The sequence below is a fragment of the Carcharhinus amblyrhynchos genome, chromosome 34 (assembly GCF_965287045.1).
Source record: "Carcharhinus amblyrhynchos chromosome 34, sCarAmb.v2.hapA, whole genome shotgun sequence".
In the NCBI taxonomy this organism is placed as follows: domain Eukaryota; kingdom Metazoa; phylum Chordata; class Chondrichthyes; order Carcharhiniformes; family Carcharhinidae; genus Carcharhinus; species Carcharhinus amblyrhynchos.
The window spans coordinates 14,988,490-15,112,789 of NC_137357.1; the positions used below are offsets into that span (position 1 = coordinate 14,988,490).

Below are 124,300 nucleotides of genomic sequence, written 5' to 3' on the forward strand. Positions count from 1 at the left end.
CAATTTGACACTAACCTGCCCCGAAGCAACTGGTTTGATAAAGTTCCCAAGAAGGCTACTCAATTCAAGATTTCGTTTCTTTACTTTGCAGTGCCCAGAAGGGATTTCTCTTTTATAAATTATCTATAGATTTACACCAGTGAAAGTGTGAAATGATATCACCTTTTTTTTTATTAATCCCAGGGAAGCGTGAATCCTGGCTCCGTTCCCGGGCTGCTGTGAGGATGCGAGTTGAGTTGTACAATCCCAGCTTCTAAGTCTCAGCTAACACCAAAAACCCATTAATTCAAAGCCCTCTAGCCTTCAGAAGCACATTGCAAAGGATTGCTACACTGGTGAGTCAGCTGTATCATACAAGCAAAAGAATTAAAATTATCTGCAATTTGTGCATCACAAAATGATTAAATTGGAATGCATTGATGGCGTGCAGTATTTTTTCCAAGCAGAGTATGTGAGAACACTGCAAAACCACTCATCCCTAAAGGTGGTCCAACAACTGAACCCCTTGTTTCGATATTGCAGTGTAAATGTGGACCAGAGCGTTCTCCGAGCCAGACTCTTGGCAGGGATGTTGTGTGTATTTGGGTTGCAATATGCATGATTTTCTTGGTGTGGATTGGGGTCGGCAGAGTAAGAAGTCTCACCACTCCAGGTTAAAGTCCAACCAGCTTTCAGAGCGCCGCTCCTTCATCAGGTGAGTGGCTGAGAGGCTCACTTTCCTCAGGTTCAGGGTTCACTCCTGTGTTTGGACCGAACATCCCCCCCTGGAGTGCACCCTTTCCTTTGAAACCAGAACAGGACTCGGAGATTGTGGCAAAGAACCCTCACCCTTGTCACCCGTAACCCATCATTATCCACACTGCGTATATCCCTGCAGTGGTACCAACAGGTTACTTCAGAGCTGTCTTGTTCCTCGGGACTCCAATGTTCTGAATCCTGCATGGTGTGGCAGGAGAACAAAACGGGTTTGTTACCTTCTTCTCAAGTGGCAAGGACTGCAGGCTGCGACTCTCCCATTCTTCCAGGCCTGCCTTTTCCATCACGCTATCTCTTCACTTTCTTCAACAATCCCAATCTCACCTCCATCTCAATTTCAGCTTTCCCCTTTAACTCATTCTACTCCCTCCACCGTCCTTGCCTCCGCTTTTGTCCAGGAGGTTGGTGTATTTTGTCGCTTTGCTTCAGAAACTAGAAGCAGGAGGAGGCCATTTGGCCCTTCGAGCCTGCTCTACCATCCATTTTGATCATGGCTGATCATCGAATTCAACATCCTGATTTCCCCCCGCCCCGCCTTCTCCCTTGATCCCTTTCGCCCCAAGAACGATATCCAATTTCTTCTTGAAATCACACAAGATTTTGGCTTCATCTTCTTTCTGTGGGAGTGAATTCCACACATTCACCACCCTCTGGGTGAAGAAATGTCTCCTCATCCCAGTTTCTATAAGTTTACCTCCTGTCCTCAAACTATGACCCCTAGTTCTGGACTCCCCCAACAATTGGGAACGTTCTTTCTGAATCTACCCTGTTCGAAGGTTCGAAGTTTCTCTGAGATCCCCTGTCACTCTTCCAAACTCCAATGAATACAATCCCAACTGACTCAGTCTCTCCTCAAATGACAGACCTGCCATCCCAGGAATCAACGTGGTAAATTTGAGTTGTAGTCCTGCAAGCAAGGACATCCTTCCTCAGGTAAGGACACCGAGACTGCACACAATTTTACCATTTTGATTCTCAGAGCTGGGTGGACTTGAAACTGGGAGTGTTTCAGATCTGGCTTTTAGACCCATTCTTGGCACCACTACACACGCTCTGCCTGAAAAAAATATCAGCAATCCCGAAGCCCGTGGGTGGGGCTTTCACGCTCCCGAAATCCTACAGCTCCGATCGGAGCCTCCAACGGTGCATGCGCAGAAATGATAGAATGTAGCTCCCCTGCCACATCCCTGCCGGGTTGGATAATGCCTCCCCCTGGCCCCCATAGACATTGCCCTACCCCTCCCCTCCACGACATTACTGACCTCCCTGATCACCCCACCCCCTCTGCTGCCCAGACCCATCATGGGCCCCTTCCCCTTCCCCCTCGCTGATCTCAAGCACAGAGTCATTGGACACTGGGCACTTAGCTCCTCACTAACTGGAGCCCCCGAAGCAGACTTCTGTTGAACATGTCCGTTCCGCTCTGATTCTGGATGGGCGAACGGGTTGGTAAAGGGGGAAGTGCCGGTCAGGTTGGGTGTGCAACCCATTCAGTCAATTTAAATGCACTTAAATGACCATTGTACCCGTTTTGGATACAGTCCCGATTACGACCATTTTCAGGCCTTGGCAAAGGGGGAACTGGCACGGAGGCGGGCACGGATCATGGTACTTGCCTCACACCCTACTTTACCAAGTTTTCATGCCCAGAAACAGCCACAACTTGATGGTCAACCAGGCCTCGCCAATACCCTATACAATTGCAGTAAAACATCCCTTTCCCTATATTCCAATCCTCTTGCTACCAAGGCCAACATACCATTTGCCTTCTTCACTGCCTGCTGTACCTGTGCACTTACTTTCAGTGACTGATGCAGAAGGACTCCAAGGTCTCACTGAGTATCTATCTCTCTCAATTTACACCCATTCAAGTAATAATCTGTCTTCCTGTTATTGCTACCAAAGTGGATAACCTCACATCTATCCACATTATACTGCATCTGCCTTGCAGATACCCACACACCCACCCTGTCCAAATCACACTGAAACATCTCTGCATCCTCCTCATAGCTCACCCTCCCACCCAACTTTGTATCATCTGCAGATTTGGAGATAATACATTCAGTTCCCTCTTCCAAATCATTAATGTATAATGTGAACAGTTGGGGTTCCAGCACATATCCCTGTAGTACCCCACTGGTCACTGCCTGCCAATCAGAAAAAGACCCATTTTGCCAACTCTTTGCTTCCTGTCTGCTAACCAGCTTTCTATCCATCTCAACACACCACCTGTCATCCCATGTGCTTTAACTTTACATCATAGCCTGTTCCATCAGATCTTGTCGAAAGCCTCCTGAAAGTCTAAATAAATCACACCCATTGGTCCTCCTCAGTTAAGTCTACCAGTTGCATCCTGAAAGAATTCCAATAGATTTGTCAAGCGTGATTTCCCTTTTATAAATCCCTGCTGACTTTATCTGATTATCCCACTACCTTCCAAATGCTGAGTTATGAAATCCTTCATAGTGAACTCTGGTAACTTTCCCAGCCCTGATGTTAGGGTCTGGTCGATAGTTCCCTGTTTTACCTGGACCTCCATTTTTGAATAGCAGGCTTACATCAGCTACTCTCCAATCTGTAGGAACTAGTCCGGAATCCAAAGAATTTTGAAAAATGAACACCAATGGATCTATGATTTCCAGGGCCAGTTCCTTTAGTCCTCTGGGGTGAAGATTATCAGGACCTGGAGATTTATCCACCTTCAATCCCATCAATTTCCCCAAGACCATTCCTATACTAATGCTGATTTCCTTCAGCTCCTCACTAAAATATGTTTCTCTTGTTTTGTCGGAAGTATAAATAGGGGGTGGCTGGGACATGGGGTAGATGTGAAGAATATTGACACTGAACAAAGTCAATAAACTCTCTCAGCAAGGAGAAGCCCTATGTCTTAGTTTTGACTTCATCAGCTGGTTTGGATCCTGTTCACAAAGCTCTCTGATGTATCCTCCAAACTTTACCTGGACCACAATTCCACTGTTTACTCCGAGCAGTTACAAGCCAGGGAATTACTGTCCTCATCTCCTCTGTAGGTCTCACCCAAACCTGCCTCACCCCAGTCGTCACCGACCCTGCCTGACCAACCCTCTGTGCTGTCTCCAATGTACTGGTCCCCCAAGTCCACTTTGCCAACATGGACCCACCATAATGAACCCGTGATCTGCTGAACAACAGTGGCATGTGAAGTCACTGTGTCATTCATCTGTAAATCGGCCAGAAACCTGAGTAGATGGAGAGAGGCCCGATGAATTTATCCCTTCGTGGATCATGGGCATCACAGGCTATACAGCATTTATTGGCCATCCCTAGTTGGCTTTGAAACTGAGTGTCTCACTCAGCCCTTGCAAGGACAGGTGAGAGTCAGCAACATTGCTGTGGCTCTGAAGTCACATGTCAGATGAGGACACCAGATTTCCTTCGCTAAAGGAACCAGATGGGTTTCCTCCTGCAATCACCAATGGTTTCATGGTCATCAGGAGATTCTTAATTCCAGATTTTTTTATTGAATTCAAATTCCACCATCTGCCGTGGTGGGATTCGAGCCCAGGTCTCCAGCTCATGAATTGAGTTTCTGGATTCATAGTCGAGCTACCACGAGGCCTTCGCCTGATCGTCGCGAAATGTTGACAGAATTGTGCCCCTCGAATGCTATCTCGCGCCTCACCTTGAAGGGAAAATGGTGGCAGAGAGGTACCTTCACTGGACTAGCAATCCAGAGGCTTCAACTAATGTTCTGGGGACATCGGTTCAAATGTCATCATCACAGTAACTGGAGAAATTTAAATTCAATTGATAAATCAATCTGGAATAAAAACTCATATGGTTCACTCATGTCCTTGAGGGAAGGAAATCTGCCATCCTGACCTGGTCTGGCCTGCACGCGACTCCAGAGCCACAGCAATGTGGTGTGGCAGCACAGTGGTTAGCACTGCTGCTTTACAGCACCAGGGACCCATGTTCAGCTCCCGGCTTGGGTCACTGTCTGTGTGGCGTTAGCACGTTCTCCCAGTGTCTGCGCGGGTTTCCTCCGGGTGCTCCGGTTTCCTCCCACATTCTGAAAGACGTGCTGGTTCGATACGTTGAGGCTGGACTGGGGCAATTTCACAGTAACTTCATTGCAGCGCAAAGGTAAGCCTTGCTTGTGACGAATAAATAAATAACCTTTATGTGTTTTGGAGAGTGCTGTTGTTCCCGCAACGCACCGATCGACCGATCGCAGCCTTGGCAGCGAACCAGTGCAACGTTCACATCCGCCAGTGACGTGGCTGAATGAGCAGTTACGGAGATCCAGTGACAGGGCAGGCAGACTGGAGCAAGGATCCTCTGGGATCTCTCGGGCATCCCTGAATGTCGCAGAGGCTGCCTCCAACCCACTCATTTAGTAACAGTAAATCACTATTCCAAGCATTTCAAACAAATTGTGCCTCCTGAATTACTTGCACATGAGTGTTCTCGAGGCTATTATCTGACTGCATTCACTTTGTAGACATTTGGTGCAATAAGCCAGCAATTTCCAATGTAAAGGCTTCAACTGCAGTGTTCTCATTCTGTTAAAAAGCTTTGATTACTCTGCTGTACTTAAAAGAGGAAATTACATGTGGCCCTTCAAATCACCCAGGAATGCATTTGGACTGAGTGCTCGAATCATTGAATCACGGAGGAACTCAGCACAGAGCCAGCCAGCTGATTGTACCTCTGAGTTTACCCCACAATCTTTTGTCCTTGAAGCATTTGTTGCGTCCAATGTTCTTTAATTTCTTTTCTTTTAATTTTCTTTTGCAAGTTTCTGCCGAGTCTGCTTCTACCTGCCTTTCAGGCAGTAGCTGTGTTTTTTAAAAAAAAAAGTGAGACCCAGTTCTTGTGGCGCCGTGGATCAGTGTAATTCCGGGTTTCAAGGCCCAGTCCAGGATTTGAGGTAGAAAGCCTGAAGCAGTGTGCCTTAATGACGATCGGCTGGTGGCTCTGACATCATAAGAACATAAGAACATAAGAAATAGGAGCAGGAGTAGGCCATCTAGCCCTTCGAGCCTGCCCCGCCATTCAATAAGATCATGGCTGATCTGTTGTGGCTCAGTTCCACTTTCCTGCCCTCTCCCCATAACCCTTAATCCCCTCTCTTATCAAGAACCCATCAACCCGCTTCTTAAAAATATTTAGCGAGGCAGCCTCCACCACTTCAACATAGAACATAGAACATAGAACATTACAGCACAGAACAGGCCCTTCGGCCCACGATGTTGCGCCGACCAGTTACAAAAACAATGACCCACTAGCCTATACCAATCCCTTTTCGTCCATAAACCTATCCAGAGATCTCTTAAACGCCCCCAAACTAGACGCATTTACAACTGCAGCAGGCAGGGCATTCCAATCCCTCACCGCCCGCTGGGTAAAGAACCTACCCCTGACATCCGTCCTGTAGCTACCCCCCCTTAATTTAAAGCCATGCCCCCTCGTGCTAGCTTTCTCCATCCGAGGAAAAAGGCTATCACTATCCACCCTATCTAAACCTCTAATCATCTTATATGTTTCAATAAGATCCCCTCTTAGCCGCCTTCTTTCCAACGAAAACAACCCTAAATCCCTCAGTCTCTCCTCAAAGGACCTCCCCACCATACCAGGCAACATCCTAGTAAACCTCCTCTGCACCCTCTCCAACGCCTCCACATCCTTCTTGTAATGCGGGGACCAGAACTGCACACAGTACTCCAAGTGCGGCCGCACTAGAGTAGTGTACAGTTGCAACATTACACTGCGACTCCTAAATTCAATCCCCCTACCAATAAACGCCAAGACACCGTACGCCTTCTTAACAACCTTATCTACTTGATTCCCAACTTTCAGGGATCTATGTACACACACACCTAGATCCCTCTGTTCATCCACACTATTCAAAGTCCACCCGTTAGCCCTATACTCGACACATCTGTTGCTCCTACCAAAGTGAATTACCTCACACTTCTCCGCATTAAATTCCATCCGCCACCTCTCGGCCCAGCTCTGCAACCTATCTAAGTCTCCCTGCAGACTATGACACCCTTCCTCACAATCTACCACACCTCCAATTTTGGTGTCATCAGCAAATTTACTAATCCACCCAACTATACCCTCATCCAGATCATTAATAAAAATTACAAACAACAGTGGCCCCAAAACAGATCCCTGAGGCACACCACTCGTAACTGTACTCCATGATGAATATTTACCATCCACCACCACCCTCTGTCTCCTATCTGATAGCCAATTCCTGATCCAACTTCCTAGATTACCCACAATCCCATACATCTGCATTTTCTGCAGAAGCCTACCATGGTGAACCTTATCGAACGCCTTACTAAAATCCATGTATACCACGTCAACAGCCTTGCCCCCATCCACCTCTTTGGTCACCTTCTCAAAAAACTCAATAAGGTTAGTAAGGCACGACCTACCCGCTACAAAACCATGCTGACTATTTCTAATCAATTCATTACACTCCAAATAACTATAAATCCTATCCCTAATAATTTTTTCTAAAACCTTGCCCACAACAGAAGTAAGACTCACCGGTCTATAATTCCCGGCAAAGTCTCTGTTCCCCTTCTTAAACAATGGGACAACATTTGCTATCCTCCAATCCTCCGGGACTACACCAGAGACCAATGACGACCTGAAGATCTGAGCCAGAGGCTCTGCAATCACCTCTCTAGCCTCCCAGAGAATCCTAGGGTAGATCCCATCCGGACCAGGGGACTTATCTATTTTCAGCCCCTCAAGAATTTCCAGCACATCCCCTTTATCAACCGTAATACTGTCTATTTTACACCCCTGCAACCCAATGTCCTCCTCAGCTATATTCATGTCCCCCTGCGTGAACACCGAAGAGAAATATTGGTTCAATACTTCTCCAATCTCCTCCGGTTCCACACACAACTTCCCCCTGCTGTCTGTAACTGGCCCTAATCTTGCCCTGACCAACCTTCTGTTCTTGACATACCTATAGAACGCCTTAGGATTCTCCTTAATCCTATCAGCCAAAGTCTTCTCATGTCCTCTTTTAGCCCTTCTCAACTCACTCTTCAACTCCCTCCTAGCCAATCTAAAGCTTTCTAGTGCACTATCTGAGCCCTCCAATCTCATCTGAACATAAGCCTCCTTTTTCTTTTTAACCATCGACTCAACTCTTTTAGTGCACCACGGTTCCCTAGATCTACCAAATCCACCATGCCTGACAGGGACATACCTATCAAGGACTCGCAGTAGCTGCTCCTTGAAAAAACTCCACATTTCAGACGTTCCCAGTCCCTGTAATCCCCTAATCCAATCCATGCTTCCTAATTCACTCCTGATAGCCTCATAATCGCCCTTACCCCAGCTAAAATTGCTGACCCGAGGTTCATGCCTATCTCTTCCCATCACTAAGGTGAACGTAACCGAATTGTGGTCACTATCACCAAAATGCACACCAACTTCCAAGTCTAGCACCTGGTCTGGCTCATTTCCCAGCACCAAATCCAATATAGCCTCACCTCTAGTTGGCCTGTCAACATACTGAGACAAAAAACCTTCCTGCACGCTTTGTACAAACACTGACCCCTCTAGCGAGCTAGAACTATAGCAACTCCAATCAATATTCGTAAAGTTAAAGTCCCCCATAACAATTACCCTATTACTTTCACTCCTAACCAGGATTGTCTCCGCAATCCTTTCCTCAACCTCTCTAGAACTTTTAGGAGGTCTATAAAAGACTCCCAACAGGGTGACCTCTCCTCTCCTATTTCTAATCTCCGCCCATACTACCTCAACTGACAAGTCCTCATCAAACTTTCTCTCCGACACTGTGATACAGTCCTTGACTAGCAATGCTACCCCACCCCCCCTTCTACCTTCTTCTCTACTCCGACTAAAGCATTTGTACCCCGGAACCTGCAACATCCATTCCTGACCCTGCTCTATCCATGTCTCAGAAATGGCCACAACATCAAAGTCCCAGGTACTGATCCACGCTGCAAGTTCATCCACTTTATTGCGAATACTCCTCGCATTAAAGTACACGCATTTCAAACCCTGCTCCGCCCCACCCCCACTATGCCGTGCCTTGCATTCCCCAACTATGCCCCCCTCACTTTCACCCCCTTTCCTCACTATCCCTCCCCCCCTCCGAATCAGTTTAAACCTTCCTGCATCGCTTTTGCAAATTTACCCCCCAGGATATTGATTCCCCTCTGGTTCAGGTGTAGACCATCCCTCTTATAGAGGTCCCACCTTCCCCAGAATGAGCCCCAATTGCTCAAGTACCTGAACCCCTCCCTCCTGCACCATCCCCTCAGCCACGAGTTCAAACTTTCCCTCTCCCTATTCCTCTCTAAACTATCCCGTGGCACAGGCAAGAGTCCAGATATAACTACTCTTTCTGACTTCGCCTTTAGTTTCCACCCCAACTCCATAAATCTTTGCTTAATATCCCCTTCCCTTAATCTCCCTATGTCATGTGTCCCCACATGAACTATAACTTGGGGTTGATCTCCCTCTCCCCTAAGAGTCCTGAATACTCTGTCCGATACATCCTGGACCCCAGCCCCTGGTAGGCAACACACCAGCCCAGAGTCCCTACCCTTACCTCCAACTCTCCTATCCGTCCCCATAACTGTGGAGTCCCCAATCACGAGGCCCAATCTCTTACCCCTAACCACCTGAGGCTTGCCAATAGGCTCACCCCCAGAGACCTGCTCCCTTTGGCTATCCCCAGTTGATTTCTCCTCAACTGTAGCCTCCAGGACCGAAAACCTATTTTGGAGGGGAACAGCCCCAGGGGATTGTCCCCCCAACTGCTTTTTGCCCCTCTTCCTGGCAGTGACCCAAGACTTATTCCTAGGAGTGACTATCTCCTTATAACTCCTTTCTATGTCCTGCTCCACTTCCCGAATTATACGGAGCTCCTCTAATTCCCCTTCCAGCTCCTTTACACGCTCCTCCAGAAACTGCAATCTAACACACTTCCCACAAGTAAAATCACCTGAAACACTGTGGGAGTCCCTCACTACATACATCCCACAGGAGATGCAGCTTACAGCCTGAACTGCCATCCCTGAATCAATTACCAGCAGAAAAGTAAAAATATAAAAAAAAAACTTCCCACACACTTATAATTAGGTTAGAGGAGGTGGAAGGGTGGGATTCTCTACCAGTGTAGAGAATCGGGAATCCTCTCTGCACTAATTTATAGTGTTAGGGGCACGAGAAAAAAAACTACAACTACCGGTAAGCGTCCTAGTGACGACTTCCGGTTTCTAACTAATTTAAAAAAAACCGCCGAAACTCGCGACTTAGCACTAAAAATAAAAAGTTAAACGGAATAAACAGAAAAATATACCTTGTTTTTGCCTCCTCGCACGCCCAAAAATCGCTGCCTCTCGACTCTGCTCCACAGGAACAATGAGGCCGAGACACGGAGGTAGGTGCTTTTAAACCCGAAAAAAAACTACAACTACCGGTAAGCGTCCTAGTGACGACTTCCGGTTTCTAACTAATTTAAAAAAAACCGCCGAAACTCGCAGAGAATCAACGGGCAGAGAATTCCAGAGATTCACCACCCTTTGAGTGAAGAAGTTCCTCCTCAACTCCGTTCTAAACCGCCTCCCCTTTATCTTGAGGCTGTGCCCCCTAGTCCTACTGTCTTTTTTGAGCAGGAAGAGTCTCTCCACCTCTATCCTATCCATCCCATTCATCATCTTATACGTCTCAATGAGATCTCCCCTCATTCTTCTAAACTCTAACGAGTACAAGCCTAGTTTATTCACATCCATCATTGTGAATTGCTTCGAAAGCTTCGTCATGGCACGAGTCAATTCCAGTCTCCCGGACTACCTGGATCCACTGCAGTCTGCCTACCGGTACAACAGGTCCACAGCACACACCGTCTCCCTGGCCCTGCACTCAACCCCGCAACACCTCGCGAACAAGGATGTCAAACTCCTATTTATTGACTATAGCTCAGCCTTCAATACTATTAAACATAGACATGGAACAGTACAGCACAACACAGGCCCTTCAGCCCTCAATGTTGTGCCGAGCTATGTCCAAACCCAAGACCAAGCTATCCCACTTCCTATCATTCTGGTGTGCTCCATGTGCCTATCCAATAACTGCTTGAAAGTTCCTTAAGTGTCCGACTCCACTATCACAGCAGGCAGTGTATTCTACACCCCAACCACTCTCTGAGTGAAGAATCTACCTCGGACATCCCTCCTATATCTCCCACCATGAACCTTATAGTTATGCCCCCGAGTAACAGCTACATCCACCCGAGGAAATAATCTCTGCATGTCCACTCTATCTATCTCCCTCATCATCTTATAAACCTCTATTAAGTCACCTCTCATCCTCCTCCGCTCTAAAGAGAAAAGCCCCAGCTCCCTCAACCTTTCCTCATAAGACCTACCCTCCAAACCAGGCAGCATCCTGGTAAATCTCCTCTGCACTCTCTCCAATGCTTCCACATCCTTCTTATAGTGAGGTGACCAGAACGGCACACAATATTCCAAATGTGGTCTCACCAAGGTCCGGTATAGTCGCAGCATAACCCCACGGATCTTAAACTCAAACCCCCTGTTAATAAATGCTAACACACCATAAGCCTTCTTCACAGCTCTATCCACTTGAGTAGCAACCTTCAGAGATCTGTGGATATGAACCCCAAGATCTCTCTGCTCCTCCACATCCCTAAGAACCCTGCCGTTGACCCTGTAATCCGCATTCAAGTTTGTCCTACCAAAATGAATCACCTCACACTTATCAGGGTTAAGCTCCTCTTGCCACTTTTCTGCCCAGCTTGCATTCTACCAATGCCTACAAGAGCCCTCCACCTCATCCACTACTCCACCAATCTTGGTGTCATCAGCGAATTTACTAACCCACCCTTCAAACCCCTCTTCCAAGTAAAATCACAAATCACAAAAAAGCAGAGGACCCAGCACTGATCCCTGTGGTACGCCACTGGTAACTGGCCTCCAGTCTGAAAATTTTCCCTCCACCACCACCTTCTGTCTTCTATGAGAAAGTTAGTTCCTTATACCATCAGACAAATTTCCTTCTATCCGACACCTCCTTACTTTCTTCATGAGCCTACCATGGGGAACCTTCTCAAGTGCCTTGCGACATCAACTCCTCTCTCTTCGTCGACACACTTAGTTACCTCCTCAAAGAATTCAAATTTGTGAGGCAGGACTTACCCTTCACCAAACAGTGCTGACTATCCTGGATTAAACTGCATCTTTCCAAATGGTCATAAATCCTATCCCTCTGGACCCTTTCCATTAACTTACCGACCACCGAAGTAAGACTAACTGGCCTTTCATTATGAGGGTCATTCCTATTTTCTTTCCTGAAGGAAGGACCAACATTCACCATTGCCCAGTCCTCTGGCATAATCCCCGTGGACTGTGAGGACCCAAAGATCAAAGTTAAAAGCTTCGCAATCTTATCCCTTGCCTCCCAAAGTATCGTAGGATGTATCCCATCTGGCCCAGGGAACTTATCGACCCTTAGGTTTTTCAAAATCGCTCATACATCTTCCCTCAGAACATCTACTCCCTCCATCTCATCGGCCTATTATTCCCACGAAACTCATCTCCAAACTCCGTGGCCTGGGCCTCGGCACCTCCCTCTGCGACTGGATCCTGAACTTAGAACATAGAACATAGAACACTACAGCACAAACAGGCCCTTCGGCCCACGAGTTGTGCCGATCACATCAACACCTACCAACCTACAGACCTATCTATAACCCTCAATCTCATTAAACCCCATATACTCATCCAGAAGTCTTTTAAAAGACCCCAGCGAGTTCGCCTCCACCACCACTGACGGCAGCCGATTCCATTCACTCACCACCCTCTGAGTGAAAAACTTACCCCTAACATCACTTCTGAACCTCCCTCCCCGCACCTTAAATCTGTGTCCTCTCGTAGCGACCATTTCAACCTGGGGAAATAGCCTCTGAGAGTCCACCCTATCTATTCCTCTCAACATTTTGTAAACTTCTATCAGGTCGCCTCTCAACCTTCGTCTCTCCAGGGAAAAGAGTCCCAGCTCCCTCAACCTAACTTCATAAGGCATGCCTCCCAGTCCAGGCAACATCCTTGTAAATCTCCTCTGTACCCTCTCAATAGCTTCTACATCTTTCCTATAGTGAGGTGACCAGAACTGCGCACAATACTCTAAATGAGGCCTGACAAGGGTCTTATAAAGTTGCAGCATTACCTCCCGACTCCTAAACTCAATCCCTCGATTAATGAAGGCCAGTACACCATACACCTTCTTGACCACCTCCTCCACCTGCGAGGCCGATTTAAGAGTCCTGTGGACCCGGACCCCAAGATCCTTCTGCTCTTCAACACTACTCAGACTTCTGCCCTTGATAGTGTACTCGTTCATCCCGTTGGTTCTGCCAAAATGGACGACTACACATTTATCTGCGTTGAAGTCCATCTGCCACTTCTCCGCCCAGTCCTGCATCCTATCTATGTCCTGCTGCAACTTTTGCCATCCTTCCAGACCATCCAAAACACGACCAACCTTTGTGTCATCAGCGAACTTACTTACCCATCCCTCCACTTCCTCATCCAGGTCATTTATGAAAATGACAAACAACAAGGGTCCCAGAACAGATCCTTGAGGCACTCCGCTGGTGACTGACCTCCATTCAGAAAAAGCCCCATCCACAACCACTCTCTGCCTTCTGCAGGCAAGCCAGTTCTGGATCCACAAGGCCAAAGGCCCTTGGATCCCATGGCCTCTCACCTTCTCAAGAAGTCTTGCATGGGGGACCTTATCAAACGCCTTGCTGAAGTCCATGTACACTACGTCCACGGCACTTCCTTCGTCAATGTTTTCAGTCACATTATCGAAGAACTCAACTAGGCTTGTAAGGCACGACTTACTTCCGTACTCTCAGACCACAATCAGTAAGGAGAGGCAACAACACCCCCTCCACGATCATCCTCAACACCCCCCACAAAGGCTGTGTTCTCAGCTCCCTACTGTACTCCTTATACACCAATGACTGTGTCGCTAAATTCCCATCCAATTTGGTTTTGAAGTTTGCTGACGACACCACTGTAGTGGGTTGGATCTCAAACAATGTCGAGACAGAGGACAGGAATGAGATAGAGGATCTGGTGAACTGGTGCAGCAACAATCATCTCTCCCTCAAGGATTGAGACGTCAAGGTGGGTATAGGTTTCCTTCTCTCTGTTTTGTCTCGATAGCTCACAAGAAGTAATAGTTTTCACTGTATGTTAATACATGTGACAATAATAAATTAAATCATAATCAAATCAAATCTGGTGAACTGGTGCAACAAAAATAATCTCTCCATCAATATCAACAAAATGAAGGAGATTGTTATTGACTTCAGGAAGCGTAATGGAGGATAAGCACCTGTCTATATCAATGGGGATGAAGTAGAAAGGGTCGGGAACTTCAGGTTTATGGATGTCCAGATCACTACAACCCGTCCTGGTTCCCCCCCCATGCCGACACGATAGTTAAGAAACCCATCAACGCCTCTATTTTCTCAGAAGACTGAGGCAATTTGGCATGTCAGCTCCAACTCTCACCAACTTTTACAGATGCACCATAGAAAGCATTCTTTCTGGTTGTATCACAGCTTGGTCTGGGGCTCCTGCTCTGCCCAAGACCACAAGGAACGACAGAAGGTCGTAAATGTAGCCCAATCCATCACACAAACCAGCCTCCCATCCATTGACTCTGTCGACACTTCCTGCTGCCTCGGCAAAGCAGCCAGTATAATTAAGAACCTCACACACCCCGGACATTCTCTCTTCCACCTTCTTCCATAGGGAAAAGGATACAAAAGTCTGAGGTCACGTACCCACCGACTCAAGAACAGCTTCTTCCCTGCTGCTGTCAGGCTTTCGAAATAACTTATCTTTGCATTGAGTTGATCTTTCTCTACAGCCGAGCGATGGCCGTCACACTACGTTCTGCACTGTCTCCTTTCCTTCTCTATGAATGGTATGCTTTGTCTGTATAGCTCGCAGGAAACAACACTTCTCACTGTATGTTAAAACATCTGACAATAATAAATCAAATCAAATCAAAATGATGGGTAGGGAAGGTGCGTTTGTAACATGGCCAAATTGTTGGGGTGTGTTGACTCGCGAAAATCCTGGGCACGCACCCAGTGTCAGGCTGCAAGAGCGGAGGAGATTCCTGCTCAGCCGTGTGATGGAAAGAACAGCGGAACCTCTGGCATCACTCCCCGTCGCCCCAGAGCACAGCATGGAAAAGTACATGTTGCCACAGCAACCCGGTCTCCCTGAGCAAACTGCAACGCAAACACATTAATGATGACATCAATCGTATTCAGATCAGCTCAGTCAGGACAGGCTGGAGATTGACCCAGCATTTTCCTGATCGCTTATGGTCCATCGTTTAAGAATAAATACCTCCCCTTCTTCTCCTTCAGCCAGCAGAATCACATTGTTAGTGGAGTTAAATCAAGGAACAGGGACAAGATGCTGCCACTAAGAGGTGTCTGTCAAAGACTGATGTCTGCTGGACTTATTCCAATCAACTGAAGGGATTCGAAGGGATGTGTTAGATAGTTTCCAGCCTGGGTTCTGATCAGATTTCCTGCCTTTCCAGCATGTACAGCGGTTTGCAAAGATGTGGAGTCTATTTATTCCAATACACAAAGAATCACCGTTGTGCGGGACAGGCTAATACACCTGAGGGGTGTTCCTTGTCCGTCATTCTTCATTATGACTCGAATTCATTCGCTCAGTGCCTGGTAAACAGAACATGTCACTTTATTAAAGGCAACATAGGGGTTGCTAACCTTTTATTTTCCCCTTCTCTTTTTCCTGCTGACATGTCACACATGTTGCCCTGCCAACCTGCCTGTGGTATCCGTCACTGTGTCTCCCTTGTGGAGTGCATGATGGCTTTGTGCCTTTGGCTGCCGATTGTCAGGCAGTTCAGCATCCTGAATCATTCGCTCTCAAAGTAGTCCTGCCTCTCTGATGTTCCGTCAGGCAGATTAACACCACGTTAGCCGGGCTGCGGAACTTCTGCCGATGCTAATAGACCCCAGGATGCTACCGGGACTTGATAGTTTGAGTTATAAGGAGAGGCTGGATAGACTGGGACATTTTCTCTGGAGCGGAGAAGGCTGAGGGGTGATCTTATAGAGGTCTATAAAATAATGAGGGGCACTGATCAGCTCGATAGTCAATATCTTTACTCAAAGGTAGGGGAGTCGAAAACAAGACGGCATAGGTTTCAGGTGAGAGGGGAGAGATGCAAAAGGGTCCAGATGGAGAATTCTTTTGCACAGACGGTGATGAGTGTCTGGAACAAGCTGCCAGAGATAGTAGTAGAGGCAAGTACAATTTTGTCTTTTCAGAAGCATTTAGACAGTTCCATGGGTATGATGGGTATCGAGGGATATGGGCCAAATGCGGGCAATTGGGATTAGCTTAGGGGTTTAAAAAAAGGGTGGCATGGACAAGTTGGGCCAAAGGGCCTGTTTCCATGCTGTAAACCTCTATGACTCTGTGATTCTCTAACCCGGACTGCAGGAGGAACACTGACTGGTGTAACTTTGCAAGCTATTTTAAAAATTAAAGACTTACATTTTCATAGCGCTTTTCTCATCCACAGGACACTCCAAAGCGACGCTCTGTGCTTCTGTTTTCTTCGCAATGTGGTCACTCCCATTGTAAGGTGGGAACAACGACAGGCAGTTGTACACAGCAAGCAGCCACAGACTACAATGAGGTACTGACCAGACCATCTGCTTCAGTGATTGTTATAATGTGCCTTTAAGCAAAGAACTGCAAGCCTTTGGAGTGGAAGGGTATCCGGTTGAACAAGGGTTAATGACGAAATGGTGAACCGTCCCACCCATGGTATGATGTAGAGAGTTACATGGTGATAGATGTGCAGAGCCTGGAAGGAGCCAGCATAAAGACATGCCTTGGCAATGCCTGGGATGTGCACGTAGTCATGACTTAACAACAAATGGTTAAAGTTTGACCAAACAATCCTCCCGGCCTCTCTGATTCACCGACCAAACCTTAACTGGTCCTGATAGACTTCACGAAGGGTCTACAAATTTGATTTGATTTATTATTGTCACATGTGTTAACATACAGTGAAAAGTATTGTTTCTTACATGCGCTACAGACAAAACACACCGTTTTGGAAAGGAGAGAGTGCAGAATGTAGTGTTACAGTCATAGCGAGTGTGCAGAGAAAGATCAACTCAATGCAAGACAAGTCCATTCAGAAGTCTGACAGCAGCAGGGAAGAAGCTGTTCTTGAGTTGCTTGGTACGTGACCTCAGACTTTTGCATCTTTTTCTCCACTGGAAGAAGGTGGAAGAGAGAATGTCTGGGGTGCGTGGGGTCCTGAATTCTCCTGGCTGCTTTGCCGAGGCAGCGGGAAGTGTAGACAGAGTCAATGGATGGGAGTCTGGTTTGCGTGATGGATTGGGCTACATTCACCATCATTTGGCATTGCTTGTGGTCTTGGGCAGAGCAGGAGCCCATGCCAAGCTGTGATACAACCAGAAAGAATGCTTTCTGTGGTGCATCTGTAAAAGCTGGGTCCTCTGGAGTGGGGAGAACAGTGAAAGCTGAGCAGTTGGTATTTGCCGCTGTCTCGTACGAGGTTAAACAACTGGCTGGCTTGTTAACTCACCGTAATAGTCCCAGTCACACAATTACTGGGGCGATAATGAATTATGCAGCCCGTGGTTAGCTACAAAGATTCCACGAGATTATCCGAGAAAGAACAAGGGAGTTCTTCCCGCTGTCCTTGGCGATTGTTTCGCTTCCAATCCACAGATGAGATTAACTGAGGCTGAATCACCTGCCGATTTGTGTCACGTAATATTGCGATGAAAAGTCTTTGGCTTTTCTCGTTTTTCAATTCAGTACAGCCACGTCGATGATCAAATCCAAAGAGAAAATTCATCTCTGGGAGAGTGACGCGCACACAGAGCTCACCATGACTGCAGCCACCTTGGGTTTTTTGTTTTTTGCAATTCTGTCAGATGTGCAAAACATTCGACATGCCTTTTAAAGAAATGTCAACATTGGAAGCTTTAGATGAAGGGTTTCATTTATACACGGAGTAAACGTCGCAACAGGCTGCTCTTTCATTCAATACATACAATGGAGCCATGAAATCCCTGCTCTCGAGACTGCCAGAGAAATCAGTGTCAGAACACAGGCAAGGCTATTCAGCCCCTCGAGCCTGTTCCAGCATTCAGATTGCCCCACCATTTGATTTTTCATTTGATTTTAATTTGATTTATTATTGTCACATGTATTAACATACAGTGAAAAGTATTGTTTCTTGCGCGCTGTACAGACAAAACATACTGTTCAGAGAGAAGGAAATGAGACAGTGCAGAATGTAATGTTACAGTCATAGCGAGGGTGCAGAGAAAGATCAACTTAATGTGAGGTCGGTCCATTCAAAAGTCTGACAGCAGCAGGGAAGAAGCTGTTCTCGAGTCGGTTGGTACGTGACCTCAGACTTCTGTATCTTTTCCCCGAAGGAAGAAGGTGGAAGAGAGAATGTCCGGGGTGTGTTGGGTACTTAATTATACTGACTGCTTTGCTGAGGCAGCGGGAAGTGGAGACAGAGTCAATGGATGGGAGGCTGGTTTGCGTGATGGATTGGGCTACATTCACGACCCTTTGTAGTCCCTTGTGGTCTTGGGCAGAGCAGGAGCCCAGACCAAGCTGCGATACATCCAGAAAGAATGCTTTCTATGGTGAATCTGTAAAAGTTGGTGAGAGTCGTAGCTGACATGCCAAATTTCCTTGGTCTTCTGAGAAAGTAGAGGCATTGGTGGGGCTTTCTTAACTCTAGTGTTGGCATGGAGGCATGTTGGTAATCTGGATGCCTAAAGACTTGAAGCCCTCGCCCCTTTCTACTTCGTCCCCATTCGGGGCACCTTCTCCTTTGCGCTGTGTTACCTCCAGACTGGCCAAGAATGAGGTCGGCTGGAAGAGAAGCTGCACGCTGGTGAATCTGGAAATCGCGTCCCTTAAAAAAAAGAGAGGGTCGCGAGAAATTTGGAGATAAAACTTCAGCGGCAGTTGAGACACATTTCCCAAAGCAATAAGTTTATAACTCATCATATTTATACAGAGAGCCTGGAATACCTGCTGGGTTAAAATGATATTGACATTCATTGCTTTTGATGTCTGCCAAGCTTTTTAGAATTTACAGATTACCATTTATCAAGCTGTGCAGATACTGAGGCATAAAAGCCATGTTGGAGGTTAGTGCCAAGATCTTGTGGAAATCTGAGATTCATTACAACAACAGCTGGCATTTGTACAGCAGCCTTCTGCAGTGAGATATCCCAAGGTGCAACATCGGAGCATTATCAAACCAAGTTGCACGTCAAACGAGAAAGCAGGATTTTAAAACCAGGCTCCAAAGACCCACGTTTTCCACAAGTCTTCCCCTCCCTCCTCACACAACACCAGGTTCAAGTCTAACATGAGATTTCACTCACCTGGCGAAGGGGCAGCGCTCCGAAAGCTCGTGCTGTTGGCTCCAATTTCTGGACAGTGGGGCCCGGATTTTCGCCCTTGGGCTTGGAGCGCCGACTCCCAAAAATCCCCATCCTTGAAATCCCTCATTCCTTGGATGTTCCAATTTTAATCCTGGGGTCACAGGTACAAACTGGTATCAGGCCCACCCAACCTCCCGGGAAAGTGTTCAGAGGTTCCCACAATGGCTGTCGGGTTTAGAGGCGGGCTGTGTGAGGGGCGGACCACAGCACTCCTGGAAAAGGAACAGCCGTCTCTCCCTCCCTTCCCTCCTCACACACTTCCCACATGGCCCATCCATCCTAGCTCGTGACATGTCATGCTCCCACACCCACCCATCTCCCATGACCTCTCATAACCTCCATGCCAGTCTATGTTCCTCCACCCATCCCCTTGCCCTTCACATCCTATGCCAACTTAGTGCCAGCTCATCAGTCCATGCCCTTCTACCCATCACTCTTTGCCATGAAATGCCCCAACTCACCATCAATCCACTATGGGCAGACCTCAGGACTCATGCTTGGATTAAATAATACAAAGTTGAAAGTATCTTTGCAGCTACACGATTTTAATTTTATTTACAGTCCAGAAGGAATCCAAACACTGCATTTGAACTCCTCGGGGGTTTGAGTTTAAGAGCTGTGGGGTTATGCTGCAAATGTACAGGACCTTGGTGAGACCACATTTGGAATATTGTGTGCAGTTCTGGTCACCTCACTATAAGAATAATGTGGATGCATTGGAGAGAGCGCAGAGGAGATTTACCAGGATGCTGCCTGGTTTGGAGAGTAGATCTTATGAGGAAAGGTTGAGGGATCTGGGGCTTTTCTCTTTAGAGCAGAGGAGGATGAGGCGACTTAATGGAGGTTTATAAGATGATGAGGGGGATAGATAGAGTGGACGTACAGAGACTATTTCCTCGGGTGAATGTTGCTGTTCCTGGGGGGGCATAACTATAAGGTTCATGGTGGGAGATATAGGAGGGATGTCTGAGGTAGGTTCTTCACTCAGTGAGTGGTTGGGGTGTGGAATACACTGCCTGCTGTGATAGTGCAGTCGGACACTTTAGGAACTTTCAAGCGGTTATTGGATAGGCACATGGAGCACTCCAGAATGATAGGGAGTGGGATAGCTTGATCTTGGTATCAGACAAAGCTCAGCACAACATTGAGGGCTAAAGGGCCGGAACTGTGCTGCACTGTTTTATGTTCCTACAACTACTTCATCCCTGAGCAACCATTTAATTCAAGTAAGTCATCCCCAATTAAAACACATATTTGTACTCATCACATCAAAGACTTTATAACCACTTGGAGCTGTTAATTAAGCTGTAAGCTGTCAGGCACCCCACCCTGATAACAATAGGTTGTGTCATCAGTTCTACAGCACCACTCACGTAATGATAGCCTTCAAGCTGATGTCAAAGACAGGTTGGAAACAAGGACATTTTTTGTGAATTAAAGGGCAGCAGATTTGCAGCTGTATAGGGCACTGGTGAGGCCGCAGCTGGAGTACTGTGTGCAGTTTTGGTCACCGCACTTACGCAAGGATATTTTGGCCTTGGAGGGAGTGCAGAGGAGGTTTACTAGGCTGATACCGGAGTTGAGGGGGTTGAGCTATGAGGAGAGGCTGAATAAACTAGGCTTGTACTCGTTAGAGTTTAGAAGAATGAGGGGAGATCTCATTGAGACGTATAAGATGATGAATGGGATGGATAGGATAGAGGTGGAGAGACTCTTCCTGCTCAGAAAGGACAGTAGGACTAGGGGGCACAGCCTCAAGATAGAGGGGGGGCGGTTTAGAACGGAGTTGAGGAGGAACTTCTTCACTCAAAGGGTGGTGAATCTCTGGAATTCTCTGCCCGTTGAGGTGGTGGAGGCTGCCTCACTCAATAGTTTTAAGACGCGGGTTGATGGGTTTTTGATAAGAGAGGGGATTAAGGGTTATGGGGAGAGGGCGGGAATGTGGAACTGAGCCACGACAGATCAGCCATGATCTTATTGAATGGCGGGGCAGGCTCGAGGGGCTAGATGGCCTACTCCTGCTCCTATTTCTTATGTTCTTAAATGCCTCAAAAACTTGACAGTTTATCCACTGTTTATACACGTTCGTGTCAGCTCTTTCTAATGCCACAGGACACTTCACTTTCCTCAAAGGACACCTTGTCAATCCCATATGCAGCTGCCTCTGTGAATGATAGATGAGAAAACCATCATCTAAAGAACAAAGAACAAGGAAAATTACAGGCCTTTCGGCCCTCCGAGCCTGCACGGACTATGCTGCCCAAGTGAACTAAAATCCCCAACCCTTCTGGGGACCAAATCCCTCTATTCCCATCCCATTCATGTATTTGTCCAGACACCCCTCGAAACCAATACTACCACCCTCCCTCCAATTCTTTGCCGACTGAAAATGGTGGGTGCCAGGTTCAGGGCAGGGTTTCCAGAATCATGGCTGCAGCACCATTTGGGTGAAGCAGGAGACCTTTTCCATCTCTGCAGAAACTCAGGCCGGCACGTCCTCATCTCTGACTCAGCAATCAGCCGAAACAGCTTTCCCCCAGCCACTTGGCTGTGACTCATCCCTGAAAAAGCTTTGATCAAATCGCCCATTCATCTTGGAAATTCCTGAGAATGCAAACCTACTTTGCCTAAACTCTGCCTGCGAATGAATGCTTGGCAGCATCCTGGTCAATCAATGCTCTGCTTCCTCCAAAGAGAAATAAGAACTAGGAGCAGGAGTCGGCCATCTGGCCCCTCGAGCCTGCTCTGCCATTCAATAAGATCACGGCTGATCTTTTCATGGACTCAGATCCACTTACCCACCCGCTCACCATAACCCTTAATTCCTTCACTGTTCAAAAATGTATCAATCCTTGCCTTAAAAACATTCAATGAGGTAGCCTCAACTGCTTCACTGGGCAGGGAATTCCACAGATTCACAACCCTTTGTGTGAAGAAGTTCCTCCTCAACTCAGTCCTAAATCTGCTTCCCCTTATTTTGAGGCCATGCCCCCTAATTCTAGTTTCACCCGCCAGTGGAAATAACTTCCCTGCTTCTATCTTATCGATTCCCTTCATAATCTTATATGTTTCTATCAGATCTCCCCTCATTCTTCTGAATTCCAATGAGTATAGCCCCAGTCTACTCAGTCTCTGCTCATAAACCCAACCCTCTCAACTCCAGGATCAACCGAGTGAATCTCCTCTGCACTCCCTCCAGTGCCAGTATATCCTTTCTCAAGTAAGGAGACCAAAACTGTACACAGTACTCCAGGTGTGGCCTCACCAGCACCTTATACAGCTGCAACATAACCTCGCTGTTCTTAAACTCCATCCCTCTCGCAATGAAGGACAAAATTCCATTTGTCTTCTGAATTCCCTGCTGCACCTGCAAACCAACTCCTTGAGATTCCTGCACAAGGACACCCAGGTCCCTCTACACACCAGCATGCTGCAATTTTTTACCGTTTAAATAATAGTCCATTTTGCTGTTATTCTGACCAAGATGGATGACCTCACATTTACCAACATTGTACTCCATCTGCCAGACCCTCGCCCACTCACTTCAGACTATCTATATCCCTTTGCAGACTTTCAGCGTCCTCTGCACACTTTGCTCTGCCACATATCTGCAAATTTTGACACACTACACTTGGTCCCCAACTCCAAATCATCTATTAAATCGTAAACAATTGTGGCCCCAACACTGATCCCTGAGGCACACCACTAGTCACTAATTGCCAACCAGAAAAACACCCATTTACCCCCACTCTTTGCTTTCTGTTAGTTCACCAACCCTCTGTCCACACTAATACATTACCCATAACATTGTGCACCCTTATCTTATGTGGCAATCTTTGCTGCGGCACCTTGTCAAATGCCTTCTGGAAATCCAGATACACCACATCCACAGGTTCCCCAAAAAATTCCACCAAATTAGTCAAACATGACCTTCCCTTCATGAACCCATGCTCCGTCTCACCAATGGGACAATTTATATCTAAATGTGTCACGATTTCTTCCTTGATGATAGACCCATCCTTTCAAAGTGTGTGGTGCCCACGAGTGCTGGCTCCAGATGTGGTCAATGCATTCAACTTATGACATCTACCCTACGTGACAGATGTCTGACCTGCTGAGTATTTCCTGATTTATTTCAGGCATCCGCAGTATTTTGCTTTGCTTTTTGGTGGGCTTTGTGTCGGGGACTTCCACCCACCTTTCCCACCGATTCCAGAGGGCAGCACTCCATAACCGTTTGCGGCATTCTAATGCTCTGTGGACCGAGACCGCCACATCTCTCTGCTCCTCCACTGTCTCCCGTTCAGAGGGGACTGTAATCTATCCTTTTAGGTTGCAATTCCGGGTGCCTTTGTCAATAATGATAAAGAAATAACAGCACACCAGCGATGATGATCATTCAAAGCACTTTGAGCAGTTGATGATCCACTTAGCCAGAATTAATGTCCTGACATTGCTGTTTGAGAGCACTTGGAGTGAAGTTTAATGTGAAATTAGTAAAGAGTTTCCAAACAGCAGCTGGATTTAGCAGCTTTTCAGAAGCATTCATTTCCCAGACTGGTGGGATTTATTTTGCAGCAGGTTTGCATTCAGAATGAAATCTATTCCAGCTCGCAGTCGGGAGAATGAACTGTACGCATGCTTTCACCAGACACTCTAACCTGCTTCTTCACCCCTCAAATTGTATCATTCTACAGCCTTGCTGTCCATCCACGACCCTGTTCCCAAAAGATTCACTGTCATGACTGCCAGATGTCAACAAGAGGCAACATGGGACTGGATTTCACCACACTCGAGTCGAGACCAAACCGGTTGAGTCCGAGGAAAATCTTCATTGCACAAAGGGTTGCGAGAACATGCAATACACAGATGGAAATTGATGCAGAATCAGACAAGGTGATTAGCTTCTGGAAATGACATGGAATCGCTGGTCCATCTGCTCCACGCTGATGATTCTACTCAATACGAGACTCCTCCAACCCCCATCTACAGACATGATCCTTGTACTCCTTTCTCCATCATGTTGTCTATCCAGCTGCCCCGTAGATACACCTGGGCCATTCACCTCAACCACTCCTTGTCAGGTATTACTCTGAACAGTCCTGGTCACCTGAATATAAAAAGATTATTATTCATCCAGAAAGAGTGCAGAAGAGATTTACTCGGATGCTACTGGGACTTGATAGATTGAGTTATAAGGAGATGCTGGACAGATTGGGACTTGTTTCTCTGGAGTGTAGGAGGCTGAGGGGTGATCTGATAGAGGTCTATAAAATAATGAGGGGCACAGATCAGCTCGATAGTCAATATCTTTTCCCAAAGGTAGGAGAGTCTAAAACTAGAGGGCATAGGTTTAAGGTGAGAGGGGAGAGATACAAAAGGGTTCAGAGGGGCAAATTTTTCAACAGAGGGTGGTGAGTGTCTGGAATGAGCTGCCACAGGGAGTGGTAGAAGCGGGTACAATTTTGTCTTTTAAAAAACGTTTAGACAGTTACATAGGTAAGATGGGTATAGAGGGATATGGGCCAAATGTGGGCAACTGGGACTAGTTTAGGGGTTTAAAGAAAAGGACAGCATGGACAAGTTGGGCCGAAGGGCCTGTTTCCATGCTGTAAACCTCTATGACTCTATAAGGGTCAGGCATTGGAAGGGTGAACGTGGTAAACAGGCCTGTGTGCTACAGAACACTGGTGAGCTGTGAATCCCCCTCCCTGCAAGTGTGCAGTGAGAGAAGATTCAAAATTATTCCAAATTCATGACATTAAACTTTAACTAAAACTAAGCTTTCTCTTCAGCTCTGTGGCATCTCCAAAACCTAATGAATCTTGGACCTACCACACCTGCACCAGCTGGGAAGGAGCCACACATGTGCGTATTAGATGTTTAATATTTCTCAGACCAATGTCCATGACAAAAGGGACTTGGAGCTGGAGACGGGGGTCCGACAAGCACACGCAGAAAAAGCAAAAACTCAAAAACATGGCAAAGGGCGTCTCCATGGCAGCCACAGTATAATGTGAGTAAATGTGAGCTTATCCACTTTGGTAGCAATAATAGGAAGACAGATCATTCCTTGAATGGGTATAAATTGAGAGAGGTGGATACTCAGCGAGACCTTGGAGCCCTCGTGCATCAGTCACTGTAAGTAAGCGCACAGGTACAGCAGGCAATAAAGAAGGCAAATGGTATGTTGGCCTTCACAGTGAGAGGATTTGAGTATCGGGATAGGGATGTTTTGCTGAAATTGTATAAGGTGTTGGTGAGGCCACACCTGGAGTATTGTGTGCAGTTTTGGTTTCCTTATGTGAGGAAGGATGTCCTTGCTATAGAGGGATTACAGCAAAGGTTTACCAGGCTGATTCCTGGGCTGGCAGGTCTATCATATGAGCAGAGACTAAGTCGGTTAGGATTATATTCACTGGAGTTTAGAAGAGTGAGAGGGAATCTCATAGAAACTTACACAATTCTAATAAGATTAGACAGGGTCGATTCAGAAAGAATGTTCTCAGTGGTGGGGGAGTCCAGAGCTAAAGGGTCACTCTTTGAGGATAAGGGGTAAACCTTTTAGGACTGAAGTGAGGAGACATTTCTTCAACCAGAGGGTGGTGAATGTGTGGAGTTCGCTCCTACAGAAAGTAGTTGAGGCCAAAACATTGTGTGATTTCAAGAATAAATTAGATCTAGCTCTTGGGGCTAAAGGGATTGAGGGTTATTGGAGGGGGGAAGAGGGAATCAGGATATTGAATTCGATGATCATCCATGATCAACCTGCACTCACCTGGAGCAACGCTGTGAAAGCTCGTGCTACCAGATAAAGCTGTTGGACTTTAACCTGGTGTTGTGAGACTACTTCCTGTGCCCACCACAGCCCAACCCCGGCATCTCCACATCATGGTCAAAATGAAAGGTGGGGGTGGCAGGCTCGAAGGGCCGAATGGCCTATTCCTGCTTCTGGTTTCTATGTTTCTAAAACCCGGGGATGGAGCGAGAGACAGAGAGAAGTTGAAAATAGGCGAGAGGACAGGGAGAGGTTCGAAGCAAAATTCCCCAGTGAAGGAAGAAGGAGGTGTGTTGCAACATTTTTTTAATAGTGTCGAGGATGTGACATTTTAAAGGTTGGGAACCACTGTTCTAGAGGGCTGGATAGAGGAACGTGTAACAGGGAGATAGTTGCTCGTTTAGATCTGAATATGTATTTGTTGGGGGTACCAGTGATTAACAAACATTTTACAGTGGGGCTGTCTGCTCGCTGTTACATGGCTGTCTACCCACCCTGCCCCCGGTTCCCACCCCCACCCCGCGGTGTGCTTTGTAGCAGCAGAGAAGAATATATCATCAATAGCATTTGCTTTGTGGACTCTGACGAGTGCTGAATCTCATTACTCTCAGCTCGATAAAGAACCATTCACGATAATTTTTGTGGCAGGTGAAGGTTTCGCTTTTATTTGTATGGTTGTCATTTCGCATCATGGACAGACCATCGAGCCGTAACTATTATTTTTTGGGCAGGATAGAGGCATCCTGTGGCAAGCTGCCTGTCAGTGGCAAAGATGGTCACTAACCTTTTCTCCAACAATGCAAAGGTTCATCACAATATCTGGGTGGCTGGTCTGGGATCGCCAAACAGGGTAAAGATCCCCATCCTGGAAACTTTTCCTGGCTGGTATCACCTCTCAGCGCTGGAGAATCCCAGACCGCTGATATTCAGGAACGGCCAATGGGAAATTAGTGGGCAAAGCAAGCCTGTTAAAGCCAAATATCTCTTCCTGGCACCGAGCCGACTGGAGCTGGAAGTTTGACCCAAGTTGGTGCACCCAGCATCTTGATCTTCAAGGTCTTGCTTTCAAATGCTGGGGAGACAGATGACTGCACTAACAGTGATGTTTTACACCTGAAAGACGATGCCATTAGCAACACTCTGGTGGGATGATGTTATAAGTCGCAATGAAAAGTCTCACAACACCAGGTTCAAGTCCAACAGGTTTCTTTGGGAGCACAAGCTTTTGGAGTGTTGCCCCTTCATCAGGTGAGTGCAGGATTTGTTTCACAAGCGGGGCATATACAGACAAAAACTCAATTACAGGATAATGGTTGGAATGTGAGTCTTTACAGGTAATCAAGTCTTTACAGTTGCAGACAATGTGAGTGGAGAGAGGGTTAAGCACAGGTTAAAGAGATGTGTATTGTCTCCAGACAGGACAGTTAGTGAGATTTTGCAAGCCCAGGCAAGTCGCAGGGGTTACAGATAGTGTGACACGAACCCAAGATCCCGGTTGAGGCTGTCCTCGTGTGCGGAACTTGGCTATCAGTCTCTGCTCAGCGATTATTAAGATATGTGGAATTTGGCTGTCAGTCTCTGCTCAGTGACTCTGCGCTGTCATGTGGTGTGAACGCCACCTAGGAGAACGCTCACCCGAAGATCAGAGGCTGGATACCCGTGATCGCTGAAGTGTTCTCCAACAGGAAGAGAACATTGCTGCCTGGTGATTGTCGAGCGGTGTTCATTCATCCGTTGTTGTAGCGTCTGCATGGTCTCCCCAATGTACCAAGCCTCAGGATATCCTTTCCTGCAGGGTATCAGGTTGACAACATTGGCCAAGTCGCAAGTGTATGTACCGTGTACCTGATGGATCGTGCTCTCATGTGACATGATGGCATCTGTGTTGATGATCCAGCACGTCTTGCTGTGGCAGGGTTGTGTGGTGTTGTGGTCACTGTTCTCCTGAAGGCTGGGTAGTTTGCTGCGGACAATGGTCTGTTTGAGGTTGTGCGGTCATTTGAAGGCAAGAAGTGGGGGTGTGAGGATGGCCTTGGCGAGATGCTTGTCTTTGTCAATGACATGTTCGAGGCTCTGGAGAAGATGTTGTAGCTTCTCCGCTTCGGGGAAGGACTGGACGATGAAGGGTACTCTGTCCTCCATGTCCCGTGTTTGTCTTGTGAGGAGGTCGGTGCAGTTTTTCACTGTGGTGCGTCAGAACTGTCGATTGATGAGTCGAGCTGAGCAGACAGACGGAGTTTCTGTTTAACTTGACACAATGGAAGATGCTGTTCTTTGGCAGGAGTTTGGGTGGAGAGCAGGAGTTCAGTGCAGGGCAGGAGTTGGGTGCAGGGCAGGAGTTGGGCGTAGGGCAGGTGTTGGGCGTAGGGCAGGTGTTGGGTGCAGGGCAGGGGTTGGGTGTCGGGCAGGGGTTGGGTGTAGGGCAGGTGTTGGGTGTCGGGCAGGGGTTGGGCGTAGGGCAGGGGTTGGGTGTAGGGCAGGGTTGAGAGTAGGGCAGGGGGGTTGGGTGAATGGCAGGATTTACCAGGTTTTATGTTGAGATGAAATCATTTCAAATCTTTTCCTATAAGACAAATTAACAATTGTTCCAAATGGAAATTTAAAGCAGTGGTGGGTGGGGGGAGGGGGAGGGTGGGGGGAAGGGGGAGGGCGGGGGGGGGATAGTGTTCCCTCTGTAACAATGGTCACCACATTTGAAAAGAACCTGGCAGGATATGAAGGGGAGCCTGCTCTGAGAGATGTGATCAGATGCTGTGGAAATGCAAGTCAGACATTCCTTCCCACAATTTATTCAGCACAACCTCCTCCGGGATCACTGACACAATCTGAAAATAAATTTCCCTTTTCCACTTGCTGTTGAAGTCAGGTCAATTTTGAAACTCTGGCTCTGTCACCAGAGATGCTAATCACAGAGAGAGAGAGAGACTGGCCGCAGAGGGAGAGAGAGGGACTGGCCACAGAGGGACAGAGAGAGGGACTGGCCGCAGAGGGAGAGAGAGGGACTGGCCACAGAGGGAGAGAGAGGGACTGGCCACAGAGGGACTGGCCGCAGAGGGACAGAGAGAGAGACTGGCCGCAGAGGGACAGAGAGGGACTGGCTGCAGAGGGAGAGAGAGGGACTGGCCGCAGAGGGACAGAGAGGGACTGGCCGCAGAGGGACAGAGAGGGACTGGCCGCAGAGGGACAGAGACGGACTGGCCACAGAGGGAGAGAGGCTGGCCGCAGCAGACTGTGTCACTGGTACAAGACCGCCTTCAATGCATTCTGATCGTTTCCATTCTCTCGATTCTGATGAACAAATTCCTCCCAGCTCCACACAAACGAGCCCTGTTTGACCTTTCTACAGAGAACACAACCAGATCATCACTGCTGCTTCATGTTGTTCTGATGAAGAGTTTGGGTGGACTGCAGATTCCACTCAATTCCGAATTTCTCGTTGAAAGCTCACTGTCGCTTTCCTGCTGCTGAGTTCTGGATACGGACCAAGGCACCACACAGAGCAAATGGTGGTGGGGTGGGAGCAGTCACCAGGACAGGCCGTGATCTCTGAGGGGCAGAGCTGGCACCCCGCACACTGACCGGACCCCATCGTCTCGATGCAGCCCTCATGACCCCCACAGCTCACACCATCCCCCCACCCCCTCCCCACCATGCAAACCCCACCCAGTTCAACTCCCTCAGCGCCTCCTACTAGATTGGAACCCAACAGTTGGATCTTGAGTTTCTGCCGGGTTACTGAAAGACAACGAGAGAGAGAGAGAGAGGCAAGGAGAGGGAGAGAGAGAAGGTGGACAGAGAAAGAGAGAGAGGAGAGAAAATGAGGAAGAGAGAGAAAGTGAGAGTGAGGGAGGGAGAGAAGGGAGAGGTCAAGAGCTCGAGAACTTGTATTTTACAGCTTCATTGAGAGCACCGAACATCCCAAAGTTTTTACAGCCCATGGAGTGTGGCCGCTGCTTTAAGGGAAGAAATTTACCAGTCAGTTGGTGCACAGCAAGATCCCACATACAGCAATCTGTCTCAGTGATGTTTGTTGAGGGACCAGGAGGATGTGGGAGGAGAGGGCAAGTCTCGAAATGTGGGTGTCCGTGGCCCAGATAGGTTTTGCAAACACTCCTCTGCCATGGGGTCCGTCAAAAATAATTGGGACCCCCACTTATGGTGTGCCTCATCCCCACTGAGGCCCGTGGAACTACACAGCCCAAACACCACCCAGTTCCAATCACCAATGGCAGTCAGGATCCGATTGTTGTCCATATTACAGGCAGCTTATCTGCTGAATGAGATGCGTGGACTGGACATCTTCCAGGAGCCCAGCACAGGAAAAAAGATCCAAACAGTTGGATGGTTTGCCTTTGACTGGCACAGACACGATGGGCTAAAGGGTCTTTTTCTGTGCTGTAGACAGCTATGACTCTATTATCTGAAGAGGAAGGAGTTGCAGTGCTGAAGGGAGAAGGTGGCAAGGTGAGCTTTGATCGTCTGCAGAGGGCCAGCAGATGCAATGGGCTGAATGGCTCTTTTCAGCGCTGCAACCATTCAATGGTTCATCAGGCTGTTCCGAGGACCCTCGTCGATAAGCTAGGGTTTCCTCCCCGGAATACCGATGAGGGAATGCTTGGGTGAAGGTGTGGCTCGGAAGGAGATTCCTCGGGGAAGGGTGGACTGCGGAGGTGAGGACGCTCCAAGGTTTGAGCAACGGAGGGTGTAGCCTCGCTCTTTACACCAGGAAAACCACACCTCTGTTAAAAAACAAGGAGCTCTTTTATACCCACCTAATGTACACCTCAACCAAAAACACAGCACTTGTGACACTGTAGAACTCCCTTGGTGCTGCTCAGAATCATCAAAGAACAAAGAAAATTACAGCACAGGGACAGGTCCTTCAGCCCTCCCAACCCTACACTGACCATGCTTCCCGACTGAACTAAAACCCCTACTCTTCCAGGGACCATGTACCTCTATTCCCATCCTATTCACCTATTTGTCCAGACACCCCTTAAAACTCACTATCGTATCCGTTTCCACTACCTCCCCCGGCAATGAGTTCTCGGCACCCGCCACCCTCTGTATGAAAAATCTGCCTCGTACATCTCCTTTAAACCTTGCCCCTCGCACCTTAAACCTGTGTCCCCCATAATTGACTCTTCCACCCTGGGAGAAAGCTTCTGACTATCCACTCCGTCCGTGCCTCTCATAATCTTGCACACTTCTATCAGGTCACACCTCAACTTCCGTCGCTCCAGTGAGAACAAACTGAGTTTTTCCAACCTCTCCTCATCGCTAATGCCCTCCATGCCAGGCAACATCCTGGTAAATCTTTTCTGTACCCTCTCCAAAGCCTCCACATCTTTCTGGCAACCAGAATTGAACACGATATTCCAAGTTCCAATCACTCAAGTCTTGCCTTGCATCTTGAAGGCAGGACTTACTGATTGTAAGAAAGGGTTAACGCTGATTCAGGTAAAAGGGTGTCTGCCAGCGAGGGATGGTGGATATATAAAATCCCCAGACTGGAGAGAGTTCCAGTTCTCGGAGAGACAGGCACCGAGCTTCACTCCACATCCATGTCCCCTCAGTTCCAGCTCCTGACTCATTCCCTGCCATTCCGATCATCGTACAATCTTGCCCAATAGGTTCTGACTGAGTGTCACAGCTCATTTCCATCCAAGTTTCTGTTTGTTCCTTTCTCACGCTATCTCTCCAGCCAATTCGAACCGAACATGCTCAGAGATCCGGGCTGGGAATCCCTCCACAACCTTCAGTAACTCACCAGGGAGCTATTCCATTTTCACCATGTCTGTCAAAGTGAGCGACGCAGCATGTCGAAATTTCCACCCACATAATTATTGTCTGCTTTTAATATTCCTTTCAAATCCCAACATGGCCCTGCGGCCCACCCCAGCCCCCCTCTCTTTGTTAACCCCTTCTGCCCTCTGACAGAACCGCCCTCTTTCCATTCTGGCCCGTTCCCCAATTTCTATCGCTGTGGCTTCAGTTGCCATGGACACTCATTTGGGGGATTCCTAGCCCCTCGCCCCACTGCTTCTCCAACTCCCTCTCCACGTTTTAAGATGCCCGTTTGAACCTCCCTCTTGGACCAAGGCGGGAAGTCTCCGAGCTTGACCACGGGCTGGGATTCTCCAGTCTCGCTGCGGTGCGTGGAGATTGGGGTGGGAGCCGAGTTCCCCGTTCTTGCTGGCAGTGGGGGAGCGGTGGAGGGGGTGAACGAGATTGGAGAATCCCAGCCTCAATCTTTGTGGCCCTCCTGAACAGACATTCCTTTGTGTTTGATAACGTCTCTTCATGTTACAGCTGTTTTCTGTAAATATAAGTTGAGTTTTATGTAAGTGTAAGTATGAGCTTTTTTCTCATCCAAGTAATATTTGCTTCCAGACATTTTCCCACCCCCGTGCTGTCAAGCCAACATAATGATGGGATGTGGGCTCTGACATTTGCTGGAATTTCTGAAGAAATGGATGATAAAGAATGAAAATTTTATTTTGAAAAGGAGCAAAGAGGTTGGACTGCAAGCAAGGCAGATAAAGAAGAGGAATACTATGGAGCTACAATCAACCAGGTGTGAAGGGATTAAAGGATTAGATTCTAGAGCAGTTGACGTGTGTGGGGTCTAAATCTTCCTTAATTGTACCAACCTAGGCACAATGTGTTTCAACATAGAGACATCTTAAAGCTGTTGGCAGCGTAGCTGATTTACTTACCAGAGCAGAGCGCTGAGTCCCAGCAAGATCTCAGGCTGTTCCCCAGTCTGTTGCTGATCTGAACTCAAGCTTCCGTTCAAAGAAAGAAGACTTGAATTTAAATTTCGCCCCTCTTGCCCTCCCAGCTCCCTTCCATGTGCCTCTCAGGACGAGGAGAAATGGGCAACTCAGCTGGCCACCAGAGAAAGGCCAGGGGACGGTGTTAGCTCACTCTCTTCCTCTGCAGATAATGAGGCAGGAACTGTCACGGCAGAGTGGGTTTCCTGCACCTCTCAGACCCCAATCAGTAAGGATAGGCAACAACACCTCCTCCGCAATCATCCTCAACATCGGTGCCCCACAAGGCTGTGTTCTCAGCCCCCTACTATACTCCTTACACACCTATGACCGTGTGGCCAAATTCCCCTCCGATTCGATTTTCAAGTTTGCTGACGACACCACTGTAGTGGATCGGATCTCAAACAATGATGAGACAGAGTACAGCAATGAGATAGAGAATCTGGTGAACTGGTGCAGCAACAATCATCTCTCCCTCAATGTCAACAAAATGAAGGAGATTGTCATTGACTTCAGGAAGCAAAAAAGAGATCATGCCCCTGTCCACATCAATGCGTTCGAAGTAGAAAGGGTCGAGAGCTTCAAGTTTTTCGGTGCCCAGATCACCAGCAATCTGTCCTGGTCCCCCCCATGCCAACACTATAGTTAAGAAAGCCCCACCAACGCCTCTACTTTCTCAGAAGACAAAGGAAATTTGGCATGTCAGCTACGATTCTCACCAACTTTTACAGATGCACCATAGAAAGCATTCTTTCTGGTTGTATCACAGCTTGGTATGGGCTCCTGCTCTGCCCAAGACCACAAGGAACTACGAAAAGTCGTGAATGTAGCCCAATCTCTCAATTTTAAATGGACAGGAGTTGGAGAACTCTGTGGTACACAGGGACCTTGGTGTCATTGTCCTTTGCTGGCCTGCAGATACAGCGAGTGATCAGGAAGACAGATGGAAAATTGGTGTTTATTGCAGGGGCGAATGGAATATAAAAGTGGGGAAGTCTCGTTACAGTTGTACAGGTGATCACATTGTGATTACCGTGGACAGTTCTCGTCCCCTGATTTCACAAAGAATGTCACGACATTCCAGGAAGGTTCACTCAACTGATTCCTGGGATGAAGGGGCTGGTCTTCTGAAGAAGGGTTGGCGTTTAGGACAGTGACAGGTGATCTGACTTATGGTTCTGAGGGGATTTAACAGGGTGGATGCAAGAAGAATGCATCCCTTGTGACAGAAACTGGGACCAAGGGACAGCGTTCAAAAATAAGTGGTCCCCATTTGAGAGAAAGATGCAGAGAATTTATTTCTCACAGAGGGTCATTAGGCTGTGAAATTCTCTCCCCAGAGAGCAGTGGAGGCTGGGTCACTGAATAGATTTAAGGCAGAGTTACATACATTTCTGATCAACAATGGAGTTCAAGGTCATGGGGGGGCAAACAGGAAGGTGAGTTAAGGGGACAGCCATGACTTTATTTTATGGTCCATCAGGCTTGAGGGGCTGAATGGCCTACTGCTGCTCTGATTTGTGTGATCTGGTGTTCTGGGTGGACAGCTTTCACAAGATGGGGTTTAACATGGCCACAGTGGAGGGATAGCATCATAGAGGTTTACAGCATGGAAACAGGCCCTTCGGCCCAACTGTCCATGCCACCCTTTTTTTAAAACCCCTGAGCTAGTCCCAATTGCCCACGTTTGGCCCATATCCCTCTATACCCACCTTATCTATGTAACTGTCTCAGTGCTTTTTAAAAGACAAAATTGTACCCACCTCTACTACTGCCTCTGGCAGCTCGTTCCAGACACTCACCACCCTCTGTGTGAAAAAATTGCCCCTCTGGACCCTTTTGTATCTCTCCCCTCTCACCTTAAACCTCTGCCCTCTAGTTTTACACTCCCCTACCTTTGGGAAAAGATATTGACTATCTCGCTGATCTGTGCCCCTCATTATTTTATAGACTTCTATAAGATCACCCCTCAGCCTCCTACGCTCCAGAGGAAATAGTCCCAGTCTATCCAGCATCTTCTTATATCTCAATCCATCAAGTCCCTGTAGCATCCTAGTAAATCTCTTCTGCACTCTTTCTAGTTCAGTAATATCCTTTCTGTAATCAGGCGACGAGAACTGTACACAGATGGAGATCAAGGATTCTGAAGAGGGAAGAATGAAAGGAGTGCAGGGATCTGGGAATGGAGGTGATTCCGGAGATGGGGATGGACCCTGGTCTTGGGGAGATTTGAAAGCACAGGTGGGACTTGCTTGACCGTCAATCATTTTCGGTCAACAAGAACAGGGGTGATGGGGATCAGGATTGGGTGTGAGCTGGGGCAGCAGAGTTATGGATAAGTTTACGGAGAGTCAGAATGTAGCAGAGCAATCAGGAGTCTAGAAGAGCAGTCAAATGGACAGGTAGCAATGGCATGGAAGGCGGGGGGGTTAGGAGGGCTGAGACAGAGCAGGTTGAGGCAATGTTACCCAGGCAGAAGTGGGCAGGCTGGGTGGTGGCAATAGATTTGTGGCTACGTTTTTGTAAACTCAGCAGAGGGTCAAATACAGGATCGAACCATGGTCCAGCCTTCCCAGCATGCAATTGGAGGAAATCTCTGGTGAATCAGCCATGGGATGTCCAATCAGCAGTTGGATCGTTAAGGAGGGTGGTGATACCCTCATGATACAAACTCTCGACTCTGGGATGTTGCAGATGAGAAGTAGCAGGCCCAAGGGTTAATCTCAGATGGGAGGGGAGAGAGTGGGACAGGAAGAGCAGCCCATTGCGAATGATTGGATAGACCAGCGTGGAATTGGCAGCGAGTGGAAGCCAATGAGGTACCTTCGGAAATATAAATGTGTCACGGTGTGGAGAAGGTGGCAGGCCATTTGTGCACAGCAAGATCCCATAATCAGCACTGCCATCCTCAGCAGATGAGCTGCATTTTAATCAGAAAGGTGAAATGGTGCACGAGGCTTCAACTGACAAGTTGTCCCTGTGTTGGTGTTAATGTCCCAGTGACATCATTGCACATTAAAACCCTTTGATAATTGGATCCGAATCCAGATGGTGCAGGATGAAGCAAGGTGCTCATCCTTTTCCTGCTAAAATACTCATCCACAGAATGCGGCAAGACATCTCTACCCCCTTCCTACTGATCGCCAGGGGCTGCCGGGTGCCTCCGTTTAAACTCTTCTGAAAACAAGGCACTAAGTGTTAAAAACTAACAAGTAACTCCTTGGAAAGAGATACTCTAACTGTGACTAAAACCCAGCACGCAATTGTTACTGCCCATCAGCCAGAACGTTCCCGCCCCACTTCCCAGGGGAATCAGAGCAGGCGAGGGGTGGACAACGGGAAGGCCTGTTGACCTCGGATGGGATTTTACGGTTTTGGAATGAGTGAAGCCATAAAATCGCACCCCTTATTACTGAGTGCCATTCCCCCCGGACCCCTGCACACTCTTTCTATTCAAATAAGCATCTGTTGTCCGCTGGAATGCCTGAATTGAACCTGCTTCCACCACACTTCCAGGCAGGACTTTCCAGACCCCAACCACTCTGCATAATTAAGGACCCCACGCACCCCGGACATTCTCTCTTCCACTTTCTTCCATCGGGAAAAAGATACGAAAGTCTGAGGTCACATACCAACCGACTCAAGAACAGCTTCTTCCCTGCTGCTGTCAGACTTTTGAATGGACCTACCTCGCACTAAGTTGATCTTTCGCTACACCCGAGCTACGACTGTAACACTACGTTCTACACTCGCTCCTTTCCTTCTCTATGAATGGTATGCTTTGCCTGGAAAGCGCGCAAAAGAAACAATACTTTTCACTGTATGTTAATACACGTGACAATAATAGGTGAAATCAAATCAAATCTCCTCCTCGACTTCTCCCCAAGGGCTGCGGTGGGATTGTGCTTGGTGCAAACTCAATGGGTTGAATGGCCTCCTTCTGCACTGCAAGGGTTCTATGATTCTTTGAATTCACAGCAGAAATTCAGAATATAATGAATGCACTAGTTACACCCTTGCTGGCACACCTCAGGTGGACCGTGCATCGGGTAGGCTTGCGAATCGGTAATTCCTTCCTCAGCTTTTCTTAACTGATGGAGATTCCCCAGTGTGAAGAACACCGAGGGGAGAAGGAGAAGGAGGGGGGGAGTGGAGGGTGGTTAGAGATGGGGGTGGGGGGGGTGGGTGGTGGTGGTAGATGTAGATGGTGTGGGAAATGAGGACAAGGCTGTGACAACCTCCATGGACAAATAGCCAGCTCAGGAAAACCGCCGAGGAACAGAATATCTGTGGCAGCAGAGCCCAGATGGGGGAAGAGGAGTGAAGTGAGGAGGGAACAGAAGGAGGCTGTTACCCTCAGTGAGCTGGTTTAATAAGGAGAGCGCGGGGGACAGTGTGTCCACTCACATCTCCTGTGACTGACCGGTGTCTGCTCTGTGTGGCTGCGTCCCTTCTGAACCGCTGATATCTAATCTTCGCGAGCTGCCAGAGTTCAGGGTTCAATGCATCCTGTCAAATAAAATGTGGAGGCGATTTTTGCACAAGTGAAATGATTGTGATGTGCTTTCGTCCATTCATATCTCAATCGCGTCAGAGACTGAATAACAGGCATCAGGAGAAGATGGAAGACTGCAGGACAGCATTGCCCTCTGCTGGTACTGACACTCAGTACTTTGTTCCCCCTGGTGAAGTGACAGGTCCAGTCCCATTCACAGCCCCCCCTCTCACTGTCACCCCCAGGGAAGCCAATCTGAGGCTGACTTCATTTAAGTCACAGGGCACAGAGACAGGCTCCTTCGCCTAAAAAAAGAACAACAGCCACTTCCTGACCCAAAGAGGTGGAGACCGTGTTCTCAAAACCTTTGGTCCCTTCCTTGGTCTTGGCTCAGTTGGGGACACTCCTGCTCTGGGTCAGAAAGTTCACCTTCAAGTCCCACTCCGGGGTTTGAACATCAACGCTGGCACACTCCCAGCGCGGCACTGAGGGAGTGCTGCACACCCAGAAGTTGCCCTCTTTCAAGTGACACATCAAACCCCGTCTGCCTGCCTCAGTGTACGATAGTGTCTCAAAGAACAACGCACAGGTTCTCACTGCTGTCCTGGACAATAGTTCTCCTTCAATTAACATCACACCAACACATCATTCGGTCACTGTCTCATTGCTGCTTGTGGGATCTTGCTGTGCACAAATTGACTGCCACACTTCAAACAAGTACATCACTGGTTGTGAAGCGCTTTGGGGAGTCCAGTGGTCATGAAGCATGATATGTAAACACAAGTCTTTCCATCTGAGTGTCACATTTAACTGTTATTTAAATTAAGTTGCAGGAAGTGGGTGCATTTTTTAACCTGTTGATGGGACATGGGTGTCGCTGGCTGGGCCAGCATTTATTGCCCATCCCTAGTTGCCCCTTGAGAAGGTGGGGGGTGAGCTGCCTTCTCGAATCGCTGCAGTCCGTGTCCTGTGGGTTGACCCGCAATGCCGTAAGGGAGGGAATTCCAGGATTTTGACCCAGTGACTGTGAAGGAACGGTGATAAATTTCCAAGTCAGGACGGTGAGTGTCTTGGAGGGGAACTTGCAGGTGGTGCTGTTCCCACTTACCTGCTGCCCTTGTCCTTCTGGATGGAAGCGGTTGTGGATTTGTCACTGGCCAGACTGGCATTTATTGCCCATCCCTAATTACACCTTGAGAAGGTGGTGGGTGAGCTGCTTTCCTGAATCGCTGCAGTCCATGTGCTGTAGGTGCACCCACAGTGCTGTTAGGGAGGGAGTTGCAGGATTTTATCCCAGGGATGAAGTGCCTTCAGCCATGTCTCCTTCCCCCTGGAACCCTCTCCACATTTAAAACCTTCTGAGAAACTCTGCTCTTCAGCTCCATTTCTTGTTGTGCTTCCCTGGCTATTTTTACTTCCTGTGTCTTGTCTTGATGTCAGAAGTGGTGGGAGATAAACAGTTTTTTAATATACTTTGTCCGTGACACATCTCTGATGGTGTTTGATTAATGGCCAGTTCAGGAGCTTAAAGTCAATATATCAGCAACAAACTGCATTGATATGGCACCTTTCAAGGGGAAAGCCATCCCAAGGTGCTGAATGGGAACGGTTATTAATTGAGGGAATCGTCAGAGCTGGTATTGTGTGAAGAGGAATTGGAGCCAGACTGGGGAATTCACTGGAAACGAGTTTATTTCCACCATGTCCAATGTGTACACGGGTGAGTTACTGTGTGGCTACTTCTCCTCTGAATGCCACCTGTTTGATATACAGAGTCTCCAACACATGACCACGAGTATCTTCCATGTTCCAACTGCGCAGAGTTTGTAAGTGAAGGGAATCTGGTGGAGGACACAGGCCTCTGAGGAGTTATTTCGGTGTCACATGAATATCACAATGTTCGGCATTCATTAACATGCCCATTCTATTCACCCTTTAGAGTACAGTTATCAGAAGCAACAGTGATTTCCCTTCTGTCGCAGATGATCTCTCTGCCCCATTCCCTTCAGTGATAACCCATTGAGTCTGCAGCAACCACAATCCCACCCTCCCCTCCATATCCCTCCATATTTTACCCGCTAACCCCTCTAACATAAGCATCTCACAACCCTCAGGGACAATTTTTAGCACGGCCAATCCACCTAACCCACACATCTTTGGAGTGCGGGAGGAAACCGGAGCACCCGGAGGAAACCCACGCAGACACGGGGAGAACGTGCAAACTCCACACAGACAGTGTCCCAAGCCGGGAATCGAACTCAGGTCCCTGGAGCTGTGAGGCAGCAGTGCTCACCACTGTGCTACCGTGCCACCCATATTAATGGCAACAAACAACTTTGGATTTAATTTCCACTGGGTGTAGGAAATATTGCAGAATCCGCTGAGTCTACACTTGCACCAGTTGATGAGTAAGAGCTGCGTGCTGGAGTTCATTCCCGTGTGGTCAGTGGGCTGACTGCACCGTGTCTGACCAAGGCCACACTTCCCCGTCTGCAGCAACAATGTCCTGTGGCTTTACACTGCTTTCTGACCCTGCCTCAACTCATTGAGAGTAAGACCTCAAATCAGGTCTTTGGCCTCCGATGCTCAGGGAAACTCAGAGATTTCAGCTCGTGATCTACCTCGCCATTGCGATGTGGTCATTTTCTGCTGTCAGCGAGGGATATGTCGAGGTGCAGGGCAGCTATAGGCACCCCATGGAACAAAGAAACTTACAGCACAGGAACAGGCCCTTCCACCCTCCAAGCCTGCACCAACTATGCTGCCCAACTGAACTAAAACCCCCTACCCTTCCAGGGACCATATCCCTCGATTCCCATCCTATTCATGTATTTGTCAAAACGCTCCTTAAAAGTCACAATTGTATCTGCTTCCACTACCTCCCCCGGAGCGAGTTCCAGGCACCCACCACCCTCTGTGTAAAAAATCTGCCTCGTACATCTCATCTGAAACTTGCCCCTCGCACCTTAAACCTGTGGCCCCCGAGTAATTGACTCTTCCACCCTGGGGTGTGAAGAAAGCCAACTGCACAGAGCCATGGTACCTGAGTACCATTTGTCTGGGCCACCACCTTCATGGTATGTGTGTGTGTGTGTGTGTGAGACAGCGTCAAAGAGTGTGTGTTTGAGTGTGTGAAAGTGTATGTGCATGTGTCTGTGTGTGTTTGAGAGTGTGTATGCGTGTGTCGGAGTGTGAGAGAATGTGTGTGTGTATGAGTGTGTATCTGTCTGAGTGTGTTTCTGTGTGAGTGTGTGTGTGTTTGAGGGTGTCTGAGTGTGTGTGTGTGTGTGTGTGTCTGGCTGCCTGTGTGTGTGTATGTATGTGTGTGTGTCATGGGTTTGTGAGTGTGTGTGTGTGTGTAATGGGTGTGTGCGTGTGTGTAATGGGTGTGTGCGGGTGTGTGTGTGTGTGTAATGGGTGTGTGCGTGTGTGTAATGGGTGTGTGCGGGTGTGTGTCTGTAATGGGTGTGTGCGGGTGTGTAATGGGTGTGTGCGGGTGTGTGTCTGTGTGTAATGGGTGTGTGCGTGTGTGTAATGGGTGTGTGCGGGTGTGTGTCTGTAATGGGTGTGTGTGTGTGTGTGTAATGGGTGTGTGCGTGTGTGTAATGGGTGTGTGCGGGTGTGTGTGTGTGTGTAATGGGTGTGTGCGTGTGTGTGTCTGTGTGTAATGGGCGTGTGTGTGTGTAATGGGCGTGTGTGTGTGTGTGTGTGTGTGGGTGTGTGTGTGTAATGGGTGTCTGCATGTGTGTAATGGGTGTGTGTGTGTGGAACCTGAGCAGATGTGGAGCCTGCGCTGGTTCCCAGCTCGCAGTGTGAATGGAGTGAATACCCTCCCTCTCAGAGTGCCTCTATACTCACTGCTGTTCACCTCTCAGCTTCACGCCAAGACCTGCTCCCAAACTCCACTGTTGCCCTTGGAGTTTGTACCAGTGATTTGCTCAGACACTATGCAAGGGATTTGGAAATATCTAATAATGTATATTCATGTCGCAATCAAGTGTCTCGAGATGTCTCAGCTCAGCCCACATGTGGAGATATTGGGCGGGATTTTACAGTCTCGCTTGACCCAGGACCAGAAAATCCCACCTGAGGTCAACGAACCTTCCCATTGTTCACCCCCCCTCCAGGCCCCAACCTGCACCCGATTCCTTCAGTGGGCGAGACAGTGGAAATCCAGCAATAATGTTAGAATCATAGACCAACAGAATCCCTCCAGCTGCAGAAGGAGGCCATTTGGCCCATCGAGTCTGTACGTGACTCTGCGAAGGAGCATCTAACCCAGGTCTACCCCACCCTATCCCTGTAACCCCACGCATTTACCCCATTAATCCACGATCCCGCATGTCCTTAGACAATGGGAGAAAACCAGAACACCCAAAGGAAATCTACACACAGAACATGCAAACTCCACACAGTCCGCGGGGCTGGAATCGAATCCCTGTTCCTGGCGCTGTGAGGCAGATTAAATGGGCAAAAGCACGCAGCAGCTTCTCTGAGCATCGAGAAAAGCAGGTTAACGTTTTGCGTGCAGCACAGTTATAATGCAGGGACCATTAACTCCTTCTCTCATTTTCCCACTGTGAATCTTTCCGGAGCGCAGGCGAGCCTCCTCAATCATCCCGACAGTCGGAAGAGCGTGGCTCTCGGAATTTGTCCCGACCTACTGTGAGGCCATCCGCCATTGTTCCCGGCTCATTAACAGCTCGTTCGCTGAATCCTTTCCACAATTCCCACAGGAGGCCAGCTGTTTAGCTCCGGGGACACTGGGTCAATTCACAGGAAGGCAGGATGAGTTCAAAAAGGTCAGGTGGCCAGGCTTAGTGGTGCTGTCACTGGGCTAGTAATCCAGAGACCCAGGCTTATGCTCTGGGGACCCGGGTTCGATTCTCACCACGGCAGGTCGTGAAATCTCAAATCACTAAAAACCTGGAATGCAATGGTCTAATGGTGACCACAAAACCAATCTGCAGCAACAATAATCTCTCTCTTAATGTTAGCAACACGAAAGAGATTGTCATCGACTTCAGGAAGCGTAAAGGAGAACATCCTTGAGGACGTTTTCCTTTTTAAAGGAGAACAGCCCCAAGAAATGTGTCGTGGTCCATTTTGGCAGGTCCAATGGGATGAAGGAGTATAATATCGAGGGTAAGACTCTTAGCAGTGTCAAGGATCAGAAGGATCTTGGGGTCCGGGTTCATAGGACTCTTAAATTGGCCTTGCAGGTGGAGGATGTGGTTAAAACGTCTGGTGTACTGGCCTTCATTAATCAAGGAATTGAGTTTAGGGGTCGGGAGGTAATGCTGCAACTTTATAAGACCCTAGTCAGACCCCACTTGGAGTAGTGTGCTCAGTTCTGGTCACCTCACTACAGGAAGGATGTGGAAGCTATTGAGAGGGTGCAGAGGAGATTTACAAGGATGTTGCCTGGATTGGGTGGAATGCCTTATGAGGATAGGTTGAGGAAGCTCGGTCTTTTCTCCTTGGAGAGACGAAGGGTGAGAGGGGACCTGATAGAGGTGTATAAGATGTTGAGAGGAATAGATAGGGTGGATTCTCGGAGGCTATTTCCCAGGGCTGAAATGGTTGCTACGAGAGGACACAGGTTTAAGGTGCTGGGGAGCAGGTACAGAGGAGATGTCAGAGTTACGTTTTTCACTGAGAGGGTGGTGAGTGAGTGGAATCGGCTGCCGTCAGTGGTGGAGGAGGCAAATTCAATAGGGTCTTTGAAGAGACTTCCGGATGTGTACATGAGACTTAATAGGATTGTGGGTTAGAGGTATGCCTAGTCGGTAGGGATATGATCGGCACAACTTGTGGGCTGAAGGGCCTGTTTATGCTGTAGTTTTTCTATGTTCTATGTTCCAACATGCCCCTGTCTATCTTAACGGGGACAAAGTAGAAAGGGTCAACAGCTTCAACTTTTTAGGTGTCCAGGTCACCAACAACCCGTCCTGGTCCCCCCCCAAGCTGATACTATAGTTAAGAAAGCCAACCAATGCCTCTACTTTCTCAGAAGACTCCGGAAATTTAACATATCAGCTACGACTCTCACCAACTTTTACAGATGCACCATAGAAAGCATTCTTTCTGGTTGTATCACAGCTTGGTATGGGCTCCTGCTCTGCCCAAGACCACAAGGAACTACAAAAGGTCATGAATGTAGCCCAATCCATCACACAAACCAGCCTCCCATCCATTGTCTACACTTCCCGCTGCCTCGGCAACGCAGCCAACATAATCAAGGACCCCACACACCCCGGACATTCTCTCTTCCACCTTCTTCCTTTGGGAAAAAGATACAAAAGTCTGAGGTCACGTCCCAACCGACTCAAGAACAGCTTCTTCCCTGCTGCTGTCAGACTTTTGAATGGACTTACCTTGCATTAAGTTGATCTTTCTCTGCACCCTAGCTATGACTGTAACACTACATCCTGCACGCTCTCCTTTCCTTCTCTATGAACGGTACATCTTGTCTGTACAGTGCACAAGAAACAATACTTTTCACTGCATGTTAATTCATGTGACAATAATAAATCAGATCAAATCATTGCCAATTGTCGGAAAAACCAATCTGGTTCACTGACGTCCTTTAGGGAAGGAAATCTGCCGTCCTTACCTGGTCTGGCCTACATGTGACTCCAGAGCCACAGCAATGTGTTTGCCTCTGAACTACCCTCTGGAATGGCCGAGTGAGACACTCAGTTCAAGGGCAATTCGGGATGGGCAACAAATGACGGCCCAGCCAGAGTTGTAAAGAAGTAAGAATACTTCTTAAAGTTTTCGATGTTGGAATTGCAGCAACCCAGCGCAGGTCAGAGGAATAGCCAGAGTTAAGAGTTTCACTGGATCAGGGATTCTCACTGTAACGGGCATCAGAGCAATGGGTAAGAGTGACTGGACTCTGCCTGAGCTGCAGAAGTCTGGCAGGGAGTGCCACACCCTCTGAAACTGCAACCACTGGAGATGGGGAGAGGGAGCCAGCACAGGGAAGGGGTGCGGAGGAGGATCCAGGACCCTGAACACAGGATCCATGGACAGAGGCAGAGTGGGGAGGTTTGCCAATATTTCAGCATTGAACTGGAGTCTCCGGGACCCTGCCGTGAGCTATCCTGGAGAAATATCATCGGGATGTTAAAAAAGACGTTGTCATCTGCTTGGAATTTTTTTTTACCGGATAGAAAGATATGGAAAAAGGGTGTTTGTCCATCAGACAAGCATCATGCAATAGGATAATGGGTCTTTCCGTTTTCCAATCAGCATCGGAAGAAGTACGTTACAAAAATGGATGTGTTAGCCAAATAATGGCTTGGAGTGGGGGGGAGGCTTGGTCAGAGGGCAAATCATGTGATGAAACCTCCAGGAATATATAGAATAACAGTTGTCAGCCTAAGGAGAGACCTGTAGATGGCAGAGTGCAGTAAGACTGTGACTCTCTCAGTCGATGCCCACAACTATCTATGCTCTGGTCAGTGTGGAGCTCAGTGATATCCACAGGACATTACACACAGGTGTTTCACCCAGATGACAGGGATCCTCTTGACCAATGCTGGACAACACATCAAAATCACCTATGACGGGGCACCATGGGCTCAGAGGGCACTTGGTCCGGTGTCTGGACCAGGCTGGTGGTGCCCTGCAAGGACCTCAGTCACTGTGCTGGTCCAGTCATCACATGGTCCAGCCAAGAGCAGGGTGAGGGCTTGGGGAGGGGGCTGGCGAGGTGCAGGAGGTCAGGGAGAAGGGGAAACTGGATGATGTTCCTTATCTCAGAATGGAAAGTGCAGCATCCTTCCCTTCACTTCCCGGACGCCCACACTCGATCAGTGTGCAAGTGTCCTGGGACATCCCAGTGCTGTCAGTCACGTCTCCATGTCTAACACCCACAGCTCAGTCGGATGATTGTGAAGCTTGAATTCCAGACTCCTGAACACAAACTCTGAGCTGCCACTTGCAATGCAGCACTGCAGGAGAGCTGCTGTGCCGGAGGTCTCACCAGCCCAGGGTGCTTTTCACTTTGGAAGTGTTTAACGGACGGTTGATACAAAGAACAAAGAAAATTACAGCACAGGACGCTAACAGTGCCTGCACTCTGTAAGGACTGTCAGCTAATCCCTGGGAGGCTTCTGTCATTATGAGCTTGAATCAGGATCCTGACCAAAGAGGATTTCTCACTGGAGGCAATGTTTTTTAATTCAAAATATCTTTATTTACATCACTAATTGCAAAGGGATAGAACACCAGGACACAGTGACTACAACACAACACCTCAGCCTTTACACACATGTTCAGTTAAGGTCACTGCAGTTATCATCATCCAAAAAGATTTGATTTGGTTAATTATTGTCACATGTATTAACATACAGTGAAAAGTATTGTTTCTTGTGCACTATAGAAAGCATACCATTCATAGAGAAGGAAAGGAGAGAGAGTGCAGAATGTAGTGTTACAGTCATAGCTAGGGGGTAGAGAAAGATCAACTTCACGCGAGGTAGGTTCATTCAAAAGTCTGACAGCAGCAGGGAAGAAGCTGTTCTTGAGTCGGTTGGTACGGGACCTCAGACTTTTGTATCTTTTTCCCAAAGGAAGAAGGTGGAAGAAAAAATATCCAGGGTGCGTGGGGTCCTTAATTATGCCGGCTGCTTTGCCAAGGCAGTGGGAAGTGGAGACAGAGTCAATGGATGGGAGGCTATATAGGAACTACAAAAGATCATGAATGTAGCCCAATCCATCACGCAAACCAACCTCCCATCCATTGACTCTGTCTACACTTCCCACTGCCTGGGCAAAGCAGCCAGCATCATTAAGGGCCCCACACACCCCGGACATTCTCTCTTCCATCTTCTTCCTTTGAGAAAAAGATACAAAAGCCTCAGGTCACGTACCAACCGAGTAAGAACAGAATGGACCGACCTCGTATTAAGTTGATCTTTCTCTACACCCTAGCTATGACTGCAGCACTACATTCTGCACCCTCTCCTTTCCTTCTCTATGAAGGGTATGCTTTGTCTGTATAGCACGCAAGAAACAATACTTTTCACTGTGTGTTAATACATGTGACAATAATAAATCAAATCAAATCAAACCAGATTAATGACCCAGCCTGTATGTGATAAAGAATTTCATAGATTCAAATCCTCTGAGAGAAGAAATTCCTCCACATCTCTGTCTTAAATGCGCAACTCCTCACTCTGAGATTTTCCCCTCTGGTCCTGGACTCTCCCACGAGGAGAAACAACCTCTCAGTATTTATCCTGTCAGAGCCCATCAGAATCCTGTGTGTCTCCTTCCTCAAAATCCCAGTGAATTCAGATCCAACATCTCTCCTCATAAAAAAATCCCTCCGTACCAGGGATCACCCCAATGAACCATCTCAGGAACGCCTCCAATGCCAATGTATCCTTCCTTGGAGACAGGGACCCCAAGTGTTGACAGTACTCCAGCTGTCTGCATCTCCCCGCATCCCCTGGCCTTGTGCGCATCCTCCTCCAGTTCGGAGCGCTCTCAGTTCATGACGTACACAGATGTAAATATTGCTTTCATTCTTAACGGGAAAATGACAACTGGATGGATTAAGGCCACGCATAGCGTCTCATGAGAACCAGAGTTTAATTATTTTTAATATTTAATTAAAATATTTCTAATTAGTCTTCTGGCGCTCTTAGTGTTCCGCACTATGGCCTTCTGAGCTCCTACTAATGGATCGGGGCGCTTCCTGCAGTGTCTAATTACTGCTGCCTGTTTTCTTGCCTTGGAGGCTTCAATTCTCTGGATGGTTCATACCCAGGGACAGGTTGTGTCAGCAGACTGGAGCATAATTACTTTCGGGCCACTGAGGGTGAACTTCAGTGTACCGTGGCAGCCTCTGAATGAACTGGCTTGTCCCTGGGGAGACTGCGGTGGAATGATCCAGCCTGCCACGGGGGTCAGCATGTGCTCCCTCAGCGAACTGGGTAACTGGGGCTGCGACGTGTGTGTTCGGCCAAGTTACAGAGAGAGCTGTTTGTCTGAGAGCAGAACAGGCTGAGGGACAACCTGATTGAGTTGTAAAAGATTCAGAGCAATATAGACTGCGTAGATCGAAAGAAACCTTTCCCCTTCGTAGACGGATCACTAACAATAGAATTAAAATAAGTGACTTTTGGATTTGATCTAATTTGATTTGATTTGATTTATTATTGTCACAAGTATTAACATACAGTGAAAAGTATTGTTTTTTTGCAGACAAAGCATACCGTACATGGAGAAGGAAAGGAGAGAGTGCAGAATGCAGTGTTACTGTCATAGCTCGAGTGTAGAGAAAGATCAACTTCATGCAAGGTAAGTCCATTCAAAAGTCTGACAGCAGCAGGGAAGAAGCTGTCCTTGACAGGAGATTTAAAGGGGAATTGAGGAAAAACTCTTTCACCTGGGGATGGTGGGAACCTGGAACTCACAGCCTGAAAAGAGCCTGGAAACCTCATACCTTTTAAGAAGCATTTAGATGAGCACTTGAAACACCGTAGCGCACAGTGCCAGGAACCAAGTGCTGGAAGATCAGATGAGAATAGATAGGCTCTTGATGGGTGAAGCAGGCATGATGGGCTGAAGGGCCTTTTGCTGTGCTATCGAACTGGATGGCTGATATTTTCCGGGTATTCTCACTGGCAGTGAACTCCTGCCCCGAGTTTCCAGGGGGTTGGATCGGAGATCCTGTTGTCTGTGGTTGGACCAATGATGAGCTGCTGCTGCAAAAAAAAACTCTCCCTCCCTATCAAGTTTCAAGCTGTGTTAACCATGTCTTATTCAGCAACGCACTCACCTCTGAACCATTGGGTCCTGGGTTCATTGGCCAAATACCCCTCCAATTCGTTTTTCAAGTTTGCTGACGACACCACCGCAGTGAGTCAGATCTCAAACAATGGTGAGACAGGAGTACAGGAATGAGGTAGAGAATCTGGTGAACTGGTGTGGCAACAATAATCTCTCCGTCAAGGTCAACAAAATGAAGGAGATAGTCAAACCAGCTTCCCATTCCACTGACTCTGTCTACACTTCCTGCTGCCTCGGAAAAGCAGCCGGCATAATTAAGGATCCCACACACCCCGAGCATTCTGTCTTCCACCTTCTTCCTTTGGGAAAAAGGGACAAAAGCCTGAGGTCACGTACCAACCAACTCAAGAACTCTTTCTTCCCTGCTGCTGACAAATCTTTGAATGGACTTACCTTGCATTAAGTTGATCTTTCTCTACACCCTAGCTACGACTGTAACACTACATTCTGCACTCTATCCTTTCCTTCTCTCTGAACAGTGTGCTTTGTCTGTCTCGCACGCAAGCAACAATACTTTTCATTGTATACTAATACATTTGCAGCAGCACGGTGGCACATGGTTGGCACTGCCGCCTCACAGCTCTGGGGACCCGGGTTCAATTCCCAGCTTGGGTTGCTGTCTGCGTGGAGTTTGCACGTTCTCCCCGTGTCTACATGGGTGTCCTCCGACAGTCCTCTGGGTGCTCCGGTTTCCTCCAACAGTCCGAAAGACATGCTGGTTAGGTATATTGGTCATGCTAAATTCTCCCTCTGGAATTGAGGGGGTTGGCTTATGAGGAGAGACTGAATAGACTGGCGCGACACTCATTGGAATTCAGAAAAATGAGGGGAGACCTGATAGAAACGTTTAAGATTATGAAGGATAGAGATAAAATAGAAGCAGGGAAGCTGTTTCCGCTGGTGGGTGAAACTAGAACTAGGGGGAATGGCCTCAAAATAAGGGGAAGCAGATTTAGGACTGAGTTGAGGAGGAACTTCTTCACACAAAGGGTTGTGAATCTGTGGAATTCCCTGCCCAGTGAAGCAGTTGAGGCTTCCTCATTGAATGTTTTTCAGGCAAGGATAGATACATTTTTGAACAGTAAAGGAACTAAGGGTTATGGTGAGCGGGCGGGTAAGTGGAGCTGAGTCCATGAAAAGATCAACCATGATCTGAATAACGACGGAGCAGGCTCGAGGGGCCAGATGGCCGACTCCTGCTCCTAGTTCTTATGTTCTTATATACCCAAACAGGCGCCGGAGTGTGGCGACTGGGGGATTTTCACAGTAAGTTCATTGCATGCAAGTGAATGTGAGCCTTACTTGTGATCCGAATAAATAAATTAACTTTATGTGACAATAATAAATCAAATGAAAGTACTGGAGCACAGGAAGATCAGGGTTAACACTGCGCAATGCTGCATTGTTGGAGGTGCTGTGTCTTGCAGACATTAACCCGAGGCTCCGTCTGTTCAAGTGACTGCAATAGGCCAAATGACACCATTTTAAAGAGAGATAGAGGAGTTCTCCCCCCATGTGCAGGACAATACTTACCCCTCAATCAGCACTTTGAAAGACAGATTTTCAGATCACTTCCATATTCCCAGAAAGAAGTTCCAGCCCGACCCGGAGCAGCTGGATCCAGTTCAGAGCAGCGATATGAAAAGCAGCTATGGCCTGGTTTTCCAGGAGAAGGTACAGTGGTCCTGGTTATCAGAGCTGTCATGCTGGAAATTCACTGGAATCGTAGAGTAATCGAGGTTTACAGCACGGAAACAGGCCTTCGGCCCAACTTGGTCATGCTGTCCATTTTCTTAAACCCCTAAGCTCGTCCCAATTGCCCCCATTTGGCCCATATCCCTCGATATCCATCTTATTCATGTAACTGCCTCAATGCTTTTTAAAAGACAGAATTGTACCCGCCTCTATTACTACCTTTGGCAGCTTGTTCCAGACACTCACCACCCTGTGTGAGAAACAATTGCCCCTCTGGACACTTCTGTATCTCTCCCCTCTCACCTGAAACCGATGCCCTCTAGTTTTAGACTCCCCTACCTTTGGGAAAAGATATTGACTATCTCGCTGATCTGTGCCCCTCATTATTTTAGAGCCCTCTATAAGATCACCCCTCAACTTCCGACTCTCCAGAGAAAAAAGTCCCAGTCTATCCAGCTTCTCCTTTTAACTCAATCCATCAAGTCCCAGTAACATCCAAGTAAATCTTTTCTGTACTCTTTCTCATTTAGTAATGTCCTTTCTATAATAGGGTGACCAGAACTGTGCACACTATTCCAAGTGTGGCCTCAGCCAATGTCTTGATGGGGTTGGAACAGGCGTTGTGCTTTTCCAATTGAACACAGAATGTGAAATAAAAGAGAAAAATCAAACAAATGGAAGTATTTGAACAGGATCGATCGCTTGCCGACTGAGTCATGGAAATGGAGTCTCTGTGCCTACGTCCTGTCCTGTGGACATCGACTCTCCATTTGCACATGTGAGGTAGGGTGTCAGGGACAAAGTGTGCAGTCAGAGCCTGTGTTTGGGAGGGAATGCGGACTGCTGCTCTGGGAGCCTGATCTGACCCTCACAGATACCTGTGATGTGCTTTTGCTTTGTAAAAAAAAAGAATTGTCAGTAATTTACAAGGAAGAGGAGGGGGAACTTGCAGCTTTTCCCCAGCCCAATCCATTGTGAAGATCTCATTGTATCCGCGCAGCATCTGAGCTCCAGATCCGCCCAGCTCGCCCTCTGTGCGCTTGGCAGATGTGTCTGGGATTTGAGTGCATTGGCCAACAGCATTCAGACTGAGCTTCTTTGTCAAGGCAGGAACAGATTGTTTGTATTAGCTTGTCTTTCCAGCTTGTAAGGCTGTGTGGAAACACGAGTCTTGTCAACTGGGAATCCCACTCTCCTTGTCTTTCCCTTCCAGTTTGTTGCATCCTTTTCACCATTGGCCAAGTTACATAATCACCCAGCGTGCCTGCGCGTGTTTGTGACCTGGATTGTTCAGCTCAGGGGGTTTGAGTTCACAATTTGAATCTTCCTCAGGGGGAGTTGATTTGACAAATGCTCCTTTTCCTGTTTCTATCCTCTCCCGCTTTGATTTTCTCTCTCCGCCCCGCAGGAGTCGTTCTGAAAGATTGGGAATCTCCCAGGCTCCACGCGTGCAGGCTTCAGGGTGGGGCCGGTGAGGGATGGATGGATGATAGACATTAAACAGAGGAACAAAGAGATCTGAACCATCAAACACAAACAAGTGCAGCACAGGGAAGGGGCAAAGTGAGCACTGGGCTTACTTCCAGAGCAATGGAGTTGGGAAGTACGGAAGTCAGCGTGCCATATTCCAAAATTTCCGTCAAAACCTTTAAAATGTGCACCCAAACAAGCAGTTCAGGTGCCTGCTGCAAATCATGTGACTTTTGACATTTGACTGACAGACAGTATTGAGTCTGTGCTGAATGCCTCCTGAAATATAAATATTGGTAAATGTACCTCATAGCACTTGTGGAATTTACACATCTCGATGTTTAAGGATGAGGCCAACAACTGCCAATCTCCAGATGCAATTCTACAACTCATCCGCTTCATCCTGGACCACAATGTCTTCACCTTCAACAACCAGTTCTTCATCCAGACACATGGAACTGCCATGGGGACCAAATTCACACCTCAATATGCCAACATCTTCATGCACAGGTTCGAACAGGACCTTCAACCGATTCTATACACTCGGATAACCTCACGATGCTCCATTTCTCCAGCTTCCGCCCTAAACATGTTAAAGAAGCCATCCCCTATGTATACTCAGGATCCGCTGTGGAGATGCCGGCGTTGGACTGGGGTAAGCACAGTAAGAAGTCTCACAACACCAGGTTAAAGTCCAGCAGGTTTATTTGGTAGTAAACGCGTTTAAACAACCCAGCCTTCAGGAGAACAATGACCATAACACCACACAACCCTGCCACAGCAACCTCTGCAAGACATGCCGGATCATCGACACAGGTGCCATCATCTCATGTGACAATATCATCCACCAGGTTCACGGTACACACTCTTGCAAATCGGCCAACGTTGTCTATCTGATGCGCTGCAGGGAAGGATGCCCCGCGGCATGGTACACTGGTGAGACCACGCAGGCGCTACAACAATGGATATCGCTCGACAATCACCAGGCAAGAGTGTTCTCTTCCTGTCAGGGGACACTTCAGCAGTCACAGGCATTCAGCCTCTGATCTTCAGGTAAGCGTTCTCCAAGGCGACCTTCACGACACACGACAGCGCAGGGTCGCTGAGCAGAGACTGATAGCCAAGTTCCGCACGCATGGGTATTGAGGCACTGTCGATGGTGCAGGGAAAATATGCAAGGATTATACCAGAAACATGTTGTTGACAGAGCGGGAAAGGACTGAAAGATTGGGGACGGAATTTAGGACATAACATAAGAACTCGGAGCAGGAGTCGGCCATCTGGCCCCTCGCGCCTGCTACGCTGTTATTCAGATCATGGCTGATCTTTTCATGGACTCAGCTCCACTTACCCACCCGCTCACCATCACCCTTAATTCCTTTGCTGTTCAAAAATGTATCTATCCTTGCCTGAAAAACATTCAATGAGGGAGCCTCAACTGCTTCACTGGGCAGGGATTTCCACAGATTCACAACCCTTTGGGTGAAGAAGTTCCTCCTCAACTCAGTCCTAAATCTGTTCCCCTTATTTTGAGACCATGCCCCCGAGTTCTAGTTTCACCCACCAGTGGGGACAACTTCCCTGCTTCTATCTTATCGATTCCCTTCATAATCTTATATGTTTCCATCAGATCGTCCCCTCATTCTTCTGAATTCCAATGAGTCTAGCCCCAGTCTACTCCTATTGTGCAGAGTTATTCAGATGGAGGGCAGAAAAGTCAGTATGTTTCCCACTGGGGCAGGGAACATGTGGACATGCATGATCTTTGCAGCTCATTTAAGCTGCAGCAACAAGAAGCTCGTGAATCTCGTGGTGAGTCAGACAGGAAATGGCTTGCCCCGTGTCACCTCACGGGATCAAAGACCCTGACGCCATATTTAAAGGGTACCTGGAGATATATTCACTGAATGCAGGCCAGGTGCTCCACACTGCTCCTCCACAGAGTCCTTACTGGTGAAGATGGTGGATGTGAGCAGCTGCATCTTGGGATACATGAAGGCTCCTCCACATTCTTTTCAGATTAGAGCATCGCCTGCGATACAGCCCCGATGGTCCAACTAGTACTCATTGTTGCAGTGGACCCTAATCACCAGCACCTTAAGCTGATGGAGGCCTCGCTTCCTCTCGCTGCTGTTGGCCCTGTGCCAATGTGTGACGACCCTCCTTCTCTTTGCCTGTCGCCTCCATCATTGGCACCTCAGTGCATGTGTGAACGCACTAATGTGATACATTTCACCAGCACAGGCTTTACAGGAAGCCCTCCATCTCAAAGCCAACAAGCCAGTGTTAAACCCTACGCCTGTCCTCTGTCCACACATGGCATCTCCATTCAGCCCTTCCAGGTAAAGGACATCCTGGAGGACCAGAGCTGGGTGTTCCTCCTATTTGAATGCTGATAGAGACCCTGCTGTTTGCCTCGGGTGATTTGCAGGAAGTCTCATATGAATAATTTTCTGGTTGTTGACCCCAGAGTCTTAATGGAGAGACAATTGTCTTGGCAACATCTCGCACGAATCACATAAGACCATAAGACATAGGAGCAGAATTAGGCCAGTCTACTAGTGGAAATGTTCTTTCCACGTCCACTCTATCCACAGAACCCATTGGCAGCCATGACCATTTCCCCAGGACGATGGAGGTTTGGACTCACTGCCCTCCACCAGCCATGCCTTGGAGGCATCCACATCCCTCCCCTGCCTCTCCCTCATTTCCTCCCTCCCTCTCTCCCTCCCTGCCTCGGTCTGGAGCCAATGGAAAATGGCAGGAAATGAGTGGCAGCTCTGTAGCCTGCTGGGGTCTCCACGATGTGAGGCCCATGAGGTAGGGACAAAGTTGCTACCCTGTGAGCCTGGCCACGGAGAGGAGGACACGGCTGAGCATGGCTGACATCCATTTGCCTCACGATAATGAGCCTGTCCCTTTAGTCACACTCTCGTCAGCCGCGTGCACTGACTTAGAGCTACAGCAACCCGAAGGAACTCTCCTCCAACATTGAGGGATCTCGCTCGAGGTCACCGCTTCGAGGAAAATTCTCCTTCAAGTTTCCCTTCTCCTTTCACACTGAGGTGTCTCTCCATCTTGTGAGAACCCACTCGGTCTCAACAACACCAATCCCTCCTTGGTCCCTGAAATTCTTGGGTTTTCTGAATAATTTGAGAGAAGCTATGCAGTTGACGCAGGAAAAGGGGAAGTGAGTGCTGGAAAAATTCAGTCAGCAAACTCCTTTTCAGCAAAGTGACGGAGAGAATGAAGAAGTTGTCGGGGCACTTGTAGTGACGCTCTGCCCAGGCCATCCTGCTTCCTCTCCTGACATGATTCATCCTGTTGTCTACAACTGGGCATCCAGCTGCCATCGCTGCCTCCCACTTCACCGCCTCAACACTCACTTATTCATGGCAGAAATTCCAATCCATTCTGTGTGTTCAGTGCGGTCGACAGCATTTCAAAGCCAAATGGTGAGTTCTTTGCACGTTTGACAGTGAAAAGTAATGAAAGTTTACCCGAGAAACTTCACAAGGGCTTCACTGAAAGGACTTTAACTTCGAGTGTACAGAATTTCTCCATGGTACATTGAGAGCGAATTATAAGTGATGATTACCTGAGTTGATAAAGTCCACCAGGGAGAACTTACTACCTCTGGCGGGGCAGCCCAGAAAGTGGAATCACGTAGTTATTTATTCACTCTTCTGCAGGATGTGGGTGTCGCTGACTAGGCCAGCATTTGTTGCCTATCCCTAACTGCAACTTCGAAAGGGTGGTGATGAACCGCCTTCTTGAAATGCTGTGGTCCCCGAGGTGCCGTTCAGGGTCCGTGTCAGAAAGAACTTCTCCAGAGACATGTGTAACTCAGCCGTACCCCCAGACTCTCACCCGAAAAGTGGTCAGAGGTCAATTAAAAAGGCAAAATCGAGGTTCATTGATAATGTGCGAGAGACATGCTCAGAATCCTCCAGTAGCAAGCAGTACAACAAAAAGGTCGTGAATGTAGCCCGATCCATCACAAACCAGCCTCCCATCCATTGACTCTGTCTACACTTCCCGCTGCCTCGGCAAAGCAGCCAACATAATTAAAGACCCCACGCACCCCGGACATTCTCTCTTCCACCTTCTTCCGTCAGGAAAAGTGTCCAAAAGTCTGAGATCACGTACCAAGCGGCTCAAGAGCAGCTTCTTCCCTGCTGCTGTCGGACTTTTGAATGGCCCTACCTCGCATTAAGTTGATCTTTCTCTGCACGCGAGCCATGACTGTAACACTACATTCTGCACTCTCTCCTTTCCTTCTCTATGAATGGTATGCTTTGTCTGTACAGCGTGCAAGAAACAATACTTTTCACTGTGTCTTAATACATGTGGCAATAATAAATTAAATCAAATCAATAATAAATAAGAAAAGTCACAAAGTAATTCCAAAGTAAAGGTTTGAAGATCCTTCATTACCCCGACACTTGGGCCATTCCTTGAGTTGCAAATGTTTCCCCCAGTCCCCGTCTGTTTCCCCTGTCGACTGGGTCAGCTGACCACCACATCATGTCGCCGTCGGTTAACAAATTCTATCATGAGGGTACAGAGAGGTCAGATTTTAGTGAAGTACTGAGAGGATTATTACAAAGAGATTCCACTGGGACCCAGTGGTCAGCAGGTAGAGAGCAGACATCCTGCACTCTGTGAGTAAATCCACCATGAAGATGAGGGTTTCATGTCGTACCTCACCAATGGATTAATGTAAGGGATCAAGATGGGCAGATGGACTCAAAATAGAAAGGAGCCTTGCTTTAAAAGGTAAGGCCGTCATTGTCCCAGATTTTCGAGGGGGAGAGCTGACTGGTGGTGATTTAACCTAAGGATCACCACACCTCAGGCCAGGGGCAAGGTTGAGAAGGTGGGGCCTTCATGAATGACCTTGAACTGATTGAATGCTGGAGCAGGACTGAGGGGCAGAATGAGGGGCAAAAGGGGCAACTGGGACTAGATTAGGGGTTTTAAAAAAAATGGCATGGACAAGTTGGACTAAAGGACCTGTTACCATGTTGTAAATCTCAATGACTCTACATTAAGTTTACAGTCTACCTGGCTGGAGTTTGTCTGCAAATCATTCACTGTCTCCTCTCCCTCCAGTCATCTCTTCATTACCATTGTTCAGTCATCTGATCGTTTCCCAGTTACTCTGGTATTATTCACCACTGAACATGTAAAACAATACAAGTCAACTCCAACCTCCCTTGCCAGTGCTCCCTCAAAATATCTCCCAGTACTTGGGTCACTGTCTGTGTGGAGCCTCCCTGTGTCTGTGTGGGTTTCCTCCGGATGTTCCCGTTTCCTCCCACAGTTGGAAAGACATGCTGGTTAGGTGAATTGGCCATGCTAAATTGTCCCTCAACGTACCTGAACAGGCACCAGAGTGTGGCAACACAGGGATTTTCACAGTAACTTTAAGTTTTAATGTAAGCCTACTTGAACCTAACAAAGGAATTTTATCCTCAAACCCCATTTTATTTCCTTCTTCTGGTCACCTCTGTTCACGTGCTGAATGAAATGTTAACCTCTCACCACCACAAAGTTGACCCACTCCTCTGACAACGCGAGTTATTGTTCCGTGATGAGGTTCTGGGGTTATCCCTGTCAATCTGTAGGGCAGAAGAAGGATTTGAAGATGTGACAGTAGATGGAGCTCACTGCCGTGAGACACTGTTCCCCACCCACTTGATTTCCATCATGACCATTCCATCTGAGATGGTTTTCCCTCTGTCATGCCATTGGAAGTCTACTGGTGGACTGGGGAATCTTGTGGGAGGGTGATATTCTGGGTATGACCAGGGAGGATGATCCAGTCCTCTCCGTGTGATGTGAGTTTAGAGAGCTGATGTGGTGTCAGAGCAACTTGAGGCTGACACAATCTATCCTGTTTCATTCCAAGAACTGAATCTTCAATTCCAGCTGGCTACGCAACCATTTGCAGGGTTGGAAACTCTTTCAAGACTTGTATAAATCCACCAATCCAGTGTTTATTCATCCAGCTAGCCACATAAACAGCCAGCTGATCCCAAAACTGTTGCCAGATGTGGAAGAATACCTCAGTGAGAATTCCAACTTTGTTTGGACTTGTTCCAAGACATTTTCATGACACAAAATTTCCTCCGGTTAAATATTGGGAATACTGAAGTCATTGTTTTTGGTCCCTGCTCCAAATCCTGTCCCCCAACCACTGACTCTATCCCTGTCCCTGGAATTCTGTACAGCTGAGCCGGATACTTTGCAAACCCGGGATCACATTTGACCCAGGGTGAGCTTCCCACCTTCAGTCAGTGCAAATCATGAGATCTTATTTCTACCTCCAAAACATGGCCCTGTTTCACCCCCGTCTCAGCTCAGTCGCTGCTGAAACACTTTTCTTCTTTCTTTCTGTTCTCCCCTGAGATGTGGGTGTCATTTCTTGCCCATCGGTACATGTCCTTGAGAAGGTCGTAGTGAGCCGATTTCTTGAACTGCTGCATTCCCTGTGGGAGTTTAATGAGGGGTTTCCAGGATGTTGACCCAGCGAGACTGAAGGAACGGTGATATATTTCCACGTCAGGATGGCGTTGCCACATTTTTTGGGGAATATCCAGGTGAACTGTTAATGCTTTCACTACCTCAAGACTCAACAATTACCGTGCAATCCTCCACAAAAAAATTCACCTCTGTCTTCATTTGCAGTAAGTCCTGTTGTCCGATCATCCTTGTGCTCACTCATCTACAATGGCTCCCAGTCCCACAACATCTTGATTTTAAAATTCTCATCCTTGTTTTCAAAGTCCTCCATTACTTTTCCCCTCCCTACGCATGCATTCTCCTCCAACCGCACAACCATCTGAGGTACAATTCTAGTCTCTCGAGTATTTCTAATTTCAAATTTTAATACGGTGGTGACCAGAGTAGGTCAAAGGTTAGGAATCCTGCCGTGAGTAACTCACTACCTGATGCCCCCAAACGCGTCCCACCAGCTCCAAGGCACAAGTCAGGAGTGTGATGGAATAGTCCCCATTTGCCTGGATGGGTGCAGCTCCAACAACACTCAAGAAGCTCGACACCATCCAGGACAAAGCAGCCCCACTTGATTGACAATCCATCCATTCACCTTCAACATTCACTTCCTCTGCCACTGACACAGAGCCATGATGTGGAGATGCCGGCGTTGGACTTGGGTAAACACAGTCAGAAGTCTCACAACACCAGGTTCAAATCCAACCACTTTATTTGATAGTAAAACCACAAGCTTCCGGAAACACTGTTCCTTTGTGGCCTGAAGGAACTGCGTTTCTGAAAGCTTGTGGGTTTACTATCAAATAAATTTGCAATTCCCTCCCTGAATCTCCCCACCTGCTGACCCCTCTCTTGAGAAATGCTCTTAATCCTCCCTCTATCTGAGGTTCTGGGTCAGGTGCCCTGTCTTTCATTTTGCTTTCTCAAATGCATTGATTGGCGAAATCATAATTTATGCTCAAAAGAATTGTTAAAAAGTAACAAACCCATTTCGAAATGGTTGTCACAGCAAGTGCAATGATATTTAAATTGTCTGCATGGATGATATAGCACCCTGACATGAGTGGTATCATGCCACAGGAATATTTACTGTGCCCATACAATGTCCGGGGTTCCAGCCCCGCTGTGCATTGGGACTTTGATAGCAGCCTTTCCCCATTCAACTCCTTCCTCCCAGACATTCTCTACACCCTAGCTATGACTGTAACACTACATTCTACACTCTCTCCTTTCCTTCTCTATGAACGGTATGCTTTGTCTGTATCATGTGCAAGAAACAATACTTTTTACTGCATGTTAATGCATGACAGTAATAAATCATTATCCACGTGAGCTGACGCAGAAGCGATGGGCCAAAGGGCCTTTACTGCATTCTGGACCTCTCTGTAAAGTACGACTGGATAGATACAAGTGAGTGTTGGAGCAGAGCCTAGCTCCCTGGACAGTGTGTTCCTTTTCTCAGCTCCTGTGCTTTGATGTGTGAGAAATGCAAGCATTAGAAAAACGGTGTGTTTTAAGAGATTGCTATTTGCTTGGGTGACCTTGTAATTTTTCCTCCCAAGGTTTCGGCAGTGTCAGGAGATTATTCTTAATCCCTGAGCACACAAAGGAGGAAGGGGAGGGGGAAACGCGTGGGAGGGTGAATCAGACAGGATTGACTGTATACCTAGAGGCTGCTTCCTGATACACAGAGAAAAAAATCTTCCCCTCCCATTGGAAAGAGTCACTTTCCAATTCTTGTATCTATATAGGAGTACCTTTCAGAGAGGTTTAGAGTGCAGTAAAGGCCATTTGGCTCATCGCTCCTGTGTCAGTTCATGTATAATGATTTGATTTATTATTGGCATGTGTATTAACGTACAGTGAAAAGTATTGTTTCTTGCACGCTACACAGACAAAACATACTGTTCCTAGAGAAGGCACCACTGCCACACGGTGCCAGGGACCCCGGTTCAATTCCCGGCTTGGGTCCCTGTCTGTGTGAGGTTTGCACGTTCTCCCCGTGTGTGCGTGGGCTCCCTCCGGGCGCTCCGGTTTCCTCCCACAGTCCGAGAGACGTGTGGATTGGGTGGATTGCCCATGCTAAAACACCCTTCAGTGTCAGGGGACGAGCTGGGGTGAATGTATGGGGTTATGGGGACAGGGCCTGGGTGGGATTGTGGTCGGTACAGATCCGATGGGCCAAATGGCCTCCTTCTGCACTGTAGGATGCCATGATTCTAAGTAGAGAGTGCAAAATGTAGTGTTACTTCTCAAGTGCCCTGTTTTAAATCGCAGCCGGTGTTTCCTCTCCGCCAGCAGCAGTGAATGAGTGAATCCAGTGGAACATGTGGGACAGCAGCCAAGCCCAGCCCTGTGACTCTTTGAGCACGGGAGGTTCCGCCCCTCTTATTTAAGACAGCAGCCATCTTCACTGGGGGAGCAATTATTGGGAATATTCTCCACTTCATTCTCTCTCCACCATCCAAAGTTTCAGGTGAGTTTGCGAGACAGGTCTCACTTTGCTCGAGAGGCAACAAGACAGGAGTACACAAACAGCAGGGCTCGCTGCTCAGTCTCTTGTCTCTGCCCCAATGTGTGTATTACTGTCTGTTTGCTCTCCGTCAGAGATTGAGACTGACACTCACTTTACCTTCTGCCTCTCACTTCCCTTTGGCTTTCAAGTTATTTTTGAACAGAGGAGGGGAAAGGTCTCTCGTTTTTTTGTGTGTGTGAAGTTTTTTCCTCTCTCTCTCTGTTCCTGAATTGTTTGTTGGAGTTGAAATGTAAACTGAAGCCGGATGCACCAGGTCCGTCCTCCCCATGCGGGAAGAAAGTGTACCCCGCCCAAGCTTTGTGGAAGATTTATCAGCGCCCTCTCCCACGGTGAACACTTTGTTTCATGTCAGATTTTTCTCTTTTTTTCCCCACTCCAGTTGTTGTCATTAGGGTTGTAGTTGCCTGGGTTACACCTGCCGGCCACATAAAGACTCCCCTACCTGTCTGCCTAGCCCTACTTCCATTTTCCAAGGGCAGCTTTGACGTTGAGAGCATTTCCAGTTTAGGGTGAAATGAAACGCTGTCCTCTCCCCTCGTTGTGAATTCTACTGGAGCTGAAATGTTCACCTCTGTGCATCCCCTCCACCTTCAGACACTCAGTGTTATCATTTATTTCGCTGATTTGCCACAAGTAAGGCTTAAATTAACACTGCAATGAAGTTAGTGTGGAAATTACCCTGAAAAAACCGTCGGGTTCATGGGTTTGGAAGCTTGCCCCTTCTGTGGCCTTGTGGAGTCTGTGGACCATGGCTATGTTTTGTGTCGTAGGTTGCACTCCCTTTTTGCTTTCCTGAAGAACCTTTTTTTATTGAAATTTTGTTTGCACTTCAGTCCCATGCTCTGGATCTAGGACACTTGGTGTGGAGACAGGAGGATTGGGATGATAACCTCCTCGTGAACTTTCTCCTGGGCCTGGTAAAGCGTGCCATTTATAGGTCTGGGGAGCGGGTGATTGTGGGGGTTGCCCATCCTGACTGCCTGCCTGCTACTGCGGCTACATTCGCTCCAGGTGTTTCTGGAGAGGGAGCGTGTAGTGTCCATGGGTGCAATGGGCACAGGACGCATCAATTAGGCACCACAGGGGCTGGGGTGCATTATCGATCCTAATAATCACCTTTTAATTTGATGTCTTTAAGCTTCCTTTGTGCTTTAACTTTGTTCGATCTATCCCTTTTACTTTGTCCTGCTTTAACTTGAGTTTGTTTGTCTGGTTTGCCCTTTTAAAAGAGGCCACGCTCCAGCACCTGTCTGGGTCAATGCACCCTAACCAGCACGTCTTCAGCCTGTGGGAGGAGACCGGAGCACCCGAGCCGGGAGTTGAACCCGAGTCCCTGGGCGCTGTGAGCCAGCAGTGCTAACCACTGTGCCACCCCGGTTATAACATGTACTGTTTGACTGTTCAATTCTTCACACCAAGAGGTCATGACTTGTTTCATATATTTGAATTTTCATCGTGTTTAGGGCAGGGTAGGAATGACAGAGGAACTTGCGTTCCTGCTGCCCCTGCGTCAACCTCCGAACATCTTAAAGCGCCTTCCACCCAGTGAAGTGTGGCCACTGTGTGTCATGTTGGAAAGGCAGGAGTTAGTTTGTACACGGCAAGCTCCCATAAACAGCACCGTGATGACCACTGGTTATTCTACTCTGATGTTGGCTGTGTAATTGTTAGGAAATAGGTTCCCTCACTTCTAGTGACACCTCCAAGCTCTCCTGTGTCAGCTGGATTTGCTGTACCCACTGGGTCTTGGACTGTCACTGTGGAAACAAATTGAACCACACAGAACAGCAGGAGGCCATTGAGCCCATTGAGTTTCCACAGGGTCTTTGGAAGCACTCTGTCTGATTTTTATTCACTACTGTCACATGTCTTAGTATCCAGTGAAAAGTATTGTTTCTTGCGCGTACATAAACAAAGCACACTGTTCATAGAGAAGGGAAGGAGAGAGTACAGAGTGTAGTATCATAGGCATAGCTCAGGTGTAGAGAAAGATTGAGGCAAATGCCGTCAAGTCTGATGGCAGCAGGGAAGAAGCTGTTCTTGAATTGGTTGATACAAAAATCTGAGCTCACCTTCCGTTTTTTGGATGGAAGAGGATATGTTTGGGGTGCGTGGGGTTCTTAATTATGCTGGCTGCTTTGCCTAGGCAGGGTCAACGGATGGGAGGCTGGTTTGTGTGATTGATTGGGTGACGTTCACGACTTTCTGTATAGTTCCTTCCGGTCTTGGGCAGAGCAGGAGCCCATGCCAAGCTGTGATACAACCAGAAGGAATGCTTTCTATGGTGCATCTGTAAAAGTTGGTGAGAGTTGTAGCTGACATGCCAAATTTCCTTCATCTTCCAAGTGTTGGTGGGCTTTCTTAACCAGAGTGTCAGCATGAGGGGACCAGGACAAGTTGTTGGTGATCTGGACACATAAAAACTTCAAGCGCTCAGTATTAGCAATGTAGGGTTCCTTTAACCATAAGCCAAGTTATGTTTGAGAGTGAGGCAAATTCTCATTGAAGCCTGGGTGGAAGAGCTGGGTTTTTTCCTTAGTTGTGGAAGAAACCTCTGGAGAGGGAGGAGATCCAAAAGGAAAGAATGTGAACGAGTATTTGTACAAAGTTGCAGTTTCGCTGTAAAACAGTTGTGAATTGTCAGCGTGCCGTCTGCTACTGAATTTGAGAAATAGGTGCTCACCTGTTGTTCACCAAGCTGTTGATTTAGTCCCTGTCCCCACTGGCAGTGAGTCTGCGTTTAGATTGCACTCAGTCTGTGTGCATTGTCAATCTATCCCATACACTTCTAGTCTTGTGTACAAGGTTTGCAGTTTGCGTATGGTGTTGAGAGAGGGGGTTTCTTGTACCTGTAGATATGACAGTCTAATCTTTCACCTCATTGCTTACACACAACTTTGGCAGTTCCAGGGTTTATGTTGGCCGGCCTGCAGTCATTCTCGATGACCTTGCTCAAACAATGAATTGTAAAAAGTCAAGCGTGTCTTGAAGGCAGCAAAAGCTGCAATCACACTTCAGGTCTATCGGCAATTGGAGAACATCTTCGGCATAAGACATTGGAGCAGAATTAGGCCACTCAGCCCATCGTGTCTGCTCCGCCATTCAATTATGGCTGATAATTTTCTCACCCCCATTTTCCTGCCTTTTCCCCATAACCCCTGATCCCCTTACTAATCAAGAACCTATCTCTCTCTGTCTTAAAGACGCTCAATGACCCGGCCTCCACAGCCTTCTGCGGCAAAGAGTTCCACAGATTCACCACTCTCTGGCTGAAGAAATTCCCCCTCATCTCTGTTTTAGAGGCTTGTCCCTTCAGCCTGAGGTTGTGCCTTCAGCTTCTAGATTTCCCTAATGGCATGGACTCTTCCATCATCTGGAGAGGAGACGTGTTACTCTAACGTGCCAGAATTCACAAACTTGTCTTCCTCTGTTCAGTGACCTTGTGCACGTTGCCATGTTTTCCCCTCCGTGCCTTTGTCTGCCTGTCTCTTTTGTTGGTTGCTTGATTAGACTGTGACTCGTATACCAGTTCAATAAGGAAGTTATCTTTTGATCTGAAAGGTGTCGTATGCACTTCAATCAATCGGTCTGTGAGATGCTGCGACATCACCAGAAATAGCTGGTGTTCTTTGTCTAGAAATATCTCCAAAACCTCATTGTGTTCTGCAGACTATCCTCCACAGTTTGGTCCTGTGCAGTCTGACTTGCTCTTTCAAACAGTGCATTGTCTGGAATCTAATTCTTTTCAGCTGACTGTTGTTAGACTCGAGAATTCAATTGGTGTCTGACTGGAGAATTCAGTTGGTGTCACATCATGAGATGTGGATAAATGGGAGACAAAAGCTCCTGTGTGAATCGGAGTTCCACCACCTTAAATAATCCCCACAAAACTCAGCACCGTCTGAACATTTCATAGTTGTCTTTTTGTGATTATTGTTAACTCTGATCAATGAGTACACTCATCATGTTGCTGGTGGGCACGGGACAATGAATTTATACAGGGTCTGAGCACGACACAAACCTCTTAGCATTGCCAGGCTGGTAGATGTCTTCTGGAGAGAAAATTGTTCTGGATGTATTTGTGCGCCCCTGTCTCCTAACACTTAGTCATACCAATGTTGGCCAAGTGCAGAAAGGGGGAGAACTCTCATTCTCCTTGATAGTTTAGAATTAAAATGACCTCGGTAACAGTCACCTGGACCCGAAACTTTTACAATTCTTTCTTTTAACTTTCCTCTGGGGAGGAACCTCAGTTGGAGTTGGGGAGTAGCAAGTGTAGTCGTGTCTTTAGTTCTGTCTGATCATTGTTCATGTATGCATACTTTAATCAATAAACTTTACGTATGTCACAAGTAGGCTTACATTAACACTGCAAATAAGTGAAAATCTTCTCAACACACTGCCTATGCGGGTACACTGAGGGAGAACTTAGCATAGCCAGTGCACCCTAACCAGCACATCTTTCAGACTGTGGGAGGAAACTCACACAGACATGGGAGAAGGTGTAAACTCTGCACAGACAACTGACCTCAAGCTGGGAATCGAACCTGGGTCCCTGGTGCTGCTAGAAACTTATCACAGAAGAGGGGGTGTTGGGCAAGTTAATGGGGCTTAAGGTAGACAAGTCTCCTGGTCCTGATGGAATGCATCCCAGGGACTAAAAGATATGGTGGGAGAAATAGCAAATGCAGTTGTGGTGAATTTTGGTAAATCACTGGACTCTAGACCATCTGCGGGTGGTTCCTGCAGATTGGAAAACAGCAACAATCAAATGACCAAAAGCTTGGGCAAAAAGTTACCCAAGAAGTCTTAAATTCTTTGTGAAGGATGGAAGCATTGGTGGCTCGGCCCTTGAGAAGGTGCTGGTGAGTTGCAAAACAAAGTAAAAGTTACGCTCTTTGGAGCTAGGGTTCCATTGTGGGATCTTCCCATCGAGTTAACGAGCCCATCCAGTTCCAACAGAAGTTGGGATGTCCTGTTGAAGTTGTACAAGACATTGGTAAGGCCACACTTGGAATAGTGTGTACAGTTCTGGTCACCCTATTTTTAGAATCTTAAAATCCCTACAGTGCAGAAGTAGGCCATTTGGCCCATCAAGAACCCACCCAGGCCCTACGCCCCCCTCTCTGTGCATTTACCCCATTAATCCTTGTAACCGACACATACCAGGACCCTAAGGGGCAATTTAGCATGGCCAATCCACCTAACCTGCACATCTTTGGACTGTGGGAGGAAACCAGAGCACTTGGAGGAAGCCCACACAGGGAGAATGTACAAACTCCACACAGACAGTGACCCAAGTCGGGAATCGAATCCAGGTCCCTGGAGCTGTGAGGCATCAGTGCTGACCAGTGTGCCACCCCATTATTATAGAAAGAGTGCAGAAGTGATTTACTGGGATAAGGAGAGGCTGGATAGACTGGGACTTTTTTCTCTGGAGTGTAGGAGGCTGAGGGCTGATCTTGGGTCAATAAAATAATGAGGGGCGTAGATCAGTGAGATAGTCAATATCTTTTCCAAAAGCTAGGGCAATCAAAGTAGAGGGCAGAGGTTTAAGGTGAGAGGGGAGAGATACAAAAGTGTCCAGAGGGGCAATTTTGTCATAGGGTGGTGAGTGTCTGGAACAAGCTGCCAGAAGTAGTAGTAGAGGCAGGTACAATTTTGTCTTTTAAAAAGCATTCAGACAGTTAGATGGATAAAATGGTTGTAGAGAGATATGGGCCAAATGCAGACAATTGGGATGAGCTTAAGGATTTTTAAAGAAAAAAGGGGGTGGCATGGACAAATTGGGCTGAAGGGCCTGTTTCCATGTTGTAAACTTCTGTGACTCTATCAATGGGGATGTTAGCAGGGGTGATTTTAACTGCGGGAACAGACCTTTGTGCGTGCACTCATTCTCTCACACACACAGCGAGGGTCCCCTGTGTGTCTCGCTATCTGTATCTTTGTGTATGTAAGTCGCGTGGGGAGAGGATTGTATATTTTGGTATTCCTTCCCATTAATCATGGGGCTGAGACCAATTGCAGTGTCTCTGACAGTATGCTGATTTCGGTAATTGGTCTGGGATCTTGCTGGTCTTTGAGCGGTAGGGAGGAGGTAGCGGCTAGCCTGGGGGTGGGGGGGGGGAGGGGAATGTTTTATTTTGGTTGTTGAATTAGGAGTCAGTGGGAACTATCGACGATGATGTTGCTGAAACGGTTTAGAAAACTGCTGCTGTGGCTCTGCTGGATTGTAAACTACCCGTTCTGTCCTCTTGATTGAAGGAAACATCCGTACTCTGTACGTTCTGTGGCCTGGTGCACAGGCATAACAGGAGGACTGGTTGTGGACTGCTTGCAGAACCAAGAAAGTTACAGCACAGGAAGAGGCCATTCAGCCCTCCAACTCTGCACTGACCATCATGCTATCCGACTGAACTGAAACCTCCTCCTCTTCCGGGGACCGTATCCCTCTCCTCCCATCCGATTCATCTATTTATCCAGACGCCCTTTAAAACTCACCATTGTATCTGCTTCCCCCGGCAGTGAGTTCCAGGCACCCACCACCCTCTGTTGTTTTTTACAGTAAAACTTGCCTTGTACATCTCTGTTAAACCGTGCCCCTCGCATCTGAAACCTGCCCCCCCGAGTCATTGATCGATTATATTAGAGGTCTAGTTATTCTGAGGGTGAGATTTGTCACGTGGATATGAATTGAAAATCCAAGCACCACCAATTGAAATTGACAGAATTTCAATAAATCTGGAAGGAAATGATTACACTCAGTGACTGAGACTGTTGTGAAAACCAAACATGTGTGAGTTAGGTTGATGGGCCATGCTAAATAGACCCAAGTGTCAGGGGAATTAGCAGGGTAAATGCATGGGGTTATGGGGATAGGGTGTGGGTGGGATTGTGGTCATTAGAATTGTAGAACCTTATGGTGCAGAAGGAGGCCATTCAGCCCATTGAGTCTGCACCGATCGCAATCCCACCCAGACCCTATCCCCATAACCCCATGCATTTACCCAAGCTAGTCCCCCTGACAATAAAGGGGCAATATATCATGGCCAATCCACCTAACTTGCACATATCCCAGACTGTGGGAGGTAATTGGAGCACCCGGAGGAAACCCATGCAGACACGGGGAGAACGTGCAGACTCAGCGCAGACAGTGACCCAAGCTGGGAATCGCACCCCGGTTCCCTGGTGCTGTGAGGCAGCAGTGCTAACCACTGTGCCGCCCTGGTCGGTACAGACTCAGTGGGCCAAATGGCCTCCTTTGGTACTGTAGGGATTCTATGAACTCAGCTGCTTCCCTGATGTCTGTTTAGGGAAGGAATTCTGCCATCCTTGCCTTGCCTGGCCTGGCCTCCGTGTGACTCCAGGCCCGTGACCGCTCGAGTGAACTTGTGGAAATTCAGGGCATGTTGCTTAAAGGGAGGTTACTTCCACAGAGGAGACTGGCGTAAGGTTCAAGGTGAGTTCAGAATGTCACTGATTCGCTGGAGTGAATCAGGAAGTAGTGGTCAGTGAATTTGAATTGGATTGGCAGTGTCTCTGACAGAGGTTCCTGCGGTGTGAGTTTCTGTTGAAGCATCAGACTGTAAAAAGAGGATCTGTATCAATCTCCTGACCTTCAACTGATGCTCTTTCCCCTCGTTTTTTTTTAAAATAAGACCAGCCGTACAGTCTGCGGGACCAAATGCCCCCTTGAGCTTGCCCGTGTGAGATTTACTCAGTGGAAGAAGTTGCTGCCTTTCACCCTGCCCACACGGCCAAACTGACCTTTGCTGAGTACACAGCCATTTAACCTTGCAAATCTTTTCACTGCAGGAAAGGAAAATTTGAACCATTAGTGAAGCAGCTGGGTTCATTGCTCCTGTAGGATCCAGGAAAATTGTACCAAGCAATGAATAAATCGGCACAGGTCAGGCAAGGACCCTAAGACACAGGAGTAGCCACTCGGCCCATCGAGTCTGCTCCGCCATTCAATCGTGGCTGATACTTTTCTCATCCCCATTCTCCTGCCTTTTTCCCCATAACTCCCCGATCCCCTTCCTAATCAAGAACCTATCTCTTAAAGACACTCCATGACATGGCCTCCACAGCCTTCTGCAGCAAAGAGTTCCACAGATTCTCCACTCTCTGGCTGAAGAAATTCCTCCTCATCTCTGTTTTTAAAGGATCGAACCTTTAAATCATGTGGACGTTGCCAGATGGGTGGGGAGGGAAAAGGAGCTTGGGCGGTGGAGGGGAGGGGGCGCTTATAACCTCAGGGGACCCTATTCTGATCCCCGGCAGCCCTCCGGATTGTTTCGTCCCTGGGGTCAGGGAGATGTGACCCAAGATGAACTGCAGGAGCCCAGATGGTATGACCTGGGGATCAGCTGTCTGTGTCAGAGGTGGGAGCCGGGACCTTGCTGATGGTGTCTCAGTGAAGTAGAGGGAGTGAGCTCCAGGGCGAGTTGGAGCCTGTACCACTTGACGTTCTGAGCTAGCTATTTGGCCTTGATTTAAGTCCAGCACCTCTGTCAAGTGACCACAAAGTCTTGAGTCAGAACAAAGACTGGAGGTTTCATCCTTCATGTCAGCAATTTACAGGGTGTTGGGAAAATATATTGCATCGCTCTTTGAAAGAGCTGGCGTGGATGGTCGGGGCTGAATGGCTTCCTTTGTACTGTCTCTTTCCATGAATTCTAGTGGCACGTAACAAGTTGTGATTGCTGATGGTGTGTGCTGTGTTTAACCTGATGTTGGGTGCAAGTCAAGTCCAGATGTGCTGTGTTTGTGACAGTAACATCCATGTTTTCATGACATTGGATTGGCCCATTCTCAGAGTGGCTCCAGGATGCTGAGTTTGTTTTTGTGTAAGTTTTCATCCCTGGTTTTTGGCTGTGATGCCTCTTGTTTAGCCAGGTGGGGTAACAGCCCATTGCTTGTGTTTGAATGTACTGTCAGCTGGTTGAGGCTCTTGTACAATGAATCCTGCATGGATGAATGTACAACTAAGATGAACACTGACTATCTGCTCAAGGCGGGTCTGGATCTTCATGTCATTGATGTGAACCATGATAGATATGGGCCTTGAGGTGGAGGGTAATGTGGAAGGCACCCTGTGCATTGGGAATGCAAAGCATAAAATGGCAAAAAGCCATTGTACAATCTATTTGGGGCTTCTCCAAATCCAACCTGTTATGATGACCAAGAAGGTCACAGGGGATCATCAATTGATCTCCCTGTGGGATCCATGGAGTATGGCCTGCTTTTGAGTGAGCAGAGATTTACCCAGTGGGAAGCAGCCAATGGGGGTTTCTGAGCCTGCACCTTTGCCCAGTGTTGTAGATCCTGAGGTGAAGAGGACCTGACTGTAAGCCTCATGAGCCACCTTTTTCCTTCGATCCTCAGTAAAGGGTGTCATTGAGGTTTACAGCATGGAAACAGGTCCTTCAGCACTCAAACATCTCAGTCAGGGGACCTGCAATTTCCTCCGTATTCTCCCACAATGTCCTGGGATACGCATCATCAGGTCCTGAGGATTTATCTTACTTGATGTGCTTTAAGACTTCCAGCACCACCACCTCTGTAATATGTACACTCCTCAAGACATCATATTTATTTCCCCTAATATCCATGCTTTTCTCAACAGTAAATACTAATGAAAAATAGGATCTGGCGCATCTCTTGTGGATCACCCATCCACACATAGATGAGCTTGTTGATTTTTGAAGAGGCATTACTTTCTCCCTACTCACTCTTTTGCCTTTTACATATGTGCTGGTGAAGGGAAACTGGCCTTGGCTGAATGACAAGATCCACTGCAACAACTCAAAGTTTCTTCGACAGCACCTTCCAAACCCACAAACACTTCCATCCAGAAGGACAAGGGCAGCAGATACACTCACTCACTCACTATCCTGACTTGGAAATATATCGGCCATTCCTTCACTGTTGCTGGGTCAAAATCCTGGAACTCCCTTCCTCACAGCACTGTGGGTGTACCTGCACCACAGACTGCAGCGGTTCAAGAAGGCAGCCCGCCACCAGGGTAGCAAGGGGCAATTAGGGATGGGTGATAAATGCTGGCCTACCCAGTGACACCCACATCCCATGACAACAATAAGGAAAATGACCAAGTCAAGTGATCCCACCACAGCCAGGGCAAGCACTCTAACATTCCAAAGCCCCAATCAACATGGCATAATTATTGAAAAATTTACATTCATATAGCACCTTGCACAACCTTCCACCTCACATCCAAATTAAAAATAAGAGGTGACTATTAGAAGAACAGCTAATTTGCACACAGCAAACGCCCACAACAAGATGTATGACCAAACTGTCTTCTGATTCATTCCTGGGATGTAGATATTGCTGACTGGGCAAGTAACCCTCATTATCCTTCAACCATCCATTACAAAGGCCACTGCGAATTCCTATTTCAGAGGGCATTAAGAGACAACCACATTGCTGTGGCTCTGGAGTCACCATGAAGGCCAGACCCAGGTAAAGATGGTAGATTTCCATCCCTAAAGGACAGAGTCAGAGAGGTTTACAGCAAGCAAACAGGTCCTGCGGCCGAACTTGTCCACACTAACATCTGTAAACTACAGCTCAGACCTCTGTCTGAATGTTGTGGGTTCAAATCTCTCGACAGAAAACAAAATGCAGGCTGACATTCCCAGTGCCAGTACTGAGTGAGTGCTGCACTGTCAGAGGTGCTGTCATTTTAACAAGCGTTCCCTTCTGCCTTGTGGCCTGGATGGTGAAGATCCCATGGCACCGTTCGAGTGAAATCAAGGCAGTTTTCCTAAAAGTTTATCTTTCTAATATTTACAAAAGACACTTTGGTCATACATCTTGTTGTGGGCGTTTGCTGTGTGCGCATTAGTTGTTCTTCTAATAGTCACCACTTATTTTTAATTTGGATGTGAGGTGGAAGGTTGTGCAAGGTGCTATATGAATGTAAATTTTTCAACAATTATGCCGTGTTGATTGGGGCTTTGGAATGTTAGAGTGCTTGCCCTGGCTGTGGTGGGATCACTTGACTTGGTCATTTTCCTTACTGTTGTCATGGGATGTGGGTGTCACTGGCTAGGCCAGCATTTATCGCCCATCCCTAATTGCCCCTTGCTATGCCGGTGGCGAGCTGCCTTCTTGAACCGCTGCAGTCTGTGGTGCAGGTACACCCACTGTGCTGTCAGGAAGGGAGTTCCAGGATTTTGACCCAGCAACAGTGAAGGAATGGCCGACATATTTCCGAGTCAGGATAGTGAGTGAGTGTATCTGCTGCCCTTGTCCTTCTGGATGGAAGTGTTTGTGGGTTTGGAAGGTGCTGTCGAAGAAACTTTGAGTTGTTGCAGTGGATCTTGTAGAAAGTGCACTGATGCAACTGAGTGTGAGTGATGGAGGGATTGGATGTTCGTGGATGGGGTGCCAATCAAGTGGGGCTGCTTTGTCCTGGATGGTGTTGAGCTGCTTGAGTGTTGATGGAGCTGCACCCATCCAGGTAAGTGGAGAGTATTCCATCAAACTCCTAACTTGTGCCTTGTAGATGGTGGACAGGCTTTGGGGAGTCAGGAAGTGAGTTACTCCCCACAGTATTCTGAGCCTCTGACCTGCTCCTTGTAGCCACTGTTTCTGTAGCGAATCTGGTTGAGTTTCTGGTCAATGGTAGCCCCGAGGATTCTGAATACTCTGTAGTTATTGCCAAGGATGACAATAGAAGATGTATTTAGCCCCAACAGACCAAATTTGCCTCAAAGACGCACAGCAAGAGCCAAATTTGTCCCAGTCTCTTGCTTTCAGAGGTGTTAAACCAAAGTCTCAGCTCACTGTAAAAGATCCCATGGCAGTGTTCCATCCTGCCCAGGTCAAATAGTCACTCGCTAACCCACATCACTAAAAAAAAAAAATGATCTGGTCACTGCCATACTGCTATTTATAAGAACGTAAGAACTAGGAGCAGGAGTCGGCCATCTGGCCCCTCGAGCCTGCTCCGCCATTCAATAAGATCATGGCTGAACTTTTCCTGGACTCAGCTCCACTTACCCGCCCGCTCACCATAACCCTTAGTTCCTTTACTGTTCAAAAATGTATCTATCCTTGCCTTGAAAACATTCAATGAGGCAGCCTCAACTGGGCAGGGAATTCCACAGATTCACAACCCTTTGTGTGAAGAAGTTCCTCTTCAACTCAGTCCTAAATCTGCTTCCCCTTATTTTGAGGCCATGCCCCCAAGTTGTAGTTTCACCCACCAGTGGGAAACAACTTCCCTGCTTCTATCTTATTTATTCCCTTCATAATCTTTTATGTTTCTATAAGATCTCCCTTCCTTCTTCTGAATTCCAATGAGTATAGCCCCAGTCTACTCAGTCTCTCCTCCATAAGCCAACCCTCTCAACTCTGGAATCAACCCAGTGAATCTTCTCTGCACCCCCAGAGCTTTATTCCTGTGCGTGATTGGCTGTAATGCACTTTGTAATGGCTGAACTTCCCTAATTTGAGGGGATGGTTTGGGGGGGCGGGGGTGGTGTGGTGTGTGGGGAGCTGGGGGACTTGTGATGGATGTAACCTTGCGTCTTCTCCAAGAAGCATACCCTGAACGTGACCGTACTGGCTGATCTACACAGAACTTCTCAAAGGTAGGAGAAACCCTCTTGGAAAAGAACAAGCGGCTCAGAAAAAGAGAGAAGTGTTCTGGGTCAGGAGTGACACTGCCATGTGTTTCTCATTGCAAATCTAACCAAAAACTGGAGGTGGAATCACCAGGAAGGGATTGGCTGTTTAGTGCAGTGAAATTGGGGGAAAAAAAAAACCCAAGCGAGGGAGACGGAAGCGATCTTCAAAATGAAGGGTTTTGATGATGGAAATGAGGGGAAATTTTCTCTGAAGATCAGGAGTCGCTCCAACACTCTTCCTAGAAAGGCAGCGGAAGCAGAATCTGAGAGTATTTCAAAGGCAGAAGTGGATAGATTCTAGATTTAACAAGAGGGTGATAAGTTATTGGGAGATGAGAATGGATTGTAACTTCAGTCTGCAGTCAGCTGTGATCTTACTGAATGGCAGAGCAGGCTTGAGAGGCTGAATGGCCTATTTGTCCCAGCGTGTCAGAGCACATTGGGAGGAACTGTTTCCACTGGCAAGTCACCAGAGGAAGAGCTGAAGATACTTGAGCATCAGGTTAAACGAGTTTGAGTTATCCAGAACTATTAGCATTCCATGACCACACCCAGAGTGACACATGGGCGATACTGCAGGTTAAACACCTTTTTGGTTGGACCCCAGCTGGTTGACTCGGGTTGAAATGTTTTTCTGAGCTGTTTGATGGAGCCAGGTCTGCCTGTGGTGACCAAGCGAAGGTATTTAAGGGTAACAAGATCCAGGAAACCACACGTGGAGACTTCCATTTGTGTAGTGCCTTGTCACAAGCTCAGGGATGTCCAATCTTGTGACTAACAAAGGGAGGGTGCAAAGGTCCTGGGAGGGGCCAGGCAGCAGAGTGGATTCGAGGCCATGTTGGCTGTAATACCATCCAATAAGGCTGATCCAGTGACGTAGTTTTGAAGTGTGGAAATGATGGAAGCACAGCTCCTGTTTTAGACACAGCAAGATCCCAGAAGCGGCAGTGAGCAGATCATATGTTTTTTGGTGATGTGGGTTGTAGAATGAATGTTGGACCTGGGCAGGATGAAATGCTGTCATGGCATCTTTTTTACGGTGAGCTAGGGCCTTGGTTTAACATCTCCTCTGGAAGACAGTGACTTGGATAAATTGGGCTCTTGCTGTGCATCTTTGAGGCTGTAATGGTCTTTGGGGCATTACATCCTTACAATCAGAGAGAAGGCCCACGATGTGGAAGATGCATCTTCCCCAGGCCCTCATTCCCCTGCCCTTTCCCTGTATATTTATCATGGGTAATCCTTCTAACCTGGAAAGTTTTGGACTGAGGGAGGACGTGCAAACTCCATACGAAGACCCAAGCCAGGAATCGAACCCAGGTCCCTGGCACCATGAGGCTGTAACATTAACAAAACACTGTGCCACTCTGCCACCTCATCATCCTGATCCTGTATCATCATCCAAAATCGTTAGCCTCGACAGTAACGACAAGCAAGGAACTACAAAAGGTTGTGAATGTAGCCCAATCCATCACACAAACCAGCCTCCCCATCCATTGACTCTGTCTACACTTCCCGCTGCCTCAGCAAAGCAGCCAGTATAATTAAGGATCCCACACACCCCGGACATTCTCTCTTCCACCTTCGTCCAGAAAAAGATACAAAAGTCTGAGGTCAGGTTCCAACTGACTCAAGAACAGCTTCTTCCCTGCTGCTGTCAGACTTTTGAATGGACTTACCTCACATTAAGTTCATCTTTCTCTACACCCGAGCTATGACTAACAGTACATTCTGCACTCTCTCCTTTTCTTCACCATGAACAGTGTTCTTTTCTGTATAGCACGCAAGAAACAATACTCTTCACTCCATGTCCATGTGACAATCACAAATCAGAACATTGAACACTGGAGTTGGAATGTCTTGTTGAAGTTGTACAAGACATTGGTAAGGACACACTTGGAATACCGTGTGCAATTGTGATCACCCTATTATAGAAAGGATATTATTAAATTAGAAAGAGTGCAGAAAATATTTACTAGGATGTGACCGGGACTTGGTTTGAGTTATAAGGAGAGGCTGGATAGACTGGGACTTTTTCCTCTGGAGCGTAGGAGGCTGAGGGGTGGTCTTATAGAGATCTATACAATAATGAGGGGCATAGATCAGATCAGCTAGATAGTCAATATCTTTTCCCAAAGATTGGAGAGTCTAAAACTGGAGGGCGCAAGTTTAAGGTGAGAGGAGGGAGATTCAAAAATGTCCAGAGGGGCAATTTTTCCACACAGAGGGTGGTGAGTGTCTGGAACAAACTGCCAGAGGTGGGTACAATGTTGTCTTCTGAAAAGCATTTGGACAGTTACAGGGGTACAATGGGTATAGAGGGATATGGGCCAAATGCAGGCAATCAGTATTAGCTCAGGGGTCTTTTTAAGGGCGGCATGGACAAGTTACGCCGAAAGACCTGTTTCCATGATGTAAATCTTCTGAAGTTTGAATTTGATTCAAACTCATAGACTTGGTCAAGTTAACTGTTGTTCCTCTTTTTATAATTTGCTGAAATATCTTCAATTCAAATTTGAGCTGTGTGTAATAATCTTGACCAGTTTTTGTAATCTCTCTCTCTCTCTCTCTCTCTCTCTCTCTCTCACAAACCAGGCATCAGCCCACTGAGGACAAGTTTTCAATCGTTGTGTTACCATGGCAGCCGTAAGTACTGAGAAGCTTGACCCCTTCCGTCTCTCCAGGTCCCCTGCCTGCTTCTGAATTAACGCGTTGAGATTTCGAGGGATTGACTGGGATCGATAGCGATGCCAAAGGTTACATTGACTTGATTTTGTCCCTGTTAAACTGTAATCACTTGCTTGGCACAAATGTCAAGTGTTTGCAGTGGGAAGATCCACTGTTGGAGCGCAGTGTCAGCTGGTGAGCAGCTCCTGTGATACAGCTACTGTTGACTTTATTAACCAAGCCTCCTTGTGAACATTCTGCGTCAGTATCTCTCTGTGCATGCAGAGTACGGCACTGAAGTTTTAATGTTGGGGAATTAAAGTTTAACCACCCCTGTTTTTTATTTAATGGGGGAGATTATGGCAGTGATTTTTAATCCCTTCACGTTTTCACATTTTTAACAAGTCTTTGACGTTTTAGTGCAGTCACCTCATGTTCTTCGAATCTCCAGAGAACGCGGACCCAATTTACTTTAGCCTCTCATCAGGGGACAGCCTTCTCGTCCCAGGAAGCAATATCATTCCCTCTTATGCAGAGTCAGAGGTTTACCACATGAAAACAGGCCCTTTGGCCCAACTTGGCCATGCTGCTCCTTTTTTTTTTTAAACACCCCAAAGCTAGTCCCATTTGATCCATATTCCTGGAAACCCATGTAACTGTCTACATGCTTTTTAAAAGACCAAATTGTACCCACCTCTACTCCTACCTCTGGCAGCTTGTTTCAGACACTCACCACCCTCTGTGGAAAAAATTGCCCCCCAGACCCTTTTGTATCTCTCCCCTATCTCCTTTAAACCTATGATCTGTAGTTTTAGACTCCCCTAACCTTTGGGAAAAGATGTTCACGATGTAGCTGATCTGTGCCCCTCATTATTTTGTAGACCTCTATGAGATCACCCCTCAGCCTTCTACACTCCAGAGGAAAAAATCCCAGTCTATCCAGCCTCTCCCTTTATAATTTCAAACCATCAAATCCCAGGAGCATCTGAGTAAATCTTTTCTGCTCTTTTTGTAGTTTAATAATATTCTTTCTATAATGGGGGGGACCAGAACTCTACACAGTATTCCAAGTCTGGCCTTACCAGTGCCTTGCACAACTTCAACAAGACGTCCCAACTCCTGTATTCAATCTTCTGTGAGAAGTCTCACAACATTACATTCTACCTTCCACACACCTGACAAAGAACACTGTTTCTGAAAGCTTGTAAGATTACTATCAAACAAATTTGTTGCACTCTAATCTAGTCTTGAGACTCCTTACTGTGTTTACCCAGTCCTGCGCCAGCATCCTATACATCATGTCTTCAATGTTCTTACCTCCCCCGCCCCCTTTTTATCTTGTGTGTTGATCTTTTTGTGGGACACCCTATCAAATGCCTTCTGGAAATTGAAGTTTCCTGCTCTTGTAGGTTTTCCTTGACACGCTCGTTCCATCCTCAAAAAGCCTATTGGTTAAATTTGTCTGACATGTCTTGTTGCGATTGGGATCAACAGTTATGGGGGAGAAAGCAGGATGAGGTTATTGAGTTGGACAGTTATCCACAATCAGCTCAAAGGGCCAAATGGCCTCCCTCTGCTCCTATCAACAAGACCAAAGAAAAGTACAGCACAGGAACAGGCCCTTCAGCCCTCCAAGCCTATATCGACATGCTGCTCGACTTAACCAAAACCCCTGACCCTTGGGGGGGGGCCATATCCCTCTATTTCCATCCTATTCATGTATTTGTCAAGACATCCCTTAAAACTCAGTGTGCTTCCATTACCTCCCCCAGCAGCAAGTCCCAGACACCCACCACCTCTGTTTTTTTAAAAAAAAATCTCCTTTAAACCTTTCCCCTCGCACTTTAAACCTGTGCGCATTAGTAATTGACTCTTCCACCCTGGGAAAAAGCTTCTGACTATCCACTCTGTCTGTGCCTCTCGTAATCTTGTAGACTTTTCTATCACGTTGCCCCTCAACCTCTGTCATTCCAGTGAGAACAAACCAAGTTTCTCCAACCTCTCCTCAGAGCTCATGTCCTCCATACCAGGCAACATCCTGGTAAATCTTTTCTGTACCCTCTCCAAAGCCTGCACACCCTTATGGTAGTGTGGTGACCAGAATTGAACACCATTTTTCAACTACAGGCTTACTCAGGTTCTCTAAAGCTGCAATATGGTTAGCCAATTTTTAAACTCAGTGCCCTGGCCAATGAAGGCAAGTATGCCTTTGTGACTACCTTCTCCACCTGCATTGTCACTTTCAGTGACCTGTGTACCAGTACACCCAGATCCCTTTGCTTATCAGTATGCATAAGGGTTTTGTCATTGACTGTATATTTCCCTTCTGTCTCGGATCTTCCAAAATGCACGACATCGGATTTGTCTGGAACTATATTCTCTGTTTCTATCATGTCCCTTTCATTCAAACACGTCAACTTAGTCCAATGCTACGATGATTTTCTAACCGTGTTTTTAAGTCTCCCTTGCTGACAGATTGTAGTATTAAGGTGCATGCGCACAGTGTTGTCACACCTGGTGTACAAAATACTTCCTGGGGTAGAGTTTTGTTTACAATGGGGGCACTGTGCCACAGGTGCAGTTGAGGGGCTAGAAGTATCTATTGGTCGCTGGTTAAATATTGAATATACCTGCTCATGAGTAAAGTTTGGTCTGGATTGAATTTGGAATGACTCGCTGAAGATTCAGACGTGATTTGACGACAGTCACACATTCAGATGTGAGGCCGGGTTTTCTGAAAGTTGCCCAAGTGAGACCCGGCTGCACGTGTGGCCAGCTGTTCAACTCTGTGGGGCATCACAAAATCTGACTCTGACGGTGCAGATTATTCCAGAGGCAGGGAGTCGGTGTTGAAGGATATGATCAAGAATTCCCTGGCACGTTTTTGCCTGGTGGCAGGCCAGCTGTTCCTCTGTCCTGTTAGCCCTGATGTGGAGATGCTGGCGTTGGACTGGGGTAAACAGACACTAAGAAGTCTCCCAACACTGGGTTCAAGTCCAACAGGTTTATTTGGTAGCAAACACCACAAGCTTTCGGAGCACTGCTGCTCCTCCCACTCACCTGACGAAGGAACAGTGCTCAGTGAGCTAGTGGTGTTTGCCACCAAATAAACCTGGTGTTGTGAGACTTCTTATTCAGTTATCCCTGGACAGTGGTGCTGACTGTATGCTGGATTGTTTAGCAGGGGTCTCTGATCTTGTCTTCACCAGGCAAAGGGAAGAGGGAGGCAATTGAGTTTGAAAACATTGATAGCGCTGCCAATATTGTTTTTACTTCAAAAATATACTTTATTCAGAAATACTCTGTAATAAACCATCACAGAAACAGCATTTCCAATCATTACAAACAGTCATTTCCATTTTCCGTAACTTCAATATTTTACAGTGCTCTGTTCCAAGACTTTGCAATTCAGTTCTTCAACAAACTACATAATTACTCACACTTGACTGTGCTGTTTTCAGAGTTGCACACGGTGACACAGTCCAGTGGTTTGTTTTTACAATTACTGGCCCCTCAGTCTACCTTGGTTGAAAGGCTTTTAAACAGTGGCCTTTCCCCATTGTGCCTTGGCTGCCCCAAGCTTGAGAGCGTCCCTCGCACATAGTCCTGGGCAGTGAAATGCGCCAGTCTGCAACACTCGGCTGAGGACCAATCTTTGCACTGGAAGATGAGCAAGTTTCAGATGGACCAAAAGCATCTTTGATCGAGTTGATGACGCTCCAGCAGCAGTTGATGTCTGTCTCGGTGTGCATCCCTGGAAACAGCCCACAGAGCACTGAGTCCTGCATCACCAAACTGTTTGGGATGAACCTTGACAAATACCACTGCATCGCGCTCCACACCACCTTTGCAAAGGCACGTTCCACAAAGAGGTGTGCGACCGTCTCATCACCCCTGCAGCTGCTTCTAGGGCAGCATGTGGTTGAGACCTGTGGTGTGCATGAAGGATCTGAAGGGAAGTGCCCTTCCCAGCAGGTCTTGGTGCTTGTTGCTGATAGTCTGCTCAGGGAACCATCTGACTGAATCCACCCTGTCTTTTTCCTGTCAACATTGTCTTTGAGGTGTGTGTGTGTGTGTAGCTCTGAGACCGAGAAGCTCTGCGCCTCATAGTTCATGATGTGGGTATGCCGGCGTTGGACTGGCGTAAACACAGTGAAAAGTCTGACCACACCAGGTTTTAGTCCAACCTATTTATTTGATAATATACTCGCAAGCTTTCGGGTTAGTCCCTTCGTCAGGTGAATGGAGAGTTCTGGCCTCAGAGCATATAAAGCACAGACAGTTTAGAGATTACTGATTAGAATGCGAATCCTTACACCTAACCTGCTGTTCAAGACCTGAAGTGGCTGATAATGTGAGTGGAAGGAGCACTGATCACAGTTTAAAGAGATGTGTATTGTCTCCAGACAGTACAGTAAGTGAGGTTTTGCAAACCCAGGCAAGTCACGGGGGTTACAGATAGTGCGACATGAACCCAAGATCCCTGTTGAGACCGTCCTCATGTGTGCGGAACTTGGCTATCAGTCTCTGTTCAGCGACTCTGCGCTGTCGTGTGTCGTGAAGGCCGCCTTGGAGAATGCTTACATGGATACCATCATCACACGTGAGAATACCATCCACCAGGTACATGGTAAATACTCTTGCAACTCGGCCAACATTGTCTACCTGATACGTTGCAAGAAAGGATGTCCCGAAGCATGGTACATTGGGGAGACCATGCAGACGCTACGACAACGGATGAATGAACATCGCTCGACAGTCACCAGGCAAGACTGTTCCCTTCCTGTTGGCGAACACTTCAGTGGTCACGGGCATTCAACCTCTGACCTTCGGGTAAGCATTCTCCAAGGCGGCCTTCACGATACACGGCAGCGCAGAGTTGCTGAGCAGAGACTGATAGCCAAGTTCCGCACACATGAGGACGGTCTCAACAGGGATCTTGGGTTCATGTCGCACTATCTGTAACCCCCGTGACTTGCCTGGGTTTGCAAAACCTCACTCACTGTACTGTCTGGAGACAATACACATCTCTTTAAACTGTGATCAGTGCTCCTTCCACTCACATTATCAGCCACTTCAGGTCTTGAACAGCAGGTTAGGTGTAAGGATTCGCATTCTAATCAGTAATCTCTAAACTGTCTGTGCTTTATATGCTCTGTCTGAGGCCAGAACTCTCCATTCACCTGACGAAGGGACTAACCCAAAAGCTTGTGAGTATATTATCACATAAATAGGTTGGACTAAAACCTCATAGTTCAGGCAGTCACTTCTTGCTGCGCGTGAGCTGCACTTTGCAGGAGTCCGAGAAATGGCTCTCATTAGATGACAAGGTCACACGTGGTTTGAATCTGCCTCCGCATAAGAGCTAACAAGATTGCAGTCCAACCTCTGACCTGCTGTCTAATGCTTGCGCGCTGCCTGAGTGCAAAGTGGTGTTAATTTTGTTGTTAGTTGTGTACAAGAATAAATTGTCATGGAACTGAAAAGCTGGAAGTTCTCAGCAGTGAGAGCAGCTTGTTGGAGAACAGGGGGCTGATAACGTGTGTCAGTTTGGAAGCCTTGCTATGATGAACGAGGCATTATTGGCTGAACTGTTTTTTTGAGGATGTGAAGTTCGTTGTGTGGCCCTTGTTTAGCTTTATCTGCTGAGAGGAATCGGTTGCTTCTTCAGGGATAAAATTACTGGTGCTCTGCAGTGCGGGAGGAGGCCATTTGACCTGTCCTTTTTGATACTGGATCTTTGCTGGAGAAAGATGCCTCCAGGGGAACATGATGGCCAAGTGGTATTACCACTGGACCACTACTCCACAAACTCAGCTAACGTTATGGATTCGAATCCTACCAAGATGAAATTTGAATTCGACCAAAAAAAAATTGGAATTAAGAATCTCCTGATCATGAAACCGTCGTCAGGAAAAACCCGTCTGGTTCACTCATGTCCTTTTTAGGGAAGGAAATCTGCCGTCCTTACCCAGTCTGGCCTATGTGTAACCCCAAAGGCACAGCAATGTGGTTGACTCAACTGCCCTCCGGCAACTAGGGAGGGCCACAAATGCTGGCCTGGCCAGCAACACCCACGTCTCACAAATACTTTTTCTAAAACAAAAAGCAGCCCAAAGTCAACAGCCTCTGAAATATTTTTAGTTGCAGTTACTGCTTTTGGTGCAGGGTGCTTCCCAGCCAATTTACACACAGTTGATTCTGACAGATGAGAACGTGATAACCAGATAATCTAGTTTTTAAATGTTTGGGAACCTGATAATGTGAATGCTTTTGTAGTTTGATATTGGATAGCGTGGCCTGATAAATGGAAGTAGTGTTTTTTTTTACTTCCAGTTGACTCTTTTTGGTGAGTTGGTATCTCACACTGAGCTTGCTACAGTTGCTCCTGTGTTTGAGGGCCCACGCACACATTTTGCAATGTTTGCCTCGCCTCTGGAGCTCAGCTGATGGGCAGCCTTTCTCTGATGCACATTTTTCACTGCGGCCCAGGATGATTGCACAGTGTTTGAACAAAAAAAAAGGCAGAGGCGAGTGGGAGGATTGCTCAGCACTTAACACTGTTAGTCGAGAGTAAGGTCAGTGACTGCAGGAAATTTATCACACTGAAATATCTTGATGTTGCTTTCATTTTTTTTTGTAAATGAAAGGCAGTTATCAGTGGAATGCTGAGGCTTTCCTTCCTTGGCCCTGAGTCCTAAGTATAAACCAAACTCAGATGCTTTTGTGCAAGTTCCCAAGGAATGTGGAACCATAAGAGCAGAATGAGACCACTTGGCCCATTGGTCAAGCAGACTCGATCATTGCTGATATTTTTCTCATCCCCATTCTCCGGACTTCTCCCCCTAACCCCTGATCCCCTAATTAATCAGGAATCTATTTGTCTTTGTCTGAAAGACACTGAATGACCTGGCCTCCACAGCCTTCTGCTCCAAACTCCAACAAGTACAGACCCAGAGTCCTCAGCCATTCCTCATATGGACAAGGGTAACAAGGGGTATGGGAGACAGTCAGGGAATTGGAGTCCAGATCCCAGCAGCATCAGCCATGATGAAGTTGTATTGAATGGTGGTCACAGCAGGCATCTTCCTGCTCCAGAGTCCAAGCATGTTCCCATCACCTGCCCAGTCTGAGCTCCACACAGCCTGGTTGTTGCATAAGCCAGGCAGGCAGTGAGCTCATCCACTCGCCCTGTCTATTTTTGGGACTGTGGGTTTGGAGGAATGCTGGTTCAGGATAGCAACGAGGGAACTCCCTGCTCTCGTGCCATGAGAATGTTCAGTATTCCCTGGAACACACATCGCAGGAGCTGGCTTCACACGTGATGTGGAAAGCTGGCTGGCTGACTAGCAAACACAACACTGGACACCATCAATTAGGCTGTGCTGAGGGCTTGGAAAGTGAAATTAGAACCACCCAAAACTGTTGCCACGTGAGCTAGGGTTCTTAGGTTGATCATGAAGGTTCTACTCCAGTCTGCAGCAGGACTGGGGAGAGCAGAGAAGCAGGGGGTGTGTCTCTTTTTTTAGAACAAAGATTTGATCGGTGGGGAGTTAAGGTTTGTGCTGGCGGGGGACTTTTGTTGTGATCAAGAACACGTTGACTGAAAGGGCTGTGGAAGCAGGTTCAATCATCCCTTTTCCGAAGGCAGTTGGATCAAGTACACGAGTGAGGTTTGCAGGGACAGGGCAGAGCAGAGTGCCATTAACTGTGGAGCTTGCACAGTTGATATTGTTCACAGGTTAATTTGGGAAGCGTATCTTCTACAGATATGTTATCTTGCAGAATTGGCTAAGTCTTGATGAATCAATGCCTCCCTCTGTTGAAATTATACTTGTGAAATGTCTTCCTGTCTTAGTCTCCAGTCTGTTCAAGAAACAAATAATCAGAATGTTTTGCTTTTAGGTTTTTTAATCTTAAACCTTTCTCAAGGAAAGAATGCAGTTTTGCAGCAATTCTCTCCATCTTTCAGCAGAACCATTAGATCCTGAGTGCACAGAGGCACTTGGGCCCATTTTGAGTCTGCACTTACTCTCTAAAGTAGTTTGCAGTCTGTGAAGTACAGTCACTGTGGTAGCAGAGGAAATGCAGAAAAGCGCCCCTTTTACAGATGCATTCTTTCTGGTTATATCACAGTTTGGTATAGCTACTGCTCTGCCCTAGTCCACAAGTAACTACAGAAGGTTGTGAATGTAACCCAATCCATCTCTCAAACCAGCCTCCCATCCATTGACTCTGTCTACACTTCCTGCTGCCTCAGCAAAGCAGCCAGCATAATTAAGGACCCCACACACCCTGGACATTGTCTCCACTGTTGGGGGAAAAGATACAAGAGTCTGAGATCACGTACCAACTGACTCAACAGCTTCTTCCCCGCTGCTGCCAGACTTTTGAATGGATTTACCTTGCATTAAGTTGATCTTTGTCTACACCCTCGCTACAACTATAACACTACATTCTGTACTCTCTCCTATTCCTTTTCAATGAACGGTACGCTGTGTTTGTACAGCACACAAACAATACTTTTCACTGTTAGTACCGATGACAATAATAAATCAAATCAAATGGAGTGTCTGGATAATCTTTTGGAAAAAGGAAATTAATTGGGATTTGCTGCTTAGTTTGTTGGGGGAGGCAGAAAGGAACTTGGACCGACAACTGAGGTGCTGTAACCGACACAGTTACAGACCCAGTGCTGGAAGATGGGATGAGAAGGGGCAGCTCATGGTGCACACACGGTAGACTGAATGGCCTCTCTGTGCTGTAACCATTCTCTGGGCTTTGCCAAACCCTGGTTGTAAGAGCTGATACAGTTTGGATTGCTCTGCCTGGAGGTGTAGGTGGAGGCATCCAACAGGGCATTAGAAACAATGTGTAGGGAAATGGCACAAAGCTATGATACTTGTTTGCGGAGCTGGCACAGACCCTATGGGCCAAATGGCCTCCTTCTGCACCACAACCATTCTGGAATTGTCCCACAAGCACTTGTCGCTGGTGTGAGGGTTTTGGAAGTTGTGATTGCTTTCTCAATGTCCTGTCTGTGTCTGCTTTGCTGAATGGACCTCAGGGTCAGAAGGTTGTTGCTTCAAGTTGTCCTCCCAAGGCATCAGCATGTAGTCCACACCTAACAATGGTGATGGGTTCTACTGTCGCCAGCTTTCAAATCCTGTGTGAAGCTGTGGAACTGGCTTGCATCTCCTGCTGCATATGCAGACACAACTCCCAAAGATGTATCTGAAGAAACACTGTCATTCTATATGCTGGGATCTGAAACCAAAAGAGAGTGCTGGAAAATCTCAGCAGGTCTGGCACATCTGAGGAGAGAAAAGAGCTGAGGTTTTGAGTCCAGATGACCTTTTGTCAAAGCTCCTGCCACCAACGAAGGGTCATGTGGACTCAAAGCCTCAGCTCTTTTCTCTCCACAGATGTGCCAGACCTGCTGAGATTTTCCAGCATTCTCTTTTTTTTTTCCACTCATTCTTCCAACATCAACCAACACACAGACTGAGCACTTGGTCACTTAAACAGCAAGGAACTGGGAAAACAAATGGGAGTGCTATTATCTACTGCAAGGAGAGTTGATTACAAAATGAGAGAGCTTCCATTGTGCAGGGCTTTGGAACAACTCTGTGTACGGTACTGGCCTCCCTTCTTTAAGGAAAGATGTAAATGAGTTGGAAGCACTTGAGAGAAGTACCAGTCAATGGACAGGTTTGCTGATGAGGACAGTTTGGAGAAGTTTTTGGCTTGTATCCACTCGCGTTTAGTAGCGTAACAGGCAACTTGATCAATGCCTTTTAAGATCCTGAGGGTATTGATAGGGTGGATGTGGAGAGGATGTTTCCTCTTATGGGACAACCTCAAATGAGGTGTCACTGTTTTTGTGAAAAAAAAAAATTGGGGGATGGCTCAGTGAAGGCTGAGATGTTTTCTGAGGGTGGTGAGTTGTTGGAACTCTCTTCCTCCAGAAGCAGACTCTTCAAGGCTGAGCTCGATAGATTCTTGATGAACACGGGGGTTAAGCGGAGGGGTGGTCAGCAGGGCTTACCAGCCATAATGTTATTGAATGGTGGAGCAGGCTTGAAGGGCTGAATGGCTTTCTCCTGTTGTGAATTGTTTAGCAGGTGTGTAAATCTTTACAACGTATAATAATTTGCTGTTGTATCTTGGATACTATCATCGTAATCACTGCACAGGTGTCTGTGAAAGGTCTCAAAGTCCTCCCGTGTGTTTGTGTGCTGCTGTTGTCTCTCTCTGCTTGTAGGTAGGATGGTCGATGGTTCTTGTCCCAGGTTGGTGAGCCACTGTCTCTTTGTCACTGTCACTAACTCCATGTGGCAGTTTGTGCCAGTAAAATGCCACCCTCCCTTTACACTGTCCTCTCTTCCAATTACATAGCTTTGTGCAGAGTGGATGCATGTTTCTTCTCTACATCCTGCCCCCTTTTTGAGCATGAAGGAAGCAGATGTGTCCATTTGGGGGAAAAATATCTGTATTTAAGCAGGTTCCTGAGTAGTGTGTGGCACTCTGACTCGGGTGGAATCCCTCCAGTGCAGAATGAGGCCAATGGGCCCATCGAGCCCACACTGACTCTCTGAAAGAGCATCTTACCCAAGCCCATACCCCCCACTCTATCCCTGTAATCTCTCACATTTCGTATGGCCAATCTACCAAGCCTACACATTGAAGGGGCAATTTACCAGAGCTGGTCCTACACACCTAAGGAGTAACTTATCAAAGCCAATCCACCCAATGTACCCACCTCAGGGACAATTCATCATGGCCAATCCACTGAATTTACACATATTTGGAGTGTGGGAGGAAACTGGAGTATAGCTTAGTCTTTTTAAAAAGCATTTGGACAGTTGCATGGCTACAGAGGGATGTGGGCAATTGGGACTAGCTTCAGGGTTTAAAAAATGTGGCATGGACAAGTTGGGCCGAAGGGCCTGTTTCCATGCTGTGAACCTCTATGACACCCAGAGAAAACCCATGCAGACACAGGGGAATGGACAAACACTCCACACAGACAATGACCTGAGGCTGGAATCGAATCTGGAGGGTAAGGAAAGGGAGCCAATCACTTGATGATGCTCCCGTCACACACAAACCTTAGCTGAAGATTTTTTTAAGGTTTACTGATATTGAATCAGTGTTGCCCCTTGCAAGGTGTGAAGAGGAGGAGTAGAGAGCATCAGCTGCATTTACAGGTTGTGTGGAAGGGGAAGAAATGTTTTTGAATAATGGTGATGGGATGTTTCTCTTGCCACAGGTTGGACAACGTGGCACAGTCCGAGAATTCTCCGGATTCAATCCCCAGGAAGATGCAGCCAAGCTGAGAAAGGCAATGAAAGGCTTGGGTATGTGGGACTTTGTGTGTTACTGAACTTTATAGCTGCCTTTGCATCAAAGTTGATTTTAAATCCATTCACACCCCGTCGGTCTATAGCAGGAGCCACTGACACCTCTAGTCTCACCAACACTGATTTCTAAATGCATTGCAACACGTACACAGGACCAGGCATTGTTCTGCTGTTCAGATCCATGATGGTTGATTTGCATTATTATGGACTGTTATAGAAACCTGTAATAATTCTAGTAAGCAGCTTCCTATTAGAATGTATACAAGAACCAGAGGGCACAACCTCAGGTTAAAGGGACGATCCTTTAAAACAGAGATGAGGAGGAAATTCTTCAGCTGGAGAGTGGTGAATCTGTGGAACTCTTTGTCACAGAAGGCTGTGGAGGCCGGGTCACTGAGTGTCTTTAAGACAGAGGTTCTTGATTGATAAGGGGAGCAAGAATTATGGGGATGAGGAAAAATATCAGCTGTGATTGAATGGGGGAGCAGACACAATGGGCCGAGTGGCCTCATTCTGCTCCTATGTCTTATGGTCTTCCATACTGATGTCTTTTTAATGGGTGTCAGTGTGCGTGAGTGACACTATTGGTCATGTGGGCTATTGCGGATGTGGCCTTAACACAAGGGAGCTGTGTGACAACTTATCTCTATTCTGAGTCCATGCTGTACTGAATTTCAATATTTTTATAAGAAGATAAAACATCTCAACATTATCAGTTCCCTTTGCGTGACTAAGCTACCTCCATGTATCCAACTCCATGCGCTCTGTTCTCAAACATTTTGATGCTGTTAGCCAACAGAAATCCCAATCAATCTTCAATCTGAATCGTCACCCCCTCCTCTCTCCCCCCCCCCCCCCCCACTCTGCACCCAGCTTGATAGTTTTGGGGGAGAGAGTTCTTGATCCTCCCACCTTGTGTAAAGAAGCACATCCTCCCATCAGGTGAGGAATTTTATCGTGCCCTCCACAGGATTTGGAGTGGACAACGAAGGTTTATTGGCCTCAGGCAGGATCTTCTGGTTCCAGGACAAGCAAGGCTATAAACTGTGAGTGAGTGGCCTGACTGTAATTTTTAAGGTTTTCTTCTTGGTCTCGACTCCCCCCCCACCCCCCACCCCCCCTTCTCCCCATCTGCAAGAATCGGGGGTGTTGTCTCTTTCCATTCCTTCAGCTATCTTTTCAGTCATACCATCAAGAAATATTCTGTTTCCAATTGTTCTGGTTCAGGTTAGAAACTGAAGTGTTTTTGTGGACTCTACCTGGATCACAAATTTGGCATCTTGAATTTGGCTAGGGGAAGCATGAGATGTTTCACCTGAGCTGAGTCAAATGACCCACTCGGGAGCTTTTTTTGGACTTTGAGTATGGTTAACGTGCATAGAAAGAAGGAAAATCAAAAACAACTTTTATCAATGACAAACAAGGAACAAAACAGCCACAGTCATATAAAACCCTTAACAAATATCTGTAAGATGTTGCAATCAAAACCAAGCTTCCTTTCGACAGAACCCTTTAAATAGATTCGACACAGTAAAAGTACGTGATATTAGTATTGTGTGATACTAGGAATTAAGTCCTTTGGTTGGAGAATTGAAAGCTCTGTCTTGATGCGCTCAACAGGTTTAAGTCAGAATCATTTCCCAGAATATCAGAGACTTCAGACAATCTACTAACAGCAGATTCTTCCCTTCAGGAAGACAAAATCTTGCTTTGAGATCACCAGCAGAATTTTCAAATAATACAGGGCAAGAGGGAGAGACTTCTGTTCAGCTTGCTATACCTCTTGAAACCCAACTACAGTTGAGAACTGACAATGAAATCTTAACTCACTGTGGGGGGGAGGGGGGGAAACCTGTCCAAAAAACATGACTGCCCTCCTAACAATGCAGGATTGTAAAACTTACTCCCAGAGTAAACACAAACAACCGTAGTAGCAATAACAAGCACTCATCACGGTCAGCCTGGGAACAGAGTGATATCAGCTAAGGCTGTGAGCTGAGAAAACTGACAGAGTTGCAGAGATCATGATTTGAAAAAAAAATTTCTTGAGTGCATGAAAGTCACACCAAGGGAATCCAAGCTGAGTTCATGCAACCAATCCTTTCCAGGCCTGATAACTGAGGTATTGACTGGAAATTTGAACAGAAATAAAAGCACTGAGGTGCCACAGTCATAGAAGTTTACAGCATCGAAACGGGCCCTTCGGCCCAACTTGTCCATGCTACCCTTTTGTTTTCTTGAAACCTCCTTAAGCTAATCCAAATTGCACACATTTGGCCCATATCCCTCCATACCCATTTTATCCATGTAACTATCAACGCTTTGTAAAAGACAAAATTGTACCCACCTCTCCTCCTACCTCTGGCAGCTAGTTGCAGACACTACCAGCCTCTGAGATAATTACTCCTCTAGATGCTTTTGTATCTCCTCCCCTGTCACCTTAAACCTATGCCCTCTCATTTTAGACTATCTATTGACTATCTAGCTCATCTATGCCTCTCATGATTTTATAGACCTCTGAGATCACCCCTCAGCCTCCTAGGCTCCAGAGAAAAAACGACCCAGCCTCTCCTCATAACTCAAACCATCAAGTCCTGGTAGCATCCTAATAAATCTTCTCCACACTCTAATTTAATAATATGCTTTCTATAGTAAAGTGCCCACTTGGGGGTTGAAGTCAAAGCACGATGCAAGTTTATGAAGGTGTTGCTTGCTCAAGGTCCAAGATGGAAGTGCCCCAAAATCCCATGAATCCCTCTGCTTGTGTCACTACAGTCACATGACATTCACCCAGCAAAGAAGCAACATAACCATCTCATTGTGAAATAGCTGAGAAGAAGCTCAGATTAATCCAGTGACGAGCTTGGAACAAGGGGAGTAAATGTGACCTGGCCCACATCATCTACACACCAGGTCAGGAGGAGGCCTCACTAAAGAACGCGAACCTTAAATAAGGTTGGGTTTAGCTGCCGTCAGCCCCTGTCTGCTAAAAGCTTCTTGTCATGACTGCTGTCACATCGATAATACAACGAAGGAGACTGGCAAGCACAAGATTACTGAGAACTGAGTGAGAATGACATCCCCTGAATCCAAACCCACAAATTTGCCTTGCTGTCTCTGAGCTGTGCTCATTAGATGAGAGGAGATGTGATCCCAAGCTGGCCAGTTGACAGTTTTGCATTGGAATGGAGTTCTGAATAGGAGTTGTCAGTGGATTTAACTTGAAGCCATGGGGATAAACCAATCCGAGTGCTTCATCTCTACTTGCTTTCCACCCGGCTACCTGGTGTCCCTGGACACTGCCTTCCTGAGACTAACGGCTTAGTATTTATTTGTTGGTGACATGTTCTGCTAAACGGTGAGAAGAGGTTAGAGTGGCACAAAGCAAGGTCTGGTCACAATGCTGAGGCAATCCTGAGGGTAGCTTGGGTTCAATTGATAAACTTCCTTTCAGCCTATTGCCTCATTTTGTTTAAATCCCCCAAACTGTGCTTCATGTAGAACAGCCTGAGAGTCCAGGAACAAGGCTGTGGATTTTCCCCATTCTCCAGCACGTCTTTAACTTCCCACTGAAGGCTTTCCTTTAGGTAACCCCCCAGCAGCTGCAGTGCTCGACCCCCCTCACTGCACTGATTAGTGCACCAGGTCAAGGCATAGAACAGTCCTGGCCCTTCGGCCCTCGATGTTGTGCCCTGTTATGTCCAAACCCAAGATGAAGCAATCCCGTTCTCTGATGTTCTGGTCTGTAAAAATGCAGTGTCGTGTCAGCAAGTCTTGGAGCAGCTCCCAAATCATGTAACACCCACCCATCTATGGACACACTTGCACCCACCCATGGAGGAGCACGCACACATGGATGGACACACACCCATATGGATACACATACACAAACACACACTTGCGGATGGATATGGATACACGTGCACACACACCCATATGGATTTGCATGCATGCCCCATATGGATTGACACGCGTGTACACACAGGCCCCACATGGATTCACACACACAGACTAGCAAAGAACAGTGAGCGATTTAACCCTATCCTGACGTCTTGAGGTTACCCAGGCTGATGTGGATAAGGTTGGGGAACGTGTGAAACTGAAGGGAAGCTAAGGTGGGTGAAAGGAATGGCCGGTTATGCTGAGAGAGGTGGGAGGAGGTTGTGTGGAGCAGAAACACTAGTATGGACTCACCAGGCTGAATAGCCTCTGACTGCACTGTAAAGTGGTCGTGAAAGTGAGGTTCAGGAAGCTTTGCAGATTAACCCTCCCAAACACAGGGTTTAGTTTTCTGCTTTTCAGACTGGAAAAACTTTGCAAGTTGCCTTTTTGAGCTCTCTTGTTGTGCAGGCACTGACGAAGACGCCATCATCGAAGTGTTGGCCCAGAGGACGATTGCCCAGAGGCAGCAGATTAAACTGGACTACAAGACTGCGTTTGGAAGGGTATGGGTTTTCTTCAGCACTGCTTTGAAAAGTTTACTGTGGAACGTAATCTGAGCTGATGTTGATGTAAGACCTCCTAATCTGCTGTGGGCCTCCAGCTAATAAATAGCTGCTTGCTAAGAGACTGCTTAGTTGGATTTCCTGAACTTCAGTCTTGCTGTAACTGATAGTCAGCAAGTGTAAGAGGATATTTTGATTCTAATATGCCTGCTTTCACCCCCTTAGGTGTTAATCGAGACGTTTCTCATTGTTTCCAGCAGGTCCTTTTAACACCATTTGGAGAGAGGTTGAACTAAGCATTTAGGTCCATTAGTGTTGTCCCTGTGTTCTGCTCCAGGAGATTCCATGTTATAGCCTTTTGAATCCTTTGGTTTCCCCCTTCTCTGAGTGATAACGAACCACGGTTGCTATTTGTTTCCCCTCGCTCGCTCCAGCAGTTGAGTTTCCAGCACAGACAGTTCAATCCTGGGGGACACCCAGAACTGAACTGAATGTGGAGTTCACAGCAGCTGCCTTGCTTTGGGCGATATCAGTCACCACCCTTTCCCCTGCCTCATGGGGGGAACAGGCTGTGATCGTTGAATGCAGTGTTTCTGGCAGAGGAAGCTCTTGTGTTTTATATTGTGGCCTCAGCTTCCTATTTTGTATCGACTAACTGAGGCTGCCGGGGATCCCAAAGAGATGGAACTGAAACTCCAAACAGAGAAATATTGCATTAATTCAAGGCTGGTTGTGGAGAAAAGACACATGGCCATCTGGAGCGTGGGTTACCCGTGTGGCTGACAGTGGTATGGTTAACCTCCATCCCTCCCTCCCTCTCCTCACGTACACGATGATCATGTGCCTTGCTCCTAAAACCTGTTCGATCGGTATTTAATTGTTGGCCAGCTTTTGTACGTGACTGATTTAAGTCTGTGTGTAGCCTGTCTTGAGCTAATAGTGACTAGAAGCTTCCAGAGAAGGAACTAAAAGCCAAAGCTCAGAATATGTGTGGAGAGATCTTGTAATTGTTTTACAAGTTTACGGCAGGGTCATTTACAGTACCTTGCATTGCCCTGAGGTTACTCTATTTTAAATAAATCTGATTTCAGGCTGGCAAAGGCTGATTTGAAGTGTTGCGCCATCTTAACTTGAACTCAAAACTCTTCACCTCTTGGCCAATGATTTTCCTGCTCTGGCGCATCTTGGATTTGACCTTGCTGCTGCTGCCCAGGGTCATGGGTTGTCACCTTTTTACCCACATTTTCCCCCCCACACCCCAATTTAAAGCGGGTCAGTGCTCCTGTTCCTCAAACAATTCCTTACCAGTATCTGGAAGGTGATGGGTGCCACTCATAACCAAATCGCAAAGGGGAAACTTGACCACCCGTATTTTACTGTGTATTTTATTGAGGTAGATACGTGTGAAGTCAAAAATCCCAAAGCACCTTTTGGGAGTTGTAAGCCATGAATTAAAATATTCGATTAACAAATCAGAATGCAAGCTTTAAAATTAGTCTGAATGATTTCCATTTGGTTGGATTCACAAATGAATACTCCTTTAGAAAGATTAAATAGGCTGGATCTGTACTGCGGGGAGTTTGGAATGCTTAAAAGATGCAGGACTCTTGGGGTTAGGCAGGTTAATTTTGAGAGGATGTCTCCACTCATGGGAGTGTGTAGGAGCCAAGAGCATAGCCACAGAATAAGGGGGTGTTCATTGAAGATGGATTTGAGTGAGGATCTCTTCTCTCGGAGAGCAGTGTATCTTTGGAATGACTTAGTCCAGGAAGCTGTGGAGACCAAGTTCTCGAATATTTTCCAGGCTGAGACTGTGTGGTTTTTAATCAGTTGGGCAAGAGTTAACTACTAGGGGGCATAGATTTAAGGGGTGAGGTTTAAAGGAGATGTACGAGGCAGATTTTTTTACAGACAGTGGTGAGAGCCTGGAACTCGCTGCTGGGGGAGACAAGAAGTGGATACGGTAGTGACTTGTAAGGGGTGTCTTGACAAATAGGTGAATTGGAGAAGGATTGAGGGATATGGTCCCCAGAAGGATAGGAGGTTTTAGTTCAGTTGGGCAGCATGATCAGTGCGGACTTGGAGGGCCGAAGGGCCTTTTCCTGTGCTGTCATTTTCTTTGTTCTTTTGAAGGCAGGGTTACAGAGAGGAGGCAATAATGTGGATGTGGTGACTGAAGGATGAGCCATAATCTTATTCAATAGTGGAGCCTCTGTTCCCATTTCTTATGGTGTTATGGTTCTTTCAGCAACAGTACCTAATAAATATTTAATCTATAAAGATTCCAGTAATATTTAACACAAGGCACCCACTGTTGCTGTCGGGGAGGTGTATCACAGGGCTTCTCTCTATCTCTGTCACTCCAGTGTGGAGAATTCAAAAGCTTTAGCACAAGTCCCTGTTTTCTGGAAACTGCATGTTGACTGGTGGAAGACCACTTCCCTTTACTACTTCCTACAGCTGTAACCAAACACAGCTTTCTCTTCAGGATCTGACCTGGCCACCACCTATCATAGCCTTCAACCTGTATCATTTCCCATTTCGTCTTTTCGCATTTGCTCTGAGCCTTCTTTGAAATGTATCTTTCCCAGAATTATGTTCTCCTTGTGGCCACTACTTTTGGGTGAAATAAAATTTGAGTAACTTTTCCTTTATTTATTCTGAGTTTATGCGAAGCCTTCTTACCTTTTTTTTTTGAAATTCAATAGTTAAAAATCCCAATCCTCACTTAGCTCCTGATGCAAATTTCAGTCCATGTTGTGTTTAATAGGGTCAAGCTGGACGTTGTGCAATTTGCTTCAAGTGCCCTTTTGATGCTCTCAATTCTGTCAGCCTTCAGCCCCCAGCTTAATTAAACTAGACACTTGCACACCCCTACAATCCTACTTCACAGAATACCACAGAAATATAATAAACACTTATCAGCTGTGTGTTATCCTCCTCAGCCACTCCATGTGGGGCATCTGTTCCATCACTCTAACATCTAAGTCCTGAATTTCCCACTGCCTTTATCAGTGATCATCTTATGTCGACAGCCTTTGGTTTTGAACTTCACGTCCACGTTTTTGCGTCAAATCCTTCCTTATTGGGAGGTGCCTCGGGTCACAGCTTTAGCCTTTCTCAGTGAAGGGCCCTGGCCAGTTCAATCTTTGCACCTGTCCAAGGGTTGCACCTTTTGCACAGGGATGTGGGGGTCCCAGTCTGTCTCTGACCGGACTACCTCCCTGATGAGTCTGGTGGAGACCCAGGGTACAGCTGTACTCTTGGCCCCAAGGGGTCCATCAGTCTTTGAAGTTGTACCCGAGGAACTTGAGTTAGTGGGCTTGTCAGAAAGACTATTCGTCACTCAGTGCAGTGGAGGGTTAATGAAGCATTTTTTTTTTAAATCTGCAGATCCTTGCTCCTCTAGGTACAGATTAGGATCTGTGAAGGGAATTAGATTTCTCTAATTGTTGAATATTAACAGGTGTATGGAAAGTCAATATTGATGGCAACGTTTCTGTTTTGGTATTAAGAACAGGCCTCGAGGGAGTGAAATAATATTTACAGGTGACTTGCTGACAGAAGTTTGGAAGCAATGTGTTTGAGATACGAGCGTGTGTGTGTGTGTATCTCTTATCTGTCTTTCAGGGAAAGTTGCGCAGTGAAATAAGTGAAGCTTTATCTGACCCAAGATAACTTAGTGTCACACTGCTCATTGTCAGTTAGAGTGGTGTTTCTGCGTTCTGCTTTGCACCAACTTCTTGGGGAAATAAAACAAGAAAATGCTTGAAAAAAATCAACAAAATAGATTTCACATTTCAAGTCCGTTTGACTGTTCTTCAGAGATCGAGGCAATGGTGGCCTCGTGGCGCTGTCACTGGACTCATAATTCCAGAGACCCAGGCTAATTCTCTAGGAGCGCAGGTTCAAATCCCACCATGATGCGGGTGGAATTAAATTTGGCTAATAAATCTGGAACGTTAGTTAGTCTCAATAATGACCATGAAAACCATCCATTTTTGCCACCTGATTGACTAAAGCCCTTTTAGGGAAGGAAATCTGCTGTCCTGACCTGGTCTGGCCTACATGTGATTCTCAACTGCCCTTAGAGATGGCCAAGTGAGACGAGGGCAACTGGGGATGGTCAAGAAATATTGGCCTTGCTACTGACATCAAGATCCCTTGAAAGAGAGCCCTGCAGAGATTTTCCAACATGTTTTCTCTTATTCGATATACAGCATGGTGTTTTGCTTTCTGGTTGAGTTGTGTCATCTGAAAAGTCACTCATTTGTTGAAGGGTGGTTTGGGATGGCCAATAAATGTTGGCCCAGCCAGCAGTGTCCTGTAAATGAATTATTAAAAATTCCTTATCTGTTTGATGTTGTGTTTAAATAATTGGGAACAAATTGTTTTGTCTTGCTGTGTCATCCTTTTAACTGATAGCCATCTCTTTTTAAGAAAGAAATAACCTCTCCCTCACCCTTCACCTCTTCACCTCAGGACCTGATCAGTGACTTGAAGTCTGAGATATCTGGCAACTTTGAACAGGTTGTCCTTGGGCTGATGATGACTCCTGTCATGTATGACATTCATGAATTGAAAAAAGCTATCAAGGTATGTGAACTGGTGTGCTCTCTTGTCTGTGTTAATATTTGAACATCTGGAGGGGTTGGGTGGCTCCAGACAAAGGATGCACTGTAACAGGGTGTTCTCATCATTAGTCCCTTTGTCAAACTGACGTGTTCGTGTTGGGTAAAGGAACTTCTATCGATCCAACATTATCAGGCTCCTTAATGTGTTAATGTTTACCAGCTATCTGAAATTAATTGGACACAGGAGTTGGGCAGGTGGATTCAGCTCTTGTTTCGGGGGGGAAATGGAACCCAGCTTCATGGTCCAGAACAATGTTTGAGGTGATTCAGCTGTTCCACCTACAGCTTTAGGCTTGTGCGACCACTCAAGGAAGCCCCAGTCCTCCAAGTTCTTGGTCACGCATCTCATGGATCCTTGTGGGATCTTGTGTGCAAAACATTATTCTGATCAGAACAGTCATTCCATCGTGAATTAATACATTATCCTTACAATTCTGAGTTGACCGATCAAAACTCCTGTTTAATTTGCGACACGTTCAGTCAAGAAACTATTTGTTTGCTCTGATTTCTTGAAGAAATTAGAGCTCGTGGGGTGAAAGGGATATTGGGTGGGGAAGGGGAGATCAGGACATTGAATTTGATCATGAGCCAAGATCAAAATGAACAGTGGAGCAGGCTCAAAGGGCTGAATGGCCTCCTGCTTCTAGTTTCTATGCTTTGTAAAGTCCAGAATATAGACATGGGTCTGACTTGTAATTTTTAAACAATGGGAGAGGAAATTAGCACAATCCTTGTCTTACCTTTGCTTTAAAAGGCGGAGGTACAAGTTTGAAGCTCACTTCATGCTCAACCCATTGTTAATTATTGACTATTTGTTAACTGGTGCCACGGTGCATAGCACTGCTGTCTCTCAGCCCCAGGGGCCAACGTTCGATTCCTGGCTTGGGTCACTGTCTGTGTGGCGTCTGCAGATTCTCCGTGTCTGTATGGATTTCCTCCAGGTGTTCCGGTTTCCTCCCACAGTCCTCCAAAGATGTGTGGTTAGGTGCATTGGCCATGCTAAAATTGCCCGTTACTGTCAGGGGGATTAGCGGGGATCAGATCAGTGCAGACTCCGATGTGCTGAATGGCCCTCCTTCTGCATTGTAGGGATTCTGTGAACTGTATTAAGGGTTGTGGGACAAGGATGAGTCTCTGATCACTTGTGTAATGTTCAAGGCTGATTTTTAATCGGGAAGGGACTCGAGGTTTGTGGGAATAAGGCGGGAAAGTGGAGTGGAGGATTATCGTATCAGATCAGTCATCGCCTCATTGAATGATGGAGCAGACATGATGGGTCGAATGGCCTACATCTGCTCCTACGTCTTAATCAGCTGGAGGGGTAATCCACTTCCACAACCTCCCCCTGGCAGAGAGTTCCAGGCACACACTCGGTTAAAAAATCTGCCTCACACAACTCCTTTTAAACCTTGCCCTGAAAACCGATGCCCCCTAGTAATTGACTCTTGCCCAACTGATTTTTAAACTGAAGGCATCCTCTGTGTTCAGTGTGCTTTGGTTTTCAGGGCTGTTGTCACCTGCCTGAATTCACCCAAACTACTTTTATTGTTGGCCAAGTGGCTTTTCTGAAGGCCAAAATAGTGGCAGTAATTGCAAAGTGATATGGCTGTGGTGTTGTGTGTGATTTATGGTCACGGGAGGTAAGAGATAGAACATAGAAAAACTACAGTACGAACAGGCCTTTTGGCCCACAAGTTGCACCGATCATATCCCTACCTGAGGCTGACCTGTAACCCTCAATCCTACTAAGTCCCATGTTCTTATCCAGAAGTCTTTTCAAAGACCCTGTTGAATTTGCCTCCACCACCACTGCTGGCAGCCAATCCCACCACCCTCTGAGTGAAAAACTTACCCCTGACATCTCCTCTGTACCTCCTCCCCAGCACCTTAAACCTGTGTCCACCTGGGGGGAAAAAGCCTCAGAATCCACCCGATCAATACCTCTCATCATCTTGTACACCTCCATCAGGTTCCCTCCTCATCCTTTTGTCTCTCCAAGGAGAAAAGACCAAGTTCTCTCAACCTATCCTCATAAGGCATGCCACCCAATCCAGGCAACATCCTTGTAAATCTCCTCTGCACCCTCTCAATAGCTTCCACATCCTCCTTTATAGTGAGGCGGCCAGAACTGAGCACAGGACTCCAAGTGGGGTCTGACCAGGGTCCAATATAGCTGCAGCATTATCTCCCGACTCCTAAACTCAATCCCTCGATTTGATGAAGGCCAGTGCACCATACACCTTCTTAACCACATCCTCTACCTGCAAAGCCAATTTGAGAGTCCTATGGACCCAGACCCCAAAATCCTTCTGATCTTACACACTGCTTACCCTTGATATTGTACTCCATCATCCCATTGGACCTGCCAAAATGGACCACTAAACATTTATCCAGGTTGAAGTCCATCTGCCACTTCTCTGCCCAGTCTTGCATCCTATCTGTCACGCTGCAACTTCTGACAAATGGAATCCCAGAGGGACAATGATGTAAAAATAAAAATGCACACCTTGCTTAAGGCGGCCTTGTACCTCGCCAGTGTCTGCCTCTCTCCATCTTCTCCACACTCAGGGAAGCTGTCAACTTGTGTTGCAGAGCAGCTGATAACATAACACTGATTTTGGTTCCCGTCCAGATTTTGTCCCATTTTTGGAATATGTGCTCGCACAGAAGAACATTTGAATATTAACACTGTTGCTTGGCTGCTTTCCCCTGCTCTCATTCCATCCTCGCTGCTGCTCATAGACATGTTACATTGTGTCATTAGGGAAAGCCATCTGGGTCTGCAGCCATGCCATTAGATATGTGGATCATCACTATTTCCAATTCCGAGTGCTTCCCTTCTAATGCCCTTGACCGTCACTTGAATTTTCCCAGTCCATCCGGGCGAATCCTTCCCGGATTGCTTTCAGTTCTGCGTCCCCCGTGTCAGCAGAAGAGTGACTGATTCCATGCAGAAGTGAATTGGGACACTGACAATCCCTGCAATGGGTTATTTCACTGACAAGTTGCATGGGATTGAAACCACTTGAGCTTCCCAGAGTGAAGACTGCTTTGCTTTGGTGTCGGGCTGCACAGAACCAAGGTGGCTGCCTGGTACTCCTTCACCTAACAGCACGGTGGGTGTACCTACCCTGCATGGACTGCAGCGGTTCAGGAAGGCAGCTCACCACCACCACCTCAATGAAGAACAGGCACCTGATGCTGGCCCAGCCCCAGCAATGTCCACATCCCATAGAATTTGGGCCTTCAGAAAATTCATTCGACAATAAGAATTTTTTTAACAAGTGGAGAAGCCACTATTCAAGTGATGAGAACACAAGATGTGAGATGTCCAAATCCCAATCTGACCCAGTTACAATCCAATGTACTCAGCAACTGCTTCTTGGAGAGTCTTTGAAAGTGCTATGTTCCTGCATTGTGTGTACATTGTACAAATGGGCAATGTGTTCACCTACTCCACAGAATAGAATCCCTACAGTGCACAAGAGGCCATTCAGCCCATCAAGTCTACTGATCACGATCCCACCCTGACCCATAGGTTATCTCTGCTAATCCCTCTGACCCGAGGGTCAATTTAGTATGGCCAATCAACCTAACCCACATCTTTTGGACTGTGGGAGGAAATCCATGCAGACATGGAAGGAAAGTGACCGAAGGGTGGAACTGAACCTGGGTCCCGAGGCAGTAGTGCTAATCGCTGTGCCACCTTGATTGGTAGACAACACAGCTTTAAATGATAGTTTGCTTTTGTATTCCACTGCAAACATACACCAGGATGTCACAGCCCCTCCACTCCGCTGGAATTTACAACCCTACTCCCACCTCCCTCCCGTGCCTCCGTGGCAAGTTCCCTGGCAGCATGACCAGTGAGCAGCGCAAATGGCTATTGACTTGGGCAGGACCAGAAGATCCCACCAGTGGCGAATAGCAAGTAACTCCCACCAGTGAACCCCGCAAGGGGGCTCGGAAATTCCAGCCTGCAAACTATAAACGGCTTTGGACAAAGTCTATCGAAGTCAACATGGATTTACAGGAGGAAAATCATGTTTGACAAACGGATTGGAGTTTTTTTAGGATGTAACCTGTGGAATAGATGAGGGAGAACCAGTGGATGTGATGTGTTTGGATCTTCAGAAAGCTTTTGATAATATCCCACATCAGTGTTCAAAATTAACAGACATGGGATTGTGTTTAGCATGGATGTAGAATGGGTTAGCAGACAGGAAACAGGAGGAATAAATGGATCCTGCAGCGATCAGCCCACATGGTGAAAACGTACATGGATGAGGGAACCAAAAAGTAATATTTCCAAATCTACTGACAACACAAAACCTGGGGGGGTGGGGGATGTAGATGAGGGTATTGGTAAGCGGCTTTTAGGTAATTTGAATAAGTTGAGTGAGTAAATAAATACATGGCAGATGCAAGATTACAAGGATACATGGGAAGTTATCCACTGAAGATAGTACTACAAGTACGGCTGGGTACTATTTAAACGGTGACCCATTGGGAAATGTTGATGTACGGGAACCTGGGTGTCCTGGTACGCTAGTCATTTGAAAGCAAGCATGCAACAGACACAGCAAATGGTGAGGGAAGCAAATGGTATGTTGGCCTTCATTTGTAAGAGGATTTGAGTCCTGGAGCAGTTATGTTGGGTAAGACCACGCCAAGAGTGTGGCCAGTTTTGGCCTCCTTGTCTAAGCAAGGATATATTCACCATTTGAGTGAATGCAGTGAAGGTTCACCAGACAGATTTCTGGGATGGAAGGATTGTCATGTGAGGAGAGATTGTGTCGACTGCGCTGTATTCACTGGAATGTAGAAGAATGAGGGGATCTCCATGGACAGGACTAGACAGATTGGATGTAGGGATGTTGTTTCCTCTGGCTGAGATGGTGGGAATTGTACAGAACAAGGGCTCACGGTCTCAAGATACAGGATAGGCCATTGAGGACTGAGAAGAGGAGAAATTTCTTTGTACGCTAGACATGGTGGTGAACCTCTGGAATTCCCTGACCACAGAAGGCTGTGGAGAGTAAGCCACTAAACATATTTAAGGTGGAAATAGATTTCTAGACTCTAGAGATATTGAAGGCTACGGGGGAGAGCAGCAATATGGTGAGACAGGATCAGCTATGATCTTTTCAAAAATCATTTGGACTGTTAGATGGGTATAGAGAGATATGGGCCAAATGCAGGAAATTGGAACTCAGTTGGGGGCTTTAAGAAAAGGTGGCATGGACAAGTTGGGCTGAAGAGCCTGTTTCCGTGCTGTAAACCTCCGTCTTATTGAATGGCAGAGCTGTTTTGCCGGGGCCAGATGGCCAGCTGCTGTTACGTTTCTACGTGTCTTTTGCCCTTGGATCGTCCTTCTCTCAGACTCATCAATCCAGCTGCCAGTCCCACTGAATAGATCTCCTCTTCTGGGAGTTTGTTTCACGTGGTCACTGGCCTGTGGAAAGTTTCTCTCCTCTGGTTTCAGCTTACAAAATTGTTCAAATCTCCATATTATCTTCACTTATTTTAACAAAAGCTTAAAGATGTGCTGAGGTTGGTTTTTTGTTTTTCTTTCTGAGTCAGTGTTGGTTTAGGTAAATCTCCAGAGTTGTTGCCTGTCTCCCTCTGTGTCAGTACCAGGTACAGGAGTCTCTGGCGTGTAACTGACACACCACACGTTGACCTCGAGTTCAATGCCATTGTCAAAAGTGACCGAATCAATGTTTGAAGATAAGATGTTGGCAAAACAGAAATCGTTTTGCTGCCCACGTACTGCAAGGAGCATTGATCAAACACCTCTCGGGGTGGAACGTTAGAGTGTCAGCTATTGGTGCCTGGTGTGTGATGGCTTTAAAAAGCTGATTTGTGAGATGAGAAATGGCACACCACTAATGGCAAGGCATTTTTTCCCACTCTTATGTCTCTTGCCTTCAACTGTACTGGCTTATCAAAAGTAGAGAACATGAGTGAGGCAACTCCAAAACACAACCATTCAGTCTAAGTTAGCATTTCCCCTCGTATTTACAATGCTACCTCATTTCCACCCCCCCCACCGCCCCGTCACATCCTGTCCCAGAGAGATGCAAAAGGATCCAGAGGGGTAATTTTTTCACACAGAGGGTGGTGAGTGTCTGGAACAAGCTGCTAGAGGTAGTAGTAGAGGCAGGTTCAACTTTGTGTTTTTTAAGAAGCATTTAGATAGTTACGTGGTTTCGATGGGTTAGCGGGATATGGGCCAAATGTGGACAATTGGCATTAGCTTCAGGGCTTTTAAAAAGAAAAAGACTGCTTGGACAAGTTGGGCCAAAGGGCCTGTTTCCACGCTGTAAACCTCCTGACTCTAAGTCAGCTCTACCCTTGTCCTTCCTCACTCCTCCAAAACAGCGATCGATACGTCGCATTGATCCTTCGCATCATGGTCCTCTCAAACGTGGTAGGTTGGAGGCCGTTGTCACAGTTGTCTAAGTGACGGTGGCTGTGTTCCGAGAGTGATGAATTACACCGCGCGTGTGTGCTTTCAAACACATCTGGAATAATTTCCAGCCTAAATCTGGAGGCTTTGCAGAGCCTCACCGTTTCCTTTTTATGTTTGTTTATTTTTTTATGCAGCCATGGAGACGGGGCGTGAGGTGCAGAAACTCTTGGGCTGTGTTAATTTGAATTCATGGCTTGCCGTCAGGAATATATATTCTCTTTCAATATGCGGGCTAACAGTTAATTTATCATTAAATGCAGTGTGCTGCAATGAAATCTCAAAGGAAGGTGAAACTAATCGTGTTTCTCTCCAGGGTGCTGGCACTGACGAAGGTTGTTTAATTGAAATTTTGGCTTCACGGAACAATCAAGAAATCCAGCAAATTGTTGCTGCTTACAAGAAAGGTATTACTCGCCTCCTTCCCCTGCAAACCTCCCACCCCCATGTAAACATGTCCCTCCTCCTCCAACCTCCGTTATCAAGTTTGAACAATGCTGATCTGTCACCGACAAACATTGGTTAATGTGATGAGAAGTGTCTGCCGGGAATGAAATAAGGCAACTTGGGGTGGCGCAGTGGTTGGCACTGTTGCCCCTCAATGCCTGGGACCTGGGTTTGACTCCCAGCTCTGGGTCACTGTCTGTCTGTGTGGACTTGACGCACCCTCTCCCCGTGTCTGCGTGGGTTTTCTCCCACAATGCAAAGATGTGCAGTTTCGGTGGATTGGCCGTGCTAAATTGCCCCTCGGATCATCCACCCCCCCCCCCCCCCCCCCCCCCCGACACTAAGGTAAATGCATGGGGTTATGGGTGGGATTGTGGTTGGTGGAAACTCGATGGGCTGAATGGCTGCCTCCTGCACTTCAGAGTTCTGTGATTCTAACTTGAGCCCAGAATTTTATGGTCGGGTTGGTGACCCTAAAACATGTTCGAAGAGGTTTTTTTTTTAAGGGGAATCTTATAGGAGGAGCCACGATGCTCGGGTTGGATTGGGGAGGGCACAGTAAGAAGTCTGAACACCAGGTTAAAGTTCAACAGGTTCATTTGGAATCACGAGCTCATGGAGCGCTGCTCATTCCCCAGGTGAGTGGCTCCGCTCTGAAAGCTAGTGATTCCAGAGCTGGAAGTGCTGGAACTCTTTCACCTAAACAGCACTGTAGGTGTACCTACACCACATGGACTGCAGTGGCTCAAGAAAGCAACGCTCCAAAAGCTCATGATTCCAAATAAACGTGTTGGACTTGTAACCTGGTGTTGTGAGACTTCTTTTATAGGAGGATAGGGAAATGCAGAGGTTCAGGGAGGGAGTTATGGCATTTGGGGTCCAGATGTCCAATGAGTGAAGCAACTCGCGTATGGAGATTGGAGGAGGAGTGAGAGGTTTTGGAGGCTAGAGGAGGTGAGGGAAGGGGGAATGGAGAGACTTGAACATGAGGTTGTCCATCTTCAGACTGAAGTATTAGAATGTCGTTTGTGTGATTAAACACAGCCAACTATAAACCAGGGTGTGAAGTCCAGAATTCTGCTTGTTATCTTGGGATACTGGAATGATGTGTCTTTTTGTTTCCATGTTCCTACTGCCTGCCCCATGAAGGCAACTTTTCTTTTTCTTCCAGAGTTTGGCAAGAGTCTGGAAGATGACATTGCGGGGGACACTTCCCATATGTTTCAGAGAGTCCTGGTGTCACTGGCAACGGTAAGGAACAGACCTTATCCTGCCTTCCCTGTCAGGACAGTGAGTAGTCTCACCAACACCAGGTTCAAGCCTAACAGGTTTATTTGGTAGCACAAGTTTTTGGAGTGTCGCTCCCTCATCAGGTGAGTGAGGAGTTGTGTTCACAGACAGGGCATATATAGACACAGATTCAATTTACAAGATAATGGTGGGAATGCAAGTCTTTAAGGTAATCAAGTCTTTACAGATACAGACAATGAGTGGGTTAAGCACAGGTTCAAGAGATGTGTATTATCTCCAGACAGGACAGTTAGTGAGATTTTGCAAGCCCAGGCAAGTCATGGCAGTGACAGATCGTGTGACAGGAACCCAATTTCCTGGTTGAGGCCTCCTTCGTGTGCAGAACTTGGCTATCAGTCTCTGCTCAGCGACTCTGTGCTGTTGTGTGTCATGAAATAAACCTGTTGGATTTTAACCTGGTGTTATGAGATTTCGTATTGTGCTTATCCCAGTCCAACGCTGGCATCTCTGCATCATGGTTCCCATCTAGGTGCAGAGGTCTCAGATCGGGCAACTTTTTTCCTTGTCTTTGACCTGTAGCTTCTGTGAACACACGGTCCCTGCTAGAAGCTCAGAGATCCTTCTATCCTTGCAAATAGTTCCAATTGGCATTTGGAAAATGTGGATAGTGATACAGGGTCAGTATAGGAAGCAGTGCTGATTCCTGTGTATCTTTATAATGGGTGATTGTTCCTTGAATGTTATGGGGGGGGGGGTTTCTGGAGGGGCTATGCACACATTCCCATTGGCCCATTCAACAGTCCCCTTGCCCCCTCCTTCCCCCACTGTGCATCTGAAGCTGGTCTACCTGCACTTGTGTCTTGCAGTGATAGATCCTGAATGATGGGCTTTATTTCTTTGGAAGCTCTGTCCCTTTGTCTGGATTGTGCAGTGTACCCACTTTGGGAATCGCCTCAGAATATTCCCCTCGCCCTCTCTGTTCTCCCAAGGCCATACCTGTCTGGTGTTACTGTCAAATGGGTGATCTTGGGGTTCAGTGGGTAGAGTCCCTGTCTCTGAGCCAGAAACTTTGGATTCGAATCGCACTCGAGGACTTTGGTGGAGAAAGTTGCCCCATGAATGTGGCCAAGCAGAGGGCAGCACAGTGGTCAGCACTGCTGCCTCGTCGCTCCAGGACCTTGGGTCACTGCCTGTGTGGAGTTTGCATGTTCTTCGTGTGTCTGCATGAGTGCTCTGGTTTCCTCCCAGGGTTAGGTGGATTGACCCTTAGTGCCAGTGGGACAAGCAAGGGGCTATGGGAATACGGCCTGGGTGGGATTGTGTCTGGTGCAGCCTTGGGCCGAATGGCCTCTTCCTGCACTGTAGGCATTCTGTGATCTATCGCGTTGGAAACTTTACAATGTGCCAACAGCAGCTGAGCGGTGTGCCAGTCTGTTGGGTTAGCCATACTCTGCAGGGAGTGGTGACCCTCCTGCTGTGGCGTCTGAGTGAGCTGTCACAGGGACAACTAGTTCTGGAAATGGGGATATTTCATCTGCCTTGTGTATCTGTGTTCAGAGGAGGGCTTCCATCGACACGTGCTGAACTTGAGCCACGAGAAATAAAGGAGTGGTTTTGCAACCGTTGACCTCCACGGCCCTGACACACATTGTTTTAAAACAAAATCCCCTTTCCCTTTTCAGAGGGAATCACCAAAGCTGTGTTGTTCCAGTTTTTAATGTGTGAATTGATACCGTTGAGACTTGGAGTGAGGATTGTTTGGGTGCAGTCGGATGCGTTGAGGAACTGGATTCTCCACTCCGAGCAGTGTTGTTCCCCTCCACTGCTCTGCGTTTCCTGCTCAGGATGAACTGTGTGTACTCACAGACAATGTTTGTTTGTTTTCTTGCAGGGAAACCGTGATGAAGGAAGCCTCGTGAATGATGAACAAGCCAAAGCAGATGCAAAGGTTGGTCATGGTATTACATGTGAAAAGTGTAACCTATGTGAATGGTTTAATCTTACACCAACACACTTTGCCTCATCAGAGTAAACAACTGCTCATTTGGACTGTATTGTCAGGTGTATGAGAGTGATTCCTTCCTATTTATTTATTAATGAATTCCGCTTGGCTACAGCATTCAAGTTTGTTTGTTTAGTGACAAGTAAGGCTGACATTAACACTGCAATGAAGTTACTGTCAAATTTTATTAGCCACACTCTGGCGCCTGTTCGGGTTAATTCGCCGAACCAGCACGTCTTGGCGAATGGGGGAGGAAACCAGAGCACCCGGAGGAAACCCATGCAGATACAGAGAATGTGCAAACTCCACTCAGTGGCCCAAGCTGGGAATCGAACCCAGGTCCTTGGTGCTGAGAGGCAGCAGTGCTAACCACTGTGCTACCGGACTCCCCCTTTTTTATCAAGCTCTCCACTCTGCTCACACTCACTCCACTTTTTTTTGACTGTTATTGTGTTTGATTTGATTTCTTATTGTAATGTGTATTAACACAGTGAAAAGTATTGTTTCTTGCATGCTATACAGACCAAGTATGCTGTTCATAGAGAAGGAAAGCAGAGAGTGCAGAAGGTAGTGCGACAGTCATAGCTAGGGTGTAGAGAAAGATCAACTTAATGCAAAGTAAGTCCATTCAAAAGTGTGACAGCAGGGAAGAAGCTGTTCTTGAATCAGTTGGTACGTGATGTCAGATTTCTGTATCTTTTTCCGGATGGAAGAGAAAATATTCAGGATGTGTGGGGTCTTTAATTATGCTGGCTGCTTTGCCAAGGCAGTGGGAAGTTTTCGACAGAGTTAATGGATGGGAGGCTGGTTTGTGTGATGGACTGGGCTAAATTCACAACCTTTTGTAGTTCCTTGCAGTCTTGGGCAGGGCAGGAGCCCATACCAAGCTGTGATAACACCCATGCGATAGCAGCAACACCCTTTTACTGACAGTTGCCTTTCTTTTCTTTTTGCTCTTGCTCCCCGCACGCTCTCTAAGACCCAGTTTTACAGACTTATTCTTGAAACTACTTCTTTTCGAGTTGTAGGTTGACGTTTCTTGCAGTGAGTGTGACTCACTCCAGATGCAGCACCCTCTGATGAAATCTGGTCCACTTCCCTGTAGACTGCCCCCAAGCCCCTCACCCTCCTGCATGCATGGAGATTGTCGCGAGGTACGTCTCTTTGCAGCTTAATCACGGCACGTACTGTTTGAGACGGTGACTGCCCTACTCCTTTGGGCCCCAGCAGCAGCTGCTCCATGTATATTTAACAATGAAACAAGATTGGGCTGGGTATTGGAGGAGCCTGCTGGGGTTTGGTGTGTGGCAATGATTTAATCTAATGGATTAGTGCTGCCAATCTATGCACAGCTCTTGTTTCGCCTCTTGCTGGAGCTTGTGGAAAAGGGAGATAACTGGGCATTCTGCTTCCTCACTTGAATGTATTTGAGTGAGTGAGCAAGCAGCTTTGTGCATGCTCCTGTTCAGTCAGCTTTCGCCTCGTGGTTAATAATAGCTCAACTTCGCTAAAAATAAATCTCCTCGTAACATCCGATGACGATGGCTTCTTGCCTAGTCAACTGTGTTTCCCTCCCCCCTCTCCACGCAGCGACCTACAGAAACCTCCTCCTGATTTAGACTTTGGGCCACCCTGAAATGCAAATCCTATCAGCGCTATTTCATAGAAGGAACTCTTCAAATGCAGGCAACGAAAATACAACAAAGATTACTCCAACTTGTAAATCAAAGAAAGGGTTTGATAAAGAAACATCGTTACTGCAAACTTGGGGTCTCGCCCTGGGCTGCTCCAAGCTCCCCACAATTTCACACAGGTTCTTTATAATGAGTCAGCTGACTATTAGATCATACTTCCGCTTCCCCTCTTCTACATTCTACCTCTGTCCCTTTTTTTTTCTTTTCTTTCCCCACACCCTTTGGCCACTCACACCCTCTGTTCTCTCTATGGGCTGCCATTAGCAGCCTTTCCCCTGACCTCTGTGGCTATGCCTCACCGTTCATTCCCTCCCACTTTTCTATGCCTTTTTTCAGCTGTGACAAAGGGTCATCTGGACTCAACGTCTGCTCTTCTCTGTCCTTACAGATGCTGCCAAACCTGCTGAGCTTTTGCAGCATTTGTCTGTCTTGGTTTCCGATTCCAGCATCCGCAGTAATGTTGCTTTTATTCCATCACCTGTGATTTGGTTCCATGGTTTGCTGGGTCAGCTGATCCTTACAGCTTGTTCCCATTGGTCAAGTGACATCCAATACATAGTTGTCACCAGTTCCATTCTAGCAAGTGCCACCACATTGACAGTCCACCAGCAGTTTGCCGTTGGGGGTAACTGCAGATTGGAATAGCAGTTCTGTCTGTCTGAACCACCTGCCTGGCAGAGTTCCTCAAACTGACTCTGTTTAATACCACCTGAAAAACATATTTTTAATGTTTCTCTCCAAAGCCTTCATTATTTGTTTTCTGAAGCATTTCCTGTCCTTGATTCTTCATAGCACGTCCTGCCCCAAAAGCTTGTGTTTAGCTCCAAGCATCCTGGGAGAATTGACAGCATGACTTTACCTTGTTACACTGAACGATCCTTTCCGTCCTGCAACACCCCCCGCTGCTCCAACAAAGAATCAAAGAACAACACAGCATGGGAAACAGGCCCCTTCGGCCCAACGAGCCCACACTGCCCTTTTAACATTGAGTGCCCTCAACAGAAGAAACCAGAAGAAATTCATGACCAACTGCTTTGTAGAAATAGTACAAAGCAGTAGCCCCAACTCTGATTCCAGCAGGTTACCAGTGATGACTGATTTTCCCCAAGTCCAACCACTTTGTGCCTGTGATCTTCAACCTGGGTGACACGGTGGTTAGCACTGCTGCCTCACAGCACCAGGGACTCAGATCCGATTCCCAACTTGGGTCACTGTCTGTGTGGAGTTTGCACATTCTCCCTGGGTCTGCGTGGGTTTCCTCCCACAGTCTGAAAGACGTGCTGGTTTGGGTGCATTGGCCGTGCTGAGTTCTTCTTCAGTGTACCCGAACAGAGTGTGGCAACTGGGGGATTTTCACACCAACTTGATTGTAATGTCAATGTAAGCCTACTTATGACACTATAAATAAACTTGTGATGCATTAGCAAGATGGATAGTATCAGCAGCTGAAGGTTTATGGTTCTGAAGGGAATGGGAGGTGACAGTGTGCACACATTCTATCTCAGTCATGCGACCAAGTGCCTTCCTGTGTTTTATTGTGTGGTTTAAAACAATGCATAGCCTTTGGGTATGTGATTTTCCATCTGCCACTGTGTCACTCCACTCACTCTCACTCACTCCCCTCACTCACTCACTCCCCTCACTCACTCACTCCCCTCACTCACTCACTCCCCTCACTCACTCACTCCCCTCACTCACTCACTCCCCTCACTCACTCACTCCCCTCACTCACTCACTCCCTCCCCTCACTCACTCACTCCCTCCCCTCACTCACTCACTCCCTCCCCTCACTCACTCACTCCCTCCCCTCACTGTTCTTTTTAAACATCTCTCTCTCCATTTTGAAATCCGTTCTCATCACTGAATAAGGAATGATGTCTCTTGATGATCATGGAATGTAGGTGTCGCTGTCTAGCCCAGTATTTATTGCCCTTTTGAGAAGGTGGTGATGAGCTGCCGCCTTGAACCCGTTGCAGCCCCTGTGGTGTCGATACACCCCTAGTGCTGTTGGGGAGGGAGTTCCAGCAACAGTGAAGGAACGGCCGATCCATATTTCCAAGTCCGGCTGGTGGAGCCTGTTATTGTGAATGTGGGTTCTGACTGTGAAGACTGGTTTTCGTCAGCAGGTCCAGTCTTGCCTGGAGGTGGGGGGGCTGGGGGATACTGTGTGTGTGGGGTGATGATGACGTATCTGCAGCAAGACGGGTGTGTGTATCACCACAGCTTGTTCTGTTTTCATGTCGTAAACCCAGGCGCTGTACGAAGCTGGTGAGAAACAGTGGGGGACAGATGAAGTTGCCTTTTTAACGATCCTCTGTATCAGGAACCCGAGCCATTTAAGAAGAGGTGAGACTTTAATTGCTTCTAACAGTTTGACAAACGACTCCAATCTTCCCCAGTTGCAAGAGCAAATTACGAAATTTGCAATCCGCTTGCTTCTCTCTGCATTTTGTTTATAAAAACAATCCGCTGAGAGGATTGTGAGATTGGTGTAGACTCCAGTCTCTTGACCATGGCCAGGCAGTCCCAGTGCAGCACTGAGAATGGGCTGCACTGTTTGTCAACACAGGGGCATCTGAGACGATGACTCAACATGGGGACCGGGGAGTTGTCCCAATGCCTCACTCAACCCCAAACAGACCATTGGATTGTTTATTCAGTCCCCATGTGCAAATTGGCTGTTCTGTTTGTACACTGAATACATTTGGAAGATGAGTCAACTGGCTGAGGTTGTGAAATATGCTTTTATAAATAATTCTACCATCATACTGAGTCAGTCACCTCTCACTGGACATCCAGGTTTCCAGGGTGATGAATTGGCCTTTCCATCTCGCGCTCTCTCTGATTCTCACTTTCATGTGCCAACTCGTTACAGTGCTGAGGAAGCCATTCAGCCCATCAAGTCTGCACCGATGCTCTCTGACAGAGCGTCTTAGCCAGGCCCGTCTTCCCCCCAGCCCTATTTCCGTGATCCCATTTAGCGTGGCCAATCTACCTGCACGTCTTTTGGAGCGTGGGAGGAAACCCACACGGATACAAGGAGAACGTGCAAACTCCGCACACAGTGACCCGAGCTGGGAATCGAACACGCACAATGCTGAACGTTGTGCTGCTCTCCCACCACCCCCCACTTCTTTCTCTTCTTTTTTTCTCTCTCCCTCCCTCTGGTTGAAGTATTTTCCAGCCAGTGATGTATCCCAGCCCCTGTTTCCCTTTCTGGACCACAGTGCTGCCTAACTACCAGTGATAGTTTCAGCGTTCTGACCTGCCGTTGGCCTTCCTGTTGCTTCCTGACGACAGAAGTTGGCAGCAGAGTTGCGTTTTTTTTTCAAAGATTGGATCAACATTTTCCTATCGGTGTTTTGGGGAAACCGGGAGAATTCCATCGTGTTCACAGAAACAAAATGCTAATGTAAAACATTCTGATGCTGCCTTCCTCCCAAATATGAGTTTCCCGTCTGCTGCTCCATTCTGATCCCATGCATGAATTTAGAAGGTGTGTGTGTGTGTGTGTGTGTGTGTGTGTGTGTGTGTGTGTGTGTGTGTGTGTGTGTGTGTGTGTGTGTGTGTGTGTGTGTGTGTGTGTGTGTGTGTGTGTGTGTGTGTGTGTGTGTGTGTGTGTGTGTGTGTGTGTGTGTGTGTGTGTGTGTGTGTGTGTGTGTGTGTGTGTGTATCGAGAGTAAGCATTTGTATAAAAAGAGAGACAGACATCTGTTTGTCTGGTGTCTCTCTCAACCTCAGCATGTCCCACGACACTTCCCAACCGATTTAGTGTCCTTTTGATTTGAAGTTTAATGCTGTAATATTGGGCAACAAAAGTTAATTTGCACTCCGCATGTGATAACGATGGAAAAATTTGTTCAGGCAACCTCCCTTTCCTTTTGAGATGGATAACTGTTTAAGAGTTCATTTTTAGTCACAAGTAAGGCTGACATTAACACTGCAGTGAAGTTGCTGTGAATCTCTCCTGGTTGCCACACTCTGGCGCCTGTTCAGGTACACATGAAGAATTTAGGATGACCTTAACCTGCCTGGCTTTCGAACTGTGGAAGGAAGCAGGAATACTTGGAGGAAACCCACACGGGGAGAACATATAGATTCCACACACAGTGACCCAAGCTGGGAATTGAACCCACATCCATTGGCCAGGAGACGAATGCGAACTCCCTCCTGTTCTGCATTAGTAGCACAAGATCTTTTGTTTGCCTTTGGGGAAGGTGACAGTGTTTAACATGGACAGATGGCACTTCTGACAGCGCAACACTCCCGTTAGTCCTAACCCTCTGGCAAGACTGCCATCCCTCGGTATTGCAGCCTGCAGTTGTGGTCCTCCAGCCATCTGCCCCAAAGCCATCAAAGTTTTTGCATTCCCCTGAGAATACCTCTGCAGATCTGTCAACATCTGCCAGTACATCGGCACGCTGTGTACAGCCTTAACCCTTTGAATTCCAAACAGACGGCAAAGACCTCCTTGGTTTTGAGTTGGCGTTGTGCCAATGAGGTGCAGCCAATTCTTCTCGTAGAAGATCGTCTAAAGAACAGGCATTGCGCCAACTTCCAGATCTGGCAAAACTTTGCATCTGATGCCTCGAGGCACTCCTATCTTAGCCTGCAATCATTTCTAATGTAATGATGTGCAGTTGTATGAAATAAAATGCCTACATATTGGATAGAAGTGTGTCTCCCGCAGCGCAATTCAAAGTAAATGATGTGATGTTATTTCAGGATGTACAGGGCCTTCATTGCTCAGTGGAACAGTGTCTCAGTTTGGAGAGATATTATACCCTCACTGAGACAAACATCATCGCATCTCAGCTCCCCAAAACTCAGGCAGCATCAGTAAGGCCAACAGAAATCCTTTGCAATGCATTTGTTTTTCAGAATGGACAAATGCACTTCTTTTTATTCAAGTTTCTTTCAGCTTCTGGCTTGTGTGACCAAGACTGGTTGAAGTGACTGTCTCTTACGAGATTTCTGTGCTGCAGTGGTTCCTGAGGTAGGAGTGTGGAGGGTGGAAATGGCCAGGGAAAGTACAGTGCCTTGTTTGTATGCAGTAAATGAATTTGGGTCAATGACGATGTTCACACTCCATGCCAGCCTCCTTCCTGTCCTCCAGGATGTCCGTGATTTCCTGCTGAAGATTGTAGAATTGCTGCAGAAATTTGGGAAGTGCTTAATTAAACCTGATACAAGTTAAGCAGTTTTCGACCATTCCGCTCTTGGATTCCCCTCGCTAATGTTTAAACAGGAAGAAGAACCTTGAATATTGGAGAGTTCCTGACCCAGTGAAATGGCAGGAACAGAGTGAATTGCTGAAGGAGGGTACATATTTGGTCAGAAGACCAAATTTGTGAAGGGGGGGCAGGGAATTGGAGGATAGTTCTCCTCTTGATGGGCTGAATGACAGCCTCTTCTGCTGTAGCATGAACCAGGACAACTGTCAGGTCAGAAATTTGCCTTCTATCTAGCATTTCCAAATCAATTGATGGGAAGTGGTCTGGGAGAGAGGGTCCCTTGCTGATCCAGTATCCTTTAACCCCAGCTTCTCCCTCTTTTAACAAGTACCAAGACGGCACATGGTGTTTGATCTTCAGACCTGTGCTGGTCCAGACATCAGAGACTGGCATGGTTTTGTGCTGCTGTTGTATGAGGTCCCAAGATCCTATGTCATTCTGACACGATGATGATAACTGCAGTAAGTGTGAGCGCAGTCAATATGCAGCAGTGTTCTTTTACACAGGACAATGAGCAAAGGGGCTTGTGGGTGGGAGCAATGGATTATTGTGAAAGCACTGGCCCAAAGGGCCAAATGGCCTTCTCTGTTATATTAACTGTTGCCAATGTTTCTGAGCAGTGTTTGAAGAGTACAAGCAGATTGCGAACAAAGATATTGAGAACAGCATTAAGGGTGAGATGTCTGGCAGTCTGGAAAATGCTTTATTAGCAATTGGTGAGTTGTCCAATTCCTTTTTCCAGTCTTCCCAAATAATTCCTTTGCCTGTGGTTTGGAGTAATTGTCTCTCCCTTTCTCTCTGTCTCACTCCCAGTTAAAAACATGAAGAACCAACCTGCTTACTTTGCAGAGAGGCTGTACAAGTCAATGAAGGTAAGTGGATTCGCAGACTTGGCGCAAACCCTTGTTCACTTCCCATTGTGGAGCTTTTGGCACAACGTTGAGCAGATAAGTCGGACAGCAGGACGTGTGTTTGTGGCCCGCGTGCAGTTACCGCCCTTGCTGACATCTCAGTCCAGTAACTGAGGTCAAGAAACACTTTGTGAAGTCGGAACAGGATTTGCGTGAGCTTGTGGGCTCGCGGGAAACGGGTGCACTGAAATGGAACACCAAGATACAGCAAGCACGATATCACAGGGAGATCAGTGCCGCACCTGCTTTATCTTTCTGCGCCCCTTCAGTGATCTGAGAAATGTGTGTGTGTGTGTGAAGATTGCGTGCACTGATGTGTTGCGCCTGGATCAAGGGTTGTGTATAATGAGATTTGATGGAGAAAACCAACTGGACCACAGCAGCTGAGTTTCAGGCACCAATTGCTTCTCACTGCTGCTTGTAAGATTTTCCCCTTTTTTTTCTCTTTTCTCCACCGAAGCTGTGCTGCCCTTTGCTCAAAGACCATTTAAACTGGCCATTCAGACGTTGGGCTGCGAGTCTCTCAGTATGTGATTGAAACTGCCCGCAGAGGGTTTCTGTTTGAGTCCCCCTGTGATGGGAAGTTGAGTGACTTGTGTTCAGATGCAGAGTTTAAATTGTGTGAAATGGCTGCAGTTTGGAACTCACTGGGGACTGTGTGTGGGATTGCTGCACTGTTTGTCACGTTCTGCTCAGTGGATAACAAACTCCCTTCTGAGTTAAAGATCGCATCTTCAAATCTCACTCCCGAGCACGCCTCCGATAATCTGTGCAGGAGGTTCTGAGCTCTGTCTTGGGTCTCCAGATATGGGATTTGGTTAGTCAGACTCCAGTGTCCGTTTGACAGTCCTCCTTAATTAGGGTAACATCTTAATGGGTTAGAGAGTAGGCACTTTGCCCCCAGGCATGCCAACCTCCCTGTATACAACATGACTGACGGGTGTGGGTGATGCATTACCCATGTAATACATCAGCCTATCCATCTTGTTAACCCTTGATGCTACAGTGCTGAGGAATGCAGAATGTATTGGGGAGCAGTACTGAGACCAGTGCATCTTGGGGAAGGACATATTGACCTTAGAGGGACTGCAGCATAGGTTTACAAGAATGATACCTGGAATTCAGGGGGTTAGACTATATCTAAAGAGAGAGTATTCAAATTAGTCTCGTTTTCTCTGGAATTTTGAAGGTTAAGGGGTGATCTGATTGAAGTCTTCAGGACATTAACGGAAAGATAAAGCAGAACAATTTCCACTGGTTGAAGCGTCTAGAGCGAGAGGACACAGTCTAAAAATCAGGGTCGGACTGATCAGGAGGGATATTTGGCACACAAAGGGGAGGTAGACATTTGAACTCTGTTCCACAAACTGGTTGGTGCGAGACTAGTTAATTTTTAAATTTTGAGGTGGATAGATGTTTGGTTATGGGCCAAAGGAAGAGGGTTTGGCTGCAGATCAGCCGTGATCTCATTGAATGACAGGACAGATTTGGGCTGACGACCTGCTCCTGTACCTGTCTGTGTTCCTCTGACAGTGCTGCACTGAGGGAAGGAACACAGAAGGTAATTGAAATGTTGACCGAAGGATGAATGTTGGCCAGGACAGCAAAGAGAACACCCCTGTTCTTCTCTGAAATACTGTCCAAGGATTACTCACACCCATGTGAAAACATGAACAGGGTCTTGGTTCAACAGCCAATGTGAGAGTCAGCTCCCCTGACAGTGTAACACTCCCTCAGTGCTGGACAGGAAAATGGGCTTGAGAGACATCTGGCTGAGATTCCAAGACATGTGATTTTGAGCTTTTTTCCCCAGTCATGTGAGGCAGTCTAACTTGGTGCTCTCTCGATTTTTGTAGGGTGCTGGTACGGATGACGACACCTTGATTCGAGTCATGGTGTCTCGCTGTGAAGTGGACATGCTGGACATTAGACAGGAGTTCCAGAGGATGTATGGCAAATCCTTGTATTCCTTTATCAAGGTGAGCGTGGGAGGGCCGCTGTCAGGACAGGTTTGTACTGCTAATGATTCAAAGTTGTACCGCAGATCTACTGGAGGAGTCGTGTTATATACACATGGAACTGGAACAACGAACTGAGCACATGACTGCAAAGGCAACTTCACTGAATCTGCCCATTACCACCCTCAGCCTTATTGAAAAAATCTTTCTTTCTCATATTGCGACTCTTAAGAACTGAATAGGGGGCAGCATAGGCCATTCGGCCCCTCTCTATTTGACACTGGTCATGACTAACCTCAGGCTTCAACTCCTTTTCTGATCACTCCCCAAGTCCCTTCATTCCATTCAAGACCCACCGTCTATCTGTCCCATAGCCTCAAATGTATTCCAGGATGCAATACATGCCACATCCCTGTGGGGTGGAGATGTACCAAGATTCACAACACTTCGGTGTGAAGTAATTCTTCTTCAGCTCATCTCCATCCGACATGATCGATCGGCCCCTGATCCTGTTCCTCAGACTGTGTCCCTCCTCTTCATGGGATCGGAGAATCCCTACAGCTTGGAAGGAGGCCATTCGGCCCATCTGTTCTGTACCAACCACCCAGGCCGCCTTCCCGTAACCCCACACGTTTACCCTGCTAATCCCCTGACACTCAGGGACAATTTAGCAGAGCCAGTTAACCTAACCTGCACACCTTTGGAGTGTGGGAGGAAACCCATGCAGACACGGGGAGAAGGTACAAACCCACACAGTGATCCGAGGCCAGAATTATTGAACCTGTGTCTCTGGTTCTGAGAGGCAACAGTGCGAACCACTGGGCCACCCCAGAACCATGTGCCAGATTCTGTGGTGCTCGAAGGCAGAATCAAGCACAAAGTGGAAATCTCCACATTTTTTTATTTAAGCTTTGGAGAAGTAAGAAGTGTCCACACCGTAACATACAGTGTAGTCATTGAATTGCCAACCTTTAACTGATAACTGTCTTTTTGGAAGAAGAGAGCCTGTCTGGCCCAACACTTAATAACCAAGCCCAGACTAACAGTTAGCACTGTTGTCTTAGAGTGCCAGGGATCCAGGTTCAATAATCCTGGCCTCGGATCACTGCCTGTGTGGAGTGTTGAACGTTCTCCCTGTGTCTGCGTGGGGTTTTCTCTGGGTGCTCCGGTTTCGTCCCACAGTCCAAAGATGAGCGGGTTAGGTTCACTGGCTCTGCGAAATTGTCCCTGAGTGTCAGGGAATTAGCAGGGTCAGTGTGTGGGGTTACAGGAATAAGGCCTGGGGGGTTGGTACGGAAGGGATGGGCCAAATGGCCGCCTTCCACTCGAGACTAACAGTTGTAACTTGAGCTACATCTTTTGAGAGCAAAGTTTGATAGGTCTGGGAAGAAGATTTTTTTTTTGGCTGTTTGGGGGAGGAGAAGAGTGAGATAGAGGGATGAAATTCTGATAGGAGATCAGCCAGCCTGTTCAAAGCAAATTACTGCGGATGCTGGAATGTGAAACCAAAAGGAAAAAAATCTCAGCCGGTCTGGCAGCATGTATCAGGAGAGAAAAGAGCTGACGTTTCAGGTTCAGATGACCCTTTGTCAAAGCTAAAAAGGCAGAGAAACTGGTCGTCACTGTGCCAGGGAAGGGAATGAAAGGCGAGTCATTGCCACAGAAACCAGGGGAAAGGCTGCTAATGGCAGCCCGCAGAGAGAATGGCCAAACGGCAGAGAAGCTGAAATCAAAAGGTGAACTGTGGCAGATGAAGGTTGGAGGGAGTGGGGAGAGGTAAAATTGAGAAAAGGTGAGGTGGTTATATTAGCAGAGAAGGTGGGGAGGGAAATAAAGACAATGAAGAAATAAAAGGAGGAGAACAGTTTAAAAATTTCAGTGTAAACAAAAGAGGTGGGGGTGGGGTGAATCTATTCAAGTCGATGTTGAGTCGAGAAGGCTGTGAAGCGCCCAGCTGGAAGTTGAGGTGCTGTTCCTCCACTTTGTGTTGAGTTTCACTGGAACATTGCAGCAGGCCAAGGACAGACATGTGGGCATGGGAGCAGGACCGTGTGTTTAAAGTGGTAAGCAACGGGAAGTCGGGGTCCTGCAGACAGTCGATTGCTGTTGGAACGGCAGTGAGTTGGCAGGACCTTCCATGCCCTGCTGCAGAGAGAGACGCTGGCACTTGGCAACACAGTGGGTCTGACCACAGCCCTCACTTGGACAGCAGAGGCAGGCGGAGCATCCAGTTGCAAAGGTGACTGATTCCCAGGAGGTAACCTGAACAAACAGTCTTTATTTTAACAAGGTGTGCCCGCTGAAACTATTCAACCAGCAAGAGGGAGGAAGCACAAATGTTTGGGAGATGAACACTATTGATTTTAAATTTGAAGGCGGGTAGAAGAGAATCATATTTCATAATTACAAATCGACCAGACACTTGTGCGTGAAGCAGAAATAGTTTACTGGAGCATCTTTTGAGAGTGAAATGTGAAATTAATTGAATTATAACAACCTGTTCTCTGTGGCTCATTTTCTGTTGGAATTCTGCAGCTCTGACTGACGATGAGCCTGATTTTTGAGGTTTTATTGCATCTGCTGACAACTGGTGTATTGTGCCACTGTTGGGCATTGAGAGTTGGTCAATATTTAATTTAATTTTGATTAATTTAGACTCGGCTTTGAAAGACAAGCCTGACCCATGCACCCCAGTAATAGACTGCTAATATATCGTGTTGGTGATGTTTCTGAGAGTTTGCTTGTCACACTTTCAGCCAACTGGTCTCCCTGGAATTATGACCTCATGTGTTCATAAGATATTGGACCAGAATTAGGCCATTTGGCCCATCGAGTTGGCTCTGCCATTTGATTTGAGGCTAATGTGCTCCTCATCCCCATTTTCCTGCCTCTTCACCCCACCTCCCAACCCCCTCCAAAACCATGCTGACTCTGGTTTGACTTTTCAAACATCCTGATAGAGAATCTGGTGTACTGGTGCAGCGATAATAATCTCTCTCAATGTCAACAAAACAAAAAAGGTTGTCATCAACTTCAGGAAGCATAAAGGACAACATGCCTCTATCTACATCAACAGGGATGAAGTAGAAAGGGTTGAGAGCTTCAAGTTTTTTGGTGTCCCAATCACCAACAACCTGTCCTGGTTCCCTCTTTCCGCTGCCACCACCCCCCCCGCCCATGCTGACACTATAGTTGAGAAAGTCCACCAATGCCTCAATTATCTCAAGATGAAGGAAATTTGGCATGTCAGCTACGACTCTCCAACTTTTACAGATGCACCATAGAAAGCATTCTTTCTGTTTATATCGCAGCTTGGTATGGGCTCCTGCTCTGCCCAAGACCACAAGGAACTACAAGTTGTGAATGTAGCCCAATCCATCACGCAAACCAGCCTCCCATCCATTGACTCTGTCTATACTTCCCGCTGCCTTGGCAAAGCAGCCAGCATAATTGAGGACCCCACACACCCCAGACATTCTTCCACTTTCCTCCTTCAGGAAAAAGATACTGAAGTCTGAGGTCATAGAAGAACAGCTTCTTCCCTGCTGCTGTCAGACTTGTGAATGCAGTTGCCTTGCATTAAGTTGATCTTTCTCTACACCCTAGCTATGACTGTAACACCACATTCTACATGCTCTCATTTCCTTCCCTATGAACAGTATGTTTTGCCTGTGTAGCATGCACAAAACAATACATTTCACTCAATACATGTGACAAATCAAATATTGCTTCCTTGATGAATGATTCTAACACTTAGAATCATAGAATCCTACAGTGCAGAAGGAGGCCATTTGGCCCATTGAGTCTGCACCAGCCACAGTCCCACCACACTGCACAAATCCATGTTTCCACTCCAGCCAGTCCCTGGACACCAAGTGGCAATCCAGTGTGGCCAATATACCTTACCAACACATCTTTCCCAACAGCAGATGTTAAGTTAGTGTTCTGAGAAAACATACTTGGAAATCTGCTCCCCAACAAGGCTTTCTCTCAAATCCCTCCACCAAGGATCCACAGCCAGGATTTCAACCTCTCCTTTAAGCATCCAATCCTGCTTGTTCCTGAAGGCTCAGAGAATCCCTACAGTACAGAAGGAGGCCATTGAGTCTGTAGTGACCACAATGCCACCCAGACCCTATTCCTGTAACCCCACATATTTACCTTGCTAATACCCCTGACATTATGGCCAGGCTAAAATGGCCATTCAACCCTAACCTGCACGTCTTTGGGCAGGTGGGGGACATCTGGAGGAAACGAGCACAGACACGGGGAGCATGTGCAAACTCCATGCAGACAAATGTCCTGAGGCTGGAATTGAACCCAGGTCCCTGGTGCTGTGAGGCAGCAGTGCCGACCACTGTGCCACCACGTAGCCTCATGTCTTGAGAAAATGGGCAAGGGAGATGCCCTTGCAGTTGGCCATGAGGCCAAGGATGCAACACTGTTGGTTTGAAATTGTTTGGGAATTTCCAATGAGCAGTCTTGGTTGGAACCTGAGGGATGATTTGTTGGGAACTCTGCAGGAGGGTAGATTGACCCGGCAACGAGCAGTGTTTGAAAGAGAAGCTAAAAGGGAAAATGAACAGCAAATGCACAGAGGAATAAGTTGATGCTTCATTTTATCTGCTTTCTGGTGGATCTTTGCAGTTGGGATTGTTGGCACAATTGAGACAGTTGGAAGCAGGAATACTGTTTGGCTTTGACTTGCTTGATGTTAGATACCATTTTCAAGGTGGAATGGAAAATTTGATTTGAAATTCTTTTTGCTTCAAGGGGGATTGTTCTGGAGATTACAAGAAGATTCTGCTCCAACTGTGTGGCGGCGAATAATTAAAACAGCAGTTGGTATCATCCTTGCAAGTGGAAACAACTGGAGTAATGGCAAATATTTACAATTGCATGTGTCCCTGTATCGTTGCTCGATATTAATCATTTGTAACTTTAACAGATTTTTTATTACCTTTTTTTTGAAGAATACTTATTTGTGATCATTGTATTTCTCTTTGTACATCAGCTGTTTATCTCTAGTTCGATTCAAGAGCAAAATGCCGAAATCGGCCTCGGCTCCTTCCAGTGGAGTTTGTGCGGAGAACAGCTGATAGATTGCTCCCCTACAAGGGTGGTGCTGGTTTGAAATCTGATACCAGGGACGCGTCACTTAGGCTTCAACTGAGAGGCTGGACTGAGCAATCAGCATTTCAATGAATTCACCCACCCTGCTGCACGAGAATAACAGTGAGAGGTTTCACTGAAAGACCTATACATCATAGCTACATTGTTCACTGCCTGTGGTTCAGGGGTGTGTTGACCCCTAGCTCTGAGGATGTACTGCTGGTTAACACTGTCCACAAGTAGTCTCTGAACACCAGGTTCAAGTCCAACAGGTTTATTTAGTAGCACTTGCTTTCAGAGCGCTGCCCCTTCATCAAGTGAGTGCCGGATTTGTTTCACAACAGTATATATAACACAAACTCAATTACAAGATAATGGTTGGAATGCCAGTGTTAGCAGGTAACTCTGTCTTTACAGATGGAGACAAGGGGAGTGGAGAGAAGGTGAGCATAGATTAAAGAAATGTGAATTATCTCAAGCCAAGACAGTTGGTGAGATTTTTTTGCAAGCCCTATGCTTAACCCTCTCTCCACTTGGATTGTCTGCAATCTGCAAAGACTTGATTACCTGTTCAAACTCGCATTCCAACCATTATCTTGGAATTGAGTTTGTGTCTATATATGCCGTGTTTGTGAAACAAATCCTGCACTCACCTGATGAAGAGGCAGCAGTCCAAAAGCTCATGCTAGCAAATCAACCTGTTGGACTTTAACCTGGCGTTGTGAGACTACTTAGTGTGCTCACTCCCGTCCAATGCCGGCAACTCCACGTGGTAACAACTGTCCAGCTTGATGTTCAACATCCCCTTCTTAAATACCCATCACAATTTTTGGGTGGGTACGCAGTGAGGTTAGTCCTGCTGGTGACCCTGGTTAACGGTCGCCGTTGGGAATAGTTTTGGCTGAATTTGCACGCGGGGTCTGTGTTTATTCTGCAGTAAGAAGGCAGTGTGAAATGAGTGTCTCCCACTTAACCAAGGTCATGGATTTCTGCTTAACCAGTCTAATGTTGGAAATTCCTTCAACTGTGAACGTGGCGCTGAAGATTATTGAAGCAAAGGATGTAAACAATTGAATGTATGATTAAATAATGAAGGTGCTCAGTGCATGTGTAACCATGTCGGTCTGTTCTGAGCAGATGGTTCGGAGACAAATCACAATATTGTCTTGAATGAGCCACTCTGATTGTATAATTCATCAGGGACTCACTGCTGCTGTAAATATTTAAACTTTGCATGCTAGATTGTGTTCTACTTTGTAGATGGTAACCTGCTGACAGCCTTTGCGTTAATCTACCTGTTGTGATTCAGAGCTCTGTTCAATTTAAATGACACATTCCATTAAAAATAACTGGTGTGTGAAGGCCCAGATGCTGTGTAATCCAATTTTAACATAAACATTTCTATTAACGCAACAGCAAGACTTTTTGTTTTCAATGTTTCTGTGAAATGTGGTGCTGGTGTCCAATTGTAGAAGGGCGGGGGGGGGTCTCATAGCTGCTGAGACCAGATGTGCAGCATCTCGATGTTTTGAATGAGTGGCTGCAGCTGCTGGCAATGTCTAAGAAGTGGAAGACCATAACTCATAGGAGTAGAATTAGGCCACTCAGCCCACCATGTCTGTTCTACCATTCAATCATGGCTGATATCTTTGTCCTCCTTGTTCTCCCTGCCTTTTCCCCATAACCTGTTAATCCTCCTTGTTAATCAAGAACCTATCTATCTCTGTCTTAAAGACACTCAATGACCTGGCCTCCACAGCCTTCTGCGGCAAAGAGTTCCACAGATTCACCACTCTCTGGCTGAAGAAATTCCTCCTCACCTATTTTAAAGGAAATTCAACCTGAGGTTGTGCCCTCTGGTTCTAGGTTTTTCCTACTGATGGAAACATCCTCCTCATGTCCACTCTCTAAACAGGCCTTGCAGCATCCTGTAAGTATCAATAAGATTTCCACCCCCCCCCCCCCCCCACCCCTCGCTGTTCTAAACTCCCAGTGGGGCCGAAGGGTGTGTTTCCATGCTGTAAATCTCTATGACCTGATGCTGTGGACAAAGCCAGTCAAATCCTTGAATTCTTGTACTACAAATCTCCTTTATTGGACTGTAACCACAAAACTACACCAGGCATCAAATTATCTTATACATCAAGTATTTAACCTCTGACTGACTTTGACTTTGTTACTATTCAAAAGATATTGAAATTTTTCAATATCCAAATTCACGACTTAGGAGATACTACCAAGAGCGAGAACTGCTGATAGATTTTGATCTAATGTCTCGGAGTTCCATATTTGAAGTGTTGCTTCTACAGTTGTTAATCCCGGGTTACTGCTGCTGGTGTCTCTTTGTCTGTCTCTCCTTGTAGAGATGCTGTTGGTACTGATTATGCTTCCAGTCACGTACTCACAGGACAGGCACTAACCAATTGCTGTCTTTTTTGGTAATGAATGCTGACAGTCGTGCCTCTGTCAGAGGGTCATATTTCTCTCAACATGATAGGGATGTATGTTCAATCACTGCAAAAGCAGAGCAACAGTTATTGTACATTGCTGCACATGCTGTTCTTCGCTGCTCCCACAGTCCTTACCCTAATATTGAGTTAGCCTTTTAACCATCACACTTTGGTGTTTTTATGAATTCCCACTGCGTTACTGAATGCTTCCCCACATGGTAGAGAATAGAACTGAGGAACTGAGGAACAGACTTCAAAAATAAGTGGTTCTCCATTTAAGATAGAGAAGGACAAAAATCTTGAGTTGTGAGTCTGTGTAGGGCTCTTGCCCAGAGATGTGGGGATGCCAGCATTGGATTTAGGTTTTGGGGGTGGGGGGCAGTCTCTTCCTCAGAGCAGTTAGATAGATGGTCTCCCTTGTCAATCTGGAATCGAACGCTGCACTAGGGGTGCACAGGTAAAGTAGAGTTGAGGCCTCTTTGTGTACTGTTGGAGCAGGCTTGAAGGGCTGAATGGCCTATGACTGCTCCTGCATGTTTGTATTAGCGCAATACGCTGTTGGT

At 47.1% G+C, this 124,300-nt stretch overlaps 1 protein-coding gene across 1 annotated transcript; it reads left to right on the top strand.

Annotated features, from left to right (window-relative positions):
- The first annotated feature begins 60,309 nt into the window (after positions 1-60,309).
- LOC145361304 (annexin A4-like) lies at positions 60,310-121,569 on the top strand. Its single transcript, XM_080216956.1, has 13 exons — positions 60,310-60,378; positions 75,693-75,743; positions 87,037-87,124; positions 91,478-91,572; positions 96,055-96,168; positions 102,995-103,085; positions 104,297-104,376; positions 106,268-106,324; positions 110,325-110,418; positions 113,927-114,022; positions 114,120-114,178; positions 116,074-116,196; positions 120,949-121,569. Exons 2-13 carry the CDS (start codon positions 75,735-75,737, stop codon positions 121,003-121,005), a joined length of 963 nt encoding a protein of 320 aa, XP_080073082.1. The 5' UTR covers positions 60,310-60,378; positions 75,693-75,734; the 3' UTR covers positions 121,006-121,569.
- The last annotated feature ends 2,731 nt before the right edge of the window (positions 121,570-124,300 follow it).

What these genes read in the sequence shown, in the direction of transcription:
- LOC145361304 (XM_080216956.1), top strand. An exon ending in CCCGAGCCATTTAAGAAGAG is followed by an intron (nt 110,419 to 113,926) that starts GTGAGACTTTAA and finishes GTTTCTGAGCAG; the next exon opens with TGTTTGAAGAGTACAAGCAG. An exon ending in AAATGCTTTATTAGCAATTG is followed by an intron (nt 114,023 to 114,119) that starts GTGAGTTGTCCA and finishes TCTCACTCCCAG; the next exon opens with TTAAAAACATGAAGAACCAA.